Source organism: Populus trichocarpa, chromosome 14 (assembly GCF_000002775.5).
Source record: "Populus trichocarpa isolate Nisqually-1 chromosome 14, P.trichocarpa_v4.1, whole genome shotgun sequence".
NCBI lineage: Eukaryota > Viridiplantae > Streptophyta > Magnoliopsida > Malpighiales > Salicaceae > Populus > Populus trichocarpa.
The window spans coordinates 12,379,976-12,524,154 of NC_037298.2; the positions used below are offsets into that span (position 1 = coordinate 12,379,976).

A 144,179-nucleotide genomic window follows, 5' to 3' on the forward strand; every position below is an offset into this window, starting at 1 on the left:
TTCTTAGATGTTTTCGGGTGAAAACTAAGTTGAAAATGAGCTTTTAAGATCCCAAGATTTATCCTGCGGTGATTGAAAAATATTATGTTGGCTATCATAGTGGATATGGGTGATCATTTTCAGTTCGGTTCGGTTTTTATCAAAAAACAAGTAACCAAACCGAAATTTAAAAAAAAAACCAAAACCGAACCGAAACCGGTTCAAACCGACCGGTTTCGGTTCCGTTTGGTTCGGTTCGGTTCGTTTTTTTGGACAAAAACCGGTTCAAACCGGTTTGGCTTGGTTTTTTTCCGGTCTGGCTCGGTTTTTTTCGGTTTTGGTTCGGTTCGGTTCGGTTTTCTTGATTTCAGAGTTATAAAACCAAAACCGAACTGGTCGGTTTTTTCAAAATTTTAATCGGTTTTTTTTCACGGTTCGGTTTTTTCGATTATTTTTTCCGGTTTAATCGGTTTTTGATTTTTTGCTCACCCCTAATAGTGGACAACCTTTCATCTAGTATAAAAAAAATGGAGTGAACAATGTTTCATCAACTTCATCAAAAACCAAAAAAAAAATAGACGAGACACGTGGGTCTAGGTTTCCCGGCCCAAGGGAGCCTGTGCTCTTGGGTAGATGGTAAGGCGTGTGGGACTAGTTTGTCGGACCCAATAGTGCACATGGCCTTTTTTTTTTTTAGATTTTGATTATTTTTAAAATTTTGATTAATACTCTTTTTAAGTAGTTTTAATTTTCATTAATTTTTTATTTAAATTTAAATTAATACTCTCTCTCCTTTTTTATTGTTTAATTCACTTTTTTAAATATAGGGTTTTTTATAATTATTTTATATTTTTATAATGTTTCAAAGAGGTTATTGTAATTTATTTTTAAATTTATATTTGGTATAAATAAATTGTATTTACATGATATATTTATAAAAATAAAAATAAAAATTATTTTGCATCTATAAAAATAAGTCATTTGTTCTTTGTAAGAAAGAATATCCTCTAAGATAAAAAAAAAAATTAAAATTAAAATGTATAAATCTAAAAATTAAAATTAGGGTTCTATCTTTGCATATTTGTGTCCTTTCTAATAAAAAAAATTAGCTTTTTATTTTAGCATTTAATTAGTATTAACAACTGTTTCTTAGTTTAAATGTTCATATGTTTTTTTTTAATTTTTTAATTTATTTTATTAAGTATAAGCAACATCGTCAGCTTTGTACTCCTCATCGTGCAGAGCAGACAATTTATCAAACCAATATGTTGCTCCCTCTCTTTTCATTTTCTCTCTCTCTCTTGATTTATGCTCTTCAAAGAGTTTTGTCATGGATCCTGCGCGTGTTCCCCACAACAAGCACTCACAGTCCTGAAGCAACCAGCATTACACATGGAACTTGTAAGTAGAGTAATTAAAAAGGCAACTTTGTCTGACATGATTTAGAGCTAGCAAAGGCAAGTTCCCTCCCTCCCAATGATAAACTAGCCACGGTCTCCAGGACCATAATACACATCCAAATAGGAGCATTTTGTTCTACACCAGTTGAGGATTTATGGATGTTACAAGACCATGGCACAAGGGAGCTTCTATCTCACTCGTACAGTTTCTGGAGCTCATCTTTAAATTTGGACTTCAGCTGCTCCCTCTTTATCTTGAGGGCAGCAGTAACCAAGCCAGACTCGGGTGTCCACGGATCTGGCAGCAACTTGATCTTAGCTGGAGTTTCAAACTTGTCCAACCTCGAAGCTTTTGCTACCTGCAGAGATAGAATGCTATCAGATCTACAGAAAGGATTCTGTTTCTTCCTCTATATATATTAACAACTGCAAACGCGCTTGCTTGACATCAAAAAACTATAAACCTTTCATTCCAAATATGTAGACAAATGCAAACAGATTCAGGTGGACTTTAAAGGTCACATAATGAAACAATGAATTAAAATTTCCATCCAAGAATTTACATCAGGTACATCTTGATAGATGAGACAGGCACATCTTGCCAGAAGACCGGAAGACATAAGTGCACGTGCAATTCAAAGCATAGTCACAAAATCAGAAGCTATGTAAATATTCATTCATGTTTCGTCTTGCAAATATGAACCGAGTTCAACAACAATAAGAAAGTTCACTCGTTCGTTTTCAGCAGTATTAACTAATCAAAAGCATTTCAAATAGCTTTCCCGTTGACAAGCAAAGATAATTCAAATCATCATCACCAAATCAGAAGGTATGGCAATATTCATTCATGTTTCAGCTTGGAAAATGAACGAATTCAGCAATAATAAGAGCTCCCGTGTATGAAAGTTTTAACTATTCATAAGATTTCAAATAGCTCTCCAGTAAGCAAGCAAAATAAACCAACCTTGGAAAGTGATTGTTCAACCTCACTGACAGCATCGGCTTCGTTACACAGTTCAGAAAAGTTTTGGTGCTGGATGCCAGCTTCCTGGGCCCACTTCTCAAGCATGCGACGGGATGGAACAATTAGGGCAACACAATAGTTGTGGAAGGGATTTGCATGTACCATGATATTATCAACATAGTCACTCGACGTTAATGCTGCCTCCACCTGCAATCAGGGCACAAATCAACATTATTGGCACATCAATGCATATGTATGTACCTTAGAAATACTATCACAAATTTTCAGATTAAGATTTATAAACACCTTTCCAAGAGAGATATATTCTCCATGTTGAAGTTTGACGATATCCTTCTTCCTATCAATAATTTCAAGGCATCCATCAGGGTGAAACTGCCCAATGTCGCCAGTATAGAACCAACGCATGCCCCTTTCATCAACCTATAGCAGGTCGAGAGAACCAGTTTTCCATGTCTGAGCACACAGCAGAGTAAAAGGAAAAGGAAAATGCACATTCTCACCCATACAGAAAACATACGCGTGCGCTCATGCAAGCACACTAAAGAATACCTTGTAGACCTCATTAGTCTTTTCTTGGTAGTTGAAGTAACCGGCAGTCACGCTGAATCCCCCAACTACAACCTCACCCCGGGGCATTGGCTTGTCGGCCACTGTATACCCACCTTCTTCCCAAGAAACAAGCTACAATACCAAAACAACGGAGTTCTTCAAACTAATATTCTAAAATCTTACAAAGTGAGCATCCCTTCCTCTGCAACTATGTTTTTTTTTTTCACAAAATGTGAGGTTCAGTTTGACCATAACCTTGAAAACGTAATTAATGTCATGAATAACAGCTTTTGGTTGATATTGGTTAATGGTAATCCTTTTTGGAGTATAGGCTAGTGCAAGTTAAGATGCAGAAACCTAAATAGATTTTTCAGAAGTCTCTCTAAAAACCAAGTCTGGTTCAGATCCTCAAACTAAATATTTTTTTCCTTGTGTAGAAATATGCCATACCTTAATGTAGCAACATGGAAGAGGAGGTCCAACACGGCCCACGGACGGGTCGTCCCACTCAGTGAAAGCAGCTCCAGCACATGTTTCTGTCAAGCCATATCCTTGACCAATAATAGCCCTGAAGATGAAAATTGTGCGCTGAATATCAACCTAAATTGATAACACTGAGAGTGGAAATATAGTATGTTATAAATACCATTTTACATAAGCAAACCATTTTAAGCACTGAAAGACTGATCTAGCATGGTAGAGAGCTTATTCGTACACGGTTTGCAGACATATGCATGAATGCATGCCATCCCAAACTAGTATTTCATGGATTTTAAAATCCAATAACACCACATGTCAATGTACATGTTTTATGTTCCCAGTTACTGGTAATAAGTATCTAGGTTTTTTATCTCCACTATCTGACCATACAATAGCAGATCCAAGAGCACAACAAAGTTACTTCCTGGTGTCCAGGATACAAGATGGTTTCTGCCGAACTCCAGAGGACAGTTCTGTCCTACACATTGCAAAAACAAGAAATGCTTTGTGCTCTCATAGATTAGGTTCTGATGAATAGCACAGCCAACTATAATATATTGTCTCCTAAAGATGACACTGGAAAAAGTAATGAAAGGAGTACAAAGCAAAAAATTAGAATGAATATAGAAGTTTCTTCCTTTAATTATCTTGGTATTAGTAAATGAGAATGTCATTACCCCATGCAGATGTTGGTGAACCGCTGTGAATCCGCAGATAAAGGGGCTCCACCACATAGGATGAATCGCATACGAACTCCTAGTATAGCACGTATTTGTTTGAAGGCAATGACATCCCACAGCATTCTCTCCAGTCCCGAAGCACCAAACCAGCTTCCTTCTATGGCTGCCATTTTGCGCTTATATCCAATGTTGAAAAGCTTCTTTGCTAACCCTCCCTTCTCCTCAACCTGATGCAGATCAAAAAGGCATTAAAGAAATTATTTACCTAACGATGAGGGCATTCTCATCTTACACAAATGCATTAATAACCAGTACTGTAGAACTATATGGTGCAGATATTAATGTTGATTCAGTTCACACCTTTTTTAGAACTCCATCCCGGACACGATCTAGTATGGCTGGAACTGCCGGCATGAGAGTAGGATTTAACATAGATGCATCACCCTTGGTTCCTTTCTTAATTTTGTTAGAAGTGTCTGTCAAAGTCAATGCTGAACCGTAGCCAATAGCACAACCTACAGACAACATTACAGACTGGACAACCACAAAATTTAGTATTTATATGTTATATGTTACAAGTAGCATAGGAAAGAAGTATATGTAATTGAGTACCTCAGCTGCCAGTTCAAAAACATGGGCTAGGGGCAAATAAGCCAAATATACATCATTGCTACTCAGTTTTGGAATCACCGTCATAACTGCTGCAGCAGTGGCTACAATGTTGCCATGTGTAATCATGACTCCCTAGGTTGCAAGCAGGATGCAGGGTCAGATCAAAAGAACGCATGCAATTGTAGTGAAGAAGTAATAATGAAGTTGGAATTCAGTACTAGTATGAAAAAAGTGAAGGAAAATAAAAATGCAATGCTTGGAGGAATATGAGATACTGGACTCAATATACAAAATTAAGCCTTTGCATTCTTAGGAACAACCTGCACTAGGAGTTTCATTGTTCTCGGTGTCTTGAAATATGAGATACTGGACGCAAGCCTATTTTCTGTTTGGACATATGCAACCACAGAGAGTGATCTTCTGATTCATATTCTTTACAGGAAGGTCTATTGGCAAGATTTACCATGCATTGAGTTCCAATCAGTTATGCAAAATGTGAGAAACTACAGCACCGGACAAACCTTTGGCTGGCCTGTACTGCCACTTGTGTACATAACAACAGCAATTCCATTCTTTGTAGGTAAGCTTGGAGGAACATGACTGTTCTTCCCCAGTTCCTCAACTTCAGAAAAAGATGAAACCTTCCAATAGCTTGTGCTTGCAGATAAGCCCAAATCATTTGTAGTTTCTCCATCTTCAAAGTAAATGACATTCTTAATAGTTGTTATTTTTGAGCTTATTGCAGCTAGCGTTTTCAACTGCTTGGGATCACAGATCAGGGTAGATACTTGAGTCTGTCCACATTTTCAAAATTCAAGTGAGAGCCATAAGAATCTGGACTTTCATAGAGAAAAAAGTAAATGATTTAAATGCCACAAATTAGTTACATTATAGATAATCTAATCAGGTAAATCAAGTGCACGAAGAGAAGAGAATCCCATACCTCATTGAGTGAATGGATCAAAGCATCCACACCTAGAGAAGCATAAATAGTGACAACAGTAATGTTCTGCCGAAAGCATCCCTGTACTCCAACAAAAACAACATTCAGTATTGGCTGTACACCCATCATTTATCAGGGATAAAAAGAAAAGGAAACATATAAGCACTGCAAACAAGAGGATACCTGAAAGGCAATCAACCACTCAGCCCGAGTATCAGCAAAAATTGCAGCACGAGTATCCTCATTATGCCCTAACATAATAAGCCCGGATGCAAAGTTACAAACACGATCAAAAACCTGTCCATAGGTTTGCCATTCATAATCACCCAGGTGCAGCTTCTCAAACTTCCTACCATCACTAGCAGTAACAAATTCCTTACTAATTAGCTTCCTTGTTCCAAGAAATCGTTCTGGCGAATGCTTTCTACAGGACTGCTCAAATAGAGCTGCCATGGTTGTTGCCCCTTTCCAAGGGACTTCAACTAGCTCAGCATGCCGGGCATTGCGAACTGCATAACCTGCCTCACCGCCTACCTCTACCGGGACTCCTCTCTGTTTCACCTTTTTCTTTCCCATGAAGATGGTAGAAAGTAATATAGGTATGAGGATAGCAACAGCAGCAGCACCCACAATGCCATATGTTCCATAGCCTTTCCCAACTGACGAGTAATCATTAGAGTCCAATTTATCTAGAACAGGTGAGCTCGGAAAACTTCCCTCGGAATCAGCCATTTTCAATGCTTCTTATATGATGGTTTAAAGAATCACCTGGGATGGATGACAAGAATTAGAAGCACCATCATCTCCCATCTTTCAAAAATGAGAAACAAACAACAGAGCTACAAGGATTTGTACAAAATATAATACCATTTAAAATAAAGGAGAGACAGCACAGTGGATCTAAGGATGTTCCTTGGTGTCTAAAACTTGCATTAAGGTAAAGAACATGCAGCCATACACTGCAACCTCAAAACCAAGTTCCTTAATGATCAGGAACCAAAGTAAACATTTGTTGTTTCACTGTAAATTAACTAACAGTCATAGGTCACATAATTTTGAAAAAGAATCGCAATTTACTTAACTTTTGAAAAAGAAAAACGGATTAAAAAGAAGAAGCAAGCAAGCAAGATGGGATCATGGATCATAGAATAGAATATAAAGAAGGCAGCAAGGATATAAAGCTTGTTAACATCAAAGCACTGCTGAATCCAAAAGTACTACTCCATAAACTCAATAAAAAGAAAGAAAACACCACTACTACTCTGCTGTGTTTCTATAGCTTTTACCTCTGGAAGATTATAGGAACCGAAGGAAAAAGAAAGTAAGCAGTCTTGGACTTTTACCCTGTCTCCCACTCTCACCTTTTTCTTTCTCTTTATACTCCTCCTCTTCCTCCTCCCCCCAATATATATACTTCTTTTCTCTTTTCCTTTGCTCCACTTCTGATCGTTACTTTAAGTAGTTGAACTGGTAGTACAACAAGTGTATTTTCTCTTTTAATTTTTTTGAGTTTCAATTTTAAATTCATTTATAAAAATTTGTTCTCTCAAAATACTCGAATATATATATTCTTAAAAAAATAATCTTAACTGATCTCGTAACGTAAAATAAAAGAAAGCACTGCTACTAAAAAAATAAAACATTGGGAATTGTATGACAATTTAAAATTCCACTTGGCATTCCAGAAGGGAGAGTGGCGTGCTAACCAAGCACAATCCCCGTGCCATGTAGACACGTGTCTCGTGGGTGACGTCGCTATTATTATTATTATTTGTATTATTTTATTTTATCATTAGTGGCGGTGACAAAGAAAGAAGAAGAAGAAGGGGAGAGGGGGAGGCGCACACCTCAACTGGAGATTCCGGAGACTGTCTCCGATCAAATTAAGTAATGAGAAAAACACTTGGGGTTTGGAAGGTTCTACTAGTTGATGGGTGATGGCTAAAACAGAAGAGAAAAGAAGATGCCCTGTCATGATAAGCCTAGAGGCAGCCATTTATGACCTTTGGAGCTGAGTTTTCTAGAAGGTATAAAAGCACAGGCTGCTATGCAATGTCAATGTAATGCTCCATCTAGATGACTAGCTAGCACTCGGTATTTTGGCAATGTTCACACTGGCCACCTGAGGCAGAATTAAGCAAACCATTAGCTCAGGATCACGACCGAGCACAGGAGTTGCTCAGTTTTCATCACACAATCCATAATAGCCTGAAACTGGTATTCCTGTTTTGCTACCAAAAGAAAGGGGCAAATCTTCAGGATGATCCAGAAATTTGACTTTCAGCTGGACATGCCATCACAAGATTCATAACCACGTCCAGAGGTATTTATGCTTTCGGCAGTTAATGGAAGGATAGCATACGATTTTATTTGCAGTGCTTTGCCCTCGAGCAAAGGCATGTTAGTACAATCAGATACAATGGGCATCGTAATCGTCACAGTATGGTTAAACCCAATTTGAGAAGAGACATAGGGAGGAGGGTGTTTCATGTAATTGTTGGCTGTGAGACACTATGAATTGCGTTTAACACTTTCTTCCACACGAGTGAGGGCATCTGTGAGCACATCTATTGTCCAGTCCTTCAAATCGTCCTGCAGATAACAAGAGAAAAATCATTGAACACAACAATTAGCATCCGCATAGAAGTACCTTAGAAGGGAAACACGTTTTGTTTGCTATTTTGCAAAATAGATTAGAAAGCTGTTTGAGGAAAGTGGAAAGCATTTCCCAATTATCAGATTTCCAAGATTACAACAATTTACTTGACCGGTTGTATCATGAATGCAGAAACCATAATTTTCAGCTTGGTATGCAAGAACAAAGAGAGGATCATCAAAGGTGACAACACAGGTGAATGGCTGAGACTCTGAAACAGAGAAACTTCAAAACAAACCATGTTATAGATAGCAGTCAAAACAATCAACTATCACGGTAGGACATTCACTTCTAGGGTAAGAAGCAATGGCTACATAAATGATGTTCTTTACTGTTTAATGTTAATGGCAACTGTGAGCACAATAATTAGCACCAGATTGCTGGCTTGCTGCTGTTTAAAATCAAGGCATATGCAACTAATAATTCCTAATGCTTTGTGTATGAGGCCAGGCATTTCTTTTTCTTTCTTTTTTTCTTTTAGAGAACCAGACCACACATTTGTTAAAAACATCTGAAAATAACATCACTAGATGTTAAGCAAGCCAGGAGCTACATTGCGTCTGTTGAGCATCATGTCCACCACCTCATCAACTTAGATTGAGAGTGACTTGACAAACAAAAAGAATCAAATTTTGAAATAGCATACTGTTATGCAATGTCAACATGAGTTTCACTAAGAAAGCATTGCCACGATAATATTCATTATCGATCAATTGACTGTTTCCTAACATCAGGAGAAAAAGGATGCAATAATTAAGCGAAAATGTACAAAGATGTGCAGCTAGATATCCAAACAAACCAAACTGTGGTAGTCTCCTTCAAAAATTTCATGTCCATAACTACAGTTGGCATCATCACATTCACAACCTAGCACGTGCAGTATCCCTCATATATTATCTCGGCAACCCCTAAGCAACATATGTCCCCAATATTTCCGATACCACATATGATTGGTGATGACATACTCTATGGAAATCATAATTTAACAAACTAAAAGGTAAAAACAATTGACAGAATGCAAGTTAATTACAGTAAGATGCATGAAAATAAGCTTTGTAGCATAAGTATGCATCTTCCTACAGTCCTACCACTACATATTGGACATCCTCTTATAAAAGCTGCATTGCTGTTCATAGTATCAAGGACAAAAAAATCAGGCAGATGTAACATCCATAAGCTAAACAATGGGCGACAGCTCACAATTATACCATAACCACGTCTTATAGATTCGCTTATTAAGGGGTAAAAGATGTGAACAAATGCACTCCCTATCTTTACAGTCATCCCTGTGATGGAAATGCGTTTATCAGCCAGACTACATAATGAAGTAGTAACGAAAAGAACAGGATGCCTCACCGTGCGCACCGGTTCTTCAGTTCTTATGCGTGCATTAGGACGAGCAAGCTTGGATTCAAAAGGAGTCCTAGGCCTCACTTCTCTAAACTCCTCCCATTCCTCGCGAGTAAGCATCCTAACTGTGCCTTGACCAACTGGGGCATTCTTAATTTTGCGCTCTATCATTTCTTGCGAGTGTGAATCATCATACTTGAGTTCAATTACCAGACAACAAAATCAATCCATTTAATTCATTAATCAACAAAATCCAAAACCAATTAAAATCGGAATGTCACGACATACCATCATGAGTAGCTTTGCAAAGAGTGCAGTTCCAACAACAGTGAGAATCATGGGCATAGTTGCAGTGTCAAGAAATGACAAGGATTCTGGAACCTGGACAAAAATGTCGTCTTTTTTTTTAGACTTCTTCTTTGACCTCCTTATTTTCTCCAATTCCGTTACTCTTCTCTTCAGAGTTTCCGTGGCACCATCACGGGACACTGTTGTATGCAAGTGTCTCCCACATGACATAACTGCTTTCCCAAACCCTAGACCAATACCACCATACATGACTTTTCAAGACCAATCACGCAATTGATTTGGCCCCAATTGAATCGGAGAGAGGGAGAGAGGGAGAGAGAGAGAAGGATCTTGCATCACTTACAGACCTCCATTGCAGTGAGCTGGAGATTTTCTTAGGGTTTAAATGATCAGGGAAAGAGAGATGTAAGAGAAGGAGAAAGGTCTGAAATTTGTAGTATTTGGTGGGCTGTAAACTTATTTCACTGCCTTGTGAGCCCAACCCATTAACTTAATCATGACTAAGCCAGTCGAGCTAAAAAAATAAATTCTCTTGATATTAGGTAGCTAGTGCTGGAAAATTTTAAAAATAAATTTATTTAATATTAATATTTTTATATTTTTAAATTATTTTAACAAGTTGATGTTAAAAATAAATTTTAAAAAAATCAATATATATATATATATATATATATATATATATATATATTATTTTCTTTTTACTTTGGTAAGTCTTTTAATTTAAAAAAAAAATTAATTTCATCGTTTAATATTAAATTAGTCTTAATTGAACCTGGATCTATAATTTCACGGGTTGTAAATCTAAAATATTAATCCAGGTTTAAAAGATTTTTTATTCTTAAATTAATCAAGGTTACTACTATCTTTTTACATCTTTTTTGTAAAGTTAAATTACTTGAACACACTTAAAAAAACAAAACAATACTTAACTTGTGTCTAGGGTTTTTTTTTTCTTAAATTTCACTCTTAAAACTTGATTTTAGGGGGTTAACCGTGATTTTAATGGCAATTTGGTCTTTTAATGATATCAATAATAATCGTTAAAAACCATTTTATTATTTTCGGTTCCATTCTTCGATGTTGATTGGTTGGGAAATAAACTTCATGAGTGATTTTTTTGTATTTTGTATATAATTATCATGGTCTTAAACAAACATTTATCTTAATGTTTTGTACTTGAAATTACGAGCATCTATTATTTTGTCTGCTACCTTTTCCTCTCTTATTATCTTTTTTAATGAATTGTTATTGTGTATCTTAGCTTCTATTTTTTGAAGTTTTTTTGATTTATTGCTATTTGTTTTGGGATTCATTATCAATTATAATTGATATTTTATTATTGGTTTTGAAGAAATTTGATTCTTTGATTATGTCAAGTAAAAAGCTACTAGCTAAAAACATCTTTTTTTTATTTCATTTATTTTGTTGGTTATATCTCTATTGTCACAAGAGTTTGGTGTTAAAAAAACTTTGTTTCTTTGAGATTATTTTTTGGTGGTTATTGATACTGCCCATGAGAACCTTTCTAGCATTTCAATAGAAAATATGAAGAATTGATTATGATTTGTCAATGGTTAAAAAAGGAGTATAAAGAAATATGAAAATGATTATATTAGGGATTCAAATAAGTGTGCTGAACTAATTTCATATCAGCCATCATGGTTATTATAACCATGATAAGATTAAAAAAAATGCATGTTGTTATATAACTTCCTTGTGGTGTCCTTCGAAACTTCTTTGTTCTTAACCTTAAAGATATTTGCCTTTTTGATTATGTCGGCTCACTAATTACAAGCAAAAGACATGTATATTTAATTTTGATTTCATAGTTGGTTGTGCATTTAGAGGTTTTCAATCATAAAAGCTTGTTTTTTAAAATTATTTTGTATTATTGTTGAGGATTCCCGTAAGAACTCTACCAACATTTAACTAAAAAACATAAAACATTGCTTTTACTCTATCAATGGCTAAAGAAAGGCTTTTAAGGATTATGAAAGTGACTATGATAGGTGTTCAGAATAACATGTAATAACAATAGATGAATTTTGAGATACTATTATAAGATTTCCCCATGGTGTGTATATGTTGAGGTTTGTCATATCTTCATTCATCCTTTTCAGTTTCTTAAGCTTTTGAGGACTGCAACAACCTTCGAAGTTCCATTCAATCGCAGATGTAAGAAAATTAAACCAATAAAGAAACATTGCACGTCCCATAGTATGAGATTTTTTATACTATCATTGATTGTATTGGTTTACAAACATGTACTAAGATTTTGTACATGCATGCTTTAGTTTTGTATATTACATGGTATCGTAGCTATCTACAAGTGCATAAGTTGTTTCTTTGAAACTGAGTTGATTCATCATATCAACTTTCTTGGATGTCTTTTCAAGATACTTCACTCATTTATTCACTTTTTTATATAGTTGATCGTTATTTGTCATTTTTTTTCTAACAGGGTCGTTTTGTTGAAAAGAGCCTTGTATATTAGTCATGGATTTGGACTGCTAGAAATCATAAACTGATTTTGCTCTAGATTGTTAAACAATTCAAATCAAATAAAGAAAAAAACAAACATAAGAAAGGAGGAGGCTAGGGTTTCATAGATCACTTTATTCTGAAATTTATCATTTAACCTAAATACAAAAATATTATATATAGATCAAACTAAATATACTATTATACTCTTAATAAATAAAATAAAATAAATATATTTCTTAACATCTCCCCTCAAACTCACGATGTGGCAGTTATAAGCACGAGAGTTTGCCAACTAGAAAATGAAAACAGGAAATGAAATGTGACTTGGTAAAAAAATCTGCAATCTGCAAAGAAAAGAAACAAAAGAAAAATTAATGGTGTCATGCTTGAGATGATGTCGAGTAAGATGACAATCGATCTCAATATGCTTAGTTCGTTCATGAAAAATTGAGTTATGAGCAATCTGAATGAAACTCTAGTTATCATAATAAATAGGAGTAGGATGAGAAAATGAGACTTTCATATCCGCAAGTAACCAACGTAACCAAACAATCTCTTTGGTAGTAGATGTCATAGCACGATATTCTGCTTTGGTTGAAGATTGATAAATAATAGATTGTTTCTTGCTCTTTCAAGAAATAAGAGAATCACCTAAAAAGATATAAAAACTAGTAATAGACTTATGATCTGTGGGATCACTGTCATGATCAGCATCAGAGCATGCACGCAGCTCCAAGGAAGAAATGGATAGAAATAAAAGACTCTGAAAGACTGTACCTTGAAAATATCATAAAATACAAAGAACAACTGCCCAATAAATAGTAGTAGGAGAAGCAACAAACTGACTAATAACATAAACATTATATGCAATATTTGGATGAGTAATAGTGAGATATACCAATACCTAGTTTGTTAGTAACCTTGGTTTCAAATTCTAATTGTAACATAGATAACATTAAATTCCTTTTTTTTTAAGAATGATTATACTCCTTTTAAGCCATATATGTATCTATACTATGTACCATGTAGGGCGCATCTCTACTTTGGAGTTCCATCAAACACCATATGCCTATATTATTGTCCTTTCTTTTTACTAAGCATGTGTTATAAGAATCTCCTAAATGTCATTGCATTGTTGATCTAATAAGTTTTAGTCTTTCATTTATGCTTAAAGAAATTAGGTTGTTTGTTGTGTAAGGTTACAAGAATTTTCTTTACAACCCATCACCATCATTTATATTTGTGCTTTGAAAAAAAATTATATTTTTTTTCTTTTTGTTTACATAGTGCATGTACTTCACTCATATTCGCTAAATGATTTTTCTAACTTGAGCAACTCCTAGTTCAAGGAGTTGCCTTTTAAACTTTCTCACGTTCACACACAAAACTTATATTATTTTTTTTGTTGTAGGATGAATGGTTTAAATCTCGTAGATGTGTTCATTCAATAGATGAGTTAATGGCAGTTTTATCCTCACTTTTGCATAGAAAATTTGGAAACCCTATCTTTATTTGCATACATTTTTGTTAAAAATTTTGTATATGACTTTATGACTTTGCTTTATTAGGTATCATTAGCACCTAACGATCCTACTTAAGCTATTTTGCTTTGTATTTTTCTTTACCCTTGCAAAATACACTATGAAATCTTACTTTTTCAAGGCATTGAAAGGTGGCCTGCAGAGTAACACACATAACTTATCTAGTTTTCTAGCTAGATCTACTAATTCGTGGGCCACAACATTGCCATCTCTTTTAAAATGTTTCCCACTAAAATCATTGAAACAAGAAGTCAAGTAAACTATGTCAGCTACAACAACCTCCAAGGATGAGAATGAACCATCTTTAGATGAGTTGTTTAGTTAGTTCACCAAATACAAGGAGTCTGATTCCAGTATAACATTAAACCAATTATCATCCCTTATTAATTGAATATCGTAAAGAGCAACACATGCTTCTGCTAGAACCAACAAAGAATAAGGATGAATATTCTTATAAGCACTTGATAGAACTTGCCCACGTGTTAGGTTTTAAATACTCTATTGCAAGTGGAGTATTGGAAGTTGGCAAAAGCTGCTCTTGTTGTGTTAAAAGAAATACTAGTTAAAGATCATCATGCTTTGAAAAGTTATGATGTCTTTAAGTTTTGGAAGGTTATGTTATTACAAATGCAATAGTCAATTCCTCTTCTATATTGAATTCATATTGACAAATTAAAGCATAGATAGCCAAGACATATATGGAAGAGAATATTTTTATGTTAGCAATTAAAATTAACAACTAACATTAACATTAATTGACGAACATACTAAAAAACTAGGGTGCACATTGGTTAATCTTAGACCCTGGACTTTTTAAATTGCAATTTCATCCTCCTAAGTTATATGATCATGATATTATAGGTCGAGGTGTCTTTTGATTTATATTTTCTCTTATACATAAAATATTTAAGGATATTTTCGTAATGAATTAAAGACCAATTCTATAAATATAAAAATTCATTGGTAGTTAAAAAGAGAAATTAAAAAAATAAGGACCAAAAGTAATAAACAAAACAAAATGGACCCCGTTTTGATATTGGTATGAAAAATCTCAATTTGCTCCTATACATTTTAGTTTATCTATTATTTGGGCTTTGAAATTTCAATATTTTATATTTTGATCTAAAACTTTATTTTTCTTATATTTAAGTACTTGGAAGATGAGAAAGGAGAGAGAAAGTCATCATAAAATATTAAAAAGAGAGAATATTATAAGTTATTGATATTCTAGCTAACAAAAGGGTGATCTTGGGGTCAATGTGTTGGAATTGTTTATGGGAGTTTGATGAAGGTGGCTTTTCCCTCTCACGATGTCAAAAAAAATAATTAGGACAAATATATTAAAAGAACTAGGGTGTTCACATATTTTTTTCTGTTTTAATCTTCAAACTTTTTTATTTTTAATTTCATCCTTCTAAGATATATGATCATGATTTTATAGGTTGGGATGTCTTTTAATTTTTATTTTTTAAAATACACAAAGTGTTTTAGGATATTTTGATGATGAATTGAAGATCAATTGCAAAATAAAAATTTATCGGTAGTTAAAAAGAGAAATTGGAAGAATAAGGACTAAAAACACAAACAAAACAACCTGTATTTTGATATTGGCTTAGAAAATTTTAATTTTCTCCCTACTCTTTCCAGTTTATCTATTGTTTAGTCCATGAAATTTTAACATTTCACTTTATGATCCAAAACTTTTTTTTTTACATTTCAGTCCCTGAAAGTTGAGAGATGAGAGAAAAGGTAGTCAAAAATATTGGGGAAAGAGAAAGTTAACGGTTGTCGACATTCCAGCCACTAAAAAGGATGATCTTGATATCAATGGATTGGGCTTTTTATGAGAGAAAAATGGAGGTAGTTTTTCCTTCTTATAATGCTGGAAAAAGTAGATCGGTGTTGCAAAATATTTTTTTTATTTGATTTTTTTTATTTTTTAGAGAGATTATATTTTGTTTTGTGATTGTAAATGGATTTTTGAAAGGCTTTTATGATAGTTTTAGATGTTTTCAGGTGAAAAATAAGTTGAAAATAGGCTTTTAGGATCCCAAACCAATGGTGATTGAAAAACATTTTGATGGCTGTTATAGTGAACGACCTGTCATTCAGTATAAAAAAATGAAGCAAACAATGCTTTGTCAACTCCATCAAAAAAAAAATAGCTCAAGCACGTGGGTCTGGGTTTCCCAGCCCAGGGGGCCTGTGCTCTTGGACGGATGGTAAAGTGTGTAGGACTAGCTTGTTGAACTCAATAGTGCATAACCTTTTTTTATTTTTATTCTAGATTTTGATTATTTAAAAAAAATGTTAATTAATACCCTCTTTTTAAGTATTTTTATTTTTTATTAATTTTTTATTTAAAATTAAATTAATACTCTCTTGCTTCTTCTTTTTTTAATTGTTCAATTCACCTTTTTAAATATTAGGGTTTTTTATAATTACTTTATATTTTTACAATGTTTCAATGTAATTTATATTTGATATAAATAAATTGTATTTACATGATGTATTTATAAAAATAAAAAATAAAAATTATTTTGTATCTATAAGAATAAAAGTCATTTGTTTCTTTGTAAGAAAGAATATCCTCTAAGCATTAGTAGCTCTCTTGATAGCTTAGGTTTAAATGATTAAAGCAAACCAAAAACCCTGCGGCCTTGCCTAGGTCGGCTTCTTTTGTGCTTCAGGTTCTGGAACCGTAACATATATAACAACAAAGGGTACAGCAGTGTGTGTGAAAAAGCTACTTAATTGGGTTTTGAGGAGTATTACTCTCGTCAGCTGTGTACTCCTCATCGTGCAGAGCAGACAATTTTATCAAAACCAATATGTTACTCCCTCTCTTTTTATTTTTCTCTTTCTCTTGATTTATGCTCTTTTAAGAGTTTTGTCATGGATCCTGCGCCTGTTCCCAACAACAAGCACTCACAATCCTGAAGCAAGCAGCATTACACATTGAACTTGTAAGTAGAGTCATTACAAAGGCTGTCTGACATGATTTCGAGCTAGCAAAGGCAAGTTCCCTCCCTCCCAATGATAAACTAGCCACGGTCTCCAGGACCATAATACACATCCAAATAGGAGCATTTTGTTCTACACCAGTTGAGGATTTATTGAAGTTTCAAGACCATGGCACTAGGGAGCTTCTATCTCACTCACCCAGTTTCTGGAGCTCATCTTTAAATTTGGACTTCAGCTGCTCCCTCTTTATCTTGAGGGAGGCAGTAACCAAGCCAGACTCGGGTGTCCATGGATCTGGCAGCAACTTGATCTTAGCTGGAGTTTCAAACTTGTCCAACCTCAAAGCTTTTGCTACCTGCAGAGATAGAATGCTATCAGATCTACAGCAAGGATTCTGTTTCTTCCACTAAATATATTAACAACTGCAAATGTGCTTGCCTGACATCAAAAAACCATAAATCTTTCATTCCAAATATGTAGACAAATGCAAACAGATTCAAAATATCACATAATGAAACAATGTATAAGAATTTCCATCCAAGAATTTACATCAGGTACATCTTGATAGATGAGGCAAGCACATCTCGCCAGAAGACCGGGAGTCATAAATGCACATGCAATTCAAAACATAGTCACAAAATCAGAAGCTATGGAAATATTCATTCATGTTTCATCTTGGAAATATGACCGAGTTCAACAACAATAAGAGAGTTCACACGTTTGTGTAAAGCAGTTTTAACTAATCAAAAGCATTTCAAATAGCTTTCCCGTAGACAAGCAAAGATAATTCAAATCATCATCACCAAATCAGAAGGTATGTCAATATTCATTCATGTTTCAGCTTGGAAAATGAACGAATTCAGCAATAATAAGAGCTCCCGTGTATGAAAGTTTTAACTAATCATAAGATTTCAAATAGCTCTCCAGTAAGCAAGCAAAATAAACCAACCTTGGAAAGTGATTGTTCAACCTCACTGACAGCATCGGCTTCGTTACACAGTTCAGAAAAGTTCTGGTGCTGGATGCCAGCTTCCTGGGCCCACTTCTCAAGTATGCGATGTGATGGAACAATTAGGGCAACACAATAGTTGTGGAAGGGATTTGCATGTACCATGATATTATCAACATAGTCACTCGATGTTAATGCTGCCTCCACCTGCAATCAGGACACAAATCAACATTATTGGCACATCAATGCATATGTATGTACCTTAGAAATACTATCACAAATTTTCAGATTAAGATTTATAAACACCTTTCCAAGAGAGATATACTCTCCATGTTGAAGTTTGACGATATCCTTCTTCCTGTCAATAATTTCAAGGCATCCATCAGGGTGAAACTGCCCAATGTCGCCAGTATAGAACCAACGCATGCCCCTTTCATCAACCTATAGCAGGTCGAGAGAACCAGTTTTCCATGTCTGAGCACACAGCAGAGTAAAAGGAAAAGGAAAATGCACATTCTCACCCATACAGAAAACATACGCGTGCACTCATGCAAGCACACTAAAGAATACCTTGTAGACCTCATTAGTCTTTTCTTGGTAGTTGAAGTAACCGGCAGTCACGCTGAATCCCCCAACTACAACCTCACCCCGGGGCATTGGCTTGTCGGCTACTGTATACCCACCTTCTTCCCAAGAAACAAGCTACAATACCAAAACAAAGGAGTTCTTCAAATTAATATTCAAAAATCTTACAAAGTGAGCATCCCTGCCTCTGCAACTATGTTTTTTTTTCACAAAATGTGAGGTTCAGTTTGACCATAACCTTGAAAAGGTAATTAATGTCATGAATAACAGCTTTTGGTTGATTGGTTAATGGAAATTCTTTTTGGAGTATAGGCTAGTGCAAGTTAAGATGCAGCAACCTAAATAGATTTTTCAGAATTCTCTCTGAAAACCAAGTCTGGTTCAGATCGTGAAACTAAATAATTTTATCCTTTTGTAGAAAGATTGCATACCTTAACGTAGCAACATGGAAGAGGAGGTCCAACACGGCCCACGGATGGGTCATCCCACTCAGTGTAAGCAGCTCCAGCACATGTTTCTGTCAACCCATATGCTTGACCAATTATAGCCCTGAAGACAATAATTGTGCACTGAATACCAACCTAAATTGATAACACTGAGAGTGGAAATATAGTATGTTATAAGTACCATTTTAAATAAGCAAACCATTTTAAGCACTGAAGGACTGATCTAGCATGGTAGAGAGCTTATTCTTACACGGTTTGCAGACATGCATGAATGCATGTCATCCCAAACTAGTATTTCATGGATTTTAAAATTCAATAACACCACATGTCAACGTACATGTTTTATGTTCCCAATTACTGGTAATAAGTATCTAGGTTTTTTATCTCCGCTATCTGACCATACAATAGCAGATCCAAGATCACAACAAAGTTACTTCCTGGTGTCCAGGATACAAGATGGTTTCTGCCGAACATTGATTAGGTTCTGATGAATAGCACAGCCAACTATAATATATTGTCTCCTAAAGATGACACTGGAAAAGGGAATGAAAGGAGTTACAAAAGAAAAAATCAGAATGAATATAGAAGTTTCTTCCTTTAATTATCTTGGTATTTGTAAATGAGAATGTCATTACCCCATGCAGATGTTGGTGAACCGTTGTGAATCCCCAGATAAAGGGGCTCCGCCACATAGGATGAATTGCATACGAACTCCAAGTATAGCACGTATTTGTTTGAAGGCAATGACATCCCACAGCATTCTCTCCAGTGCCGAAGTACCAAACCAGCTTCCTTCTATGGCTGCCATTCGGCGCTTACATCCAATGTTGAAAAGCTTCTTTGCTAACCCTCCCTTCTCCTCAACCTGATGTGAATCAAAACGGCATTAAAGAAATTATTTACCTGACGATGAGGGCATTCTCAACTTGCACAAATGCATTAATAACCAGCACTGTAGAACTATATAGTGCAGATATTAATGTTGATTCAGTTCACACCTTTTTTAGAACTCCATCCCGGACACGATCTAGTATGGCTGGAACAGCTATCATGAGAGTAGGATTTAATATAGATGCATCACCCTTGGTTCCTTTCTTAATTTTGTTAGATGTGTCTGTCAAAGTCAATGCCGAACCATAGCCAATAGCACAACCTACAGACAACATTACAGACTGGACAACCACAAAATTTAGTATTTATATGTTATATGTAACAAGTAGCACAGGAAAGAAGTATATGTAATCGAGTACCTCAGCTGCCAGTTCAAAAACATGGGCTAGGGGCAAATAAGCCAAATATACATCATTGCTACTCAGTTTTGGAATCACCATCATAACAGCTGCAGCAGTGGCTACAATGTTGCCATGAGTAATCATGACTCCCTAGGTTGCAACCAGGATGCAGGGTCAGATCAAAAGAAAGCATGTAATTGTAGTGATGAAGTAATAATGAAGTTGGAATTCAGTACTAGTAGGAAAAAAGTAAAGGAGAATAAAAATGCAATGCTCTTTACTACATTCCTACTTGTCCCAATATACAAAATTAAGCCTTTGCATTCTTACGAACAACTTCCACTTGGAGTTTCATTATTTTCTGTGTCTTGAAAAATAAAATACTGGACTCAAGCCTATTTTCTGTTTGGACATATGCAACCAGAGAGTGATCTTCTGATTCATCTTCTTTACAGTAAGGTCCATTGGCAAGATTTACCATGCATTGAGTTCCAATCAGTTATGCAAAATGTGAGAAACTACAGCACCGGACAAACCTTTGGCTGGCCTGTACTGCCACTTGTGTACATAACAACAGCAATTCCATTCTTTGTAGGTAAGCTTGGAGGAACAGGACTGTTCTTCCCTAGTTTCTCAACTTCAGAAAAAGATGAAACCTTCCAATAGCTTGTGCTCGCAGATAAGCCCAAATCATTTGTAGTTTCTCCATCTTCAAAGTAAATGACATTCTTAATAGTTGTTATTTTTGAGCTTATTGCAGCTAGCGTTTTCAACTGCTTGGGATCACAGATCAGGGTAGATACTTGAGTCTGTCCGCATTTTCAAAATTCAAGTGAGAGCCATAAGAATCTGAACTTTCATAGAGAAACAAGTAAATGATTTAAATGCCACAAATTAGTTACATTATAGATAATCTAATCAGGTAAAGCAAGTGCACGAAGAGAATCTCATACCTCATTGAGGGAATGGATCAAAGCATCCACACCTAGAGAAGCATACATAGTGACAACAGTAATGTTCTGCCGAAAGCATCCCTGTACTCCAACAAAAACAACATTCAGTATTGACTGTACATCCATCATTTCTCAGGGATAAAAAGAAAAGGAAACATATAAGCACTGCAAACACGAGGATACCTGAAAGGCAATCAACCACTCAGCCCGAGTATCAGCAAAAATTGCAGCACGAGCATCCTCATTATGCCCTAACATAATAAGCCCGGATGCAAAGTTACAAACACGATCAAAAACCTGTCCATAGGTTTGCCATTCATAATCACCCAGGTGCAGCTTCTCAAACTTCCTGCCATCACTAGCAGTAACAAATTCCTTACTAATTAGCTTCCTTGTTCCAAGAAATCGCTTCTGGCGAATGCTTTCTACAAGACTGCTCAAATAGAGCTGCCATGGTTGTTGCCCCTTTCCAAGGGACTTCAACTAGCTCAGCATGCCGGGCATTGCGAACTGCATAACCTGCCTCACCGCCTACCTCTACCGGGACTCCTCTCTGTTTCACCTTTTTCTTTCCCATGAAGATGGTAGAAAGTAATATAGGTATGAGGATAGCAACAGCAGCAGCACCCACAATGCCATATGTTCCATAGCCTTTCCCAACTGACGAGTAATCATGAGAGTCCAATTTATCTAGAACAGGTGAGCTCGGAAAACTTCCCTCGGAATCAGCCATTTTCAATGCTTCTTATATGATGGTTTAAAGAATCACCTGGGATGGATGACAAGAATTAGAAGCACCATCATCTCCCATCTTTCAAAAATGAGAAACAAACAACAGAGCTACAAGGATTTGTACAAAATATAATACCATTTAAAATAAAGGAGAGACAGCACAGTGGATCTAAGGATGTTCCTTGGTGTCTAAAACTTGCATTAAGGTAAAGAACATGCAGCCATACACTGCAACCTCAAAACCAAGTTCCTTAATGATCAGGAACCAAAGTAAACATTTGTTGTTTCACTGTAAATTAACTAACAGTCATAGGTCACATAATTTTGAAAAAAGAATCGCAATTTACTCAAATTTAAGAAAGGAACTGCAAAAGAAAAAAGGATTAAAAAAAAAGAAGCAAGCAAGATGGGATCATGGATCATAGAATAGAATATAAAGAAGGCAGCAAGGATATAAAGCTTGTTAACATCAAAGCACTGCTGAATCCAAAAGTACTCCTCGATAAACTCAACAAAAAGAAAGAGAACACTACTACTACTATGCTGTGTTTCTATAGCTTCTACCTCTGGAAGATTATAGGAACCGAAGGAAAAAGAAAGCAAGCAGTCGCCAACCAAGCACAATCCCCGTGCCATATAGACACATGTCTCGTGGGGACGTCGCTATTATTATTATTATTATTTATTATTACAAAAGCTACAGTGAAATCACTGTAAATTAAAAGATTTTTAGTGTGGATTGAAATAGGATTTTTATTTTTTATTTTTTATGTGAAGTTTCTTTGGCTTTTTTTTTTCCTTTCTCCACTAATGGATGGCATCCACGTTATTAAAGAAACATGTTTATCGTATCAAAGTAATATAAGTCTGGCATATTGCGAGATCCAAATGAACTTGAATTAAGCATATTTGTTAAATCCAAACACCTCAGATCAGGAACGTTACTAAACCTAACTAAACTTGATTCAGGTATGAATACCAAATCCAAACACCTTGAATCTGAGATGTTGTCGGCTCATCTAAACTTAGTAAAGGAGAAACGTTGCCAAACCCAACTTGTTGACATCCTCTTGTAAAAGCTGCATTGCTGTTCATAGTATCAAGGACAAAAATCAGGCAGATGTAACATCCGTTAGCTAAACAATGGGCGACAGCTCACAATTATACCATAACCACGTCTTATAGATTCGCTTATTAAGGGGTAAAAGATGTGAACAAATGCACTCCCTATCTTTACAGTCATCCCTGTGATGGAAATGCGTTTATTAGCCAGACTACATAATGAAGTAGTAACGAAAAGAACAGGATGCCTCACCGTGCGCACCGTTTCTTCAGTTCTTATGCGTGCATTAGGACGAGCAAGCTTGGATTCAAAAGGAGTCCTAGGCCTCACTTCTCTAAACTCCTCCCATTCCTCGCGAGTAAGCATCCTAACTGTGCCTTGACCAACTGGGGCATTCTTAATTTTGCGCTCTATCATTTCTTGCGAGTGTGAATCATCATACTTGAGTTCAATTACCAGACAACAAAATCAATCCATTTAATTCAGTAATCAACAAAATCCAAAACCAATCAAAATCGGAATGTCACGACATACCATCATGAGTAGCTTTGCAAAGAGTGCAGTTCCAACAACAGTGAGAATCATGGGCATAGTTGCAGTGTCAAGAAATGACAAGGATTCTGGAACCTGGACAAAAATGTCGTCTTTTTTTTAGACTTCTTCTTTGACCTCCTTATTTTCTCCAATTCCGTTACTCTTCTCTTCAGTGTTTCCGTGGCACCATCACGGGACACTTTTGTATGCAAGTGTCTCCCACATGACATAACTGCCTTCCCAAACCCTAAACCAATACCACCATACATGACTTTTCAAGACCAATAACGCAATTGATTCGGCCCCAAATGAATCAGAGAGAGAGAGAGAGAGAGAGAGAGAGAGAGAAGGATCTTGCATCATTTACAGACCTCCATTGCAGTGAGCTGGAGATTTTCTTAGGGTTTAAACGATCAGGAAAAGGCAGATGTAAGAGGAGGAGAAAGGTCTGATATTTGTAGTATGTGGTGGGCTGTATGCTTATTTCACTGCTTTGTGAGCGCAACCCATTAACTTCATCATAACTAAGCTTGTTTGTTATTGTTTGTTAATGTGATTGTGATTATTTTTTAAATAATTTTTTATATTAAAATATATATTAATAATTTTTTTTATTTTTAAAAATTATTTTTAATATCAGCATATCAAAATAATTCAATACATACAAAATATATTACATTTTAACTAAAAAAAATTTTAAATTTTTTGAAAACGCGATTTGCACCGCGTTTCGAAACTGTATCTAAGCCAGTCGTGCTAAAAAAACAATTTCTCTTGATATTAGGTAGCGCGGTGCCCAAATGCTGTTTAGCAAAATTCTAAAAAATTAATTTGTTTAAAATTAATATTTCTTTATATTTTTTTATTGTTTTAATGTCCTAATGATAAAAATAAATTTTTAAAAAAATGAATGAATTATATATATCTTTTTTTTGTTTTGGTAAATTTTTTAATTTGAGAATTTTTTTAAATTTTATTATTTAACATTAAATTGGTTTTTAATTGAACTTGAGTTGCAATTTCACATGTTGTAAATCTGAAACATTAATTCATGTTTAGAAGATTTCCAGGATTAATTATTGTTGATTAAAATAGTAAATTTACCATTTTATCCCACAAAAACTTCTACATTTGCCCTCCTTCAATTATTGTGGATTAATCATGATCTTATGAGCAATTTGATCTTTTAATAATATCGATAATAATCATTAAAAAAACCTCTTTTTTTTTGTTTCATTCTTTGATATTGGATTTGTTGGGAAATAAACTCCATGAGTGCTTTTTTTTTCTTGTTTTTTATATGGTTATCATAGTCTCAAACAAATATTTATTTTAGTGTTGGTGCTTAAAATTGCGAGCATTAATTTTTTATCATATAATTAAGTAAACATTGTTTAAAAAAAAGTTACTAAACCCAGTTGACTCCATGAATCAAGTCGAGGGGTGATCGAAATCATCCAATATGTCATTGTCTCAATACTTAATAAAAAAAAAATTTATCTTGGTGTTGTTTTATAAGTTAAGTCATGTTTTTATCAATTATCTGGATTGCCTTTGAATTCATGACATAAACCAATTCACATCGGGTCAACTTTAATCCGGTTTAATTGGAAACTTACGCTATGTAAAAAGTCACGTCGAGAGGTTTTAAGATTTACTTGTTTCCCAAGTTTAATGACATTGTCAAAGAATCCCCACGGTTTTAAAATTCTTTTTTACATTTAAAAAAATTTAATCTAGCCCGCGATGGAACACGGGTCAATGGACTAGTCTCTACATATAATTTAGGTTCGAGTAAAATTTTTTATTTATTTCTTACCCCTATGAAATCATCGATGTTCCAATTCTACCTTTTATAGTTTCAAATATCTAAATATCACTCTTCTAGTTGTTAAAATGTTTAAATGTTAACTGTTATCATTAAATAGTTTGCCTTTTCAATTGAGTTCTTTTGGGTTTTTAAGTGTTTTTTCATGAAATATGATAAAATACGTGAGAGTTTAATAGGAAAATATCAGCATGAAGTGTTAATAAAAATACAAAGAAAGAGAGCTTTTCGTTACTTATTTAGTAGTAAGGGGTAAAGTTGAAACTTTATAAAGTTATAATGGAAACTATTGATATCCTAAAAAATCCAAGTAGCATGGAGACAAAGCATATGTCTTGGATAATTTGTTAATCTCTTGGTTCTGGCAATCTGATTCATTCTCTCTAACCAAAGTGGCTGGAGGCAGGTGCCTAATACTTGCAGAAGATCCTCTTTGATGAATTTAGAGACTCTCTGATGATTAAGTAACTTTTCGAGAGAAAATACAATAATAATACATAGAGATATTCTAAAAATAAATATCTTGTGGAGAATGAAGATTTTAAACTTTTTATTTAAATGATTCATGGTCTAGTTATAGTCCATAAGTCTTTTTATAGAGAGGAGTGACTAAAGTATAATATTGCCCCAATAGTATTAAAGATGGAAATATATGTGATATATATTAATGAGGAAAAATATCCCTAACATATGTATTAATTGGGATAGAAAGTATAGTGAGTTCGTAAAGGACTTTTACACACTATCTCTTACATAACATTAATATCGATAGAAAATATGATGAGTCATTATAGGACTTTTATACTCTTAATAGGCGTGGAGAGAGTATGATCCAAAACGTATTTGTGCCCAAAGAAGATGCGTCACTCTTTTAGCTGAGCCCAAGGGAGGTTGGGTTTTATAGGGGGGTTTTAGACCCCTAAATTTAGGTTTATTAGTAGCCCCCAAGTCTTTATGATATTTATACACAAAAATTTGTAAAAATACTTGGTACGGTGAGTTTATCTTTGTTTTAAATCGGATTAAATATGCCTAAAACAAACCTATTCAGACATGTATAAAAATGAATTTATAATTATCCTATATTTACCCATTCATCCTTTTCTTGTCCAACCTTTAAATGTGTTTGATGAAAATCATTCAAGATGCCACCTAATAGCTTTCATCTAAGCCATGAAACATCTATAGTTTGTGGATTGCATAACCTTGGAATCATAAAATACAACACATGAAATGTATTATAAACTTAACCTTTTGCAGGTGGGTTTCCTGTGAAGCTCACAACAATGTTTTATGGATTAGTCCATCAACATGTTATTTGTTCTTATAATGATTTGAGCTTTGAATGAAACTCTATGAAATGTCATACTTTTGAATAACCATATTGAGACATGAAACATCACAAAGAAAGAAAATGAGTTTAGTCATCTTTTATCGATAGAGAACGAACCATGCTACCAGGCTTTATTGATGAAAGATACACCTTCTTCAACCAATACCACACCCCTCCAAACAAATAAAAATACTCTTTGAATGTTTATTAAAGAGATTCAAAATCTTGATAAATAAGGACTTGAAATAACAACACATATATAGATAAAACCAAATCTAAAACTAGGATCAAATGAAACCATAAAGTTAGATCCATAGAGATTTAGATCTTATTTATTCAAAATAGACAAATAAAAAAGATATGCAATTAGAGATCTAGATCTAAGACATGGAAAAGGAATACATAAAAGAGAATAATAGAAAAAAACAAAAAAGATCTAAAAAAGAATAAGAGGAAGTAAGGAAGATATAGGGGCTGGTCGTCAACAAGAAATAGGCTGGTGGTATCCCCCGATGACTATAGGGAAAAGTTTTATTTTTGGTTTAGGGAGAAGTAAGGTTTTTTTCTCTCGTTAATAATTTTCAATGAAAAATAAAAAAATGTGGGTTCTATCTCTATTTTAAATTGAATTGAATGTGCCCAAAACTAATATATTTAGACATGTACTAGATTAATGGTCTGTGTTATGTCGTGAGTTGGGCCAAAAAATATTTTTAGCGTAAAAAAAAAGAATGTCCATGCTCTGCAGGTATGTTTTAAAGAAGTAAAAAAAATCTATTACTAGAATCATAAAACCGACTAGATCAAATAAGCTAGTATTAGTTATTTAGATGATAAAAAAAAATGGGCAACGATACTAAATTGATCAAATTTTTTTTAAAAAAAGTGATCATAATATACTGCACAAAAAGAGCATTTGCTAAAAGTAAAAAACATGATGGAGCTTAATTCTTAGCCAACCCAACGCGAAATGATGATATTGAAAAAAACAGCAACAAAAATGACCTGAGTTAGAATGCCAAACATGCAAACCGGGTTATGAGGCTGCAAACCAAATAAAAAGAAAAGAAAAATACAAAGCCTAATTCCAAAGAAAAAAAACCAATGTAGAAGGGTGAAATAAAAAAAAAATCAATAAAAAAGGATAAAAAAAACACCTACAAACCTGGGTAAGGCCACCAAACCCTGCTACCTGGATTATGTGAATTGGATTACCCAGTAGAAGATAAAATAAAAAAAAAATTATAAAGTTCAATTCTAAAATCAATCAAACATTGAAGGATAAAATTAAAAAAGTATTAAATTAAAAAAATAGCCCTATGAAAGACCCGAGTCAATCAGGGCTAACCTGTTAAATTTGAGCTCAGTCATGAAACTAGAATAACCGTATAAAAACAAAACCGAAGAAAATCACGAAGGTCCAATTTCTAAAAAAATCAAATGTTGAAGGATAGAAATGAAATAGAAAATCAATGAGAAACATATCCCTATAAAACACTAATGTCAACTCGGGTTAACTTTTTAAACTTGTGACCCAGGTTAATTTTTAGATTGGGATCACCCTACATGGAAAAACAACAAAGCTTAATTCCCGACAACCCGATATTAAATGATGAAATTAAAAAAAATCAATTTTATAAAAGGACCCTAAACAAAAAATAACAATCAAAAGAACGGGGATCAAATTTGAAAAAAAAAATTGAGAGGACAATTTATAATCTTGGTTCAATGGATGAAATTGAAAAAAAAAATCAATTTTACAAAAAGATCCAAAACAAAAAATAGTGATAAAAAATGATGATCAAATTTGGAAAAAAAAGGACAATCTAAAATTTGGATTAAAGAGTGAAATTAAAAAAAATTACAAAATGATTGCAAAAAAAAGAAAAAATAAAAGAGTGAAGACCAAATTTGAAATGACAATAACATTAGAGGACAACTTTGAATTGTGAATAGATCAATTTAAATTCCAATGAGAAGATAGAGAAAAGAGGGAAATAAGAAAGAAAGTGTCATATGCGACATGTTGTCGATCTTCAAATGACATGCGTCACCCTAGATGAAAGAAAATGTCGTGATACTAACACAACCACAAAAGGCGATGTTTAGCCACTGAAGGAAGCCATATGTGCCACTAAAGTGTTGTGACTTCCTTTACTCGCTGATGCGTGTATTGCACACCTTGACCGATCTTCACATGCTTGTTAATTTTAGTCCCCTGTATTTGTTTTAGTATAAAATTATTGGGTTTCCCGAATATCATACAAGTAGTGAAAACTATGAAATAAAATTATTTGAGAGTCCTTAGGATCTCATTAGATAGATCAAGAGTTGTTTAGGGATTTGTTACCTGAAGACCTGATCTTTTTTTGCTTTAAATAATTTTTTAAAGACTGAGTTGTCGCAAACCATAAGTCATCTAATTGTTCGACCTCCAACAATAATCCATACAAACCACTCGTGAGAAATCTCTCAAATCCTTATTTAGGAGAGAAGGATTTCTATGACTAGAGTGTTTACTCTAATTTTATGTTTGTATAATTTTTTTGTCTAATAGACAACCACAACTATATAAAATAAGAGACATAATTTACTATTTATAGAGAAATCTGAAAAACCTTATAAATTGGCAAAATATCAATTTGCTCCCTGAATAATATCCATATATTAATCAGGAGAAATTAACTTAATCAAGTTCTTCGTGTTTTTTCTAGGTCTAGAAATATAATCCTTGTATTAATTATATTCCAGTCTTAATTTCTAAAATATATTTGAATCAAGTCATACTTCATTAAATCATCACAATTTAATTTCTAACTAATAGTTTTTAATGTGTGTGACGCATTAGGTTCCTAATAAATTGGCCCAAATATAAATTATAATTATAATTAAATAGAATTAAATAAGTTAAACAATTTAATTTGCTATCAATTAAACAATTGATAAATTTATATTTGAAGTTCAGTTGCATCGTCTAGCAACATGTCATGATCCCTCAAATATTAGAAAAGTCATTAGTGATTTGACTTAATCTTTTAGTGATCAATTTCTCAATGTAATTAATATCTCTTTATCAATAATGTTTCAATTTAACAATAAAGCATGAAATATATCTGCCATGTTAAATCATGTTTATTCTCTACATAATAGTCATTGATCGTTTGAATAACATCTGAAACTCTTTTAAAATCTCATTCCACATTGTCTAAGGATTTCTCAATCAATACTATTAGAGAACATATGAAATATCAATTTGCCACTGAATAATATTCATAAATTAATTCAGGATAATTTTAGAAATTAACTCAATCAAGTCTTTACTTGATTTTTTCTAGGTCTAGAAATATAATCTCTATATTAATTATACTTTAGTCTTTAATTTCTAAAATATATTTTAATCAAGTCATACTTAATTAAATCATCTCAGTTTTAATTTCTGACTAATGATTCTTAATACGTGTGACCTATTAGGTTTCTAATATGTTGACCCAGATATAAATTATAATTCTAATTAAATAGAATTAAATAAATTAAACAATTTAATTTATTATTAATTAAACAATTGATTAATTTATATTTAAAGATCAGGTGCATTATCTAGTAGCGTGTCATAATCCCCAAAATATTAAAAAAAATATTTAGTGATTTGACTTAACCTTTAAGTGACCGGTTTCTCAGTGTAATTAATATCATTTTTATCAATAATGTTCTGATTTAACATTAAAGCATGAAGTATGTCTGCCATGTTAAATTATGTTTGTTCTCTACATAATAGTCATTGATCGTTTGAATAAGATCTGAAACTCTTTTCAAATATCATTCCACAGTGGCTAAGGATTTCTCCATCAATGCTACTTGAGAACAGATAAAATATTTTTTTATAATTCACCTAGGGTGATGAATCCTCTCTTGATTATTCAAGTACCCTCATATAGTTTATGATATACCCAATGTATGTCCTTTTGTTACCTCGATTAAGATAACATATAGCATGAATCAAAATATAACATTCTCTATATAAGATGACTTAATGATCTCAAGTCTAAGGATCACATATACAACCGTCACATGAGCCTTTCCATAGATATAGATGATCTCTACATATAGAATTCTCATGCGGTTCAGTTTAGTGTGCATGTCTTATGACAAGCACCTACATAATAGTTCTAGGTATCCCTTATACCTCAGCTTATGAGAATAACTATTTTCTTTTATAAATGAAATAACATAATCTGCACCGGTCTTTATGGCTCTAATGAATGTCCAATATTTAAAAGAGCATCGACCATGAACACTTTAGAAATAATGTTTTGATGCAATAAGAATCTCATAATTATAACAACTTTATAATTTCATTTGCAAAATACTTATCCCATGGACTTAATCTTTACTCTAAATTTATTAATTTAAAATTATATGATTATTAAAGATAAATTAAGTCTTTATTAATAATAAATATGTATTTACATTAATATAATAATGTCATGTCTAACCAACCAATTGACTAAATGATATATTAAACTAACAAAAATTTGGTTTCTCAAGTTCTAATTACTCTAAATCAACAAAATTTAGTTTTATTTTGACAAACTAAACATCAACCGAACACTGAAACTTTTAATTGATATTGTGAGATCTCTATATCTAGACAATCAAAATAAACCATTACATCAATTTCTAAAAAAAACCAAATCTGGAAGGATCAAATAAAAAAAAGTTAAGTAATGGGGAAAAAAAACCATGAAATCCCCCCTGCATGTACAACCTAGTCCTTAATGGAAGAAAATTAAAGGGGATAAATATTTGCCAAAACTTAAAATTCAGTTTTTTAAGTTTTAATCTCTTTAAACCAATAAAATTAAATTTTATTCTGTCAAACTAAGCAATAAAATATTTCCTCAACATCCTCATTTATATGTAGACAAAACAACCCACCGAGCCCAAGCCCATATCATCACAATGTAAAAGAGCCAAATAAAAAAAATCAATGATGAAAATGTAAAATATCAAAGTAAAAAAAAATAAAATCATTGTAATCCACAATGTAAATTCAAGACGAGTAATTAAGATTTTTTTTTTTAATAAACAAAGATGAATTTATAATTATCTCATATTCATCATTTTCTCACCCAACCTCCTCTCACCGTGTCCGATAACACCCACCATTCAAGATATCTCCTGGTATCTTCCATCCAAGCCATGGAGCATCATCTATAGTCTGCCTACTGCATAACCTTGGAATCAGAAAATACAAACATGAAATATATAAATTTGACTGTCAGCAAGTGGGTTTCCCATGAAGCAAGCTTACAGCAATGTTACATGGATTGTTCATGTAAATCTCTTCGTGGCATTCTTTGTATGACAGGAATGGATCCCGTGAAATGACTTCCATGTCTCCCCAGCTGGGATAAAACAACGACACCACCTCTGCCGAATTGATGTTTCCTTTTTCTTTTTCGCTGTAATATCAAATAACTTGCATGGAAAGATGTTATTGTGCTTCTTTTATAAGAAAATGATGTGCAATGCAAATAAATTATTTATGAATGTTTATTCAAACTAATAGGTCATTTTGTGATTAATTAAACATGGGTCATCTCCTAAGATATACCTCGTTCTAAATTTACTCCGTAAAAATTACCAGTTCGAGTCTTACAAATCTTAAAGTCACTTAAAGTTTACATGATTGTTAACTTCAGGGCCCGTGAAATTAGTCGAGGTATGCGCAAGCTAGTCCGAACACCTACATTAATTTAAAAAAAAACACTGTTATTGTGCTTCTTTTATAAGAAAATGATATGCAATGCAAATAAATTATTTATGAATGTTTATTCAAACTAATAGGTCATTTTGTGATTAATTAAACATGGGTCATGTCCTAGGATATATCTTGTTCTAAATTTACTCCGTAAAAATTACCAGTTCGAGTCTCACAAATCTTAAAGTCACTTAAAGTTTACATAATTGTTAACTTCAGGGCCCGTGAAATTAGTCGAGGTATGCGTAAACTAGTCCGAACACCTACATTAATAATAATAAAAAAAACACAGGTCACAAGGATTTAAATGGTTGGTATTCCTTGATAAATGATGTGATCCTTGTCATTGTCTCTCGTAGAGTATTTCTTAGGGAGTGCAATGGATAAACTCTCAAAGTTCAAAGTTAAAAAAAAACAGAAACAGAAAGTCAACCTTCTTGACCACTTAAACAAAATCAACATCTCTTTCGACTAATGTTGATTTTCAATGATAAGAAGTGAAAAAAATAACAAATGTTGTAAATCATAACAGTATATATTTTGTTAGAAAGGAGCTAGCATTGCAAAAACCGACCCACATAAACCGAGAGAAAAATATACTTAACCAATAAAAAAGTATTTAACACCGTGTTTTAATTGGAGTTTTTGAATTTTTTTTATTTTAAATTAATATTTTTTGATATTTTGATGTGTTGATATTAAAAATAAATCTTAAAAAACAAAAAAAAAATATTTTAATATATTTTCAAGTAAAATTCATTTTAAAAAACAACCATTACTTATTTAGGTCTCGAGGCGCATCTTTTACTTCCTAGTTAAGTAACATACCCTAGCACTTTGATCCAGATGCAATGGACTGCTGAGTGTGAAAGGCATCAATAAAACCTACGTGTACATTTTGTTTTTTTTATGGAAATAGAGAGAAATGAAGTGTCATTGGGCTAGTAAAAAGGCTCTACAATCTTCTATCCAATCCAATCCATTGCTAGTGATGGCTAAATATTTTGTTCAATTTGTATATATTCGTTAAGTGTTTCCACCCACAACTTTAGTGTCATATCATTGTAAATTCCCCTTTAATTTGGAAGCGATTAACGAGCATGAACAATGAAGGGATCGAGGGACGAGATTGCCTAATATCCATTTGTTTGGAGCAGAATTGACAAAATAAAACAATTCTGTCCTTGATGATAATTTGATCACATTTTAGGGACTATATTGATGTTTCTTCTAAGAAATTTGTAATAAAAGGTAAGAAACCATTAAGCCCTACAATTCCAAGCCACACTACAACATACATTTTGCTCCCTCCCTTTCTTCTCCTCCCTCTTTTCTTCTCCTCCCTCCTCTCCCTTTCACCTCCTTCGATCAATTAAAAAAAAAAAAAAAAAAAATCCTGATCAAAACCCAAAATCACAGTCCAACCAACCCCACCTCTCAATCATATAAACCCTAACAAGCTCTCGTAGCTTCCTCCCATTTACTCGTATAAAAAATAAATACACTCAATATCTATTATTTTAATAAAAATAGCCCATACTTGATTATTTTTTTTACATATATATTTATATTTATAAGGAGGAGAGGGGGTTGGTGTTGGTGAGAGTGAAGATGAGCGGTGGTGGGGTTAGGGTTTCAATCCCGAGCAACGCGAGGAAGACGATCCAGAACATCAAGGAGATCGCAGGAAATCACAGTGACGAGGAGATTTATGCAATGCTCAAGGAGTGCTCTATGGATCCCAATGAAACCGCTCAAAAACTTCTCTCTCAAGGTCTCTGCTCCTCGTCCTTTTCATTTTGCCTTGTGGGGTTTCTTGTTCTCAAGCTCATTGCCTTAGACCGTGTGGATTCTTCTGGTTTTGATGTGATCCGTCGTTAAAGACTTGATTTTTTTTTTTAGGTTTTGAATTCGGTCTATGAGAAATAGGGGGTTTTCTTAATTTTCTTTTGTGGGGTGTTTTTACTGTATTTTGTTTTCAACTTTTCGTGAACTTGTGGGGCTAATAAGTTAGATTTTGCTATAGTTTTTTTTTGGCGACTTCTTTTTGTTCCTGGAAGGAAAGCTTTGTCCTTGGCTTTCATGTTTGAATTTGTGGAAATGAAATCATTGCTTATATTTTCAAAGTGTTAACGAGAAGAATTAGATGCACCTTTTTTAGTGAACTTTGAAGTCGATAATTGGGGTCCTATGAATGGGGTTTTGGCTCCTACCATACTGTGATTTTTACATCTTGCAAGTTGTTTTCAACTGCTCACTAACTTTATTTCTTATTGTTCAAGAAGCTGAGGATGAATCGTGACACTGAAATTGTCTCTCTGTAATTTTTGATTCCCTTTACAACTGAGACTACAAGCATGTCTATCGTTTTGCAGATCCATTTCACGAAGTCAAAAGGAAGCGTGACAGGAAAAAAGAGGTAACTTCATTTGTTTCTCCAAACTCTTACCTGTCACTGGCTTCCTTTCCTGCTAAATGATTGCAAGCAAATCTGTTGCAATTATTTTCACTTTTATAAGACTGGTATAATAATGTTGTTCGGGATGCAATATTGCTTAACATGACATATTTTTTAATGGAGTTTTATCCAATTACTGAATTGAGATAATGCCTGTCTGCTTCAGGGACATTAAGAGTTCATAATTTTTTGGTGCCTCTATGTAACTTGGTTTCTGTATTTGAACATCTATAAACATATTCTTTGCTGGTGCAATTGGATGTGAGAAAGCTGTGCAATTTTAAGAAAAACTTTGAAGGCGGGACAATGCTATACAATTTCCATAGGATAATAGCAGGGGTTTCTGAGAACTAATGGACTAGGGCAAGGGGATTGATGAAGGGGCTACAGGTTAATGATGAACAGATGATATCGAGGCATTAAAGGCTCAAGTGGCAGGGATTTTGGGCTTAGACAAATGTGGCGGAAAAGAAGTTACTTATTTTTGTTTGATTATGTTGGCCTTTTCATCACGTGGTTACATGAAAGCGCATTTAGGAAAGATGTAATCATTTTTTTGTGTTTCATATACAAATTCTGAGCTCTAATAGCATTCTACTTCTTTAAAGCAGAATGCGCACAACAGAGAGTCTGGAGATTCTCGATGGAGGTCTGGTTCACAGGGGCGGGTGAGTAGAGGCAGTCGCACGATCTTCTCACCTCGTCGCACAGCACATGGTAAACAACTGTTTTTAAACACAGCTTGTTGAAGATTAAAGTTGCTGGATTGCTCCCTTCTTTTTAAAATATGTGGTTATGCTTCAGTATTTTCATGTCTTATTTTGTTGGCTGTCATCTTTATAAATACTGCATAGGCATGCAAACAGTATATCCATATAAATAACTTTATACTAAGAGTTTTACGGATACCATTTCATTGATAGTCTCGAATCCCTTTTCCCTTCACTATTTTGGATGCATGATTTGTAATACTGGATTAGATACTTGCTATAGTTATGACAGATAGTTTGTTTTACGAGTAAAGTGTATTATACCTGCAAAGCTGATTGTTGGCTGCGATCCTTGGTTAGATACTGGTGGTGGAAGGAACTCTGCTGCTGGAAGGGACAATGGAATCAGCCATGCTGCAGAGAAGGGCACTGGCTCTTCTTTGTCAGCCTCAGAAGAGAAAAGCAAAGAAACTACTGCATCAGCAAGGTGACTTTGATTTTTAAATCCCACTTTTTCAAGATATGGTTTAACAGAGGTTATTGTATGAGCAATAATTACATTAATTATCAATTGCAGCTTGTCTGCAGTTGTGGCCAATGGTCCAACTGGTGTAGTTTCTGGAAACTCTAGTGCAACCCATGCCTCAAATTTACCTACAGGAAGCGATCAACATGAAGTGGCTCCGTCACCTATTGGTGTTAATAATGTGGGAAAGGAAGTGTCCCGCATTGATGTTGATAATACCCCAACTATTGCATTTGGAACTGGGGACACATGCAAGGAGTCCGTGCCAAGCTCTAGTAACTCCTCCATGTCTGTGACTCCAGCATCTTCATCAACAGTCTGCTTCTCATTGTCAGATCCTGTACTGATACCTTCTAATGAATTGCATCCTCCTGGTACTGTGGGTGCAATTAAACGTGAAGTGGGGATTCATCGAACTGTGGGTGAATCAAATGCAGTTATTCCTTCGGAGAAATCAGGTCAGGACTTGTGATAATTTGATTATATTTTGTGCACTTTTAGCTTTGTTGTGATGGTTTGTAAATTAACTGATCACAGCTTCCGAGATTGGCCTTCCATTTATGCAAGGGAAGCTGCCAAGCAAAAACCAAGGAGTTGGGAAGAACCAGCTCAGCGAGTCTTCCCAGCCTTCATCTGCATCAATCCAGGGTGGCTCTTCTGGCAGCCGGCCTTCCTCTAACTACAGTAGCAGGTCACAACAAATTGGCCCACAAAAAGGTACACATTTGTACTGGGTTTTGCAATAACTTTTGTTACATTCCTGTTCTGACATTGTTAAGTTTTGTACTAGTGTGACATTAAATCTTCTGTCGATGTTAAGGTTGAAGCATCAGGTTTGTTCCGGACCTGCTTACATGTGCTTCGTTTGAGCTTTTTTGAAGGCATAATGTTGAGAATATTTCTTTCTAGTACAAGTTTGTTGATTTTAAGGTGAACTGTGTAAGGGATACTACTGCAATCCTGTCAAATATACTTCACAAATAGGCTTCCCCATATTTTGTTATTCTACCGCTCCTTCCTGGTTTATTTCCTTTTACTTGATTGATTGCTAGATCAGGCACATGCCCTTTTCTTTCCGTAACATAGAAGTGGTTTCCATTATAGTTCAATCTGAATTCTCAACTGAAAATCAAAATCAATAATGTCAGCATTTGAGGTCATGTCTTTTTAGTTTGGCATGTAGCATTGCCAAACAGTTCTGCATAGTGTTCTTTTTGTGGTTACTTTCTATAAAAAATAGGAGCCTTCTTCGACTTGGTGAGAACATACTGTTGGATACCATAATGTGAGGCAGCTGAACTTCAGAAACAGAGAGGGACACACGAGATTTTCCATGCATCCACTCTTCTGTTTATTTTTTACACATTTATTGGTAATAGCTTACTGACTTACTTGGGTACTTAATAATTAATAGTCCCTCTGTCTTCAACAGTTGGCTCTAATAAAGAGTGGAAACCAAAGTCCACAAACCCTAATGTAGCACAGGAGTCTGGAACAGCGGGTTTATCTGCCATCTCTAATATTCCACTTGAAGCCAGTGGCCATTCACAGCCCTCATCAGGTGTCTTTGATTCAGAAGAAGCAACTGCTAAACTGCAGAAGAAGCTGGAGGAGTTGCATCTTCCCCAGCGTCAAAATGTTATCATTCCTCACCATATCCATGTTCCTGAATCTGAGAGAACAAAATTGAGTTTTGGAAGTTTTGATGCTAGTTTTGGGGTGCCATCATGCCATGTTAGCCCCCCCGAGAGTGATAAGAGTTCCACACCTGTGTCTGAAACTTCTCAGGTTATTGAAGAATCTGTGGAGGAACAAGCTCAAAGGTTTGTGCCAAATAGTGTTTTTGGTTTAGTTTGAATGTCATCATGAGTATATCCTAGTCCCCTAGGTTATGGATTTTCTTTGCGCCTTCCCTTTTTATTTCTGTCATGTCTAAGAGGTAGATTATAAACTGGAATGTTATTTTGGCTGTTGAGGTCCGTTCTCCTCCATTTTCTTGCTTTATATATATATATATATTTGAGAAGAAAGGTGGGAAAATAGTGTAGGCATATATGATGAAATAAAACCAGGAAATCTATTTTTAGCTTTTCAATGAAGTAATTGACTGAACACTTGACAAATCATTCTAGGAAAGAAGTATATCCTTGACTCGTCCAGCTAGAGTGAGTTTGTTACCTTTAAAGTGATTATAATAATAACATCAATGATAAACAGATTAATGCATATTAAGTGGTGCTTTGTATCAAAATATTTATTTACTGTATTTAGTTATTAAATTGATATGTAGCCATCCAATTTACCACCTAATATTTTTTGGTAGCCAGTCCTATGAGTTCCCGTGCTTTTAAAGAAAAGGTTCTTCCGCTGTATTTAGGGAGTTTTTTTTTACAAAGAACACAAGTTTGATTTTTTACTTGTTTGTATTTTTTCTATGGTTTATTGAGTATGCAGCATGCAAATTCAGCTGTTACTTTCATAGTAGTTCCTTCTCTCCCTCCCTCCCTCCCTCTCTCATCTTATTTTCTTGGATCCAGCAAACAAAATACACTGTTGACTGCTGAGGAGGGAAATTATCCTGATCATCCACAGTCGCCTTCACATGTCCCTGGAAAATTATCAGCTGAGGGTGATGTTTCATCCAATGCAGTGCCTGATTATGAGTCCAAACAGGAGGCTGCATTGTTGTCTGGAGGCCATCAATACTCGGTGGTTCATACTTCTCCAAGCTACAGTTTTGGATTTGTTCCTCCAATGTTAGGTAGTCAGATTGCACCATTTGAGAACTCAGAATCTCAAGCACGTGATGTTTCTCGCCTTCCCAGCTTTGTGGTAAGCCTCCAAAACTTTGTTCATTATGATATGTACACTGAATTGTGAATATTTTGCTTACTTCATGGGTGCAAGTGTTGATGTCTGGTAATGATTAGATGAACATTTTGCTTGACTCATATAGTTGTAATTAAGTATTTCTGGTTATTCCAAACTTGGAGGTTATGTTAAGATGATGGTGATTCCATGTACAAGTTTCTGAATTAGTTTTTGAGATATTGTCTGGATAATTATTTTGGCTTTAACATGCTGGTGGTTTTTTGATTGTCTAGGTCCAGCAACCATTTGACCCTACAAGTTATTACGCCCAATTTTATCGTTCAAGTGCTGATAGTGATGGTCACGTTTCTCCCTTTCCTGCACCTGGAGTTGCATCCAAGTACAATGGAAATGTTGCAGTATTGCCTCCTCATACTTCTCAGTCTCTCCAAGAGGTTTCAATAGATAAAATCCTCTCTTTAATTATGCTTCTAAGCAAAACCTTTTGAGTTTTTGTTGATTGTGTTCTTCTCTGAGAAATAGAACTTTTTTGTTTTAATTTTCCTCTTCGCTGGTTAAATGCTTTAAAATTTTCTGGGGCATGGTTTGGGCATACCCTAAACAAATACCGTGTTATCTGCTACCAGTTATTACCGTGTACAATGCAATAGCCTGTTACTGTTTCACCGCACAGTTTGCCCCCAAATTGCACAAATATGGTGTAGTTATTTTGTTGTCGGGTCATGTTAACTTCATTCGGGCTGTGTTTATTTTGTAGTCCTCATGCTAAAGGTCAACTTGTTTTTTCTTTACCCTTTTGCTTAGTATTTTGAAGTAAGTGGCAAGGATCTGTTAATCTTATTTAGTAGGACTCCTCTTACATGTTACAGAAACTGTCATAAGTTATTCTAAGCTTTTGTATAGGGCATGTTTTTGGCTCAGTAAAATTCTGTTATTGCCAATTTATAGTGTGCTGGTCTTTGACATCAGATATCTATTTTTTTTTTTTAATCACGTCAACATGCTGTCTGTTTTGGATGGTCAAATCAGGTAATACATCCCATTTGGATGATCTTTATTAATGACCTTGTGGCCTGGTATCACATCTAAAGTCAAGTTATTGTCTTAGCAAGCTGCTGCCCTGTATTATTGATCTTGAGATTTGGGGAAGAGTCAGGGATTTCAAGGGGCAATATTGTATAAGGATGGCCATTCTGGCTGCCCAGGGCAATCACTGTGTGATGTACTATTTCATTCTGAATGATGCTTTCACTGGCTCCTACATAATCCACCTCGGTGCATTATTGAAAATTATGGCGGCACCAATAGTTAGTAGAGTGATGACAATTATGGCGGCACTAATAGTTAGTAGAGTGATGACAGGGAAGAATTTCTAGGTACTTGACACCCATGCATTTCTAGAACTGATCTTTATGAGAAGTGGAATGACATAGCATGACCAAAACAATGATAGCAATTGCAGGTCATTTCTGTTGAAGGCACCACACCTAGCCACTGGTTGTGATATATAGTAATTGTGCACTGTGTTTCCTAATGTTAGCTAGCAGTTTGTTGAATCATCTTTTGTACATCTACAAGTAAGGCTGGTTCTTTATGAGTGATTACATTCATTCACGGATAAGACATTTTGCAACTAAAAAGTGTAAGGTGATTTTATGAGCTTCTAGTGTTGCGGATCTATTTATATGGAGTGCCTGATTCTGTCTGTTAGATGAGAACACAAGCGTGCTTGTAGATATTTTCATACGTTTCTGAATTCTAATGATGCACATCTCTATTTGCAGGGTGGGAATTCTTTAGTTCTTTCCACTGCTGGTCCCACTCCTCTGGTGACCCAAGCACCTGGGCTCATGCAAACTCAGCAACCTGTCCCTGTCTTCCGTCCACCGACTGGGTTGCACATATCCCATTTCCCCCCGAACTACATCCCATATGCCCCCTACTTCTCCCCTTATTATGTCCCTCCTCCAAGCATCCACCAATTCTTAAGCAATGGTGCATTCCCACAGCAACCTCAAGCTGGCAGTGTGTATCCTGCACCAGCATCTGCAGCAGCCACAGGGGTCAAATATTCACTGCCGCAATACAAACCTGGAACTAACACAGTAAATGCAACTCACATTGGAATGCCAAGTGGTTATGGACCATATGGTTCCTCTCCTACAGGTTATAATCCCAATTCTGCGGTGACGGGAGGAAACACAACCACAAATGAGGATCTTGGTGCATCTCAGTTCAAGGAAAATAATGTTTACATTACCGGGCAGCAGGTAGGTTAATAATTGCCATGGTCTACTATGATTAATTCTTAATGTTCTATATTCTTAACCTCTCGACTGTAGAATTTGTGGTGTTCATGCAAACATGGTGGCAGCACCGAGGGCTGTGGTGTCAATATTATTGTTAATTTTGATAATCAGTAGTCTCATTCTTGAATCAATAGTATTATTGAATTATTGAGCAGACTAGTTGTGCAATTACAATATGGATTAGGATTCTTTCATCCTCCTGCTAGGACTGTTGGTGTTTATGAGAAACAGAGATGGTGGTGGTGATAGTGATTGTGGAAGCTGTTTCTTCTGAATGAGTGTTTGTTTTTGGTTGTAGGAGTGGGTGAATGTGGTGATTAATCAACATGATGCTTGCATTTTAATCTTGTATATGTCTGTACATTTGTCCTTTAGCTGGTTTGCTTGAATCTGCACATGCTACTGCCATTCTCTCCATATTTTTTCTTCTTTTGTATTTGGTGTCTTCGTTTCAATTCGAATGCAGTAGTTTGAGGCCATAATAATGCACAGCATAATGATTTGGACTGCATGGGATCAGTGAAATGCTGAGTATGACCTTTTCTTTTTCTTTTGTTCTTTATTTTTTATAAACAATTGATGATATTTCATTGATATTAATGTACCAAACCCCACTATATAAAGCAACTTGGCAAAGAAAATCAGCGAACTTAAGATTAACAGCTGAATAAACTAAGCAGAATGACAAATTCTGGTGAATGCAGCGCATCTTGGATTCAGAAAAGCGCCCTGCAGAATGACAAATTCTGCCAATGCACTCTTATCTGGCCAGATTGGTTGCTTTGATTCTTTTGGCTCAGCATATAGAAGTTTAGGTGCTTTGTTTAGATCAATCTTGTTTCTCGCTATCTTGAAAGATGTTGATGCTTCTTGTTCTTACCAGAGTACCTTTTGAAGATGCTTGTGAGGGCATATGGGTAATGTTGGTCTTGTGAATACTTGTAGGTCCTAGAATGTGTGTTCAGGTTTTCCAAACCTGTATTCCCAAACCTTTATCGCATAAAGTCATTTGTTTGATTGTTTTTGCTATAAAATGATATTTTGTTCTCAAGACTGATGTATTTGCTTCTGCAGAGTAGTGAGGGTTCGGCTGTGTGGATTGCTGCTCCTGGCCGAGACATATCTGGCTTGCCAGCAAGTTCCTTCTACAACCTTCCTCCTCAAGGTCAGCATGTGACTTCTGCACCAACTCAGGCTGCCCATGGCACCTATACCAATATCTATCACCCTGGGCAACCAGTGACCGCAGCAGCTGTTCACCCACTCCTGCAACAGTCTCAGGCCATGGGTGGAGCTGTTGATATGGTAGGACCTGCAGCCAATGTTTACCAGCAGCCCCAGCATCAACAGATCAACTGGCCTGGCAACTACTGAAACATGGATAAAACAATTCTTTTTGTATACGAGGGAATCAAGTCCAATCTTGGGATATTTTTTGGGAACTCCAACAAGTTTGGATGGAGGTCAGCAGCAAGATGATACAACGTTGGCTGGATTTGAGAGTGTAAATCTTAAAAAAAAAAGGGGACTGGAAATCTGCCAATAGTATCATCTAATTGCTTAGATTGAGAGCATAAAAGGTGCAGTTCGCATGTAACTGATATTGACCATTTTAAGTTAGTGGAGGTAGGCATGTGCAGGTCTGTCCTTTTCTTGTTGCAGCCATGTGGTTTTACCATTTTTCCTTGTCATAGTTTCAAGTCTTTTTCTCTCCCCGTTTTATTTTGAAGTCGTTGAACTATTTTTTAGGGTTTTACTGTTGAGTGGTGAGAATCCTTTTCAATTCTTTCTTATGTCGAGGTTATTTTAGAGCTCTGGAAAGGCAAGACAGGCTGGTGGAGAATCGTTCCAAGTCCCTTTTTTTTTTCTCGTCGACCGTCCGCTGTCTTATATGTAAAGTGATTTTTGATAACAAGAAGGAGGATGTATTGAACTGTTGTAATTCGTATAAGAAAAAAAATAACAACATTCTATTGTTTCAATTGACCCCATGCATCTTGAACTGCCATTTTCATGGAGGAAGTTCCATGGCAAGAATATTATACTTGACCTGGAGAAACTGTTTTCAATGTTAAAGCAGCACCATCGCTCGTATCTGGTAGAGTGGGGGCTTGTACAAGATCTTTTTATGCTTGGTAGAAAGGCGGTGCGTCCATCTTTTGCTGAACTGTGCTCAACCAGAAAAGTTGCCACGGTCAGTCGAGGAAAGTGGCTGAGTTTCACGGCCATTATTTTCTTCCTTTTCTGGTTCATGGAAAGACTCGAACTTCAGTTCTTACCATCTGAGCTATAATAACCACCAGGCTCTTCCAATATGCGTTTGCCATTTGATTGAATAATGACTTGGAAATCAACAGATCTGTTTGGTATGAAAGGTCTAAAGTAGAGCCCGGTTTAGACTCGGTCGGGCAACCATGTGCTTGTGGTAAGGATGCTGGCCTCTGGGGAATTCAGAATTTAGCTATTGAACCATGCGTGGATGAGTTAAATATCATCATCTTGATCAACAACGATCCTGATGTTTTTGGTCTTGGTGTTTCTCCGGTCCAAGTAAAGCACTCACTGATGGTTTTCAGAGCGACCGGTGACTGCCGGATAAGAGACAGGTCAACAAAAGCTAAGAGTACAAATAACATGGCCTCCCTCGGACTCACCTTTGTATCCTTGCATTGGTGTTATCTTCCACTCGAATTTCTTATCCTTTGCCTCTTGAACCCATCGGATGTTCCAAGGCAATTATACCATAAAAGGAGAGTGCAGTTTCATTGTTACTCAACTTATTCCCAGCTGAAGCTTTGCCAACATGCTTGGCAGGTTACGCCAAGTCCATAAACTCTCACCTTTCGAACACGGTGACCACGCTAAGCCAGCAAATCCTGCAGCAGCTCGACAGCCAGAGATTGCTTCCTCTGCCATGAAGATTATCCATGCTGGAGGGAGAATAGAATGCTATTACATGGCAACACCTGCTGCCAGGATCTTGGAGAAATATCCTTCTCATTATTTAGCTAAACCAGAGGTTTTCAGGAGGCCATGGGATTCAGTGGTCCGGCGAGAGAAAATCCTGATTCCAGGACAGAAGTTTTTACTTGTTCCTCGTCATACCGTGAAGAAGCTGCGATGAAAGATCAGACAACCAAGCAAAGAATTATCATCAGTTTCTTCTGCTTCACGAGCTTCAAATGATACCTCAGTTGACATGGTCTCACGTCAAAATATCGATGTTCCAAGCAGTTCATTCTTCTCACAGAGTGATATTAGTGTTTCAAGGGACACGAAAAGATCCTGCAGAAGTGCTTTAAGGAAGGAAACCGGTGTTAAAAAGCATGTAAGATTCACATGCTTTGATGTCAAGCACAAGGCAGCAGATTATTCCACAAATTCAGAGAAGAAAGGTATTAAGGTGGAGGACAGTTCCTTAAAGAGCTCGAGCAATGTTTCTCAATCTCATGGACGAAAGAGGCGACCTCGAAATTCTGCTGCATGGCAACCATCACTTACCGTGATCAGCGAAAGCTAAGCCGAATGATTGAATAATTAATAATGATGATATTCTGATCTCCACTGAAACATCTCACACTAATCCTCACAAACTCCCTCCTCTAATTAATTTCAGAAATACTACAAATTATTTAGTGTAATTGTAAACTCTGAAACAATATTACAATTCACAATGATCATCTTCTATATATGTGTATGCCCGTATTTGTTCATGATGGAAGTCATTTGTGGTTCAATTTTTTCCGGTCTGCCATCTTACCAAGTTGCTCATCAGCTCGCAGCAATTCTACCAATATCCCCTCTTCCATGCATCTCCGCACAAATACCAACAATTTACATATCTAATAGCAGTCATTAAACACCACAATGACTTAGATCCCATTGGACGGCACACCACACTTTTTCAAAAATAAAAAAAATGATATATTTTTTTTAAGTTGTTTTTTTTAGATCATTTTGATGTATTAATATCAAAAATAAATTTTAAAAAATAAAAAATATTATTTTAATATATTTCTAACAAAAAATATTTTGAAAAACAACTACTATCACAATACCAAATATTACATCCGAAGCTATTAAATTTAGACTAGACAAGCTCGATGGAAAATCAAGACGCCACAAGGGTGGCTAGGAAATGGAGGAAAGCGATATTTTTATTTTAAAATCTATTTTCAACTATTTTTTATACTCTAAAGACCCAAACAAATATATTTATGGGCTCAAATCAATAAAAAAAATAAAATTAAACATCAATCCAAATTCAAAAAATCAAACATCAACTCAAATCTATTTATTCATGCAAGATAAAAGAAAAAAAAAACCCGAGCGGAGCTCCTCTCGAATGGAACTAGTTGACATTAACATCAATGTTTTTAAGGATGAAATCGGTGCAAACTGATGATTTTCTCTCGTTAATAGAAATCTAGTGATTTTCTCTTTTCTTTCTTAAACCAAGAATTGAAAATTAAGAAAACAAAGTTTTGGACCGAAATGAAACTCTAAAAAACAAAGGGGACTGTAATTGAAGAAAAGTAAAAATAGGGGGCAAAAAGAACTTTATCATGCTAGTTTTAGATTTATCACGTCAATTTACCACGTTTTGCACACTGTGTCCACACAGTGGAGAGTGAATATTCACTCTTCATTGTCACTTTTATAAAAGTAAATAGTGTAAAGTGAATTAATTCACTCTTCACTGTTCACTTTTACAAAAGTGAACAATGGACTATGTGGAGGTAGAAAGAAGCAGCGTGAAACTACTATCTGCTTACCTAACGTTTCCTGAGTAACCAAATACTTGTTTTCTGTGATTTGCTTCAAAAGCAGAAGCAATCACAGAAACAAACATCCTTTAGAGTTTGTTTTATTGAAATATATTAAAATAATATTATTTTAAAAAATAATATTTTTAATATTAATATATCAAAACATTTAAAAACACACAAAAACAGTTGGATCACTACACCAAGACCTGGTAAGGAAAAAGTTTAGAAGCAACACGTGATAAATATGGGCCGAAACAGTTCAATAGTAGTAACAGTTTATAACCGTCATAACTTTAGGAAGAAAAGGGCACGTGATAGAAGTTTTAATTGGTTAGAACTACTAGTTGTTAGTTATTTAGTTGTAACAATTAGTAAATTTCATCGTATATAAGCCATTGTCTAAAAAATTGAAAATCAAACAATAAAACAAACAATCAATTATTGCAGTCAATCTATTATGTTCTCTCTCTCAAATTCTTGTATTTTTTTCTTTGATTTCTTCAATATAACCTGTTTGTCAAGGAAGGTCTTTGACAAATAGGTATCATAGCAAACTTTGCATGGCATAAAAAGGTTGACACTACTCAACAATCATCAATGATAGAAAATAATAAAATTAAAGTTGTCATGAAGCCGACGACATCAAATGACGAGTTTTTTTTTTCTGGATTGATGAGGTTTTAGTTAAGATTAATTATAAAATTATAATTTGAGAATGTTCAAGAGGCACCACCTAGTATTATGATCACTAAAAAACCTATTGGTCTGCAAGAGTTTGGGTAAGAAAACTAGTTGTGCATGAGAAAGACACATCACCCCCAAGACACCCTACCTATAAAAAGCTGCATCATTGATTGATTGTTTTTTTTTTTTCTAAATTATCTTTCTATTCGTTGGTCTATCTAAAGTTCAAGAAATGTTCTTCTCAATACAAGGTCCCTATCTTATGGATTTGAGGTAGATCCTCATTAGTAAGGAGATCTCTTTTTCTGTGGGTTCAAGATAAATCCCCCTTGCTAAGAAGGTCTCTTCCTTATTAGGCTAAAACATAACCATTTTAAGGCCTAAATTTTAATAGTGTATTTATTTTAATTTTATATTTTTAATACTTGAAGATATACTTTACAATGTAGCTTTATACCCCCAAATATTAAAGTCTACAATTATTTCCTAACATTTTATTTTTGTCAACTCATTTAATTTAATACTAGAAATATGCATTACGTTGTAAAATTCACACCCCAAATATTAATTAAACAAACTGATTTTTATGGTGTTTTTGAAATTGTGTTCAAACCCTCATGCATTACGTTGTAAAAAGCAGGTATATTTAATACAAGGTTAATATCTTACAATGTAAGTTAACAACCCAAATATTAAATAAAATAGTTGAAAAACATGCGAGAAATCCATAAATAATTTTAAATGATCATTGAATTTTTTCAGAATTTTTTGAAATTCATTTGAGGTTTGTTTGCCGAGAGGTCAGAAATATAAAGGAGAAAAATGCATAACCAGGGCTAAAGACGTGTTTACCAAACATGTCTTAAAAGATAAAAAAATGGTTTTCTTCTCTTGCAAAATTGGGATGGGATAAACAAGGCTTTAAATTTTCATGGGTCATCCCAGCCATATTGGGTGGGCTTGGTGGGCTCGACCCACAAACAAGAAAACAAGGTCCCAAGCTGACGAAAACTGAACAAATAAGGCAAAACACACAATTTTTCTTAAATTTCAAATTGAAATGGATTAAAAACATTGGGACATATACAATCATCGTTCAAACAAAATTTTAAGGCTGGATCATCACAACAAACAACCAATCATCACGATTATTTGAATTTATGAAAAATATAAATGAGAATCAAAGATCAAATGCCAAGATTTCAGTGTTTTTAAACCTTTAGGATCCTTGATTAATGATCAATAAGCTTATATGTATGCATAAGAACCAACAATTGATCAAAATAACATGGAAATCATGGACCCAAAGCAATCTTCTTCAGATGAATGCTAAACCTAGAATCTGTTAAAATCCAGAAAATGCATCGAAACCCAAAATAAAAGCCTAAGTCCTATTCATACAAATCACATATACTCATGTACACATGCTTAAGCCTTAAAAAATAACAATAAACATGTAATCCTTAAAATGTATAGGATTTAAAAACTATAACCTATTGTTTACATACAAACATGCACATATACTATTTTTATCAATTTAAAAGCTCATTTTACATAAGAAAAAACATCAAAATGACCTATATGAATTTCCAAAACTAAACACATTAATATAATATATTTTAAAGTTCTTAAATTTAAAGAAATTAAATTTAAACTTAAAAACATATAAAGGCAAAAGACAGGCTAAGCACACAAGTCTGGACGGCTCAATACGTTTGCTCTATTAAAAATCAACCCAAGTGTGTGGGCCTAATAACACAGGCATGCATGCTTGAGCCTTTTTTGTTTAAAAAATAGACAGCATGTTGTCTGAAATAGCAAAGAACGTGTTGTCTACTGGTTTTATTCTAGCTATCTCAGGTCGGCGAATTCTCCCCTCTTTTTTGGACACAAAAAGTCATTTTCAAGCATTTTGTTTTCCTCTAAAAACACCTAGAACACATCGTCATAAAAGCTCAATAAACCCTTATCTAACTTTAAAACAACATTTAATTAGTTAAAAAACCAAAAATTTCTCTTGATTAAAAAAAAAATCTCAACACTCAATCTATTTTTTCCAACAAGATGAGGGGTTAAAAAAATATATCAGTGGAACTCCTCTCATGAAATGAAACTTATTAACATACAAAATGATTATTTTTATTGCTGGAATGTGATCAACTAACAAATATCTCTCATTTTTATTTTTTTACGACTCTCTCTTACATCTCCAGCATATGGATAGAAACATGAACAACATAAAGCTTTATATCAAAATGTAAAACCCTAGAAACCAATGAAGAAAAAAAAAAAAACTTTGGAAATTGAAATACTTAAAAACATGCATCATGTATAGAAAAAAAAAAGACTGAATATTTGTTTTAGAGTCAATTTTGATCCCTAAAGTTTTAATTATTTTTCATTAATAAAAATTAGTTTTTTATTTTATCAAATTGAGCATCAAATTAATAGTGGAATATTTTTTTTACATTACAAAAAAACTCATATGAAGATAACTAGAATAAATTATTAAATTCAATTCTAAATAAATTGAAAAAAAAAGTGACAAAAAGAATTTAAAGGACTAAAAAAAAGCACGGTCTGAATCCAATGCTTCCCCTCGTGCTACGGTGTTTTACTGATGCTTTTTTATTTTATTTTTAATTTTAATTTAATATCCTGTCTTATTATAAAAAAATAGGAAGAAAGAAAGGTGTCCTTTACTACAGGTCGTTTCAGACAAGACCAAAACCTTAATTAACGAAAAGGATAAACAAAAACCAAGAAAAAGAAACTTTCTCCTCCATCAGAGTCACAGACACCAACAACAATGGGCGAGGAAGAGGAAGAAGAGGAGACAACAGTAAAAGTATCGAGTAACCAAGAAGAAGAGGCATGGAACCTGAGGAAGCAAACCCAGATAGTGGAATTATCAGAGAGACTCATGAGTGGAGATCTCAAAACCCAAATAGAAGCAGCCAGAGACATAAGGAAGCTCGTCAGGAAATCATCTGCAAAGACTCGCACCAAACTTGCAGCTGCTGGGGTTATTCAGCCTCTCATTTTTATGCTTCTCTCTCCCAACTTTGATGCCCGCCATGCCTCTCTTCTTGCTCTCCTCAATCTCGCTGTTAGAAATGAACGGTATCTCGTTTCTCTCTCTCTCTCTCTTACCCTTTTCCTTTTTTCTTTTGTCATGTTATTTATTTCTGTTTTCCATTAAAGTCAGGGCCTTTCCTTTCCTTACTTTTAATTTTTGTAAATGATTGTTAATTTTAGTGACAACTATTGATAGATGAAGAAATGAAGAATCAAAGGTGAAAGCTGTCCTTGATATATCTATTGTTGTAGTCGTGAGTTTTGAAGCTAGTGAAAGAATTGAATGTCTTAGGTGATTAGTTGCGTTGGGGTCTTATGATGGGAAAACAAAAAATAAAGCAAGTTTTTTGAGGTCCAAAATGGAGAAAATTGGAAGATTTTAGCGATTTAAATACCTTTTCCTTTTGGTTGTGTTCTTTAATATACTAATTACTGTGTGTGGAGATGGAATGCCAGTGGAGAGGGCTTTATTGGTTCTTTTTCTTGGTGGTTTTCGTTGAGGATTGGTAGTGGTTGAAGATCAGTTCTTTTCGGACTTAAATTATTCACTCTTTCGAGTCTCAATGCCTCAACTTTTTTTTTTTTTTTTTAAATCACTTTACCATTTGCTTCTGGACCAAGAGAGCAATGTTTTAGTTCAGTTCTTTGATCACAAGATGAACTGGGTTCAGTTACACACTTACATAACGAGTTTGGTCATGATAGTTCTGGTTTGGTATGCAGACCTCAATTTTAATGTTCTTGTCATATCCTTTTAACTACAGCAGTAGCCTTCTGGCATCAGGAAGGAAGTACCCTTTTCTCCTTTCCACCATTGAACTAAGTACCTGTTTTCTGGTCAAAGAAATTTTGGGTCAGTCATGGTAAGCTGTGACAGAATATTACATCTGCAGATTATAATTGGATATTTTCTTGATTTCGTTCTCTATTTTTCTTTCATGTGATAGTTCCTTACTTTGGGAAATGCATGTCCTTCCTTATTCATTCTGTCTTCATTGACTGGTGTGCTATACTTTAGAAGACATTTAGATATGCAGTCATTGTATCCCATTTCATTCCTTTTTATATGTTTTGTATACCAGAAATAAGGTGAAGATAGTGACAGCTGGTGCTGTCCCCCCGCTTGTGGAACTTCTCAAGTTGCAGAATGGTAGTTTAAGGGAATTAGCTGCTGCTTCCATATTGACACTGTCGGCTGCTGAACCTAACAAACCAATCATTGCAGCTTCTGGAGCTGCACCCCTTCTGGTTCAGATCCTCAGCTCTGGGAGTGTTCAAGGGAAAGTTGATGCTGTCACAGTCCTACACAACCTCTCCTCCTGTGCTGAGAATATACATCCTATTGTGGATGGTAAAGCAGTTTCCCCTCTCATCAACCTCCTCAAAGAATGCAAGAAATATTCCAAGTTTGCCGAGAAAGCTACAGCCCTGCTTGAAATCCTCTCAAACTCTGAAGAAGGACGAATTGCCATCACAGACTCAGATGGCGGGATTTTAACGTTAGTAGAAACTGTTGAAGATGGATCACTTGTTAGTACAGAACATGCTGTTGGAGCTTTGCTCTCTTTGTGCCAGAGCTGCCGAGAAAAGTATAGGGAACTAATTCTTAAAGAGGGTGCAATCCCAGGTCTTCTGCGACTGACAGTGGAGGGGACCTCTAAAGCTCAAGATAGAGCTCGTACTCTTTTAGACTTGCTCAGAGATACACCTCAGGAGAAGAGATTGTCATCGTCAGTGTTGGAGAGAATTGTCTACAACATTGCTACACGAGTTGATGGCTCAGATAAAGCTGCTGAAACTGCCAAGAGGTTGCTACAAGACATGGTTCAAAGAAGTATGGAGCTCAGCATGAACAGCATCCAGCATAGGGCCGCATCATGTACACCTTCAAAGATTCCATCTAAATAAATTGGTTCAAATCGGAAATTTGAAAGTAACACAGGTCAGAGTTTTAATCTGAATCTTTATTTAGTTTGGCCAGTTAAAACTCTTGTGCCCATCTTGTATCGCCATAGAAGAAAGTTGGAATGAACAGAGTAATACAGTGAGTTAGAATTGACTAGGCTGAGCTACTCTTTTGAAGTGAAATTGTGACCTCAACAGTGTGTTGTATATCGCGAGCAAGATCATGTATATATGAAAATCTCTTTCTTTCGATGCTGCATGTACATTTCCTCTCAATGATCATTTAGGAGATGTAGCACAAAGTACTGCTGATCCAATACTTTGTTAGCAAAATAGTTGTGGTGGGACTTTAAATTAGAAACTCTGCAGTTGCAAGCTGTGAGATTTTGCAAGGGCAGTAAAATGAAGGCTTTTTACGGATCAAGTTGTGTGCTGGGCTTAAAGCTTAGCCAAAAAACCTGAGGTGAGTTGTGAAGTCTTTCTTTCTAGGAGACGATTGCTTGCATTGCTCAATACACGTTGAGGATCACAAAGAGCAGAGATTGGGCCCTTCTTTTCTGTTGACAGGACAACATGTAAATGAGAGAAAAAAAAAAAAAAAAAACTCTTCATAACCTAGTTGAAAATTAGAAAATTATTATTATTATTATTATAGAAAAAAACATTTTCCTCACATTAACTTGTTGTCATGATGTTAGCTCTAAATATTATATTAGATGTGATGAACACATTAATATTGGTTAGCATATATCCACCACTTAAATACTTTATTGTGAGAAAAAATGAAGTTCAAATATACATATTGAACAGAATTAAAAATTAAACACTCAATTATTAAAAATTATATCAGTTTAAGCACTCAAAATCGTTTTATAGGTTGGAATAGGTAGATAGTATCAACCTTTTTTTTTTTTTTTTATGAATTGTTAAGTTCATATTTTTTTAAATAATAGTTATATTTTAATTTTTTTTTTAAAATATTTCAAAGAAATTGTTGTAATTTATCTATATTTTTTCTCCTTTTATATATTTTATATAAATAAATTGTATTTGTATGATGTATTTATAAAAATAAGATTTATTTGTTCTTGGGAAAAAGGAATAATATCAAAGATAAAATAAAAAAATAAAAAAATAAGGGTTATATAATTGCATATATATTTGTCTTTTATCTTAAAGAGAAGAATTAACTTTTAATTTTAGTATTTAGTTAACATTAATAACAATTTATTGATTTTTAAATTCATATATTTTTTTAATTGCAAATAATATATTTGTGTCTCTTAATTAAAAAAAAACACAATATTTAAAAAACATATCTATAATATTAATATTTTTTTATTATATTCAAAATTAATTTAGAATTCCATCAAGGCATGAGCATCAGAAAAAGTAAAATAATTATCATATCCCGGAATTTTATTGCCGGTAAGTGTTTTGTATTTTTAGAGAATGTTTAAAAGTGTAATAACGGTTGGTTTTAAAATATTTTTTACTCGGAAATGTATCATAATAATATTTTTATTATTATTTAAAAAAATTATTTTTGATATTAATACATCAAATAATCTAAAAATATAAAATAATTAATTTTTTTTTAAATTAAATTTTGTTGAAACACAATAACAAAAGTGCTTAACAGTTTTTTTTTTTTTTTGTCCTTGGAATCTTTCAAAAGGAGGTGAGAGTAATTTGATTTTGTACGAGGTAGTAATATAACTTTATTGTTCCCCTAACTATCACATAATAATCTTTCAAAAGGATTAATTTATTTTTTGAATTTAAAAATGATATACAAGTAGAGAATACAATTTTTAAATTAATTAAAGACGGGAGAGAAAAACCTTAGAAATGGGGTGGTTTTACAGCTTTGCCATTGTCGGTGGTTGTCTTCTTCTCTCTCCACTCTATGCTCGTGTAGAAGGACAAATAAATAAATAAATAAATAAATAATAAACTTCTGAAGACTCAAAACAGTCCATCAATCGATGATCCACGTGGAAACATCATAGGGTGATACGATACGACGACTTTTCCATCACCCCGAACTACTTTCTTTTAAATGGTTAATTTATTTATTTCTTAAGAAAAAATAATCTCATGCTTTAAATTTATTTATTTACCGTTTGGGAGTAAATTTTATTGATTTTTTTTATTTTAAATTATTTTAATACTTGAATATAAAAAATAAATTTAAAAAAATAAAAAAATATTATTTTAAATAAAAATTATTTTAAAAAACAAGAAGTATCGCAAACACCTTCTAAGCTCCATAAAAAATCATTGGGGTGAGTTTATTATTATATTTAGATTTAGATTTAGATCTCACTTTCCTTCTTCTTCTTCTTCTTCTTCACATTGCTTTGATTTTGTAGATCTACGCCCCCATCTGTCTTTTTTCACTCTCCATTTCTTCTTCTTCGTCTACTACTACTACTACTACTACTAGCAAGCACCTAGCTGTTAGATTATTTTTAGTTAAAAAACAGGAAAAAAAAAATGTTGGGTCGGTCGACGTTATCAAGAAGTGGAAGCTTCAGACCAGAAAACATAGGCCAAAATGCTTTAGCCATGATAGGAAATCTCTGCTTCACTTTCTTTGTTATCGGGGTTCTCATTTTCACCATCATCGCTGCTACTTACGAGCCTGAGGACCCTCTGTTTCACCCTTCGACAAAGATCACTAGTTTCCTCACTTCCAATTCCAATGCCACCTTCAAATCTGGCGACACTGTTGTCAGAACTGGGGAGGATTTCATGGCCCCAAATCAGACTGCTTTTTCCAATTTCATCAACATTACTGATGTTGACACCACCCCCAGCATTGCTAGTGTTAATGCTGATGATGGTAATGTTAATCCTGATGGTGCCGCTACGACGGCTTCGGAGACCTGTGAAGGTCCCTTGGACTGTAGGGATCCTGAATTGTTTCATATGTTGATGAAAAGGGTGATTGAGGAATTTAAGGATATGCATTTTTATCGGTTTGGGAAGCCTGTTTCTGGGTCTAATGATTCTACTTGTGATATGGGTTGGAGGTTTAGGCCCAAGGAAGGCAAAACTGCTGCTTTTTATAAGGATTATAGGCGATTTGTTATAGCTAGGTCGGAGAATTGTACGCTTAGTGTTGTGGGGATTGGGGACTATCATTCGGGTGTGAATGCTAGGAAGAAGAAGAAGAATCAGAAACCTGGGTTTGAGAAAACACCAGGGAAACAAGAAGCGGGACAGCCCTTGTTGCCTGTTGTTGGGGAGGCTGTGAATGACGCGCTTCCGGTGGTTGAGTCGGAGAATTCGTTTAGTCGCGGGAAGTATTTGCTTTATAATGGTGGAGGTGATAGATGTAAGAGTATGAATCATTACCTGTGGAGTTTCTTGTGTGCTTTGGGTGAAGCACAGTATCTGAATCGGACACTGGTTATGGATCTGTCTCTTTGTTTGAATTGGATGTACTCTTCTTCAAATCAGGATGAGGAAGCAAAAGATTTTAGGTTTTATTTTGATTTTGAGCATTTGAGGGAAGCTGCATCGGTTTTGGACCACTCTCAGTTTTGGGATGATTGGGATAAATGGCATAAAAAAGACCGGTTGAGTCTTCATCTCGTCGAGGATGTCAGGGTCACGCCTATGAAGCTTACAAGTGTAAAAGATACTTTGATTATGAGGAAGTTTGGATCTGTTGAACCTGATAATTACTGGTACAGAGTGTGTGAAGGAGAGACCGAGGCTGTCATTCAAAGGCCGTGGCATCTGATATGGAAATCAAGGAGGTTGATGGATATTGTGAGTACAATTGCCTCGAAATTGAACTGGGATTTTGATGCTGTTCATATTGAGAGAGGGGAGAAGGCAAGGAACAAGGAGCTGTGGCCTAATCTTGCAGCGGATACCTCTCCCGACGCGCTTCTCTCAACCTTGGCTAACAAACTTGAAGAGGGGAGGCACGTCTACATTGCGACAAATGAACCTGACACATCCTTCTTTGACCCTTTAAAGGACAAGTATACTACCCATTTTCTCGACGAGTATAAAGATCTCTGGGACGAGAACAGCGAGTGGTATTCGGAGACGAAGGCCCTTAACAAAGGTGTTCCAGTTGAATTTGATGGTTATATGAGGATTTCTGTTGACACAGAAGTCTTCTTGAGAGGAAAAAAGCAGATCGAGACTTTCAATGATCTCACAAACGATTGCAAAGATGGTGTTAACACTTGCAGTGCTGCTGCCAGTTAATTGTTGGTATATCCACTTGTACTTTTAGCATCATCTTTGCTGCTTCGAGGAACTCCAAGACCTTATTTATAGTTCTGGCACTTTATGAGATTTGTAGAATGTAGAACAATATCAGCTAGTAGTATCATCTGTGTCTCGTTACTTGTTTTTGTTTCATTCCACTCTTTGTGAACAATCATGCTATGCCTTTCTCACCTTGTCAAAGATAATATATGCTATTTATTTTTTTGCTATCAGAGAATGGTTAGAATCCTACTTGCAGACATGTTTGGAATTGAGATTGAAGCTTGTCCAGATGATATTCGCTATTTATTTTTTGCTATTAGAGAATGGTTAGAATCCCACTTGTAGACATGTTTGGAATTGAGATTAAAGCTGCATTTCATCAAATCTTGAATTTTTTTTCTTCAAATTATTTTGTTTTAGTGTTTTTAGATCGTCGCATTGATGTGAAAAATAAATTTGAAATTTATACTTCTCAAACATCCGATTTTTTGTGGCAATTCAAGAAGACAAGAATCTGGAAGGTAATGTGGTTTTAAATGTGAGTTTTTCCTTTACTACATGTTAGTGGGTGTCATTTCTTGTAGCTCTAGCTGATCTTGTGTTTGCTGATTGATAATTTTTGGAAACTCAAAATCCTAGATCCAGAAGAGACCAGATTCATATCAAATATTGCTTGGGGAATCGAACCTAACAAATTTATTTGCTTCAATGGCTTCTGAGCCAGGATGTGCGGCATGCAAGAAATAATAAATTGAGGACAACACTGATCCAAAAGTTTCGAAAAAGAAGAAAATATTCAGATAAACCCTTGCATTTGTCGAGGCATGACTCAACTCAATCATTTGTCGATGCCCGATTGGAATATGATAAAATACTTTTAGTCTCCCAACAAGTTATGAATCAAAGTTGATGAAATTGTAAAGAATTCAGATTAATTTTGGCCTTTTCACGGCTGTCTAGTCTCGGATTGTAGTGTTTGGGCTGATCACCTCCTTTAATGTTTAAATGAGTAAATGTAAGAAGAAATGAAAGTTAACCAAAAAAAGCTTAGGAGAGTGAATATTATGTATGGTTGTGTGTTCTTACATGGACTGGTGCTAATGTGGCCCTGAGTGTTTAGACATGAGGCATTTATATACCTAGGTCATATGATCTTGCTTCCAAGAACGTAGAATTTTATGGAGAAATCATGGAGGATAATTATTTTTTCTCTATTAGCTGTTGATGTCCTGTTGTGTCATTGTCCCCATTGGGGAGGCAAAGGGGGGCATGCCAAGATGCATTGTCTCTGAGCATTAGCTGTTATTGAACAGGAGAAGCCTTTATTCGGTGGATGGAAACAAAACAATACTAGCTTCCGAATTTCTTTGGTTAATAATACATGAAATACAAGAGAGAAAGATGTGTTCTTTGAACAAAAATGGTTGGAATTCAGTAGTAAAATGAAAGGCAGATTGGAATCGGCTAGGAATTACCCTTTTAAACGTATTATGTCCACCATCAGCCAAGAAGGGCACCAAAATGCTAGCATAAAATATGCTTCCCCCCCTTCTCTCTACATTATACAAAGAATTGCATGTTAGTACAGAATGGAAAGTCCGATGGGAAGGAATCTCATTTGCGACCAGCCTTTCCTTTTTTCACAGGAACAAGTGTTACTTTCCCTCCAGATTTTTTAGCTCTTGCCTCTGCTTGCCGGAGCACTGATATAGCTACCTGTTGCTGATCTTTGTTTGTTTTGTCATCTGTAAATTGCTTCACCTCAAATGCTCCTCTAGTAAAACCTCTAGCAACCTGACAAGTTGGCATTAGCATTCAGGATTTTTACGTTATTTGCAAAGATCAACCTCTGAGGTGCATTTACTCATAGTCTACAACAAAACTGGTAAACCTTTGTGGAAAAAAAAAATGAATTCAAAACCAGTGACTTTACACTTTGAGAAGTTCCATCCTGCATTCAATCAGTACGTTGTTTTTCCGCAGACAAATAAGCTATTCATTACACTTGCCAAAGTGTATTACAAATTGCATTGAAACCCCGAAACAGAACTCGATGAAGAAAGAGTTCTTTCATTCCACTGTGTCCTGGTTAATGTTAAGATATAGCTTGGCCATGGCCTCTTTTAACACCATAATTTATGAGATTTGATATCGTTGTATTGATCAGACATATATGTCCATCTCCTTCAAACAGTTCAATTTCGTGAGGAAGTTGAAGATAGAAGGGCAACCCCATTTCCTAAATTAAGAGATGAAACCAGAGGCCCAATGCATGTTGTCTATTGTAAACAATGCTACAACTTAAGCAGAAACTCATTTTAATGCCAAGCAAATGGTCAGTGCAAAATTTTCAATAGTGTGTAGGAACTACTGAAAGTTTTCAAAGTGCAGAATACCCACAGATCTCACTCTTGTGAAAGTTTCGGAAAAGGAATGTAGGAAAGTAATCCCTGATGGAGCATACCTTCAAAAGAATCCAAACTTTGAGGGAACTACTCAAGACTGCAAGCCTTGTCCTTTTTCCTGAAGTCAGGTAGTTACACATGTGATGGTCAACCCTCAATATAAATCTTGGCCAGGTCTTTGGGTTTTCGTGGTCTGCCTTCTGGTCCATCGTTGCCTGGAGAAAAAAGTGATAACAGTGATAATAGCAATTATAAGAATGGCTTTTTGTAGGTCTTAAACCATGGTAGTCCCATGGTGCAACAAAGAGTTGCCACACCACACCCACAGAGCAATGGAGACTCGATAAGAAGAGTTTTATGTGATACTAAAAACTATACTTACAAGCGAACGACAAATTTCTTGTTCAATCTTAGAAAAGGAGGTTTCTAAGGCTTCAACTCTGCCAGTCGCATGACAGCAAGTGCATGGTTCACTGATCATAAATGTCACACTGGGTCGAACCTGTCCAACATAGTGCATTAACAGATGTAACTGTTAATATCAGTTGAACTAGGTCTAGCACTGAGCCAAGACATCATCACATCCAAATAAATTATAGCGAGCTCAATTATCTTTGACAAGATAGTTTCCATATCAGTTGAAGTGGAATTCCTCATAAATAAAGATTTTTCTGTATATTTATAATCTCAGAATTCTGCTCGATCTCAATAGGATGGAACAAGGCTCAGTTGTGTGTCTTTGATGCTGTTAACATGACTTAGAGAAGATAACCATATACAGTAGCAGGACATACCCTCTTTCTTGTTATTTCCATCAGTCCATGATTTGACAATTCAGAAACCTTCACTGTTGACCGGTCTCTCTCAACAGCTCTCTTCACTGCTTCATAAACTAGTCTCTTATTTGCTGCAAAGCATAGCCGGGAAAGAAAAAAAAAGGAATAGGTATTCACTTTGCATGATAATAACAGGAAGTAAGATATTTCTCCTAAACTTCCCATAGAGGAAATTCGAATCCTTAAAGAAAGAGCAGATTGCAAATGTCTCACTTAAGCTCTTACAACAGCAACTCACACTAATCCTTATTATTGATGGCCCAAAAAATCTCCTATGTTGTAAATGCTATCGAACATAGTTCACAGCAAGCACAATGTTTCTTCTAAACTGTTCCTTTATTAAATATAATTGATTCACTCTAGTTGGAAAGAGCTTATCAAGAGGTCAACATGTAATCTATCAGCAGTATTTGCCCTTGCAAACTAATCTCATAAGCTCTGAAAAAGTTACCTGAGACCTTAGAGTAAGATTCAAGTTCAGTATGGAGGTCATTGGACAACTCTTTCCTTTATTGTGTGTTCCCAGGTGAACTGAAGTAGATGTTTTCAAGTGAACATTTGAATTAGATTAGTGCAAAAGCCCCGATCACTAGCTGAGCAAACCAGTAACAATCGGGTATTTCCTTGGTTTTGATTTCTATATCACGGTGGTAATATAGCAGAATTGGAAAAGTAACAATTTTCTCTATTAAAAATAGACAAATATCTTAACTATCACAATCATCAACAACCGCAGAACTCCTATCTAACATGATGGAAGTGGTTTGTTTGCTCTTATAACAGCAGAAAGAAATGCAATATGGTTTGAAAATCACAAATTGATATTGCAGATTTCAAGATAATCCACAAATTTGATATCGCAGGTCTAACCCCTGCATCTATTACCCTGGATCCTAAGATATCTGACATGCAAGGAACCAGATTACACGGATTCAACTTACATTCATCTGCCATATCGATGAAGTCTACTACAATTATACCACCAATATCTCTCAGCCGTAACTCCCTTGCGATCTGAAATGCATAATTTCTGTTAAAATACTACTTATGCAAGGGTTTACTGAACATATTATAGACAGCATAATCAGATAGTTTATCCTAATAGAAAATCATCAAACTTTACCCAAAGTCTTTCAAATCACACATGCCCATGTATACAAAAAATGGTTCATTTTTCCTTTCGACCCCCTCCAGTGGCAAATGCGAAAAATTCACTTATCATGCTATGTTAGTTTCTTGACTGTGTTCGCATCACTGATTAAGCAATGGAAAAGATAGTCATTTCTAAGAATTGATTTTGGTAACCACTATGATAAACGCAATTACCAGCAGAATTTCAAAACTAATTTGAATGGAATGGAAGAAACCCAAAAAAGTAGTAACAGATCTTTGCACTTTTAAATAGAGATAAATCAACTGATAAAATTGAACCACAGAAAGAATTTCTGGATCCATAATCAATTATGCCAGTACAAGTATAAATGCCAACGAAGAAACTAACCTGTTTGTACCAAACACAAAGATTATTTATATAAAGTGGGGGTCATTTTCAGTGTCTAACATACTCGTTTTGCAGCTGCAAGGTTGACGTCTAGAATGGCTTTCTCTTGTGAAGTCCTTTGACGAAGCATTACATGTCCCCCATTCACATCAATTGAGACTAATGCCTCTGTTTGTTCAATCACTAGAGAACCTCCACTAGATAGTGGAACCCTGAAGAAAAGAGATGCAATAGAGATCAATAGCATCGGAAAGAGATACAACGAAGCTCCATAGAAAAGGTAGGCCATGTAGATTTAAAACGCCATAAATAGAGGATTAGCCATTTTAGGTGAGCGGATTTGAAATGGCTACAAATAGGTGGTGCTACCCACTTAACAGGATCATGATTTTTCAACTCATTACACATTTAGGCTTGTGGCAAAGATAACCATGAGAAACCCTAAGTCGAAGGAGAAGCTATTGAAGAATTAACAGAACCTAATTGACATGGGGTGGGAAAAGTATCCATGATGGTTTGGAACAATGGATTTACATTTTTGCCCTTCAAAAACATCATAAAGAAACGGCATTTAGTCTTTTTACAGTGTTCATTTGTCATTCTATAATTGTTTAGAGGTATCTTGGTCTTTTCATAATTTTTACTTGATTGCCTTTGAAAGAAAAAAAACAATTAACCATAGTCTAGAAGCTTTTTTACTATTTCACTTTTTTAAGCACAATGTAATGACTTTATTGCCTTTAAAATCAAAATTCTCAAAGCTTGACTACAATGGCTTATTCGTCATTTCACAATGGTTTTTTCGTAATACTTATTTGGTCCTAGAGGCAATGTGGTGTTTTAATAAATTAAAAAAAAACCAAAAAAATTGTTGACACACGCGTCAATCGCTTGCCGCATACGAGCGACGCATGTGGCTGACTCTTGTAGTCTAAACCATTGTTCCACCACGTCATTCGATTCGTTTCAATGTCCTCTTCCTCTTTAGATGACACGTGTGGTCAACGGATCTCTGGTTCAACGCCGACAACCTTTTCTTTTTTTCCTTCTTTTCTCTCTCTTCTTAGAAATCCATGCTTAACCCTTCAAATTTGCAGATCAACCCTTCAAGTTTTTTTTTTTTTGGATTTGGCCACTCCTTTTTTTATTCCTATTTGTTTTATTTTAACTAATTTCTAAAATTAGATTTTTTTTCAATTTCATTCTCCTTCAATTTTTTAGTTAGTCGAATTTAATCCTTATTTTTTTTATTGTTGTTTTTTTATTCAAGATAGTTTTTGAATTTGATTTTTTTTTTTAATTTCACCCTTTATTTTTTTTTCTTCCATATTTGATACTCATTCTTTTTATTGCCTTTTTTATTTTTTTGCTTCGGTAAATTTTTTAGATTAAGATTTTTTATTTATTTCATCTTTCAATGTTAAATTGGTTGAAAATTCAACTTAATTGAGCCCGGATCTATGATTTCACAGGTTGTGAATTTGAAAGATCAACTCAGGTTTAGAAAATTCAACTGGGATTGCTTGGTTGTTCATATTATTACATTAGAGTTGCCTTTTTTTATATTATTAAATTAATTGAACTTATTAAACTCAATTGATCCTAGTCTCGTTTTTTTTTTTACTTTTTTAGAAACCCTAGCATTGCTTGAACTTTTTTCTTCAGAAGTTCGACAAGATTTGGCCCGACACGCGACATTGTGCCAACCACGAATATAAGTTTGCTCGAGTCAATTTTTTTTATCCTTTTTTTAAATTTAATTTTTTCCCGCTGAAGCCTTCAATATTTGGTTCATTATAATTGAGCTTCCTAATTTGTTTCAATATGGGTTCAATAGTTTTATCACGATCTCATACTCCAGATCATAGATTAATGGTTGGCCCGAGCTGATCTAATGTACCGTCATCTCAATATTTTTTGAAAAAAAATGTCATCCAATATATCAACATTTAAATATTTTAAATGCGTTTCAGCCGGTGTGAATCTAATTTTTGACTTCCTATCGTCTTTATATTTTTTTTAAGGTTGAAAAAAAAAAGACTCGACTTACAACGTGGCATGAGTAAAAAAACTAGATATGTCTACGAGCCCTATTGGAACAAACATTACCATGAACCAGCCACAAAAGACATGTGACCACATAAGTGACATCAATGAATCCTCACCTTTTACTAAGGATATTATTGATCTCTTCTTCGATTTTGAATTCATCAAAAAGAGGAGTTCTTTTATCATACAACTCGACTCGTCCACAAAGATCAGGAGCAATTTCCTGGAGGTAGTTAGTAACCTGGGGAAAGAAAGCATACAAAAGTGACATTACATGTTTCAATGCAAAGAAGAAAAAGCTGTAACATGTATAATTAAATTTTCAGAAATTGGCTATATTATAGCATTCCAATAAGATAAAGATAGGAATGATAGTAACTTGATAAAGTACTTTACCTTCGCAATTGAAGCAAACTGATTAATGTTACGTTTATCAATTAGATGCAAGAGAGTTTTAGCCATCTATAGCTGTTTGGAATTAACTCCACTTCTTAAATTCTCCTAAATATAGCAGTTAGAGAATAGAATATGAAATTAAACGATGGACATATACCTATAAGCCCACAATTAATAAGAATCCTCCTTTGTTGAATATATTAGTAAAAGCATTTGTGTGCAGAGGCATGAGCAAGAGACTCATAGATTCCTAATTAGTAAGGAAATCGATGGCATACCTCATGATACGTCCTCGGAGAGTCCACCATCATTTTCCTAACCTGGAGATGAAGTATAATAAAGAATATAATCATTGTGTGAAGTCTTGACACATAGTAAACCATCATATAGAAGAATACAGGTGCAGGAGTTGCAATAAGCAAGTAAATTACCTTTTCACTAAAATAATCCTGGACAACAGAGAGCGTTTGACCCATTGCCCTGTGCAGTACAACAGGAATGGCCCCCTCCACACCTTCATCTTCAGCAAGAGCAGCAGATTTTGCATGTTCCATTATACTTTTCCAAGTTGAAAGCAAACCTTCCAAGTCCTTCTGCAATTCCTCAAATGAATGACCGGCAGCAACAGTTCTTACAGTTAGACCAAAACCTGGTGGCTGCAAAGTTTTTGCTATAACTTTGAGGCGTGTACGCTCAACTCCAGAAACTTTTTTGGAAACCCCAATTCTATCGCAACGTGTGATCAATATCTTCAATGCAGGGAAAATAGTTCAGGCAAGCAAACAGTACAGTGAGTTCAAAATATGACAGATTTTTTTTTTTTTTTTGGGGGGGGGGGGGGTGAAATAAATAAAAGCACTTAATGATGAAAGGTGGAGAGTGAAATAAATAAAAGCACTTAATGACGAATAAATTTCATTGGGAGGGGGGGTGTTGTGCTAGGCAGAACATACCCAGAATCTGCTTCTTAGTTTTGGATAAGCAGTCACTGTTGGGCCTTTTGTACCCAATCCCTCCTTGACAACTTGAACAATTACTTTTGTGCCTTTACGAACTTGGGACCACTTGTTTTCACTAGTTAATGTATGCTTAGCATCCTTTATATCTTGATGAGATACTGGAGGATAGTTAGGTTCTTCTGTTTCAACTGTAGAACGGCTGGCAGTGTCACCTTCCAAATGGTGCTCCCTTCCATCGAGGAACTGCTCAAAATCAGCATCCACTTCACCATAATCAACTATACTGCCATTAACATTTTCCTTAACTTCTGAAACATCAAAATCATCATCAACTTCATGCTCCTCGTGATCATCATGCAGAAATGGTGCCAAATCACTGTGAAAGACAAATTCTGAAACATCGTCAATGACTTCAACATCATGTGATGTGTGTTCATTTTCGTGGGCAGCAGGATGCTCTTCAAAGGCTTTGAGCACAGAACCATTGACCTCTCCTTTCTTTGTCCTCTGACAAAATGGAGGGAATATGAATGGTTCCCTGTTTTGCTTTATGTCCATAAGAGAAGGTCTTGAGCTCCCAATATTTACAAATGCACCACCCATGTGGGGGACAAGTTTTGTGACCACCCCTATATACACACTATCACAGAGCACGGTGTTTTTAACTGGTTCCAGAAGTAATTCAACCAATTTCTCATCTTCCAATACAGCTATCCTTTGCATTGTACATATTGAAGAACTAATCAGTATGACAGTAGAAACTGAATCATCTTTCAAATTCAGATTGCTCCCATTAGCAGACAACTTGTCTTTCACTTTCATACCCTGATCATTAACCTTGAATTTCTTCAGACCATCTTCCACAGTGTCACTATTTTTTGACACATCTTGTGTCAATTTGTCCTTAAAGACAACAGAGATAACAGGTGATTGGAGTAACCAGGGTTCCTCGAGAGGTTGGTCTCTTTCATGGAAAACTGAGTTTGGGCAATCATATGTTGCTGTTAGGTAATCCTCATCGTTGGTGCGAGATTTATTGTTGACTTTGAGATCATTCAGGAATGCCTTTGGCTCTTTGAAATCAATCTGAAGGTGTTTTGCAATCACATGTTCATCTGTCAAAGCACTGGAAGCATTTGAGTGTTCAGAAACATGTTAAGGAAGAATCTAGATATACTAGATTGCCAAGATATGGATATTACCTCTGGTTGGAGCACAATTTGAAGGTTCCAATGGTAGATATCTCTCCTCTATCCATGAACCCCATAAATAATCTGGAGACCTCTCAGTATTAAACTTAGTCCATGAATCCCTCACCATAATTTTTCTATCTTGTTTTACAGTCGCGGGTACTGACAAAGAAAATTCAGGTCCGGGTCTCCAAGTGACATTGCATGAAGGCCATGTTTTATCTCTTACAAAATAATTATACTTGAAATTTACACCGCAAGGTACCTGCCGAGCACAAAATGGTGATTTAGGGTGATAAGAAGCGAGTGCAGAATTGAGAATTGATGAAGTATCTCGTACCAAACTCAAGTGAAAAAGTAAGGAGCATACTGTCAAGCCGAGCACAAAATGGATCGATATTTTTGTTTTCAGGATACTGTCAACAGTACACACGTATACCAAATTGTTTCAATAAAACTCAACCATAAAAAAGGAGTTAATATTTCTCACTACTATATATGTATGGAATCCACAATAAACACAAGGACAGACTCTTTTTAGTGCTTATAATAAACAAATCACACAACAGATAAAAAAAATGAAAAATTTTAAGAGACTTGTTTTTCGTCCAACAAATAAATAAAATTTAGAATACTTGTACAATTAAAATGAACAATCAATAAAATAAATCTGATAATTAGTTATCTTATCAGGGATTTTAAAGAATTTTCATTTGTCAGCAAATGGGAACGTCCATTCCTCACATCATTATCTTTGATTCAAATTACCGTGACTTGAGCTTCCCACAAGTTTGGATGTGAAATGGGATGCATTAAGATAGCCATTTCCGGATCCCAACAGCCTAATACAACAGGATCCCCGGTAACGTAAAGAAGCTGACCAGGTGCCAAATCAGCTTCTACAGTCCAAACTAGCTCACATAATCCTTCTTGACAAACAGTATTATTTGAATAATTTCCTGAGAAAAATAAAAATCACATCAGCCATTCATTTTAACAAGTAGCAGAAAGGATTATGCCCAACAACAATGCCTATAATTGACACTGCATTCACAATAATTCATTGAAATTTGGAAATAAAAAAAATAATAACCTTTCTTTGCAGATATGGCATGGGCGGGTGGGGGAGGAGGAGGAGGATTCTGCGCGATTTTAAAGACAACATTTCTTCGAGACAAGCCATGCCTGCTTCAATTAAAGAGTAAAATGGAAGCTGGTTTTGAAAGTTCCTAAAAAATGAAAATTAATTAGAAGTAACTTACGGTGAAAAATGAAACAAGTGGCATGAGGGCGTGCGCGGGCGGTGGAGGTGGAGGTGGAGGTGGAGGGGTGGCCGAGCCTCCGAGGAGATGTCCATGATTACGATGAAGCTCTCCTCTTGTTTGGTTGCAGTTCAGTGGTGAAGCACAGGCTGTAGGGTTGAAGAAGAAGCAAAGAAGAAGAAGAAGAAGAAGGCATTGGGGCTGATAAGGTGGTTGTAATTTGGGAGTGGCGATTTGGGTTGTTTTGTCATTTAACAGGAAAACTTGAAATTGTGGTCTGCGGATGGATAGAAAATAGAATATAAAGGGATTTTGTGAATACAGAGGAAGGAAGCTGATGATGGTGATGATAAAATTAGCTTGGCGCCTTGTGTATCACACGTGTTACCATTGTGTACACGAGCGAGACTTTTTGTTTTTTCATCTAATTCAAAAATGCAGTGTTAAAATAGTCATAGTTTTGAAACCCGACCAGGTCATTGACCCGGTCCAGTGATCGGGTCACGGGTCAGATGGGTTGACCCGGGTCAACTCAAAAAAAACAAATACCTATATAAAATATTTAATTAGTTACAAACTTACAATGCAACACTAACAACAAGAAATGAGGAGACATATCATTTAAAGAATGAAAAGATTCTCGATCAACAACGATCGATGAGGAAAGAAATGTGAATTCTCATCATTATGTCTCATGATGTTTATTAATTACAAGACCTGTAACATATGTCAAAATTAAGGGTTTAAAATTCCAAGTGAATTTCATCAAACCATAAGAGGGAAATAAAAAGGAAGACTCAAAACACTTATATATTAACTACAATCATTCATTGATGATCAACTATATATATATAAGTAAAACAGTATTGTCCCCCTAATTTCTTTTGTTTTCCCGTTATATTTTTCCTTGCACAGCCTCAATTATATGTACTGGTAAAGCAACAGCGAGGCAGAAGGTCGCAACAGCACTACCCCCTTCTACCATGCATATCGCCCTTGCTGGAGGCTATCTACTCTGAAAGATTTCACATACATGTCTTCTTTCAAATCTGAGGATTTCTAGCTAGCATCTTCAGTTGAATGTTTCAAATTAATTAAGTAGGATAAAAATATAAAATATTTACTACTACATATAAATATATAATACAGGGGCTAGTACCAAGTTGTGTATGATAACTGGATAAGGAGCATAAAGACGAAGAATTCAAGAGAGAGAGGAGCTTTCAAAGATTCCATTAATAGACTAAAAATAATTGAATTAGCTAAATTATGATTCCTAACTGTGGTATCTGCATCAGCAATGGTGACCCGGGCAATTGCAGCAATTTTGCATCAGCGCATCAGTGCATCTCGTTGTTTTGGTCTTTTAACCAAAACGACGTAGGGTGACTTTTATACATTAAAAAAAAAAGGAGGCCGGGTCTCATCCGGGTTTACCCGGGTCGGCCGGGTCCCGGGTCACCCGGTTTTGCCGGGCCAACTCCCAAACGGGTTTTTGCTTAGACCCGGACCGGTCCCATGCCCGGGTCGGCCGGGTCCCGGGTCGACCCGCCGGGCCGGTCCGGGTTTCAAAACTATGAAAATAGTTATGAACCCAATATAAGGGTTTACGTCATGCTTGTTTCCTACGGATTAGATAAGAAAAAAAATTAATATAAATTTTTTTAAAATTATTTAGTTATTAAACATTGAAACAAAGATATAATATATTTATCAAACATATCCAATGAGTTAAATAACTTACTTTTTAATTTAGTTATATAATAAAAAAATAAAAAAGAAATTCAACAAAATAAAACATTGAATGCTAAAATTAAACAAAAAAAAAAAAGGCAAAGCGAGGTTAAGTGTGTCTTGGAAACAAAATGAAAATAATTATTCATTAAACTTCAAAATATATTATATGAATAGAAATTGGGTAAGGTTTTATTTTTTGAATTGATATGGATATAAGATTTATTTATAATTTAATTTTTATAATTCCTTGAAATTATCTAAGTAGTTATCATAGTATGAAAATTAATTCAATAAAAAAAATAATATGAAAATATATTAATCAATGTGTGTGTGTGTGTGTGGGGATAATATTAGGTTTTATATTTTGTCATAGCTTTTCTTTGAGAAAAAAATAAATCTTGTTTAGCTATCTAATGAAATAAATAAAAAAATTGTTTTGAACCTCTTCATCCTTGAATATTTAAATTTTCTCTTATATGTCATTAATTGTTTTTTAATTAAAATGTCCCTCGAATCACCAAAAAAAAATTATTTTAAAAAAATGAAATAAAAATATAAGAAACTTAAAATACCTATAATATATATATATATATAAACTAAGCACAAATCAATGTATAACAGAAAAAAAAATCAAAGAAAGGAAAGAAAAAAGAGAACAAGGAAACGAGCTTGGTCTGGGTGCTTAACATGCCTAAGCACTTGGAACAAATCTCAACACATGTGCTTGGACCATTTTTTTTTTTTTTTATAAAGGGAGATGACTTATTGTCTACCCCGAATGTTTTTTGCTTTAAAAAAAAATAGACGACGATTTGTTTAGTTTTCCAAATTTTGACCACCACTATGGTGGTTGAAAATTCACGTTTGATTTTATTTGGTCTAAGAACTCATTTTCACATAATAACCTTGTCTAATATACACCTTTAGAACCTCCAAAAACCCTATAAAATAGTTAAAAAATATAAAATCAAATCGGGAAATATTTTTTTCTCTTGACCCCAATTTGTTTTTCTATGCAAGATTAAGGTCTAAAATAATCATCATCAAACTCCCTCCATTGAATGAAACTCATTAACACCTAGATCAATGATTTTCAAGGCCAAAATTGGTGTCAACCAATTATTTTGTCTTCAACGAGAATCCAACAACTTTTTCTCTCCTCTTTCATTTATAGAGACTAAAATGTAAAAGAAATAAATTTTTTTTGTCAAATTTGAAATTACAAAAATTATAGGGACTATAAAATTAGAAAAAGAAAAGTATGAGGATGAAAAAGAACTTTGTCCCCCTAATTTTACATTAGCCATGGTGTTTCTTCTTGTTTTACAATTTGGTTCCCTTTCTTTTAATTTTTCTTCTCTTGATATTTTTTGACAAATTAGGCATAGGAGGCTTCAATTAGAAAAAAAAAATGTTTCTCTCTCTTCAACCAAAGCTTGGTGACTTTATCTCTCCTCTCTCACATACAAGTAATAAAATATAAAAGAAATGAGTTTTTGGATTAAATTTGAAATTACAAAAAATATAGGCACTATATAAGGTAGGGAAAGAAAAGTATAAGGATGAAAAAGAACTCCCCCCTATTCTCTCCTTATTTGACAATTTGGTCCCTTTTCATTGATTTTTTCTTCTCTTAACAATTTTTGATATTGAACATAAAAAATAGTATAAAATGCAACAATTGAAAAAGATTTTGGAGGATCAAATTGTAAAAAAACTTTTGATAAATTGCTACAATGTTTTAGCAAGGCATTTTTCAGTATATTTGGCAACTAAGTTTTTCATCCGTGTGTGATGTCACGGGGTCTTTTAAAAGAAACTAGTATATTGGTCCGCACTCCGCAGCGGGTCAATATTAAATTTTTAAAATATAAAAAAATATAAAAAATATAGAGAATGTTTTTAAGCCCCTTGGGTGTGGCAGTCATGCCAGACCCAAACGACATGAATGTGGCGGCAATACAAGACCCAAGAGTGTTATGTCTGGCGACCATGCTAGACCCAAGAGACTTGGGTATGAGAGTCATGCCACACCCAATAGACTTGGGTCTGGAGGCTATGGTCTGGACCCATGCCTGGGTCTGGCACCAAAAAACAAAAAAAAAAAAAAAGCTTTGCATATACGGGTATCTTTGTATTTTCACACTGTTTTTTAATATAATTTTCTATAATCATGAGGGGCATTCATGTTTACTTGGGTCTGACAACAACGTCAAACTCAGTTTACATGTCAGACCCAAGGCTCTTAGGTCTGGGGTGGTTTTATTGAAAATAAAAAAAATATTATATTAATAAAAAAAATAACATGAACACCTGATAATTTAATGATCCAAGGTTCGACGATTATGATAAAAGATTTTGTCACCCCTATAAAGCTACTTTGTAAGAATAAGTTCTCAAATAAAATTAGTAAAAACTTTCTTAGCTATTTTTCAAACTACAAAGTGAGTGTTTTAAAATTTAAAACTATAGTGACCAAAGAGAGATAATCAAAGAAAATAAAAGGATGGAGAGGTAATTGGGTCAGGCGTAGGGGGTGCCAAACCCTAGTCGCTTGGATCTCCTAGAGCCGAGAACCTTGGGTCTGGCACTTGGGTCTGGTAATGGTGTCAGACCCATGTGGCTTAGGTCTAGCAACCAGGCTAGACCCAAGATACTTGGATATGGAAACTCCACCAGACCTAAGTAGTTTGGGTTTGGCGTGGTTTCCAGATCTACTATTAAATAGTTAAAATACATCTTATAATCAAAGGTGCCTGACCCATGTTTGCTTGGGTCTGGAAAATGTGACTAACCCACTTTTACTTGGGCCTGACAACATGCCAGCCCCACGTGACTTGAGTTTGACAATCATGTTTAACCCACTTTTTTTAGGTCTAGAATCATGTCTGACCCATGCTTTTTTGCAATGGGCAACACGATTTTCTAGGAGGAGAGAAGGTAAAGAGGGAGGGAGGGAAAAACCCCCTCCTAGAGCTCACTCGTGGGCCTCTTTGGCACACGCGCCTTGCCACTATGCCTAGGGTGGCGAGGCGCACGAAAGATGCCATGTAAGACGGCTTTCGGTTCTGTTTTGGGACCGTAGGCGCCACCCGAATGATGCGGGTGGCGCTCACCTGTTGGCGCATGCCCAACACCCTTCAACCATTACACAACTCCAACTGTTTCAGCATGTATTTGAAATGTTTCAAAGAAAATGAAAAGACGGAGAAGCCCCCAACTGCATGCTTAACAAGTTTTTTTGGTAAGGACAATTCTATCATTACATTGCTCCAATCCATAGTCATCCGTGTCTAGGTGAACAATAAAATGGTGAACAGTAAAACCAAGAGGAGTTTTAGTTTTCTTAGTAATTATCAAATGTTTTGTAATTATAATAGATATTCATAAAATAAAAAATCCAATGATTTAAATGATGGAAAAATAATACATGGTTTGGAAGCCTTGCAAGTTTGCAACTATGATGGAAAGCCATTTGCCACCTGGGGCTCCTTAGCTTTTCTTTTGAATCAAAATAAGGTTGCGACTCTTGTATTTAGTTAATCGGCTAGCACTTACATGAGAGCTTTGTTTCCTTCTTTTGCATCTAGCAAAACTTTGGACTTTGCTTACTTTTCTCGCACTTGCGTGTGAGAAGACTTGCTTCTCCTTTTATATTTTTGGTTTAACCATGTTTTTTTAAAAAATTAACTTTCTTTAGTTTTAACTTATTTTTTTTATGTTTTTAAATAGTTTTGATATGCTGACATCTAAAATAAATTTTAAAAAATAAAAAAATATATTATTTTGATGCAATTCCAAGTGAAAAATACTTTGAAAAACAATATCTACCACACTCTCAAACATGAACTTAGAGTTCTTTTCGATAAGTTAAAAAAAGCTTTCAAAAAAAAAGAAGGAAAAGATCTTATCTAAGAGAAATCCTGCATATTAGGTACAACTGATATGTGATTAGAAATAAACAATCATATCATGCCATAAAAGACTTGTATATTTATAAAGAGATAGAATAGATGTTCATGGATAGGTAGACATTCGATTGATTCTAAGTTTTGGGGCCAAAAAAGCTCGTCGATCCAAATGAATCATTCTTCTGCTCTCTTTTCACCCCTTCCCTTAAAATTGACGTATAGGGCCCATTTGCTTTGCGTGCGAGAAGGCGATGGTGTGTAGCTTTTTATTCATGTATTTCTGTTTTGTTTTGATAAACAAAATGTTTTTTTTATTAGCAATATGGTTTTTTGAATAAAAACTTAAGATAATTAAAATAAAATTTTATAAAAATAAAAATGAATGGAATTATAAAATATATATATCTTTTCAATTAAAACTTCCTTTCTTATTAATGTATTTCTTTTTTGTTATGACAAAAACATGTTTTCTAAATAAAATTTTATTATGATTTAAAAAGTAAGTTTCAACCAAAGAATAATAATAAAAAACTCATGTCCCAATAATTTGTGCATGGCTATGAGAAAAAAAAAAGAATAATTAATTTGAGAAGTTTATATAAAGAGTTTATGCTTAAAAAAACAAAATAGATAGTTTATTCTTATTGAATACCTATGAACAATTTTTTTTAAAAACATTATGCGTATTAGTGCATATATAATTATTCATAAAACACTTTTTAATATTGCCATAAAAAGGTTTGATTTTATTTAAAAACAATGGTATAATCAGATAATTTTTCAAAAGAAAATTACCTTGACTCTCTTAATATTTAAGCGTGATAACACTTTGCCTGTATCTTTTCAAAAATTACACTTTACATCCTATTATTTATATAGTTGACAAAACTTTACATACTGAGTTAGACATGCGCAAAATCATTAAACAAAAAAGTTTAACAATATTATAGAAATGCCATTTTCACCAAAACTAAGCTTATCCAATTCTCTTGCAACCGAAAGCATGCATGCATACCTAGGTAGAAAGTAGAACTTCCCCTAGTTTTGATATGTAAATTTCCATATTTCTCCTATAGAAAATAATTTCAAAGAGCACAACTTTATAATTGTAAACATTTACCTTCATTGATTTTTTTAGTGTTGATCTTATTCTAGAGAACAAGATTTTTACTATGATAAAGGCTTAGCCTCATCAAGCAGGACATGTTATTATTATTCTCATTTTAAATTTTGATACTAAAACAAAATCTCGTAGCACCTCCTCACTAAGAGTGTTTGTTTTTGTGATAAAAAAAAGCTTTTGAATTTTTTTTACTTAAAATTAAATTTTTTATATTTTTAAATCATTTTGATGTGTTGATGTTAAAAATAAAGTTTTAAAAATGAAACAAAACATTATTTTTATGCAACAAAACATTATTTTTTATGCATTTTAAGCAAACAAATATTTTAAAAAGGAATCGCTACCTAAAAGTATAGTTATTAAATCCGGCTCGGGGGTTGACCTGGCAAAGGGGCCGGGTCCAGGGTTTCATAGGTCAACCCGGGTCAACTTAGGTCAATCCGGAAAAATTAAAAAAAATTAAAGTTTTAATATTTTATATGAAAACATTAAGAAAAAAAATCTATATAAATATAGGCTATACATATTGTAAATAATGAAGTTTAAAAGAATATATTAAAAAGTTTTTTATCCCACATTGAAAAAACATAATTTATTTCTTGGGAACATAGAGTATATATACTAATGGGTTTCAAATCCCACATTAAAAAGATACTATGTTATCCTTTTAAGTTGAAGTATTTAAACCAAAAAGTTTTTTTATCCCATATTGAAAAAAGATAACTTTTTTCTTGGGAACATAGAGTACATATACTGATGGGTTTCAAATCCCACATTTGAAAAAAAAAACATCAGATCTTGCCCGGGTCACGAGTTGACCCGCCGGGTCGACCAAATTTAGATGGGTCGTAGCACCGACCGGTCTTTTGACAAACCCGAACCGGTCAAGCCCCCGGGTCCCGGGTCAACCCGTCGGGCCGGTCCGAGATTAATAACCATGCCTAAAAGTATAAGCTTAGTGAAACATGAAGCCTTAATTGAGGGTATTCTGGTACAACATGGTGGTGTAATTGATACATTCCAAACCTGATACCTCAATTGCTATAATCTATTTATTTCTCAAAGGTCTTAGTGTGTGTTTGGTATTGTGGTAGGTTTGTAATTATTATTTAAAAAAATAAGTTAAAAAAGCTATAAATTATATAAAAAAATTAATTAAGATTTCAAGAAAGAGTTTGGAACAAAACTATGGTATCTGTTGATTAACCAAACACTTTTAAATATGTGATTAGGACAAAACATAGACCTTACCACAAAAATAAATGAATCCTTAGCCCTACTAAAAACATGAATATTCTTCTCATAAGCACTCGTCATGTGTATCTTCTCCATCTTTAGTAGTTCTTTCTTATCAATTGACCTAATTCTACCACTTCATGTTTTTTCTTCTTAACCCTATTAACAATTTTAAAATGAAATAAGATCCATAAGTTTTAAATATTATGGTAAAAATGAAAAATCTAAGTCACTGAGTCAAAAAAACTCTTTTGCTTTCATAAAATATAAGGAGATGATTTAAAAGTTAAAAACATCGTTGTTGTATTTGCCTAAATAACAATAGACCCATAATTTTACTTTGATAGTCCCTACAATAAAACAGGTAATCATAGTAAGAATATGTGAAGATAGATGTAAGTAAAAAAAGAGAGATGAAGAGATAGAATAAAATTCCAGCTCTCTCCCTAATCATAGAGAGGAGAGGATTGGCGATTAGATGTTCAATAAGAGAAAATATATGGAGAAAGAGGGGGTGATTGTTAGGAGAAGAGAGGAGAGCATACGTTTAGGGAGAAAGAAGAGATGAAGAGAGAGAAGGGAGATGAGAAAGAAATAGAAGGAGAAGAAAGAGAAAAAAGAAAAGTTAAAAAAAGTTAAGGGATATTTTAGTCTTTTTATTAATATTTGAATCTAGTTTTGACCATAAACCAGCTATTGATCTAATAATTGAAGAATTGAAAGACAGCGCCGCACTTAATGCATAACATACATCGTTAAAATAATTAGAACAATATAAAAGGCAAGATAATATTGATGCAAATTCATAAACACCAAATAAAGCTATCAAACCAACAATGTAAAAGTATAATCTACAACTATTAAAATGAAAGCACAAAACCAAATAACATCGCAAGCAAGAACCAAAAGAACCCATGCATGAGAACACTGGTAGACCCCCTTGTATCTTGTCTAGATTTTAAATTGTGTGAAACCCAAAGAACACAGCGCAACTCTAATCGTATTGATCCAGTAGCTAATTGTAGAAACAAACAAAGGACAATTATGGTCACAATTATAATTTAAAAGGACAATTGAAGAAGAATTGAAAAAACACACCTTTTTTAGTAGCAACACACACACATCAGATGGCATAACAACCACATATATGCTTCAACTCCAACCTTTGTGTTCTCATCTCAGCTTCTAAGCATTCCTACAATGCATAATCCAAAACTAATATAGTTATCGATATCTATTTTCTCATAATATAGTAATTCTTATTATAGGATTAAAATTTATAGAATGTTTAATCTAAAGAAACATATTGGTATTGACCAAAGAACACTTTACACTTACTATATTTGACTCGTTCGTAGATTAAAATTCTAGAAATCAACCACATGAACTAAATAGAGAGTATGCCACCTACAATTTTAAGGCGACTATCCAAAAAGCTGGTGTGATGTTGTCTTCCACCCTAACACCCATACTGTGAAAAGGGAAATAAAGAAGCCAATAACTATGAATGATATTCAATCAAAAGTATTGAAAATAACAGGAAAAAAATAGATGCACACCAGCTTCACCAAATTATTGATATTGAATTCCTAGCTAAGCAATACCTATAATTATGGTGTTCATTCTTTTAATTTTTTTACCAAGTAATAAAAGCCATTGTTATATTATTACAAACATAAATTTATGAAAACTGCTCTATAATCAACTGCAATATACCACCAACATTCAACATGTCTTGAATATGATGAGTTATTGATTATATAATAATTATAAACAAAATTAACAGATTACTTTTGCAGTAAATAACATATAGGGCATGCCCTTACATTACTGGTATCCTACCATGAATAATGGATGCCTCAACTACTCTATGTTATAATTTTACTTCCTTTTCCATAGTTGCATATTTGACCAAACAAAAGTTATTATAATCAAAAGTTTTTAACAAACATTTAACATGAAAGGGGGGGGCGCATTATAAAGTATGTACTGTCTAAAACCAACCTAATCATTCATACAAAACCATGTAAAGCAATAAAACACAATGCTAAAAATAAGCAAGAAAAAGGCCAAAGTCTGGCCACCTTTAATCCCTATCAAAAAATATAATGCATGAGCAGAATGTTTTTGTTTTCATACCTTTTTGCAAACACCTAATATGCATGAGAGAAATAAAGCAATGCCTGGAAACAAAGTCTCACCTCCTGTTTTTCCTCACTACACTTCCCATCTTCATTCTCAACAACCCCTCTCATTTTCTTCTTCACATATCCTACCTTGATTTTCTCACCTAATTTATCTTCTTCCACGTTCTCCATCTCTTTCTCCCCTCCATTCTCAATAAACTTCACCCTTTTCTTCTCTCTCACCATTGAAAAAACCTAATTTTTGCTTTTCTTTTGAAGTTCATGCCTTACCATCTCTCTCTTTCGCCTTTGTAAAAAGTCAACAACCCCATCTCTCTTTCTCTTTCACAAACTCCACGTTACCGCCCTTACCTAATTCATCTTCTTCCATGTCCTCCACCCCTTTCTCCCCTTCATTCATAATAACCTTTACCTTTTTTTTCCCTCTCACAATTGAAAATAACTAATGTTTACCTCTCTACCAAAATCCACGCCTCACCCTTTCTTTTTGTGGTTGACTAGCCTACTATTAAAAAAAACTTAAAAGCCATTAGACTTTTATTGTACACACACTCAATTTAATGTGGATTCGAATGTTAAATTGACCATTTTCCCCCTACCATAAAAAAACAATTTAGCTTAGTTAGGAAGGTAATTTGGTCTTTCCATTAGGATACAAATTTCATTATGAAGTTCATTAGGGATATAATAGTCAGTTCATATTTTTGTTGCATAATAAAATTACTAACTTGCCCTTAAAATTTATTTTCATTTAATTAGTAATGAAAGGCGTGTTTGGGTCTTTTTTTTAATTCTAAAATTGGAATGATTAAATTTCCCTTAAAATTGAATTTTCTAAGTCGTGTGTTTAGGGGTGTTTCTGTCATTTCCTATGAGTTTTTTTGTGTTATTATTAAGTTTGGTTAGGGACAATCTAGTCCTTTTCAATTTTTTAAAATTATTAAAAAAAATTTGATGGTGCATGCTACCCACACGCCAAAGTGTGGAGCACCTTTTCGCTCTTCTAGCGGTGTGTGAACTGGCCTTCTATAAAGGAATGTCAACTTCTATGATGGTGTTGGAAGCGTCATGAAGCCCCTTTCCTCGTGGGGTGGCATGTGTGATAATTACGATGATGGTTTATCATCGGCCGCTCTTTTCTTTTCTTTTCTTCTTCTCTCTCCTCCCTTTGAATTTTGTGCAGGCCATTAGAAAAATCTTGTTTATCCTTTTATTTTATGATATTTAAGGTTCGACCCTTAATGTTTTGATTTCTAATTTTGATTTTTAGCTCTTTTATCTTTCTTTTTTTTAATTTCATCTTTAGATCTATGATCTTGATTTTTTATTTTTCTCGATTTTGGTCCTCATTCTCTTGATTTTAAATTTTTCTTTTCAATTCTTTTATTAATTTGATTTTGTTTTCAATTTTTCCCTTCAATTCAAAATTTTATGTTGTCCTCTTATTTTTTTTCTTTTCAAACGAGGTCCTTATTCTATTAATTGTTATTGTTTAAAATATTTTTTTAGTAATTAATTTTTTTATTTCATCATTTGACACTTGATTTATTAGGAGCTAATCTTTGTGGTTTTTCCCAATGTTTTTAGACTTGACCCTGAAGTCGATCTAGGGCTAGTACTGGGTCATGGGTCAAGTGAGTTAGCCCAAGTTAACCCAAGTCAACCAAATATTTTGGTTTGATAAAAAAAAGCAAAAATGACATCATTTTGAAAAATAAAGGAAAATAGTCAACGAGTTTTGACTGGGTTTCCCCTAGTTGACAAGGTCATGCATCAACCTGAGTTTTTGATTGTTTCATACTGAATCAATTCTCCCATAATTTATTTTGAAATTCATCCCAATCTTAGCCTTGGGTCACCATGTTCACAGATTGTCCGACCTAAACTCGTCCTGACCTAAGCCCATCGGGTTAAGCTGAGTTTTAAAATAGTTGTAATCCACATAAGGTGCTTTCAATTTTGTCATTAGCTTGGGTCATGAGTTTGAAAAGTTAACACAAGTTGACATCAAATTTTTTTCAATTACATATGTCAAAGTTGGTCGTTTTGAAAAATGATTTTCTTTATTTTCTTTAGTTTCCTTTTAATCATGTTATTTCCATCAAATGATCTAGATAGGAGGTTTGGTTGGGTTGCCCGGGTTTCTTTTGAGGTTGCTTTTTTTTTAGCCTTTTCGGTTTTGTCCTTCAAAATTCAATTCTTTTTAAAATTAAACTTCATCCTTTTTCCTATTTTCCTTCTATTAGGTTATTTTGTTCACTAATTCTTTTTAAAATTAAACTCCATCCTTTGATGATCTCACTCGCGAGTTTTGAGTTGAAATATTATAATTCAATTATTATTTTTTTGTTCACTGACAATCGTTATTTTTTTCAAAATTTGTTTTCCATGATGTCGATTTGTAGATTTTTTTACCTTCTTTAAAATACATTGACAGCGCTTGAGCATCATGTTTTTAGATTACAAAAATTTCAGCCTGTCCCGCGCGGAGTGCTGGCCACCTTTCTAGTATTAACTAATTTGTTTCACTTAATTTATTTATTTTCTAAACTATAAAAATAAGCAAAAGAATGAGAGATTGTCAAACAACTATTAATGATGGTTTTACGACCATTAATGACCATGAACTATTAATATGATGGTTTTGCAATCATTAATGACCATCTTAAAAGAGTTTACATTGCTTTCAATTAATAACAATATTTGGTGCTTGCGCTTCGCTACGGGGCCAAACTATATTTTTGCGTAAAAAATAATATTTAGTTACCACAAGTGTGTTTTAAAAAAGAAAAAAAATACATGACTTGAATCATAAATCTGACTGGATCAAATAAGCTAGCTTTAATTCAATTAGATGAAAGTTACCACAAGTGTGTTTTAAAAAAGAAAAACAACACATGACTTGAATCATAGACCTGAATGGATCAAATAAGCTAGTTTTAATTCAATTAGATGAAAAAAAGGAAACAATAATAGATGAATCAGATTTAAAAAGAAAAGTGATTAGGATAACTTGAGGAAAAACTATATTTTTTTTTCAAATGAGAATAAACGATGTATCTTCATTTACAACTCATTAAATATGGAAGAATGAAATGGGATAAAAAAAATGATATAAAAAATCCGGTCTTGGTTATCTTAGGCATCATGACAAACCTATCACCCCAATAATCAAGGTCGAGCCAATCTGAGATATCTTGCCAAACCCGCAGTCCAGATCGTGAGATTGGAATAACCCGATAAAAGATAAAGAAAATTTCAAAGCTTTTTTTTAGAAAAAAAACAATGTTAACTTTTTAAACCCGTGACTCGGGTCATTAAAACCATACTACCTACCTTATTTGAAAAAAATCATGAAATCCAATTCTCAACTAATCAAACATTGAAGGATAAAATTAAAAAAAAAATTAATTATACAAAAGCATTAAAAAAATATATCAATTAAAAGAATAAAGATTAAAATCCAAATACCAAATAAATTTTATATTTGATTAAAAGGTAAAATTGAAAAGAAAAATCAATTTGGCACAAGGACCAGAAAAAAATCAAAAGAATGAGAGTCAAAATTGACATAAAAATTAAAAACAAATTTATGATTGAAGGGTGAAATTGAAAAGAAAAATAACTTTTCCAAAAAGGCCAAGAAAAAAAAATAGAAATCAAAACAATGAGGACCAAATTAAAAAACACAATCCATAAATTTGAATTGAATGATGAAATTAAAAACAAATAATTGAAAACAAATAAAATTTCTACAAAAAAGCCAAGAACAAAACTTAGAAATCAAAAGAATAAGAACTAGAGTTGAAATACCAACAATAAAGAGGTCCAAGTTTTTTTATATTTGTGCAAATACCAAAATTTTCCTTAGTTGACATTATAATAATGAAAAAACCATTATGCAAATACAAAAATGGCCATTGATTACATATTTAATTTTTTTTGCTTTAAAAAATATTTTGGTTGTTTCATTATGCAATCAACATGGGAAAATATTTATTTATCCCGTTCAATTTAGTAATGATGAATGAGCCTTATTAAAAGACTTTAATGCCCTTGATAGTTAGTGTTATGTTTTTTCGGTAAAGAGACAATGGAACACCCTATAATTTAATACATTCTTAAAAGAACTTTGAGCCTTGACTTAAGAAAATGAGTATTTTGTTTTGCCAAACTTATCTAGGACTTGCTGAAATTTTAGCAGAGTTTCTCCTATATCGGGAGGTCCCAAGTTATCGACAATCATCTTGTACACACCTTATACTCATCTCTCAATCATATCATAATCATATTGAACCTCAAATAGTACTTCATTCATGGTACATGCATAACCTTTCGTATATTCATTTCTTTCTCATTAACACACATAATTTAATAATAAATGGAAGTAATCAAACATTAAGATTACAAATACAAAATAGTACCGTTTTATATCCCGACACTTAATGTAAAAGGAGTGTTATTACATATTACGATATTTAGTTCCTTAGAGACAAAATACATTAATGTTCATTTTCTTCTCTAATCATACAAAAGGAGACTAGAGGGCCTAAAACACTACTCCCAGCGTGAATGTGAAGGACCTGCAATTTCATAATCTATAGAATAAATTAGTAAGAATAAAATATAGCATAGAAGGAAAATCACACAATACATGCACATATAATTAAACATATATTCAATGATACGCAATCATAGTTCTTTGAAATTCTCATTTAACCTTCTATTATTACATCTCTATTCATCATTCCTAGAATTGTTCAACATTTTCATTTTGTGTCTTGTTTCACCTTACGAGCACATTTAATTCGTTATAATATATACCATGTGACTTCTCTCTCTCCTTTTCTTTATATCAATTTTAATAACAACATCTATTATACCTATTATGGCTCTTCCATATAAATTGTCAAACTCATTATGTTTTTTTTATCCAATTTTGATTTATAAATATATTCAACTTACATATTTCTTGTGTCTATTTTGGCACCTTCCAATGTTTCTTTAGATTTTTAGTAAAATCTCCCTTTATCATGGAACTTATCATCATTTTCACAATATTCATATCCAGTCCATTTTCAATTAATATGAATACCATACATACATCAATTAATCAATCTATTTAATTCATCAACCTAATCTCATTTGGCCACCATAGTTAAGGCCAAATTTCATTATCCTTCACTCATATGGCAGACTAATTATACAATTCTTCATTTACTTTCTAACATCATTCTAAATAGTAACCAAATTACTTGTTGTTGAATACCGCGTGTCTAGCGTATGAAAATGTTAACCTTGTTGATTCACTTTCTTTATATTCTAAATATTATAACAAGTTGTTTATGTGCGTCTTCCATGTTTGAACCAAGCCCTCTAGGATCTTATACATTAGGTAGAACAATTGGTAGTCATTATCGTAGGTCGTTTCATCACTATTATTAGCATCTTATTACACTATTACAATTACCACCAAATTCTTATCATGTTAGCAACAACACAAAACCTCAATACAACATATTTACATTATTAGTTATAATTTCCTTTTATATCCTCCATGTGCACACGATTCTCAAATTGTATCAATTATAATTCATAAAATAATTCTATATATATATATATATATATATATATATTATCAAAGAGTCACTTGATTTGTCTGTTTGTAGCATCAAGTAATATTTGTAGAAAAAAGCCTAAAACAATGGGCCTCTAAAATAAAGGGACTCGAAACAGTTGAGTCGAAAAGATATGGGCTCTAAACAGATGAGCCTGAAATACTCATTTTTTTTAATGTCTCTTGATAGGTGATAGAATGCCAAAGCAGTCATCTTCATTATCGTCTCCAAGGGAAATAGTAGGAGATGTCGAGTCAGATGAGTTGGATTGGAACAAGACTGTTTTCGGGTCTTGGCTTTGTATAATGTCTTGTACTATTTGGAGGTATTCTTTCTCAGTTCTAGCGGAGGCAAGGAGAGCTGTCGTTTGAGCCTTCCAGGCTAGAAATTTTGATTGAGGATGATAATCAATGATGGGAGATGTTTGATGCTTCTATAGCCATTCCGTAACAGCTAATTTAGAACTTTTGGATTCGGCTACAAAGGAATCCCACCATTTGATTTTGAATTTGCGGACAAGTACTAGATGTCCGTTTTGGAGATTGTAATCATAGAATCATGAACATACCCATAGAACAAAAAACTTTGTCCAGCAAATGAGAAAGGAAGGAAATTTCCTTTCAGAAGGGGTTGGTTGAAAATTATTTTTGAAATGGAGGTAACCATTTTCAACCAGAGGATGTTCCTTTTAGAAGGGGTTGGTTGAAAATTATTTTTGAAATGGAGGTAACCATTTTCAACCAAAGGATGTTCTTTGAGGTAGTCAACATGACATCCAAAATAGTCCCACCATTGGAGGAACCAGAGGGCAAGGTTTGTAGTATTCATGACACTATGAAAGTAGAAAAGCTAAGAATGGTTATGGTTTTGATTTTGTAGGAAGAAGGCATTGAACCATACCTGTTGGTAATCCCAATACGTGTAGGTGGTATTGAAATCTTGGTAACTTGTACGGAGGTGTATGGGAAAAGAGAGAGGTTGATGTAAGGGTTGTCCCCAATCTTTAGTATGGAGAACTTTATGAATGATCACCCTGAACCGACATATTCTACATGCATCATTCACAAAGTTCTCCCGATGACCCAAAAAGATGCCGACCAGGGACCCTCCACCTGCACAGCTTTCCACGTGTTAGGGTTAGGGGAGGAGAGGTGTCCCTAGGGTGGTAAAGGGGAGGCTGAACAGTGGCTGCCCCGTCCACCCTACACCCCTGTGCCATTGACTGGGCAGGGGTGTAGATCTCCTTTTCTCCCTTATAAATACAGGGGAGAAAGGAGACAAAAAAAAAAAGGGAGCGGGAGAGAAACAGAAGGTTAGAAAAAAAGAAGAAAAACAGAGTAAGAGAGAGAGAGAGCAAGAAAAAAACAGAGAAAAAGAAAAAAAAGAGAGAGACGAGAGAACACAAGAGAGGAGAGAAACGAGAGAGGAAAAAGGAGCAAAAAGGAAAGAAAAAGAAAAAATAGAGGAGAGGAAGAGGAAGAGGAAGGAGAAGCTCTGCCGGCCACCGCAGTCCCTCCATCGCAACAACACCACTGCCGCCACCAGCAGCACCGCCTCGACGCCACCCCAGGTAACCTCCTGTTGCCCCGGTTTGTTTCTTCTTGCTCAGCCCCTGCCTGCATTTACACGCAGAACGTGAATAATTCACATTCTGCAGCAAATGGTGAGGAGGCTGGTTACTGTGCGTGCACAGTAACCAGCTTTTTTGGTTTTGGGCCGGGTCAGGCCCAACCCACTGATCTGGGCCGGGTCCGGCCCATTTCAAAAAAAATTAAAAGAACAAATATTTTTTAATATTTGTGATTTCCCCATTTTTTTATTATGCTTTGTTTAATCTCAATCTATTTTTTTTTGTCATTTCAACAATACGAATCCGGTATTAAAATACCCGGTTTTCGTCAAAACTTTCAAAAATACAAAAAACATTTAGAAAAAAGAAAAAAAATATTTTTGTGCATACGGCTAAGTGTCTCAAAGCTAAAAAAAATACTATTGTGTTTTTCATACACCAAAAAACAATGTTTTGACATGCATTTTGTCTTTAATAACTAGTTTATTAAAGTCAAGAGAACACTGACCAAAATTTCAAAAACAACAAAATTTTTATTTTTGTCTTTTAGTATCCGGGGTACGACATTACACGTAATACGTATTTTGAATATTAAATTCTGTTTTTTTAGACGTAGAATGGTTAGGTTTTACTCTTAAGATAAGAACCTCCTTATTGAGGAGAGCTTTTCTTGAACCGTAGACAGACCGACAATGAGAAAACATAAAAAAGACCTTAAAGTATTCGGGGTACGACATTACACGTAATACGTATTCTGAATATTAAATTCTGTTTTTTTTAGACGTAGAATGGTTAGGTTTTACTCTTAAGATAAGAACCTCCTTATTGAGGAGAGCTTTTCTTGAACCGTAGACAGACCGACAATGAGAAAACATAAAAAAGACCTTAAATTTTATCAGACAACAAAATAATGCAGCTTACCTTAGGTAGGGCGTAGTTAGGGTGCTAATACCTTCCCTTTACGCAACTAGTCTCCGTACCCGATCTCTGAGACCAGTCAAGGTTCCTAGTGACCAGAATACTAGGTGGCGACTTCCAGTCCATATTTTACTGATAAGAGACAAGAATTCCTTGTCTCTCCATATTTACCAGATAGACCACATTCCATTTTACCTGAGATTGGTGGACGATCGCCGCGACGCCGCACACGTGCGACATCAGCAATGACTACATATGCCAAATTTTTCCAAAGCACACTCAAAATGATTCCTTATATCATAATTCAATTTACAACATCCCTTACTATGATTTCCCATTCCAACACAACCAAAATATTAATCAATCACTATTCTTTATAGAATTTAACTATACCATCACTTATTAACACATCAAACATGACTCAAACACAACACAAACAATTCTCAAACACTTCCATCATCATTAAACCCATTGCAATTATCCTTAGTCCCAAAACATACTTTTTACACAAAACATCAAATTCTCATTCAATATTTCTCAAACCAAACTTAAAACATTATTCTGTAAATTTATAATTCAATAAATCCAAATGTCGGCATTATACATCATCATCATTAGAATAACATATCCAAGATTGACATACCTTCAACGGTTAAATCTCCCTATATCATAACAATATCGAACTGACCTAAAAATTGAAGACCTACTATTCAGGATGTACAATTTTCTGGTAGGAGTGTTTGTTTCCGATCTTAACCGTTCAGAATTTATATAACATATGGATGAATAACATATCCAAGATCCATACCAATCCAACGGTGCAAAGATGATATAACCGTCGACGAACGAGGCTGTCTTGAAGGGTGATTTTCCAGAAATGTTTCTCCAGTGACAACTCTCAAATGAAGTCTGATATTGACAATCTGTCCTGTCAAAATGTAGGTGACATTAACCATAATAACATATCCAAAAAGCAACCTAATCCAACGGTGGAAAGTCAAGATATGGCTGCCGAAGTTCCTTCCATGTTGCCATCCCAAAACCTATAGTTTCAAATCAATTTATTCATTCTATTTTTCTGCTAATCAAGCCATTATCATACAATTAACCTTAAAGTTCACAAGAACAATTATTCCCCCAAAATATTTACATGAACCCTAGAATTTTAAACTTAGAGGTTTTCTTCTCCTATTGCAAGAACAAGAGAGGGAAATGAAATTACTTGAGGGTATGTTCCTTACCTTTGCTGCTTTAACTTATTTAAGTGAATTCTTGAAAAAATCTACAAAAATCATGTCCCCCTCTTCCAATGTCCAACTTCTTCTCTTTGTTTCTTTCAAGCTCTGTAACTCTCCAAGTTTAGTCACTTAATTTGTTTTCTTGGATATAATCCTCCTAAGAACACTCCCTTTTGATTTAGCGTGAAGAAATGGAGAGAAGATGCAGAAAATGGGACAAAAAAATGGCCTCCCTCCTGCTTTCCTTTTACAAAGGACGTGGGTTGTCTTTAAAGGAGGAGAGGAGAATATTTGTTTTGATAAAATTACAAAAATACCCTTTTAATGGCTTGTGTGTCATCTTCTTTAATTTACCCGATTTCCAGTACTTTTGTAAAGTTTTTCCAAACTCTGATTGCTATGAAATTTCAACATAAGATAAAGTAATACGTCTGAAGATTGCTTATAAAATTTCAGCCTGATCCAACTGTCAGATTGAGATATATCATTGATACCGTAAAACTAGATAAATAGTGACTTTTACACTAAAATATGAATGTCATACATTAATTTATTTGCTTAGATTATCATGAAATTTCCCCATAACTTATACTTAATAAATTCAATATACCCCATTTATCACTAATTTTTCAAAATAAGTTTTTTGACTGGGGTTTACATATCTTCTCTTTTTTCTTATTCTTTTATCCATTGAAACTCGTCACTGGTTTCGCCAACGTTACAAGTTTTAAACTAAAATTCATAACCCTCCTTTCGACCTCAACAATACCTTTAAATTTATTTATGGAGATCATTATCTCTCTTACACGACACATTTATTATCATTCTCACTATTTATTCATTTCTTTCATACCGAATCTCCATTACTTATCGAGACCTCATTACTTCGATCCTATGTTTTATTTATTTATTTATTTTTACGGGGGTTTACAGACAAAATCGTTATTATACTGTTCCAATGAAAAATTATTTTAAGTGTGGAGCTACAATGTTTTTCCAAAGGGTTTTAGCTTCTTTTAATGGTTTTGTAACGAAATAATATTTTGTATAAATAAAAAAATTAATCATAACTTTTTTAAACACAATTAAAATAGATTTAATTGTTGTTAATATGTTTGTGAATGTTGTAACTTGTAAGGATTCTTTTCATAATAATGCTCCATGTAACTAAACTTGTTTAATGAATAGATAATGTATTAGATGTGGGCTCGCCCTACGTAGTGATGCCATATTATTATTATTATTATTATTTTTCTTGTAAAAAATGTTATTTAGATGTCGCAAATATGTTTTAAAGAAAGAAAAAAAATTCACAAATCGAGTTATAGATTTAATTGGGTCAGACAAGCTAGTTTTATTTTAAGTACATGATAAAAAAAGGGCAATGAAAGTAAATATACATTTTTTTAAAAAAAAGCTATCGCGATAACTTTGGAATAAAACGTTTTTTCAAAAGTAGAAAAACAATGTAGTTTAATTTTAAGCCAATTAAAAATGGAAGGACAAAAGTGGGTAAAAAACGGATAAACAAACAACCCGAGTTAGCATGATAGACATGTAACCTGGATAATAAGGGATGAGCCACGAGCCAACCTGGGTTAACCAATCAAACCTGCAACCCAGGTCATGATATCGACATAACTCGATAGAAAATAAATCGAAGAAAACCACAAAGCCCATTTTTTTAAAAAAAGAACAGCGTTGAATGATGAAATCAGAAAAGAAATAAGTAAGAAAATAAAAAGGATATCAACTCATGCTAACTTTTTAAACGCGTGACCAGAGTCATTAACCGAACCATACATGAAAAAACAACGGAGCCCAATCCCCAACAAATCAAATGTTGAAGGATGAAATCGGGAAAAACAATTAGTTATACAAAAGGAACACAATATAGCAATTAAAAGAATGATGATCAAGATTAAAATAAAAAATGAGTTAGAGGACAACTATGAATTTTTTATCGAAAAGTGAAATTGAAAAGAAAATCACTTTAACAAAAGGACAAAAGAATCAAAAGAATGAGGACCAAATTAGAAAATATATATATATATATATATATCATAAATTTGGATTGAAAGATGAAATTCAAAACACATAGAAATTGTACTAAAGGGTCAAGGGAAAAATTATAAATAAAAACAAATTAGGACCAAATTGAAAAACAAATATATCACAAATTAAGATTAAAAGATGAAACTGAAAACAAATAAAACTTTTACAAAAGAGCCAAGATAAAAAATTAGAAATCAAAAGAATAAGAATTGAAGTAGAAATATCAATAATTATGAGGAAAACTTTGAAATTTTAAATGTTGAGGGCAATTTTTCATCCCGTTGGAAGAGAATTCACCCCGTTGGAAAGTTTTCCTCATATTGAGGGGGAGAGAGAGAAAACATGGAAAAAAAGCCTCAATGGCGACAATTCATCCCGTTGTTGCAGCCATGCGCCATCCCACCAAGAAAAAGACACCACAATGATTTTAATAACATTACGAAAGGGTATTTTTGACCACTAGAAGGCGTAACACGTGCCATCAAAAAGTCGTGGATGCCTCTTACATGTTGTCTGCACGTGCTGACCATTTTTCCTATTTTAATAATATTTTACGTTTATTAAAAGATCAAATTATCATCGACTAGCTTAATAAAAACAACAAAAAAAACAGGTTGAAAGGACAAAAAAGTCCCTAGTCGCAAGCTTTAAAATTTTTGCTTTTAAAAGTAATTGAGTTATTTTTTTGTAAAAAGCTGAAAAAGTCCCTCATTGCTAGTTTTAAAAATTTTGCTTATAAAGGCAAATTAATAATTTTACTATGCTTTTAAAAATAGAAAAGATAATTATATCTCCAATCAATTTGATAATAACTAATAGACCTTGTGAAAAGATAAATATACCGTCGACGCCAAGTTCATTAATTTTTCTTTAAAAACAACAAAACATTTGTTACACTACTATCGTGAATAGTAAAATGTGTATAGATGTACTTTCCCTTCAGTTTTGGCTTTTTTATTTATTTAATTTATATAACGATAGTACTGGAAATTCAATATAATTTTTTTATTTATGTTTCTATTCGTTATCTATTTGCGAGTTTTATTTCAAAGCATTACTCCTTTTAGGCCCTGTTTGTTTGCTGGAAAGTAGTTTTCTTTTAGAAAGTGAATTCCGGAAAAGTGAATTATTTTTCGATGTTTGGTAGTGTAATGTAAAATAATTGGAAAACACTTTCCAGTGTTTGGTTATGTTATGGAAAATGACTGGAAAATAACTTATTAATGTTTTATTTTTTTCAAGTTTATTAAAATAACGAGGAACAAATCTTACAAATTAAAAAGTTGAATGAGAATGAAATTGAAAACAAATATAATTTCATAAATTATCTAAAATAAAGTAAATAATAATCAAAATAATAGAGATCAAATCTAAAAAATAAAAAAATTGAAAGATGAAGAAATTAAAATAATAATAATTAACATTTCATAAATTATTTCAAATAAAATAAGTAACAATCAAAAGAATAAGGACCAAATTTGATAGATAAAAAATTTCAATTAAAAAATGATAAGGGAAAAGCAAATAACAATTATAAAAATAAGGACCAAAATTAATATAAAAATTAAATTCTAAGGGATGAAATTGAAATTTGATAAAAATAAGGACCAAAATATATATATATATATAGCAATCAAAAGTTTGAGGACTAAATTTGATATAATTATCAAATAATATGACATTTCTAAAATTTTCACAACTTCCGGAAAGTGTTTTCCGTCCAAAATAATAGGAAAACAGTTTCCTGTAAACCAAGTCAAATTTTTCTTTGACGGGAAAGTGTTTTCCATTGACCAACTTATCTAATGATAAACAAACACAGGAAAATTTAGAAAGTGGTTTCTCCAAAACCAGTTTCTGGAAAACAAACGCAGCATTAATTTTAAGTTATTTTTCGATGGTGCTGCGAAATCAATGGACGAGTGACTTGTCATTTTAAGTTTTAGGCTTGGTAATCGGTATTGCTTCTCGGCTTGGGTTTGCTTTCGAAGATATGGGCTTTTAAAGGATTTGGGTTTGTTTCTATACTTCATTCTATAATTCAATATTATTGTTTATCTATTTAGTTTTAAATCTATCAATTTTATAAATTAGATCTCAAACATTTTAAAACAATTCTAAATTAAGTCTTTATGTTTATGTTCTTCAATATTATTGTTTATGTTTTTTTTAAAAAAAATTTGAGTCGTTTCAAGTTCATAAATGATAAATTAGACTTGAACTATTAAAATAAATTAACAAAAAAACACAATTGAGAAATGAGGAAACTTTTAGGAGCTAATTGATAAAATTAATAAGTTTGGGATATACAGGGAATTAATATATAGGTTTGGGACTAAACTGAGGTTTCTCCAAGAAAAAGAAAGAAAGAAAAGTCAATTATATTGCACCCGATAATGCAAATAAAAACAAAGAAATGATGAATTCCAACTCCGAGTAAAAACAAATGCCATGTTTAGCAAAAAAAAAAAATTCTTTTCCATTTTTCAGTTTACTTCTTCTTTTCTAGTATTTCTTTTTCAATGAAAAATTAAGAAACCATGTTCATTTTTTTAAATTTCAGAATATTTTTCTAACTCGGAAAACTAAAATATATATTCATAATATATTGTTTATCATTTGAAGAAAAATGATAAAATAGAAATTGTATTATAGACATTTTTCATATTTTGACATAAACAAATATTTTTTCCTCGTATTAAAGATATTACTATTTTTTTAATATTTTTTATTATTATTTTGAGAGAAAATTTTCACCTAATTAAATAATGAGATGCAAGAGCAAACATGAAAAAAATAAAATATTTTCCCTTGTTTTTTACTTGTGGACTTCCTATGAATTTTGTTATTTTTTTTACTTATGGGTTTCTATTTAACAATAATTATTTCCCTACAATTTAGATGTGAAGGTTTTGATAAGATTTTTGAGTTTAACTGTAGATTAATTTAATGAGATGTTGTTTAATTTATAGTATAAGACATAATTAAGAGAATAAAAACCAAATTTAGAGAAAAAAAAATCAGTGTGGTCTATCTAGAATTCAAGTGGAAAAGTTATATCTATATTTAGTGTTGGCTTTGTTTTAAATCCCTTTAGTTTTTCAAATTTTAGTTTTAGTCCAACTATTCATTGTACTCATTTTCTAGTCTCCTAATTTTATGGAGGAGAGAGAACTTTGTGAAATACTGTGAAGAAGAGAAAAAATTATTAGTTGGTCATATTTCAACAACAACAAAAAAATGTTCTTGGTGTCAACTTTTATCTGGTTTGATTTTGTGTTTTTGGATCAATTTAAAGTTGTTTTGAGTTGAGATATTGGTTTATTAAGATTATAAGTGTGTTTATTAGATAGAAATAGGTTGAAAATAGTTTTTTAAGTCAAAAAACCCTAGCCCTAATTTTCAACCACCTCTTTGGCAATCGAGAACTAGACAATCAAACGATGCATCGTTTGATTTTTTTTTTGAGAAAAGAGACGAATGACTTGTATTAATACTTGAGAAAAAAAAAGATCAGATGCATGGACATGACCTTGTAGATCCGCGTGAATGGTTTTTTTTAATGGGTCAAGTAGCACCCACCCAGGTCTTGTCGTTTGATCTCTTTTTATTATTCAATTTAAATTCAAACACATTAAAATAAATTTATTAAAAATTATTTCAAATAAGACTAGCATTTGTTTTATAATATTAACAAACACTCTTTTTATAGCCCTTAATTATTTTTTTCTTGTTTTTTCTTAAATTTTATTTGGTCGCTTTCTTGTTAATGAATTTTTTATCGTATAATTCAATGAAAAATATATTTTAAAATAATTATTAAACCCAACAAAGTCCATGATTTAAGTCACAACTTTCATGTGTTAATTAGGTTGACTTGATTTTTATAGAAAAAAAACGTGGTCATCTCAATATTTTTAAAAAATAAGGTACAAGGATCTTGTCTCAAAATATTTTCTTTTTTAAGACCAACCAGATTTTGTGCGAGTTGATCGAGTTGCGTTTGAACCTGCTAAGACAATCAATTCACATAAGGTCAACTCCAACCTAGTTTAATTTTAAAATGGAGTCTGACATGGCCTCAACCTGGTGGGTCTTCAATTTTAATAGAAGAATAATTAAAATAATGAACTAACATTGTATCTTAGAAATTATTTAATAAAATATTATTCAATCTTTAATTTTTTAATAAGATTATAACATATTTTTTAATATTAGCAAGCGCTCTTTTTGTATTGCCTTTCATGATATATTTTTAGTATCTTCTTCTTAAATTTTATTTGATTGCTTTCCTATGAATGTCTATTTTTATTATTATATAATTAAACAAAAAAATATTTCAAAATAAAAAGTTATTAAACCTAACTGAGTCTATGACTTGGGTGATGAGTTAGCATAGGTTGATCCAAAATATTGTTATCTCAAAATATTTTTTAGAAAAATTGAAACGATTGTTTCTTGAAAAAAAAATTGAGTTAAATTAAGTTTTAACGAGGTTGATTAGGTCACGATTGGATTCAATAGGTCAAATGGATCATATTAGGTTAACTTCAACATGGTTTAATTTGAAGCCCAAGCCAGACATGGTGCAAATCCATGACCTATTTAGCGAGTGTGGTAGTTTAGCTCGATTTGATTCAGGTTGATCCAAAACATCATCATTCCAATCTTTTTTTTAAAAAAAATTTAAAAGGATGATGACTTGAACTTTTTTAATCAAATTGAGTTTCAACTAAATTGACTAGATCATGATTGGACCTGCTATGTCGAATGAGTCACATCAAGCCTGCTCCAACACAGTTTGATTTAAAGCTCAGATCAAGCAATGAGGCACATCGGAGAGCAGAGTCAAATTAATATGAGGACAAATTATAGTAGAAAATTATTTTGTTTGAATTGAATTTGAATCATTACTATACATATATAGCTACATGGGCTTTGCATTTATTTCAGGCATTCGCACCAATCGTGAATTATTTTCAAATAACTCGTTTACCACTACCAGAAATTCGCTTAATACCAACGGAATTACCGACGGAATAATTCTGTCGGTAATTTGCGGTCATAATTACCGAAGAAATCTTTTCCGTATATAATTCAGTCGGATATACCGACAGAATACTTCGGTCGGTATATATCGACGAAATTACAGATGGAATATTCAAAATTAAAAAAAAAAGCTGGTTCGCTGACGTGGAAGTTTTTGCGGGAGATTTTACCGACGGAATTACTGAGAGATTCAAATTAGGATCTCCGTACAGTGACGTGACCGATTCACCATCAGAATGGCAAACAAAATCACCAACAGAATGAGTCCGTCGGTGATTCCATCGGTAAAAGTTAATATATCACCACTCTGCCGACCATCTCCTCCTCTATTTCTCCTTCTTCCCCATCCCATCTCACCCCTCCCAAACTGCAAATAATCAGCCCCCCCCCCAAAAAAAAAATCTCCCTCTTCTCAACACAAGTCATATTTCTTTAAGTTTTGTGGTCACAACATCCGTGTTCTGATTTATTGTGGATTTTATCATTTTTTGTAAGTAATTCTATCTTTTTTAATTTTAACATTTAAATGTCAAATTTATTGTTTTTTTAGTATATGTATTTTGTTAGTATATGTACATGTTTTATTGTTATTTCTCAAACAAACTTGTAGTATATGAATGTATAACTTTGTACTTGTTATGGTTTGTTTTAGAATTTGTAAAATTATATTTGTTTGTAAATTGTTGAAACTTTATCGAATTACCGAATTACATGTGTTGTGGTGAAATAATTAATAACTTGTTTAACGGGTCCGTTTTAATTTTTATCAATGTTATTGCGGAGTTGTAATTTCCATAAATTTATATGTATAAATTTGTATAGACATTGATAATTGATAATGAATATTTAATATTTATGAGAAGTTGTAATTAGTTTGTTGGATAATCTCGAGGTAAACCAATATTTTTGCAAATTTATTTACCTAACATAGTTAATTAATACATGTTGTCATCATAATTTTATAGAGGTTTGATAGAAGTCATGGATGATCGTTCATGGATGTATGAGATTCACCCCAAGAATTGCGGAGGATGAATTATTGTAATGGGGTTTAGGGTTTTATTAATTTCACAACATCTATTCCCAGAAATTTTACTGGAGGCGGTATTAGGTGTCCATGTAGGAAGTGTCAAAATAAAAAGTATCTGCATCCAGATGTTGTAATGATGCATCTTCTACATAAAGGGTTTATGGAGAATTACCGGTGTTGGTATGCACACAGAGAAGTATTTGTTCGTAATAAGAGCACGGGAGAAAGGGTGGTTGGGTCAACTTCTAGTGTTATCAACGTGCATGAAGTTGCAAATGACAATATTAATCCTTACAAGAATATGGTATGGATGCAATAAGAATGAATCAAGGTAATGTCAGTTAATGTCCAATCGTAGAAGAAGAACCTAATGCAGATGCAACTAAGTTTTTTGATTTGTTGAAAGATTTTGACGAACCATTATGAGATGACTGCACGAACCACAGTAAATTATCGGCCGTAGCACAGATGTTCACCATCAAGTCAGATCACAGGTTGAGTGAGGCCAGGTATGATAAAATTATTGAATGGGCGAGAAGCATTTTACTTGAAGGGAACAGGCTGAAAGAGAACTTCTATGTTGCGAAGTCCATGATGAAACCCCTCAGTTTAGGATACCAGAAAATTGACATGTGCCCTAACTTCTGCATGTTATACTACCTTGAAAATGCTGAGCTGACCAAGAGCATGACATGTGGGCATTCCCGTTACAAACCCAGAACTGGCTAGATACTTCCCAATCACACATAGACTGCGAAGATTATTCATGTCACCAAGGACTGCTGAGCACATGACATGATGCAGTTGATGGAGTGATGGTGCATCCTTCTGACGACGAAGCGTGGAAACACTTTAACAGTGTGCATCCTCACTTTTCAGCTGAATCAAGGAACGTGCGTCTTGGGTTGTGTACAGACGGATTCAACCCATTCGGGTCATTTGCTGCTTTTTATTCCTATTGGCCGGTCATACTCACGATTTATAACTTGCCACAGGGAATGTGTATGAGGCCGAAGTTCATGTTTTTATCTACTGTCATACCCGATCTAAGCCAGCCCGGGCCAGAATATAGATATTTATCTTTGACTATTGATTGATGAGTTGACGCAGTTGTGGTCCTCCAGAGCTTTGACTTATGATATATCGAGGAAACTGAATTTTGTTATGAGGGCGGTTTTGATGTGGACTATCAATGATTTTCTAGCTTATGGAATGTTTTATGGTTGGAGCACGCATGGAAAACTAGCATGTTCATACTGCATGGAAAACAACAAGGCATTCACGCTAACAAACAGAGGTAAAGCTTCTTTTTTTTACTATCACCGTCATTTCTTGCCACCGAATCACAGGTACAGAAAGAACAGAAAGGATTTCTTTGTTGGCAGAGTTGAAAAGGATGTTGCATCCCCGCGTCTTTCTAGTGAAGAATTGCATGATGTTGTATCAGAGTACGGTGACATTGTGTTTGGTCTTCAATCAGGTAAGCAGAAGTTTTCTAGTTTTGGTTTGACCCACAATTGGGTAAAGCGAAGTATCTTCTGGGAGCTTCCTTATTGGAAGACCAATCTCCTCCACCATAACCTTGACGTCATGCACATAGAAAAGAACGTGTTTGAGAACATTTTTAACACCGTCATGGATGTGAAGGGGAAGACAAAGGACAACATCAAGGCTAGATTGGATATAACTTTGTTCTGTAACCGTCAAAATATGAAGTTGGTTTGTGATGGGTCACGGGTCGCAAAACCAAGAGCAAACTTCGTGTTAGAGAAAAACACACAACTACTAGTCTACAAATGGCTTAAGAGTCTGTGTCTCCCTGATGGACATGCCTCGAACATATCAAGGTTGGTTAGTACAGAGGAATGCAGATTGTATAGAATTAAGAGTTATGACTGTCATGTGCTTATGCAAACACTCATTCCATTAGCTTATAGTGATGTGTTGCCAAAAGAGATATGGGATGCACTCACAGAGATAAGTTATTTCTTTAGAGATATATGCTCCACCAAGTTGAATGTTGATCACATTGAGAGGCTTGAAACAAATATCGTCGAGACACTATGCAAACTTGAGATGATATTCCCTCCATTATTTTTTGACTCAATGGAGCATCTCCTCATACATCTACCGTTCGAGGCAAAAGTTGGAGGACCGGTCCAGTATAAATGGATGTACCCATTTGAACGGTTAGATATTACAGTTGCAATGTAATTCATATATAAAAGTATTTTCTTTGTTTTTTTTAATTGAAAATATTTGATTAATTCAATGCAAGTACTTGTTCAATCTCAAGAAAAAGGCGCATGTTGAGGCTTCGATATGTGAGGCCTATATTATTGAGGAGATCTCAACAGTTATCTTGTACTATTTAGAACCTCATCTGAGAACAAGAATCAATTGCGTTCCACGGCATGATGATGGCGGTGAAGTGCCTTCCAGTGGGAACTTGTCAATATTCTCCAATCCTGGATGACCCACACCTAAAAATACCATAAGGGGAAGATATTTGTCGGAAATAAAGTTCAGACAAGCACACAATTATGTTCTATTTAACTGTGATGAGCTGAGACCTTTTATTTAGTAAGTATATATATGTACTACTAATTAAACTTTGTTAATAATATACTATTTATATATTGCAATATCATAAACTCATTATCACTTACAGGCAACATCGACAATATTTGTATCCAATAACTCACAGCTGACCGAATCCCAAATCTTTCAATTACAAGATGAACAATTTGCCACGTGGTTCAGAACACATGTAAGTACTATCACAAACTCATTATCACTTGCAAAATTACTGTATGCATGTCATTATAAAATTCTAGTTTACTGTTCATTACTGTACATTACATACAAGGTTTATCAAATGAGAATGAGTGCTGCTAAGTCATTGTCTTCACTAAGCCTGGGCCCTGAAAGAAAAGTTAAGTGCTACAACGGGTATTTTTTCAATGGATATGTGCTCCCTACTGAAGAATACGGGCATGGAAGAAAGACATACAACATCGGTGTTTTTGTTAAAGGATCGACTAGTAGTGAGTTAGAAGTTGACTACTATAGTAGATTAGAAGAGGTCGTCGAACTGCAATATCATAGCGAGCAGAATTGAGTGTTTTTATTCAAATGTTATTGGTATGACACGACTGACAGAGGAATCAGAGTTGATCCTCACTATGGTCTGGTCGAAATCAACTCAAAAGCTAGACTCCACAACGTAAACGATGTCTTTGTTTTCACAAAGCAATATCAACAAGTTTATTACACATACACCCCTTCCTTTAGAAAGGATTGATCAAGAGTTGATTGGTCATCCGTTATAAAAACAAAACCTAGGGGTCGTGTCAAGGTTGTTTAGGATGAGAACGAAGGCACAAGTGTGCGAGATGAAGTCTTTCAAGTTAGTGAGTTGGTTGAACCATATCGAGTTGCTCCTTCGATTGACTTGAAAGAATGTTCAAATTTTCGTGTTTTCGATGATAGTCTTGTTGATGTTGACCCAGAGGAGTTGAATGTTGTTTTGAGCTCTAGCTGACAAGCAAATATCGATGAAGATGATGATGATATCCATCTTGAAGATTGCGATGAAGGTGATGATTGTTCAATTGACGATGAAGAAGAAGAAAATTCTGACTAACTATCAGAATGAAGCAATGTGTAAAACATTTTTTTCATGTAATATATATTATGGATGATATATTTTGTAACACGAAATATTTATTTTATAAGTTTGTATTGTTTAAGCATTGTTGTTATTGTTTTATGCGATGGACAGTTTGTAATTTAAGTATTTGCAGGAAGGTAAATAGGCAATACAAACATAATCTTTCTTGCACACTGCACTATCACCAACGTCCATACCGACGGATTACAGTCCGTCGGCCTTTCATAGTAACTTCACTCGAAATGCCACAATCATCACCGACGACTTTGCGCATGGATTTAGTCTGTTGGCATTTTACAGTAGCCTCACTAGAAATGCCACAATTATCACCAACGACTTTGTGCAATGATTAAGTCTGTCGGCATTTTACAGAGGGTGGTGGAAATGACACAATCACCGACGACTTGGCAGACGGAATCCCGTCTGTCGGCATTTGTTGGCAGTTTATAATCACCGACAAGTTCACCGACGGACAGTGTGAATTCTAAAAGGTGGGGCATTAAATGCATCTCTGACCGCGTGTAGTTTCTGACAGAATTACCGACGAACCGCGAAAAATATGGAGGGTAATTAAAAATTCTGGTGCGAAATTCAAAATTTACCGACGAATTTTTGAAACATCACCGACAGAATAATTAAAATTAGTATTATTTAAATGTTCGTCGGTAAAACAGCGCTATAAATCCCAGCGACCTCTCTTTCAGTTCATTTTTTTGTCTGCTTCATTTCAAAGTTTTGCTTTGTCCTTTCATTTCCTTCAAAAATTTTATGTTTTTGGCTTGTAATCTTTAGTTCAATCTTCAGCAAATTAAAAGGTATGTACTTCCTCTTCTTCATTTGCTTTAAGATTTTATTTTTTTATTTGTTCTTTGTTTTATCTATTGTTATTTTTGTTATATATTTCCATTAATTTTAATTGTTATTGTTGAATTTACCTTGTAATTAGTAATTGAATATATAGGAATAAATTTAATTATTTTATCTCAATTTTATTATTGATGCAACCATATTATTCGATAGTTTCACCCATATTTAACTAGTGTTTTGCTTATGTTTTATATATAAAATGCCTTGATATTCTTTGTTTTATGTTTTGAAGGCACTTTTGGATGAAAGATGCAAAAAGAAGTAAATTGGAGATAATTGGCACATTTGACCTTCAGTCGATGTTTTGTGCAGAGCGTGAGCTCTAGAGTTGAAATGAAGTGATTCCAGTGACATTAAAAAGCTAACATCCATACCTTTCTGGACATCTAAGGCAAGAAAATAAAATAAGGAAGAGCATGGAAATCGCAACCTTCAAAGTAAAATATCGCAATATGTCAGTGTTGACCTTCATCCATTCCAACTTGAATATATGGAGTTACAGAAGTCCAATTCATGCAAACTCAATTGTTTTGGATTCATGACTCAAAGTTATATAAACGCTCCAAATTTCAGCCCAAAACGATGTCATATAAGGGAGATATGATTTTTCAAAGATGACATATGAATTCTGCCAGCAAACAGGTTTTGTGAGGAAATGAGTCCAAATTACGTTTCGAAGCATCTAAACCGATATCCAAGTTTTTATTTCAGCAATTTAGCTCCTCTAAGTTAAAGCTTGAAGATTTCATGCAAGGCTATTTCTCCTTTTTTAGGAAAATAGTTATTGAAGTACTTAAATGTAAACAGTCTACTTAATGGAGGACTATTTTGTAAAATAGAGACCTAGGGTTTCCTAGGATATAAAAAGAATGAGAGAAGAGAAGGGGGGCAGCCAGCCAAGAAGAGAAAAATGCCTCCTTCCTCTAAGAAACCCTAAATTATGCATTCTTCCTTCTTTTTGATTAGTTGTTCAACAAACATGCAAGGCTAAACACTTTTTCTTGGTTGCAAGGACACGGAAACCTTCGAATTTCAAGAACTGTGAGATTTATTTTACCTTTTCTTTTCAGTTTATATGATGAATATGTTTGTTCTCCTATTCTTATTTTTCCTATGATTCTTTATTTTAATTGCTAGAGCGGACTCTAAGTTATTATTGTAGATAATCTATTGCTAAGTTTGATATCAAAACCAGAGTTGTGGTATATGAACTTGTGAAGCAACTGAGTTTAATAATTGTGGCGGATCTACATTATTAATCTTAGGGAGAACATTCAATCAAATCAAACATAGACTGCGGACAATTATGTTTTCTTGATTAATCAACTTATCTAGTTCTTAAGGCTGCCATTGAATTAAATTACTAGTGCGGACACTGTGGTTGTTTGATGGTTAGGGTTAGTTATACGGCGGATCCGTTAACAAACCAATAGTTAAGAAGAGATAAATATTCAGAATATAAATTGATGTTTCGTTTCCATGATCAGTTCTGATTTCTGTAGGTGGATGTGTGCTTGTGACCAAGGTTTGTTCTCTTGATAATTTTCTGATTTTATTAAATTTCGTTTGATAGTTTCTGTTTTCTTTTGCTTTAGCCTAAATAACGTCCAAACCCCCCCAAATTGCATATCATCTAACATAAAAATCTGACTTGAATCTTCCTCGTGGGATCGACCCCTTGCTTGCTCTATACTATTTTATGTGTTGTGTTTGAAGCTAGGGTAATTAATTTGTGCGACCGCGACATCGCAACAAATTTTGGCGCCGTTGCCGGGAAAGTAATTTTAGTTGATTCTTGTGCTATTATTTATATTTGCTGTGATTGTTATTTTTTTCTGAAAAAAAAAACAGAATTTTTGCTTGCTGCGGTACTGTTCATTACGGCAGCGATACTGTTCAAAACAGATTTTTTGGTGGAATTAGGTATCGGCCTTTTTGTTTCCTGAAGGGAAATGACGTTCTAAACAGGACTAGTGGTAAAAACCACTAGCCCCACCCTATTGAGGCCAAATTCCACTGTTTTCTAGGGTTTTTAGGTAGTTTTTGTTTTCTACCGTAGGATTTTCATACAATTTGCATTGTTTTCGATCTCTTGTGTGGTTGGTTTCTTTTGAGTTTTCTTGATGATTTATGTCAGTAACCCGTTCTACTAATCAAAGTCAAATGCAGTTGGATCTCGAAATAGAAAAAACTTTACGCACGTTACGAAAGGAAGCTAGCCTTAACATCATGGCTGTTGCACGACAACAAACACTCAAGGAGCTTGCTGCTCCTAACGTGGAAAATCAGCCATTGTGCATAAACATCAACAATAATGTAAACTTTGAGCTTAAATCTGGTTTTATACATTTGCTACCAACTTTCAATGGTCTTGCAGGAGAAGATCCTCATACTCATCTCAAGGAATTCCATATGGTTTGCGTTGGCATGAAACCGAATGGAGTTGACGAAGAATAGGTTAAGTTGAAAGCTTTCCCTTTCTCTTTAAAAGGGGCAGCAAAGGCATGGCTTTTCTCCATTCTCCCAGGTTCAATTGGAACGTGGAATGGCATGAAGATCTTCCTTGAGAAGTATTTCCCAGCATCTCGAGTTGCCAACATAAGGAAAGAAATATGTGAGATTCGACAATCTCATGGAGAGACACTTTCTGAGTATTGGGAAAGATTTGAGCAACTGTGCATTCAATGCCCTCATCATCAAATACCTGATCAACTGCTCATTCAATATTTCTATGAAGGATTGATGCCTACTGACCGTAGTATCATTAATGCTGCAAGTGGAGGGACATTGGTAGATAAGACACTCGAGGCTGCACGCCAATTGCTCTCAAACATGGCAGCCAACTCGAAACAGTTTGGCACTCGTGGAGACTTCGCAAATAAACGAGTAAATGAGGTAAGTATTTCTAACCTTGAGAATAAAGTTAATGATCTTACTTCTCTTGTGCGTTCTTTGGCTTGTGGCAATGTACAGCAGGTGAAAGTTTATAGCATATGCTCCTTACAAGGACATGCTTCAGATATGTGCCCAACAATGCAAGAAGATTACATTGAACAAGCTAATGCAGTTGATGGAGCATTCAATGGACAACCTCAGCGTAAGTATGATCCTTTTTCCCACACGTACAATCCTGGATGGAGAGATCATCCCAACCTATGTTATGGGAACCAGCCTCAACAACGCAATCAAGGTCGACAATTTCATCCCCATGGATTTCAGCCCCAACAGAATTATCAAGCAAGACAACCCCTCCATTCACAAACTCCAATGTTATGGGGTCGTCATCCAGTGATGATCTTCGTGAGATGATGAAAACTTTGGCTTCTAACATTGTGACCTTGCAACAAAATGTCATGTCTTTTCAACAGGAAACAAGGTCAAGTATTCACAACTTGGAGAAGCAAATAGGGCAAGTAGCTTTAAGTGTGGGGAAATTGGAAGCACAAATAAATGGAAAATTGCCCTCCCAAGCATTGAATCCAAAAAAGAATGTTAGTGTGATCATGCTGCGAAGTGGGAAAGAACTTGAAGAGAAAAGGTCGAAACAAATTGAGATGGAGGAAGAAGAAGAGATAGAAATTGAATTGAGTACAAAGAAGGAACATCCTCCTCCTCCACAAACTGAAACAAAGACCAACACTCCAAAGGTAACTCCTCAATCAATGACTTCCAGTTTTAAAACAATTCCACCCTTTCCTGTGAGTTCTTCTAGGTCAAAGAAAGAGGACAAAGAAAAAGAGATTTTAGAGGTTTTCAAAAAGTAGAACTCAACATTCCTTTGCTTGATGCTATCAAGAAAATTCCCAAGTATGCCAAATTTTTGAAGGAGTTGTGTACTACCAAGAGAGCTTTCAAACTAAAAGGTCATGAAATGGTAAGTATGAGTGAAGTTGTATCTGCTGTTGTTCAAAAGAATATGCCTTTGAAGCAAAAGGACCCAGGTGCTTTTACTATCACATGTGTTATTGGTAATGCTAGTTTCAAAAGGGTCTTGTGCGATTTAGGTGCATCCATTAGTGTTATGCCCAAACATGTTTATGATTCTCTTAGTCTTGAGCCTTTGAATAAAACTAGCATTGTAATACAACTTGCGGATTGTAATTTTGTTTACCCACTTGGTGTGATAGAAGATGTCCTAGTCAAGATTGATAGTTTGGTCATTCCATGCGACTTTTATATTCTTGATATGGAACATGATTCTTGTGATTCATCAAACAGCACTCCTATATTGTTTGGGAGACCATTCTTGAAAACTGCCAATACAAAGATAGATTGTGGTAAGGATACTTTGTCTATGGAAGTAGGAGATGAAAAGATTGAATTTAATTTTCATGATGCAATGAAATATCCTTATAGCAATGTTTATTCTATCACATGCTATGACCAAGCTGATAAGTGTGTACAACAAGTTTTTGATTTTGATTGTGAGGATGGATTAAGCGTAGCTTTGAGCTATGGCTATGATTTTACCGAGATAGAAGAGATGGAGAGGCACATATGTGTTCCCCAAAACGTGCACAAATCAGCATTGGCTTTGCAATCATTGCAAACTGTTCCCCATGGTAATGTCTTTGTTGATTTAGTACTTTCACACAAAAAGCTTTTGCCATCTATTTTACAGGCACCCGAGTTAGAATTGAAACCTTTGCCCGATAATTTGAAGTATGTATTCATTGGCGACAACAATATACTTCCCGTTATTATAGCAACAGGTTTGACAAATACGCAAGAGGAAAAACTTGTGAAGTTGTTATGTGATCACAAGACGACCATTGGATGGACTTTAGCTGACATCAAGGGCATTAGTCCCTCAATGTGTATGCATCACATACTATTGGAGGACAATGTGAAACCAATAAGGGAAATGCAAAGGAGGTTGAACCCGCCTATGATAGAGGTAGTGAAAGCTGAAATTTTGAAACTGTTAGATGCAGGAGTCATTTATCCCATCACAGACAGTAAATGGGTGGCGCCAATCCATGTGGTGCCTAAAAAGACAGGAATCACGTTGGTGAAAAACAAAAATGATAAGCTCATTCCTACTCGCATCTCGAGTGGATGGAGAATGTGTGTTGATTACAGAAAGCTAAATCTTGCTACACGCAAATATCATTTTCCATTACCATTCATGGATCAAATGCTTGAACGCCTAGCAGGTAAGTCTTTTTATTGCTTTCTTGATGGATATAGTGGATACAATCAGATTGTTATAAATCCTGAGGATCAAGAAAAGACTACATTTACATGTCCATTTGGTACATATGCATATAGGAGAATGCCTTTTGGTCTCTGTAATGCACCTGCAACTTTTCAAAGATGCATGATGAGTATTTTTTCTGACTATGTTGAAAGAATAATTGAGGTTTTCATGGATGATTTCACGGTGTATGGTGATTCTTTTGATAAATGTCTAGAAAATTTATCTTTGATCTTGAAAAGGTGCATTGAAACTAACCTTGTCTTAAACTATGAAAAATGTTATTTTATGGTAGAACAAGGAATAGTTCTTGGGCATGTTGTGTCTTCACGTGGATTAGAGGTTGATAAAGCTAAAATAGACGTTATTTCATCATTGTCTTACCCCTCCTGCGTGAGGGAAATTCGTTCTTTTCTTGGCTATGCAGGTTTCTATCGACGTTTTATCAAAGATTTCTCAAAGATTACAGCATCATTGTGCAAACTATTAGCCAAAGAAGTGGATTTTGTGTTTGATCAAGCATGTAAAGATGCCCATGATGAGCTTAAGAGGCGTGTCACATTTGCCCCTATCATCTAACCACCAAATTGGGATGAGCATTTTGAGATAATGTGTGATGCAAGTGACTATGCGGTAGGGGCTGTCCTTGGGCAAAGAATAGGGAAGAATTTGCATGTTATCGCCTATGCTTCCCGCATGTTGAATGGAGCACAATGCAATTACCATATAACTGAAAAGAAACTTTTTGCAGTGGTGTTTGCTCTTGAAAAATTCAGGTCATATCTATTTGGTACAAAAGTCATTGTTTTTATTGATCATGCAGCTTTAAGGTATCTTTTGAAGAAAAAGGAGTCCAAACCAGGATTGATTAGGTGGATCTTGCTTTTACAAGAATTTGATCTTGAGATCAAAGACAAAAAAGGTGCTGAAAATCATGTGGCTGATCACTTGAGCCGACTGAGGACTGAGGATATACAAACTGAAACAATACGAGAGACATTTCCTGATGAGCAGTTGTATGTGTTACATTCCTCTACAAGACCATGGTATGCTGATTTGGTGAACTATTTAGTCACCAAAGAATTCCCTCCAGGTTTGTCTACATCCGAAAAAGACAAGTTACGAGCTGATGCTAAATATTATTTTTGGCAAATTTAATTATTTTATCTCAATTTTACTATATTATTACATGATATGTTTTTGAATTGTTATGTTGTGTGTGAATATTGTTTTTGGTTATGTGGTGATGTTGTTTTTATTTGTTATGTTGATGTTTATTTTTTGTCTGATGACGTTGTGTATGACTTGTTGTGTTGTGTGTTAATGGTTTTATTATGTAATTTTATGTGTATTTATAATTTTATTACTCACAAATTCATCTAGGATAAATGAACTATTACTGGGTATTGTCCTAGAGTGTTGATTTATGAGTAATGAAATTACTTAATGCATTACTATATTTTTGTACTCAAAATATATTTCACCTTGTTGTTTTTTGGATGTGTTGATTTGTTTGCAATTGTTTGGAGTAGCACCATTCATAAGTTAGAATGCTTGTATTGGAGGAATTGTAGGTTTTGTTTGTGTTTATGTTTTGTACATTGTTTTTTTTTGTAAATTGTTCCTTTGTTGAATTTATCATGTTTAGGTGTTGTGTTGTAAATTTTGTTGATTTTTTATTATGGAATTGAGCTTTGTGATTGCAAGGTGTCTTTTTTAGGATAGTTTAGGAAGAGTTAATTACAAAAAGCATGTTTTGGGGAATTTTGATGGATTGATGAAATCAAGTAGGAGATGGTTATGATAAGCATTTTTGGTTTGTAGAATGCGGCTAATTTGATTTAGCTATATGGTGTTGGTTAACTAGGCAATTTGCTTAAGTTTGTCTAGTTATGCTATTGTCAATTTTATTTTAGTATGAGTTTTTGGGTTTTCTTGTTTTCAATTGGTTGTGGTTATTGTCAATATTTGCAGGTTTGAAAAGTTTGGGTAGTCTCCGGTATAAGGGAGGTGCTGCCGAAGTTTTTTTAACAATCGAATTTCTTTATATAATTATTCGTATAAAATTATGTAGATGCGTAGAACAAAATCAACAGCTCGTCGCTCACATATGGTCGCAGCTAGTTCTTCTAACAGTGAAGATGACATATCCTTAGGTGCCAATCAAGAAGAGGCACCTGCGCCGTCAACCGATGCTGCCTCTTCCAGTGCGATTTCACAGCGTAAAGGCGGCGTACCTTCGCAGCGGAATGAATTCACCCGTAAGTATGAGGCACAGTGGAAGGACGACCTTTCAATGCAAGTTTGTTTCGATTTTAGTTTTTTTTAATTATAACATAATTTATGAACAACTAATCAATATTTCATTAATTTAATTTATTTTCAGGTTCACAAACATTGAGGCCGCCCGAGTAATATCATCGGCGTTTAAATCGTCGATGGAGATTCCATTATTTCTATGGAGTCAGGTATCCAGACATCTTGAATGGATACCTCAAATCGATGCATGGTTTGACAGATTTGAGGTTCGTGTTAATTTCTAATTTCCAGCTTATTTCTAATAAATTATTAATATAATTGTAAATAAATTATTATTTTTATTTAAAATTAATTATTTATATACATGAAAAATTTAGCTTGGACAATGCGCATGACACTATTGTGAGGAGGGTGTGGGAAAATCACGCGGCAACTAGGTAACATCGAAAACAATACAAATTTTTTTAAAAAAAAATTTATGTTTCAAAATCTAATTTCTCACTATGGAAGTAGGTTGCATGAATTTTGGTATGAAGCACAAAAAAGGCAAAAAAAAACGCGAGAGATAACGGTCTCCAAGGCTGGAACGACGTGGTGGTTTGGAGGGATTTCAAACCGCTATACATCCCGGCAGATATATGGCCATAGTATCTTGAGCACGTGACGTCTGAGCGGTTCACACGACGCTCACAGTCCAGTGCTGGCAACCGGAACCAGCCAATTCATGGTTCGGTGACAACGCATACCAGCGGCTCTGTTCTGTTTGCTGCACATGCGAAACGGATGATAAGATTAATTTAAATGAAATATATCGTTAAATAATTTGTTGTTACTTAATTATTATTTTTCCTTACAGGCTATGTCTCTTGGACGTGAGCCGAGTCCAATGGAACTGTTTGTTGAGACGCACGTGCGGAGTCAAGACCGCCTAAAGGGGACGCAACAGTTCATTGACAACCGCGTTCAACACTTTGTGGTATGTTCGTTCAACCATTTTATTTCGTAAGTTATTATTTTTATTGAATTGAATATGATGATTTCTTTTTTCATTTTCAGGAGACCTATAATAGCCAGTTGAGGGAGAGATATAGAGACGATCCTTCGACCCATCCGGATTTCGATTCGAATTTGTGGATGGAGATAGGATCGTCTAGTGGACCCGATAAAAATCGGGTGTATGGGCTCTCCAACACTACGGCCGAGAACTTGCGGGTGGCCCGTAGTGTCTCAACCGTTAGGAGCTCTCAATCAGTATCGAGCACCCAATCTACGGAGTTCGTGGCCTTGCAACAACACACAGCTCATCTCACTGAAAAATACGAGCAACTCTCGGCGAATTATGAACAGCTTCGCCAAATGGTCATGAACATGGCATCACAAAGTGGTGATACATGTGCGCCCTATTTTTGGTCGTATAACAACCAACCTCCTCCTCCTCCTCCTCCTCCAGTTCCGCCATTGTGCTAATTTAATATATATTTTTTTAAACACATTCAATTTGTAATGAATATTATTTAATTTTATTTTTTTGTTTTTGATGTTTAATAAAATTTTATTTGCATAATTGGCTTTTTTTTACTATTAATTTATATAATGTTATATTATTTATTCTAAATAATTTTTTTTGAAAAACAAATTTAAAAATACCCACCGAGGGATTTACAAACGGAATGTATCCGTCGACATATGATAGAGAGCAGGAAATGCCACCATCACCGACGAATTTACAGACGGATAACGTTCGTCAACATTTCACAGTAGCTTGGTGCAAATGCCACACTCACCGACAAATTTACAGAGGGATACCGTCCGTTGGCATTTAACCGGGAGCTGAAAAATATTTACTGGATATGCGTATATTTCAAGCGGGAAATTTTTTTTGGCGCACAATTCCCGTCTATAAAACCATCGGTAATATTTTTTTGTTACCGACAGACTTAGCGACGGAATTCGATATTATCGACGAACGGTATGCCGACGGAATTTTCTGTCGGTGATTTAGTTGGTAAAAAAATTACCGACGAACTCTGAATCTCATACTGACAGAATCTGTCCATCGGTAAAACTGTAAAATCTTGTAGCGTACTCATATATCATATTTATGTTTGTGCATGCTCTTTTTTTTTTGTTTGAAAGAAACCACAAGTTATACCATATTATACTGAATAGATATATGTGTTATGATCTAAGTTTAAGTCTTGAAAAAAAAAGATGAAATTTGCCCTTATTAGATCTAAAAAATCTAAGTCAAATTAATAAGATGAAATATTATAATAGAAAATTATTTTGTTTGAATTGAATTTGAATCATTACTTTTTTTAAAAAAATAATGATATATAATTAAATAAAAAAATTGAATAGCTTAATGAGGCACAAGATCATATTTATTTATTTGCATCTATTTCTTGAATTTTTGATTTAATCTTTAGTTATCAATAAATAATTTTATTAAACTTATATGTAAATATTTCATTTAACAATTGAAGTTTTTCTTGGATTTTAAAAAATAACAATGCTTGCATTTTTTTTTTTTACATCAAAATTAATGAAGTTAGCTAGTTTTCACTGAACATAAGATAAGACTAGTAATCTACAAAACCAGGCACAAACACTATGCTGATAAGAGTGGGCATCTTCTAGCTTGTTTTGTCTGAATCTTCGTGTGGAGCTATCTGTGCAATGAATCAGGACCAGCTTCCACATCTTCTGATGTCATGCCTTACTTCGCAGTTCTTGTGAAGGGAAGTCCAGCCAGGTTCTCCATTAGCACGAGCAGTGTCGGGAAGCAGCTCGATGAAACAAGATGAGACCCAGTTTTTATTGGGAGATGAAACGGCCCTAAATTGATGTTTTTGACTCCATGCCATAAAGTAGAAAGAACCCTGGTTATCTGGCATTGCCTGCTTCACACAGTTTCATCCTCGTTATACCTACAAACCAAGATTCATGTACCGACACATTATGACAGATTATTTTGATACCTAGCTGTTGAGTTAAGATCTGCCAGAACGTGTTCTAAGCGATGATTAATTTTGTTAGGGATAGTGTTTTTGCGATTGGTTTTTAAATTGTTTTTTTATTTAAAAATATATTAAAATAATATTTTTTAATTTTTAAAAATCATTTTTAAAATTAGAACTTATCTAAAAATACTAAAAATATATTAATTTAAAAAAAAAATTTCAAACACAAAACACAAATACTTAGATGCTCACTGGCGACGTTGTAGGTTAATCCTGATGGCCTTTGTAACCATGGAGGAATTTTTTTATTCAAGTATAGCTTGCCCAGACATTAGATTCCATCCTTCTGGTCTGTTAAAGAAGAGTAAAAACGTGTGCACAGATCAAGGGAAAAAAATGGGTGGAGATCAAAGCAAGATAGATAGGTTAAACATCACTTCTTCACAATATGTACAATAAAATTTTTGGTCTCTCAAGGACCCATCAGCACATCATGCTTGATCTCAAGCACAAAGTACACACCACTATGCCCTGCCCGATGCACTCACGTAAATACATGTACACGCTGTACAAGGAGAATTCCTCTGACAATGCATTCATGGTAGTATGCGCTCACCAAAAGCAAGATGCATCCTCTTCAGGCAGCAAAGGAGTCCTGCAAAGAGGGCATGTAATGTTCCAATAGTCCAACCACTTCTCCAAGCACATTTTATGAAAGATATGGCCACATGACAGGCTATTTATCTCCGATTCTGGCTCAAATTGGGTCAAGCAAACCGAGCAGTCATGTTCAGGCTGTTCACAGCTGCACACCGTGTTGAATCGGATTGATGGCATCCTGCTTCGGAACTCCTCAATGTAATTCTCTGGGGGACTTAAACGAAATTCAAGCGACTCTCTGGTGTCTTCAGCATTATCTGACGATGGGAGTGATGCAGATGGTGACAAACGGATGCCAACAATATGAAGGATTGAACGGACTATTCCTTTGACAATGGAAATTGACAAGGCAGTGTTTACTAAAAGCACACATAATACTCCTTCAGATGGAGCTGGCAGACTTGATAGACCCATTGAAGTTTCGTGGGACTTGGTTTTTTTTTCCAGTGATTCCGCAAAGCTCAAGCTAACAAGAGATTCTTGATTCACAGTGTGCTCAAATGGAAGTTATGGAAGCCAATGGGGGGATACTTGTATAAATCACAGTTGAAGCAAATGGAGAAAACCGGATGATTCCTTCTTTGCTTGATCTGAAACCAGTTACGCCATTAAAACGAGTTTCAATACCCAAAGTAGAAGATGACAGATAACTGATAAAACCATGATATTAAGAAGTGAATTAAAGCTATAGCAAAAGAAAAATTTTCCAGTTTTATAGGGTGATTTTATAGGAAATATAAAACTAGAGATGGAAAAACTAAACAAACTATTTTTGAAAGCAAACACAACCAAAGATTGCCTCAAAAAGAAAAGGGATTCGATAGACATCAAGAGATAAAAAAAGAACGATGGATCAAAATACCTTGGGGCATATAAACAGGGTTTTTGACTATGATGAAGTGATGAGTAGCAAAATCCTGTAAAAGGAGCCGACAACAGTGACCTGCAGAAAAAAATCCACAGCACGGTAGGGAAAGTGTTACGGGGGAACATTAAGAAGATAATCAATCAAATAATTCTCCATCTTCCTGTCGAATACAAGGGATGATTTTAATCTACATTATTAGTATTGCATCAATTGGTAGCCCCTTGGGGCTGCCACTAGGCTACCTCTTGGGAGAGATTGAATCGAAGCTTACATAGAGTATAAACCATGCTCAAGTGCAAATTAGTTTCATGGAGAGATTGGATTGGACCTGTATACTAGGTTTAAAGAATCAAATTCCCTCAATCAATGGAGAAATTAAACCTTCTGCAAACCATCTGATTACAAATTAAAGGACTCAAAACAAGAAATCATATAACTAAATCATAGCCAACAGGTTGCATAGATCACTGCAAAATTATAATAAAGATCTAGCCCTCTGACTCAGACCATGATATCATGCCCCATTTGGTCAAAAATCGAAGATCAAACCGATTACAGGGGAAATAAGAAGCTCCCAAGATCATAAAAAATCCAAATGAATCAACAAAATCAAATAACCAGTAAAAAATACGCAGTAAAGGGTGCCTAGAGATCTAGCACTTTCTACAGAATTCAAAAATACAAGAACTCTTCCTATTTTTCTAACATCAAATTACATTTCAAAGAAGACCCACAAAAGAAAATATAAAGAAGACAAAGGGAACAAATTCCAAACTGGAAACATAAGTGACAGAGACTTACACTATGGAAGCTTTGAAGTTCCTGTCTTGGTCTCTATGCAAAGAAATATATAAGCATCAAGAACATCCTAACAGCCTAGAAACATGACATATTCATGGGATTATCAAAACTTTTATATATGTCATATGGGATTGTTTCATAGAAGATGGAGATGAAGATGGCTGCTGCCCTTTGGCTTCTGAATTTCTGTTTATATAGCAACACATCCACTGAAAGGGCCAAACTTTACCGATCATCAGCAAACTAAACTCATTTTCCTGAACCATGGTTAGTCTTCCGTGTTTTCCGGAAGCTGATCACCTTCTTACCATGGTTACTTTATATCTTCATCCCTCTTTCACTCCTTTCTTTTGTAACTTGCTTTCTTTAGCTTGACTTCTCACCTTTTCACTTTCCACTTTCTGTCTCGGCTGTCTGGATGGATGGATGGATAGTTGTGGAATTTCCATAAAAAGAAGACAGTTAGAAATGTTTTGGCAAAACTTACCAGATTGTTCAATTATATTATCTTCTCTAAAAAACAATTAATTCTAATATTTAATTTAATTATTAAACAAAAACCTATTTCACATTAGAAAAACACGGCAGAAAACAATCTGGATGCAAACTGGGAAAACTATTCACTGCTACAGTAAAAATACTTTTTTACTTTATATGAAAAAAAATAAAGGCATGTTGTTTTTTTCTTTTGGGTATTTCACCGAAGGTTATATGAAGTTTTTTTTTATTTTTTAAAACAATAAAATAGCTTAATTACCCTTCAATTCAAAATTTTTAAAGTTGAACATTTGGAGTTTTTTAGTTTTTTCCTTAGTTCACGTAAAATGAAAATATACATTTACCCTCAAACGTCCAAAAAGTTATTCATGGGTCAAGGAGCTTTTTCATACTTTCAAAGAGGTTTTTTTGTTATTTTCAATACCATTAACGGCAAATTAATCTTTTTGGATTGATTAATTAATATTAAAATAAAAAACATTGGTGGCATTGAAAATCACGTGCCAGCGCGTGAAAACCACAATGTATGTTGGGCAGCATATGCAGCATCTCTCGGTAATCAAACTTGCCCTTTCACCTTGTTGTTAGACCCGCTACTACGTTTTTTTCTCATGGTGTAATGCGTGTTAGTGACTGTGTGACAGATTGTCATCGGTGGCATTTTCTTTTTTGTTTTGCTTATTTTCTCCATATTGTCCTAAAATGTGTAGGTTAATCCTATTTGTTTTTATTTTCTTGATTTTTAATTTTTGTTCTTAACCCTTTTATAAATGTTTTTATTTGTTTTCAATTTATTCCTTACATTCCAATTTGTCATTTTTTTTTCTAATTTGATACTTATTCTTTTGGTTTCTTATTTTTTTTCTTAATCCTTTTGTGAAAGTTTTATTAATTTTCAATTTAATCCTTTGATCCAAGTTTATGGTGTAACAACTATAATTTCCTGAATACAAAACCTCATGACTATCCTTTAGGTTAATCCACAAACCATGGTAATATATATATATAAAGTTTACTGAAATTTTGGTAGAGTTTTCTCTATACTTAGACCATATCAAGTTATAAACAAACTTGTTTTTCATCACAATTCAACAACACAATCATAGTCCAATCATCTTGGACCTTATTCCATCTCATTAAAATCAAGGTCTTCAAGCATATACAAATTTTCATGATGCATAAAAAAATTAATAACTTAAACTAAGATTACTTGTTGGTATTTTGTCTACATTAACATACACATCCATAATTGTTCACAAAATAATCAAAAGTATTACAGATTGTTGGATTTAGCGTTATAAAGACGTAAGTTTATATATTACATTATCCAAAGAAATAGCAGAATTATGTTACATGTTAGTTCGATACCCTGCGAACTACATATTTAAATCTAAACAAAAACTAAAAAGATATGGTCCGTTAATCAGCCCTGAGATAAGATGTGTCAAATATTCAATTATCACATTTTATTAGAATGCAATATAAATATTTAATAATTAGTCTCATGCACAACTAGTTTACCTATTAGTTCATTCCATAAAAAAATTTAATTCATTTTTGTGTTCCCAATCATGCACACCATTCATGTTTATATTGTATCCCTACAAAAGGTTCAAATTCCCTAAATAATCAAATAACCGATAACTATCAACTTCTTCCAGGAATTAATCGAACAATGTTATCCCAAAATATGATCATAGGTGTCACTAGCTCCTACATGGTTGGCTAGTCTGATCATTACATCTCGGTCATCTAATCATGGATACCACTAGCTCTTTTCACGCTTAATTAGTCTAGTTATTATATCTGACTCATCCAAACATGGATGTCACCAGCCTTATCACGGTCAACTATTTTAGTTATTATATCTTGGTCATCCAAACATAGATGTCACTAGTCCTATCACAGTCAGCTACTCTAGTTATTATATCACAGTCATCCGAACATGGATGTTACCAGTCCCTTCACGGTTAGTTAGTTTAGTTATTATATCCCGGTCATATAATCATAGATGCCATTAGTCCCAACATGGTCAAGTAGACTAACAAATTATTTCTCTAATGATACAAATTATTTCTCTAATGATACTCATGTTGCAAATGTTAAACAAACAGTTTACACTAATAATATAATTATACAACTCTAAGAAATTTCTTATACACGGTGAAGGTAAAAACACCTACCTGGTGCCTGAACTCGTGAAAAAGTCCTTTGTTATTGAGTTGATCCTATGACCTCTCCTATACCATCAGACATACAATATCATTTGCCAATCAATCCTTAATTTATTTTGAAATTTAACTTCATATACAATCATTTTATTCCTTGACTTAAAATGATTTAACACAATTTCATATCACTTTAAACTAATCATCATTAACAATTTAACCTATATTGAAAATCTCATTCTTATAACTTCTATCATTTAAATCTTATATCAAGAGCAATTTTAAACAAATTTTAAAGTTGGCTACTTCTAGATGACTTAACTTAATCACTCAGGAACAATGATCAATATTTTAACTATATCTAAAGTTATAGAATACAATTTTGTGCATGGTTTATTTCTTCTTAAAGTTAAGATACAAAGCTACAACTTTATTGGAAGAAAACTCATTCCTACCATTAACGTACCCAAAACTACTCGTTATTGCAATATATAAAAATTGTCCAGCAAAACTTAGTCCAATTGTCCCTTAAATTTTTATCTATATCTGGAGTTTTATAACTCCGAATTAAACAAGGCAAGTCCTTTTAGAATTTTAACATCCTTAGCTACAACTTCTTATGAAGAAACTTATTTCAAATTTTATCATTTTCTAGCCCTAAACTCATTTGGTAGTTAGGTGATGATACTATCTAGTTCTCCAATCTTTGATTTTGATATATAACCAAGTATTTTCATTCATTTACTCACCATTCAAAACAAATATTTCTCGTCCACATATCTTATAACATCATTAAACATAACACCCTAGTAATCAACTAATCTATCTCACATCCTACTTGAAATAACCAAAACTCTCTATAAAAACCATATTTATTTTCTTTAACATTCCTTCATCAACAATACTTCAACACAACACAATAATTCCATAGTTTCCCACAAAATTCCAATGTTCACAAGCATAACCAATCTTTCCATTACAATTTAAATACAAGATTTCCATTTCTTTTCAATTCACTCTCTACATTTCAACACATGCTATAATAAGTATAAACAAACAATATTCATATATTTTTTTAAGTTTTTCCCCAACTTCCCCCCTTGTGGCTGATGTTACTGCCATTAACAACATAAGGATTTTTTCTTCATTTGTTCATTATTCTAAGTTGTTTTCATCCATTTCCATCTCAATTAAATCAAACAAAGCAAATTTATCATTTCCCTCAAATTCTCTTATGAACCCTAACCTAGAAGTCACAATTTAGACATGAATTCTCAATCTAAACTTGCGTGATTGAGTTTAAAGCTCCTTACCTGGTAATAAAATGTGCTTCGATTCTCAACCAGTTAAAATTTTTCAACACTCCTTCTTTCTTCCCCTTGGTCAGCCTTCTCTCTTTAGATTCCTAAATTTCTCTCACTTACTCTCTTTATATTCTTGCCTTAATGTTGTTTTTCTCACCACTTAACCTAAATCTTACCCAAACCCTTCAACTAGCCACTTACTCAATTTTTGTGAAAGAAAATGAGAAATACTCCCCCCCCCCTCCTTACTCTCTTTCGTTGATGGCCCCTACAAAGAAAGATAAGGTATTTATAGTTCAATTTATTGGTTTTTAGATATTGACCCATATGACTTAGTTATTTCATTTTGTTCCCATTTGTTTTCTCACATTTAGTGATATATTCTCTTTTTATTTCTTTTTATTTCACCTCTTGTCATTTAATTTAATATCCTTAATTAATTTAACCTATTCTATCTCCGGGTTAAAATTTTAATATTTCAAAAAAGTTTTAATTGGGGGTTTGCATATGGTGTGTTTTTTTTGCTTCAACTTGATTTTTATTCTTTTGATTTTTTTTATTTTGTTAAAGTTATTTTTTTACAATTTAACCCTCCAATCAAAAAAATTATTGCCCTCTTATTTATTTTTTATTTTGATTTTCACCCTCATTCTTTTAGTTATAATTTTTTATTTTAGATCCTTATGTGTAATTGGTTTTTTTTTCCCATTTCTTTTTTCAATATTTGATTTGCTAGGGATTGGACTTCACTATTTTTACCGAGTCATAGGTTTAAAAGCTAACACGGTTCAACATCTTCTTCTTTTTTTATCTTATTTTCTTTTCCTATTTCAAAGTTCAAAATTATTGTTTTACATAAAAAAAAAATGGGCATTCTATACTCACAGTTTCATGATCAAAATCACGGGTTTTAAAAGTCAACATTAGTTGACTTTTGTACATTTTCAGGTCGTTTTATAGAATTGTTCGTACTTGAACATATGATTTTTTTTTAATTGGTCTTCATGTTTTTTTTTCTTTCCTTTATATAAGATTATCTCAATCATATGCTCATGTTCGTGGGGTTAGTAGGTTAACCTAAGTTGACTAGAATATTTTTTCTCCTTTTTTTTTTAATTTCTTTTCAAACTCATCACTTAATATTTTTTTATTTAGTTTTTTGCTCCGTTGTTTTTTAGGTTTATGTTTTATGTGGTCGGTCTCGGCCTCATGATCATAGTCATGAGTTTCAGTGGTTTGCATGAGTTGACTTTGATCTTTTTAGATCTTTTTTTTAATTAATTTTTTTTCAATTTCATCCTTTAACATTTGTTTTTTTAATTGATTTTCGTGTTTTTTTTTTTGCTTTCCTTTCACATTTAATTTTTTTATGCCAAATATCTTAATCTTAGTTATCTCTTAATCAATTATCAATTTATCTAATTAGATACGGGTATAAGCATTTCGATTTAAGATTAGGGAGTTTTCTTAAATCCAGTGATGCGATACAAAAGCCTGTGTATTTATTTTTTTTACTAGAAAAAAAATTTCTGACTCGCAGCGAAGCGCAAGTCATATAGCTAGTTAACATATACTAAAAGGCCTTAACATTTCACTATAGCAATAAACAGTGAAATGCCTAAGTCATTTTTACTTTGATCCTTAAATTTTTTAATGATTTTTTTAATAATTTCAAACTTAGTATTTTTTTTAAAATTTTATCCTTAAATTTTAGGTTTACCAAATATTGAAATTCATAATTTTTTTTATTTGCTTTCTATGAAGTTATTTTTGTTTCATAACCCAAGTTATAACTTTTGTGAGTTAGCTATGTTGACTCGAGTTATTTTTTTTGTTATTTTTTAATTATTTTTTTCAACATTTGGTTAATTAGGAATTGACCTTTCTAATTGTTTTCAATTTGCTTTTTATGATGTTCTCATGGTCTTATGACCTTAGTCGTGAGTTTTATAAGTTAGCCATGCTATTTCAGTTTTTTTTTGCCATGTTTTTAGTTGAATATGTATGTATGTATGTATGTATGTTTACTCAAGTCATTTTTTTTATCATTTTTATTTTCAATTTAATTTTTCAACATTGGGTTGATTGAGAATTGTGCTTCATAATATTTTTTATTTGCTTTCTATGGGATTATCACGGTCTTATAACTCGAGTCATTGGTTAGGCTAATTGATTAGAGTTTTTTTTGTCATTTTTTTAGGTGATTTCTTCTTTTTTTTCAATTTCATTATTCAATATTAAGTTGATTGAGAATTAGGCTTCATAAATAGTTTTGTTTTGCATTCTATGAGGTTATCTTGATCTCATGACCGAGGCAACAAATTTGGTTAATTGACTTAAGTGGTTTTTTATGTTGTTTTTTAATTGATTTCTTTTTTAATTTTATCATTCAAAATTAAATTGATTGAGAATTAGATTTCATAATTTATCTCAAGTTGCTTTAAAAAAGATTACCTTGGTCTAAAGGCTCATATTATTACTATATGTCTGTATCTATTTTCCAACAGTAGATATTATCATACTAACTTGTGTATTAACATGGACTAAATTCAGTCCTTGAGTAATATTAAAAGCACGCTCCACTGCTCCCTAATGGTTACAAATTCGAGTTTTCTCAGGGTTATTAAAGGCTTACATGATCATAAACTTCAGAGTCCGTAGAATTAGCGAGGTCCACGTACATTCGTTCAAAAATCCATATTAATAATAATAAAAAAATGAAACACGCTCCACACATCCAACAGATGCATTTGCAAGAATAATTTCTTTGAGAAGGAGATAATAACATAATAATAAGTGTATGCACTTTGAGAATTTTTTAAAAAAAATATGTCAATATTTATTTATTTTTAAATGAATATCTGGACTCTCATGATTGTAATGATAAGGGTATGACATGGAAATTTTGCTTATGTATCATGGTAGTGACGAGGTGGCATGTATGACATAAATTTAAGGAATGATGCGGTGAATGGTTGATAATATGGTACTAATGATAAGGAAAACACTTTTGAGGAAATTGTTTTTTGATAAATTATAAAAAAAAGTAAAAAATTTAACTAACCAGAAATTAGAAGTGTTTCCTCCCCCTCTGTTTTTTTTTTTACCTTTTCAATAAAATATAAAAATATTTTTTTTAATTTACTTTAAAAAAATAAAAAAAGAAAGTAAAAGAAAATGACAGGTCCCTAATTTTTTTTAAGTTTGACTTTTAAAACGCTTTGCCAAATTTTTATTTACTTATAGCTAGAGATATTTTTTGAATCTTTTATTTATGCTGGATGTTTTGTTTTACTTTACTTTAAAAAGACAATAAATAAATAAATAAATGATAATAAAAAAATCTAATGTAAAAAAATTGAAAATAATTTCTAGTTATAAATAAATAAAAAATTTGTAAAATCATTTAACAGATTTTGTTTTCTTTTATTGTTTTTTAATGCTTTATTTTGAACTTTCTCTTTAGCGTTTTTTTTTTTAAGTTGAGATTAATAGAAAGTTGACATGTGTCCTCCTTTCCTTTTAAAATTCAAATTTAATAGAAAATTATGTTGATTATAATAAAGTAAACTATCTTAAAACCACTATGTTATTTTTATCACAAATCAATATTATAGGGATAATCGTAAATAGATGGATAGAAGTGACATTGTAATGTTGATTACGTTTGAGGTAACACTAATAAAATCTAAAGGTCTAAAACTTAATTAATAATGAGATAATACATAATTAGGTGGTAAATTTAGATTTCTTGAGGATTATTTATAAAATTTAAGAATTTTTTTTGCTTCATTTTCATATATATTAAGCTTGGTGAGGTTTTTGAGATAATATATAATTAAGGTGATAAATGCTTATAATATTGTAATATGGTATGTGAAGTTTAGTTTAGATTTAAGAATTTGTCAACTAATAGTTTTATAAGATCAATTCTTATTGATATATAATTAATTTCATGCATGTTAATATTTTATATTATAGAACTTACTAGATTGATGACCAACGCTATATTACGTATCATACTAAATTTTTTAAATATAAAAAATAAAGTTTAGGTGACGACAATGTTTCTAAAGAAACAAGAGAAATCCGAGAGTCAGGTCATTGATTTTATTAGATTTAATAACTATGTTAATTTAATAATATGATAAAAAAATAGATAACAACAAAATATATCTTTTTTTTTTAAAAACAAATAGAATGTATCAACCCACGAAACCTATGATCTGATACATGAGATTAGGATAACCCTATAGAAGGATAAAATAAATAAAAATTAATTGTAAATAAGGACCTAAAAAAAGAACTGAGCAAACCCGGGGCAATATTTCTAACCTGTGACTCGGGTCTTGAGGCTAAAATCATCCCATAAAAGGCAAAACTAAAAAGATCATGAAGTGAAATTCTAGATTAACAAAATTTCAGTCAATAAAATATTAAGGAATGAAATTAGAGAAGAAAGTTCCAATAAAAAATGATTAAAAACAAAACAAATAGCAATTAAAAGAATAAGGAACAAATTTGACATAAAAATAAAATAAAATAAAACATTGAGGGATACAATTGAAAAAATAATTCAATTAAAAGAATGATTGAAAATAAAAAATTGTAATAAAAAGAACGATGATCAAATTTGAAATGTGAAAAAAATAAAAGGAGGATGAAATCGAAAGAAAATTCCAATTCCATGAATTATTTAAAATAAAAAAATAGTAATAAAAAGAATAAGGATCAAATCTAAAAGAAAAACAAATCGAATGAATGTTTTGAAAATATACAGGGAAGGCATTGAGATTGAGGATGAGAGAGGAAAAAAAAAAGAAAAAAAATGATGGTCAATGCAAAACTCAATATCTTTTGGTAACATGCGCTGCCCATGAATAAAAGAGTCATAGTAAGGATTAAAACGCTATCGTAGAAACTAGAGTTTGACTGCCAGACAATACAGTACACGCCATTAGATAAGAACATGAGCATCCTTGCACATCCACAGTATCTTTACATGCAACCCACTTTTTAAAATTAAATAATATTTTATATATGCTAAATTACTAAATTTTCCTTTATCAAACTTTGATAATAACAAAAAAAAAAAAAAACCAAACTGAAAAGATGAAAAACCCTTGACCCAAGTTGAAGGTAATATGAACTTAAGAGCATTGTGGTTACTTTATTGTTATTCTAAAATTGGAAACCCAAAAAAGGCCCTACCTGCTAGTTGATTAATTTTTGCTTTGAAGGATACATTAGTCATTTTACTGTGAAAAAAAAACAAAATGACAATTATACCCCCCTTCCAAGGCCAATTGTGTTTTGTTGATAAGTGCAAAATTATAATTTCATTATTCCAATTCACAATGCCACTAAGTCTAGCGCAACATTATAAAACCACAACCCTTTTAGTTTTTTTTAATGTTAGAGAAAATTCTAACAAACTTTTAACCCTTAAATATGAGTGGATTTCACTTTTATTTTAATCTTAAATGTCCTTATTAACCCAGTCATAACCAATTTTTTCAACAATCTCTTATATAAATGGAAATTGTATAACTAGTATACAAAGACATAAGGATTTTTAAAGAAAAAATGAGATAGTAGATCACAACATCAGGATAAATAGGGCTTTAAACATTTTATAGTGAAGTACTATCGAATTTACTCGGTTAATTAGTGAACTTGATATCTTGAACTATTCAACTTTTTGTGTAAAGAAGATTCTCATGTAATTCATGTCCTAGGGTTTTTTTTAGTTCTCATGGTTTTTTTTTCTTTTGCATTAAACAACTTCTAGTTTTATGAGTGCTATAGAAAACTCTATGTTTCAAAATTCTAATAAAAGAAGCCATATTTTTTGTTCATATAAATGATATCTCATTAATAATAATTTGCTATACTCCACTTAGTAAACTAATATATAAAAATCATTAGCAGCACAACTCACCCTAGTCATATCATAGTTAGTACCTCCTTTATCATAGATATAGACAGGTAGTTATTATCTCTTAGAGCTACCGAGAGTGTCAAATGATAATTTTCTCTTTGAATCTAGATCTTGATATATCCAATCAACTAGTTTTTAATGTATATATCATGTAGCCAATCGGTTGGTTACATGTGACATCGATTTTATTTATGTACAAACGTATTTATTATTAATAAAGGTTTTCTTTATCTTAATATTTATTTATATTTTATTAATGAGTCTTGAGTAAAGATAAAGTTATTGGAACAAAAAATCTTTTCAAAGAAATTATAAAGTGATTATAATTATGAGATTCTTATTGCATCAAAGCATTGTTCCTAAGTGTTCATAATTATAAAGCGATTTTATTTATGTATGTTCTTATTAGATGACATGTACACTAAAATGACTCACATGAAGATTCTATATGGAGAAATCACTTATGTCTATAGAAAAACTCACATAATAGTTATGTAAGTGATCTTTAGACTTGAGATTACTAAGTTATCTTATATAAGAAATGTAATGCTTTGATCCTGACTACATGTTGCCTTAATAAAGGGTAACAATCAGGTAGTTATTGGGTATAACATAAACTATATAAAGATATTTGAGTGATCAAAATATGATTCATCACCTTAGATGAATTAAAAAAATGTTTCATCTATTGTTGAATAGTATTGATTATGAAATCATTGTGTAAGGTGAAATGAGATTTAAAAATAATTTAAAATCTTATTCAAATAATTAATGACTATAGTGTTGAAAACACATGATTTGACAGAGTATACACGCTTCATGCTTCAATAACTAAATCAAAACATTATTGATGAAGGAATGATAATTACACTGAAAAACTAGTCACTAAAAGGTTAAGTCAAACCACTAATGATTTTTTTAATATTTGAGGCAGCATGACATGTTATTAGATAGTGCACTTGATCTTCAAATATCAATCTACCAATTATTGAATTGATAATAAATTAAATTATTTAATTTATTTAAGTGTTATTTTATTTAAGATTATGATTTATATTTGGGCTAACATATTACGAAACCTAATAGGTCACATAGATAAAGAACCACGAATAAGAAATTAAACTATGATAATTAATTAAGTATGACTTGATTGTAAATAAGTTTTAAAAATTAAAGACTAAATTGAAATTATACAAAAGGATTATAATTCTAGACTGTGAAAAATCAAATAGATTTGATTGCATAAATTTATAAAACTATCATTAGATAATAAATGTGATACTTTTAGGGGGGAAATGATAATTTATTATGGGTTTTATGGATTAACCTGGATAGACTCTAGTTGTTTTGTTGTTTTTTTTAGATTGATTTTTTTTTTAATTTCATCATCTAACAATGAGTTTATTGAGAATTGAGTTTTAAAAATTGTTTTTGTATAGATATCTATGGTGTAAAATCCCACATCGGAAGCGAGCGTCCAGAGTCAGGGCCTTATAAGTGCATGCTCACCTTGACTAGTAAGACGCGTTTTGGGGCCATGCGTGACTGCCAAGAACAAACCCGTGAGGGGGACCTGGGTGGAAGCCCTGGACATGGGTGGACTGGGAGGCCCAAAGCGGACAATATCTTGCTAGTGAGGTGGGGGGCTACATTTGGTATCAGAGCCGAGGACGGCTCGTCTTAAGGTGGGGGGATTGTAAAATCCCACATTGGAAGCGAGCGTCCAGAGCCAAGGCCTTATAAGTGCATGCTCACCTTGACTAGTAAGACACGTTTTGGGGCCATGCGTGGCTGCCAAGAACAAACTCGTGAGGGGGACCTGGGTGGAAGCCCTGGACATGGGTGGACTGTGAGGCCCAAAGCGGACAATATCTTGCTAGTGAGGTGGGGTGTTACATATGGGGTCATCCCAATCTTATGATCTGGATCACATGTTTGGAAGGTTAACTCGAGTTGACTCAGGTCATTTTTTTTTATTTTCTTTAAGGTTATCCTGATCTCATGACTCGAGTCATGAGTTTGGCGGGTTAACCCGAGTTGACTTGGTTATTTTTTTTTATTTTTTTTAATTTTACCATTCAACATTGAGTTGATTGTTAATTAGGCTTTATAATTTATTTTAATTTACTTTCTATGAGGTTATCTTGGTCTCATAATCCAAGTCAAGGATTTGACATGTTAACTCAGGTTGACTTGGGTCAATTGTTTTATGCTTTTTTAAATTGATTTTTTTATTTCATCGTTTAACATTGGGTTGATTAGGAATTGAGCTTCATAATTTTTTAAATTTATTTATATAGGGTTATCATGGTCTTATGACCTGAGTTGTATGAAATTTGATCTTTAACTTAGATTCAATTTCTAAATTTGGATCTTGTTTTTGGGTTGGGAAGCCTAGCCCGTGTGGCTGGGCCAAGCCTGTTAGTTTTTTAAGGGTGTGTTTGGCATGCCGAAAATCTACCGGAGAAAAAAATGCAAAATTTTGTCCTTAAAACGTATTTGTCAAATATGAACTTAAAGCAAATTTTAAGCTTATAATTTTCAGCTAAGGGTGTGTTTGGCAAACACGCTCTACTGATTTTTCCATCATTGTTTCTTTTTCTTTTTTAGTGTTTGCCAAACACAACCCTTGTTTTTAATTAATTTAATTTTATGCCTTTAAAGGATCTTTTTGCAATAATATTTTTTTTATGTCTCTCATATTTTGATCTTTATTTTTCAATATTTGTAATTGTGACCTATACACGAGGTGCCTTTCCAATGTTAAATAAACATGTTTCGTTCTGTAAAAACAACAAATTTTTCTTTCAAAAAGTACATTTAAATATTTTTATTGCATATGACCAAGTCTTTCAAATAAAAATCATACTTGCATAAAAAAATAATAAAGAATAAAAAACACTTGGCATGATTTAACATTTTTAAAATACTAAAATTCAAGAAAAACTACTTTAAAATATATAGTAGTTTTTCTTAAATCCTACTATAGGCATTGTTGCATGCATTTTTGGATTTAATAACAAGTTTATTAAATCCACAAGAACTTGATCTATATTTCAAAAAAAAAATCAATTTGTTTATTTTAATATCAAGGATTATGAACTTAAATGTAATGTATATTCCTGGATACTAAAAGATACAAAAACGCAAAAAACACGCTTGCATTTTAGAATGGCTAGGCTCGACCTATAAAGTCATGATCCATTTTATTAGGGTAAACCTGCTTTGACCAATAGATAGACCGTCGCTAGAAAAATACAACAATGCCTTAGTAATCAGACAAATAAACAATGTCGAGTACCTTAGGCAGAGTATACTAAGGGTGATATTGCCCTTTTTATACACAACGGGTCCTTTTATCCAGACTTTAAAGACTGGTTAGGGTTCTTAGTAACCAAAATACTAGGTGACGGCTCCAAACCTTTTTTTAACTGATAAAGAACAAGAATTTCTTTTTTTTCTTACCCACACATAAAGATCTTGATATAGGAGGATGATCGCACGTGCGACAAGGTGGAGAACATCATCTTATTAAAAAAGACATGTCTCATTTCATAAGTATCAACCCACCACTAATTGGGATTATTTACTATGTTAATCTCATAAATAACCATAGACAAGCACGTTCCTGACACATCATTGGAGAGTTTCTCAATTTTAGTATCATTGGCTTAAGCAACCTTTTCTTTATTAGGATTGCCTTGCTAAAACTTATATCTACAATCTTTTGTTTGACGTGTAGTCTTGTTCTAGATACAAGACTTGCTATGACAATTTATGTCTTTGCCCTTTATAGAAAGATCTTTCTTTTGTTTGTTTTTCTCATGAGACTCCACTACTTGTTCAACCATTTTCTTCCTAAGAGCCATTAAGGAGGAGCTTTTCTCCTCCCAGATAACTTATTATTCTCTTCTATTCCCGGTCTGATAACAAGATCTTCAACTCCCATCTCATTTTTCTTATGCTTAAGGTAGTTTTTAAAGTCTTTTCAAGATGGTGAAAACTTCTTAATAATAGTAGTCACTTGGGAAGATTCACTTATAACCATCGCCTCAACATAAACACCATGCAAAATGAGTTAAATATCTTGGACTTGGCTTATCATTATACTTGAATAGACTATTTTGAAGTGAAGAAATATATTCACTGTAAATTGTTTCAAGCCAGCATCCTCAACCTTGTACTTTTAATCTAAGGAATCTCATAACGCTTTAAAACTATCAATGAAACTATACACACTATAAAGTATATTCTCCAAACCATTCAAAAAGTAATTTTTTCACACAAAATTATTGTGCTTTCATATATCAACAATTACCATTATAGTGAGATTAAACTCTTTGTATCTTCTCACAAGAATTATATTAAGTTCAAAGTAGTGGAATAGAAAAAATATCTATTATAATACCTTTTAAAGTTCACAATACCAATCTTTTAGATTTTTCATTATACATCACAAAAGATGTGATGATGGAATTCTCCGCATCGAGTTTGAGCTTGTCAAATCAATATTTTATTTTACTATTTTCTATCCCAATAACTAAAAAAAAAATGATTGTTTGGTACAATAATTGTAAAGCTAAATATTATATTAAATTATTCAGCTAACAATGATTCAGGCATGCAAATGTAATAAAGATAAAACAAAAAATCAGCCAAAAAAGATTGGTAGAAATGTTTATTTTTATCCGAATACAGATGTTTTTAGAAAAAGTTAATAAATCAATGTCCAATCAATAAATAAAGCTTTATTCATAAAAAAAAAACACAACTTTAATTCAAATATTGGCTGCTTACATGTCTAAGACAAAAATAAATAAATAAAAAAATCTATGCATGGAAAGCAATACACTAGACAAGTCATGCATCAAGATGGATGACTACTGAAATAACTTATTGAAAGGCCTGAAAAGGCACCAATAAGTGACACGTGGATTATGCGAAATGAAACAAGCAAAGTTGCGTCCCCCACTTCCCCTGATATTGTACACTGACAAATGTCGAACAATCTTTGATCACTTGTCTCGTACAAACATGGACATGCCACGTTCTCCTTCTTTCCTTGTTTTTCTCCCCTCTCCGGGTGCCGACGTGTCCCTTCCGGAGATGCCACGTAGATGCCCTGCCTTCCATTTACGTTTAGTGTTCCTCTTGCCGTGCATGTATTCTCCGAATAAAACAGTTTCGTGTGGAAACAAATTACAGAGGGACCCTAAACCATCATAAATTACTAGGGCACCTCTTCTGTTGCCACCTGTTATTTTTATCATGATTTACATACACGTGGCGCCATTTCATGGGTACGCACAGGTCATTGCTTGTAGGTTAGGGGTCCCTGGGCTCGGGGGGCACTCCAAAATCAGTCGCATCATGGTCCAAGTGGCAATATCGTGGCAAGTATTTCTTAAATGGGACATTGTATAGGTAGAGCCAAGCGTAACACGTTTAAGTCATGTCTCTGTCAGAAATCTTGGATGAAATTATTCCAAATTCTTTAGATTCTTTTAAATTAAATATCTATGCATTAAATCTACCGGGATAAATTCTAATTAATATGTCAAATATGTAAGTTGGTCTTGAAGTAGAAATAACCATTTAAAAAACAAAGCAGAACCGATTAATTTTATCGAAACTAAAACAAAACATATAACTAAGACTGCCTTCAAATGTTTTAAAAAAATATTAATACAATAATATATAGAATTTCATTTCTTAGCTTAACCCATTAAGTTTGCAATCTGGAAATAATTTTGATTTTTTAGATTTATTTTTTACCTAAGTATATGATAACAAAAATAAAAAAGTTTTTTTTAAAAAAATTTAAAAAAAAAATTAAGTAAAAAAACAAACAATAATATATTGGATCGACCCGAGTCTCGTGGCTTAATCTATCCAACCTGCAACCTAGGTTATAAATTTCATTGGGTTTAATAAAAAATAGTTTAAAATATTTTTTTAATCTAAAGTATGTATTTGGATGGAAAAAATCAAGGAAAAAAATTAAAAAAAAAAGGCTAGACGCATGGGCCTAAAAAAAAAAGGGTGTGGGCCTCTAGCTTAGGCCCGCACGTTTGAGTCTCCTTTTTTCCTTCTTTTTCTAAGGGGTGGATGAATATTTTTTAGAAAAAAAAAAATAAGACATTTCGATCAAAATTGATTTTTTTTGAAATTGTAGGGACAATGAAGGTTGAAAATAGAAAGTAGGAGGATGAAAATGAATTTTGAATAGAAATTTAGATTGGTAATGAAATTCCTACGTGTTTTACATTTTGATCATCTATTTTTATTTTGCCTCAAATTTACAAATTATACTTTACTTTGGGCATAGAAAGATACAATTAAGAAAAAAAAATTGAGAACAAAAAAAAAATGTTATAAGTATAAGCTTGTTTGGTTAGGATTTGTCACCATAACATAGAGAATTCTAGAAAGTTGTTTAAGAAAGTTGTTTTCACATCTACTATATTTATGTTTGTTAATAGCTAAGGTGACTATTAACATTCTTATGGAATTAATTCTCAACAAAAATGAATATATATTAAAATATTTTACACCTACATATTATTTGAGTCCTTTCCGAATAAGCCATACTTTATAATTATCAATAATTCCATTAACTTTCATCTTCCTCTTGAAGATCCATCTATGACGTAATAACTTATTTTTGGGTGAGAGATTCACTAGTTCTCATGTATGATTATGTATAATGGATTTAATTTCACTATTAACTGTTTTTTTTTTCTAATAGGAAGCTTTAGGATATGACATTATCGTGAAGTAGATTTGAGGTTCATTTCCTAACAAGAATGTTAAAAAATTAAACCTGAATGTTTTGATAATTTTGCCATATTGCTTCTTCTTTGCTCAACTTCATTATGGTCTAATTGATGATGACTGCTTGAGCTAACTTCATTCATCGTCTTATGTGAATGAATTTCTTATGCTACCTAAAATGGAGACATATACTCAAAGAATATGGAATTTCTTGAATTCATTATTGTATTGGGAAGTAAACCCCTAGATAATATACATAAATAGTAAGAAACCTAATATATTAAATGAATAGAAGAAAATTTACTGCACGGGGAAGATGATATCTATGCCCCCGGAATAAATATTTGGATATCAATGTAAACCTACAAGGATAATGAATTAAATATTATGCCGAGTGCGTAAAATTTATCTTTACCTTAGAGCAATGATATTGGGTCAGGAAATTTGAAAGGAAAAGTTTTTGTACTAATTTTAAAAAATGAAAACCCAAAAAATGAAAAAGACTAAAATGAGAATAAAAAGTAGATGAAAAAACAAACAAATGAAAGAAATATGGTACAATATAATTTAATGAAATTCAATATCATTGCTCTAAGGTAAAGAGAAAGAAATATAAGAGGATAAAAGCTTGTTCTTATTACAAATTCTTCTTGATTATTATGATTTGAAGGTGAGAATTACTTTTACTAAGACTAATGTTGTATTTGATGAGTTATAAGTGTGATAGAATTATGATAAATGAACCTTAATTGTGTGTTTTGATGTTGTTATGGTGGAATGATGTTGTTTACTATGAGTCATCGTTTAATCAAACCTTAGTTGTGGTTTGATTGAGAGAGTTTTTATCTATAGAGGGTAGATTTGATTAGTTTAATTTATGTAAGATTCATGTTTAATAGTATTAGAAAATATATTGAAAGGAAATAGGTGTTTTGAATGATAAGAGATACATTAAAACACTTAATTGCTTGTTAAAGTGACAAGCTAAAAACATGACAGATTTATCACCAAACTTCCAACTGTAATGTGACTCTGAAAATGATAACATTTGATATACCTATCATGATGAAAGTTATAGGTATGGATGTTAAATTTCAAATGCAACTGGTTTTGCATCATTTGGAACTATGAAACTTTAGATATAGGCAAAAACCTGATAAAAGGTCTAACCTAAAACCTACTGGACAACCCTACAAGTTACTGTCATGAGTACTTTTCGATACTAAATGGCATAACTGGGTTTATAACCCTTCATAAAAGTTTTAGCCTTATGTCTTAGATTTTTAACGAAACAAACCGCGTATAAAACTAAGTTCTAAAACTCCAATTATAATTGAAACACTGAACAGTATTATGAGAGGTTTAGGTTGAATGACAAAAATAATTAATTGCCAACCTGCTTGGAATTCGATACTATAGAAATTATGAAAAATGAAACATTGTGTACGTATGTGAAACTTTAAGGTTTTGTCCTATTTAGCGATTTAAAATTTGGATTTGGATGAGAATTGCAATGACATTTTTGTTATGCATGGAACATGTTGGTGATAATTGTCTTTATTGGTACATGAGAGGCTGTACTAGTAAGAAAGCAACAGGGTGTCACATCCAGAGGTCAAACATCAAGTAGGTCTTTTGCACCTTAGTCTTTTTAAATTTTTTTATATTAGTCTTGCAATTTCTTACATTTGATAAACCTTGGTATAGGTGACAAATGTATCTTGACAAGGGGTTTATAGAAATCCAATGTCTGTAGCTTCCATCGTTGAATGGAAGCCAATGTTATGTTTGTTACTTCCATTGATGAATGAGAGTCATTGTTATGTTGCTTTCATACCTGGATGAAAGCCAATGTTTGTAGCTTCCATCGTTGAATGGAAGCCAATGTTATGTTTGTTGCTTTTATTAATGAATGAGAGCCATTATTATGTTGCTTTCATATTTGGATGAAAGCCAATGTTTGTAGCTTCCATCATTGAATGGAAGCCAATGTTATGTTTGTTGCTTCCATTGATGAATGAGAGCCGTTGTTATGTTGCTTTCATATCGGAATAAAAGCCAATGTTTGCAGTTTCCATCCTTAAGTGGAAACTATTATCTATTGCTTTCATGGTTAAATGAAAGTCAATAATATATCGTTTCCATTGTTAGAAGGAAATAAATGAGATGAAGTGTTTGTGAATATTGAATATGACTTTTTGGGATGGAGATGAGGTTATGCTTCTAAAGAAATGAAAATCTTAGATTGGAAGGGAAAATATGTTGTGTTAAGGAAATAATAATTAGTGTGTAATTTATTTAAATGTTGGTGTGCATTTGTGAATTTCATTATTAAATTATTTATTATTTTATTATTGTCATTTGCAGGATCATCGCACATTACAGGGCATGGTTGATATATTAGGGGTAAATTTTGTTGTATTAGATATATTTTGTACTCACACACTTCTTATGTATAATTAGTAGAATCCTTAACTTTATTATGTAAATTAATCATTTTGTAAACTTTTTAAATGTAGCACCATGCATTTACTTTTCTTGTTACATAGTTTATATTTTTGTCATTTTGATTTTTTTTCAAGCTTTATTATTCATATTTCATGGAAGAAAATTTATTGTATGTCAATTTTGAGTTGTGTTGATATGGGATAAGGTCCAGGAGGATTGAACCATGTTTGTGGTGTTGTTTGAGTTATGATTAAAGATGTCGATGACTTGGTATCCTCCAAGTATAAGGAAAATTATTTTCCTACTGAAATTTTGGTACAATTTATAACAAATAAAAAATATTGACCCTAATATTGCATATAAGCATATTATTTGGACACAACATGTGTTAAAAATTAGGATGTTACATGGGATGAACACCCTCAATACTTAAACTTGTGTATGAGAAATTAATATGTACTATTATTATAAACATATCCAATAAATACACTATCCAAAACTTTAGGTTCTATTTTGACGTTTTTAGGTCAGGTATTGATATTTTTGCAAGAAGATCTTTTACCTTTCTACAACTTATATGTCGTCTTTTCTAACTTCTTGTCTACTTTGTTAGGTAACACGATCAAAGAGTTGATGTCTTATCCCAAGTGCAGGAGTGTTGAAGTAATAAATAACCCGGCAAGACCAGGGTCGAACCACAGGGAGGTCAACTATATAAATTACAAATAAAGAGAAAGATTTGAAGAGAATAATAACAGAAAAGGAGTTAAAGAGAGTTTTGGGATGTGATATTGGTGTAAGGATTAAATAATGATAAAACAGATGTCAAGGTTAGAGGATTCACTAATGGTATTTCAAATAAATATAATATAAACTCTTTTTATTACTCAATTAGAAACCACACACAAAAGAGGTTCCAATCGGATGATTTATCGTTATTATTATAAATTATTAACATGATCATATTAATCATCTTATCTAAGTAACACCATACTTATAAATATCATCAGGCATTCATGTTGCTAGCTTATGTTAACAACAAATCAAGTTCCTATCATAATAACGATTTCGGCCGAAGACTATGAAGGATCAAGCAATTGATGTACCAAATGTTATACAACACAAATCTAGACTAACCATTTAACAAGCAATGTATTAAGAATTAGTAAGATAAAAAGATAAAACATGTTAATAACAATCTTTTTTGGATATAAACATTAAAGTCTATGTTGAGTTTATATTATACCTATTCTAACACCATTAATGAAACCTTTTCACCTTGACATAATTAACTTAGCTAAACATAATGAAGAAGAAAAACATAAATAAACAATATAAGAACATAAACATGATATAAGTTAACTAAGTATAGGAAAGGAAATGAAAAGGCATAAATAAGAGATTAATATGGCATGAAAGAAAACTTGAACATTACAAAGAGAAAGCAAGAAGATGATTTGATTAAATACATGGCAAATGCCTTCTTTTATAAGCTAAAATTTGGAACTATTGATTGGTTGACAAACTATTTGGTTAATGGCCAACCATTGATTTGGTGGCTAGTTTTTGACATTATTGGCTGCTGGTTATTGACATTGTTGGCTGGTTATTGATATTGTTGGCTAGCCAAAACATCATTGCTAACATCATAATTTGAGCCATTTTGTGGGAAATTATCTTAGCTTTCCAACACAAAAAACCAGAGCTCATTTGGACTTCTAGAACTCAAGATATGAGCTGAAAACCGAACAGTGTTTGAGCTGCAAGACAGGTTCCGACTTCTTCGTTGTTTCTAAGATTTGAACTTGAAAATGGCAAAATTAAGTCTTGGACTCTGCATGAAAGTTTTAGGTCTATGTCTTAGTTTTCCATCCATATAAAGTAGACCTAAATCCGAGTTCTACAACTCCAGTTATGATCCAATAACCGAATGGTACTCCAGTTTGGAATTGAACCAGCATCTTTTCTCTTAGCCTAGTCCTCTTTTTGTCTCTTCACTTTTAATAATTAATCACATCAATCAATCCTTTGAATTGTGAGATATACCTTGCATTCAAAATAAGCATTTACCATAAATTAAAGATATATTATATTAGCATACTTGTTATTATAAAACATGCTTTAGTTAGGGAATTTAATGATACTTTAGTGCAATATGATGATATAAAGCCTTAATAAAAATGCACTTTTAAGTACTAATCATTAGGTATATAGTTGGCAGTTGAAATTTCCTCCCATAAGTTTTAAAATGTACTTATCAACATGACATTCATCATTGTTTTAGAGTTTAATTCTTACGTTCTGCAATGTTATTTTGTTAAGGTGAGTCAACGGTAGTTTGGTGAATAATATTATTTTAAGAGCAAAATTCACCAAAAATGCCTCGTATTCTCAATCTATATTATTTTTATTGTCTTTATCTTTTTATTGAGGTGATTCTTAACTTCATTCTTATAATACTTAAACATTTTAAAAGCTTCATCTTTGTGTATTAGCAAATAGGTATAACAATATCTTATGCAATTATCTATAAAAATAATGTAATATTTTTGTCCACCTCTAGTTTGAATAAATTCTAAATCACCAATATCATAATGAATTAAACTTAGAGATTCACTACTTCTTTCAACTTTTGAAATGAAGTTTTTTTTTTTGAATTTTGTTATTCTACACAAATTTGACACTTATAATTTTTCTCAAAAATCATAGTTGTTAAGAACTCAGGTTTTACCAATCTTTGCATAAATATATAATTCATAAGTCTAAATTTGTCATGCCACATGTCATAGGTTAAAGGAAAAAAAAAGAGACAATTTTATTAATATCCTCATTCCTAGTTATAATGGTCATCATGTTCATCTTAAAAAGGCTATAACATATATGCCCCTTATCTATGAATATCCTACTCTTTGTGAATACAAATTTATAACTCATCAAAAACCATTTTGAAACCATGTTTGCTCAACAATGAGCCAAACACTATTTTTTTTTCCCATGTTAGAAATATAAAGCACATTGTTAAGGGTGAGAAGATTTTTACAAGTCAACTATAGAATGACCCTTATATTGCCAAGTACTTTTAAGGTTGATGAATTCCCTATGTGTAATAACCTGAGATTTCCAATCATTTCATGATCGAAATTGATGGTAATTTTTTTTTGTAAACCATTACGTCATTGATGTTTTTCACAATTGTATTTCAAGAACTAGCCAATAGGTTTCATTAATTGGTATAGTACAATACCTATATGATTTCGTAAATCAACATCCCCATAAAAGAGAACTCGATACACATACCCATAACATTATATTTACATATTTATAAGTTTACATTCTTGTTCTAATATAGTTATCATTACAAGTCTTTACAAAAGTGCGGAACGACAATTACACAAATAGTATATTTGTTTAAACAAAATGCATAACGTCTTAATTTATGGATACATAGTTCATAATAGAATATGTAGACCCGTGAGACAGGATTCCTATGCACCTTAGTTGTGTGACTTCCCTGTTATAGAACAAAATGAATACAAGAATTATAAACAATTTAAACATGATAATAGGTAACAAAAGAATATTATCGTTACTTTTCGTTATTAGCCTAAATGAGTATAATCCTTTTTTTTTTACTTCTTATATACATAATACAACCTTTATTTTTTCATCAACTATATTATCCTTACTCACGCGTCCCAACCTTTCCATAGGAGTTGTAGGGATCAGGGTTGATACATTGGTCGTAATTATTTACTTCGCTTTATCCCGGCCATCCTTTACGGAAACTACTAAACACAATTATTCATATTATTCTAACCCATTCATCCATCCTGAATGCCATTAGCTAAAGCTAATCATAATATCCAAACCCGGTCATCCATCCCGGATGCCATTAGTCGAAGCTAATCACAATATCCAAACTCAATCATCCATCTCGGATGCTATTAGCCGAAGCTAATCACAATACTCAATCAAATATCCCTTGAGTGATTTAGTAGTCACAACAAGATAGAAACAATTCTTTTATAACAAAATTATTTCAAAGAATTGATCTTATTTAAGGAGAGGGTGGAGGCCACCTACTTGTTCCTCCCGTGGGGTGTCCTTGTCTCGTCGAAAGTCTGATCCCAGTTGTATTGCCTGACACATCAAATGATCACTAATCAGCATATTCGCATTCAGTAATCACATATACCAATACCATACACATCCCAAGAATATTGATGTTCACATTCAAGTGTTCCACACATCATATAATCATACAATGAAAGTAATCATATCAAGACACTTCTCTTAATTTTAAACGTAGGTCACCCACAGACATCTTAGTGTTTAATTCTTGAGTCTCGTAGTGAGTTAGGTCAAACTGACGACAAAATTGTCACGAGAATTAAATCATTTCTGACATGGAATTTGTCAACGAAACTAAGTCACTACTGCCATAGAAAATCATCAACGAAAGCTGGGTCGTTGGTGACACAGGAATTGTTAGTGAAAAACTAAGTCACTGATGACACAGAAATCGTTAGCGAAAACTGAGTCGCTGCTGACTAAGAAATCATCAGCGAAAACTGAGTCGCTGCCGACTCAGAAATCATCAGCGAAATCAAATTTTTAGCTGACGCATGAAATCATCATCGAACACAATTCACTGCTGATTCTGAAATTGTCAACAAAAATTGAGTCTCTGTCGACTTAAAATCGTTAGCGAAATAAATTTACGACTGAAGCATGGAATCGTCAGCGAACACAATTCACTACTGGTTTAGAAATCGTCGATGGAAACTGAGTCACTACAGACTCATAATTCATCAACGAAAATAAATTCACGGCTGATGCTTGCAATCGTCAGCGACCACAATTCACTGCTGATTTAGAAATTGTCAACAAAAACTGAGTCGTTATCGACTCAGAAATCTTCAGCGAAAACAAATTCATGACTGATGCATGGAATTGTTAGCGAACACAATTCACTGCTGGCTCAGAAATCGTTAGTGACGATTGAGTCATTTCTGGTTTTATTTTTTTCCCTAGGCTAAGCATAAGGTCTACACTAAGCTTTCTCCCTTATAATGTACCCCAACCTAGTTGGATATAAATCGTCACCAAATCACATTCAATTTATCACAAGGTTATCAAGCAATACACAATCAAGTCTCAACATGTACACTTTCCAAAGGTTCTCCTAACCATCATTTTAAGGTCAAAACCTAATGTTGCCACAATTATGCATTCTATGTTTTCGATTTCAGCATGTCAATTCATCAACAAAAATTAATAGTCAATTCACATTACACAAGATTTCCATTTCTAACCTATGTCTTGTTTCTCTAAGGGTGCTCATCATGCAAGGTTTCCTTCATGTTTCATCTTCTTGGTCGAACATAGTAGTCCATTTCTTTTAAATTTTCATATGTATTTTACCATTTCTATCACAATTGTGTTCCCAGCAACATGTCATAATCATACATTCATTCACTTGGTTCATAATCATACAAGTTTATCCATCACATAAACAAAATCAAGGCATTAACATGGTATAATTTCTGTTTCAGCTCCAGCATGCCTCTAAAACATCACAATTCTGCACATATTATCACTTCATTTCACTTTCACACAAGTTCATCAATCATTTATGTAAACATCAAGACATTAACATAAGTATGAATTCTGTTTTAGTTCAAGCATGTTCCTAGGAGTTTAACAAGATCATAATTTATGCATTTCATCATTTCATTTCACATTCCATTTATCCTTTCAATTTGGTCAGCCCTTTCTTTAGGTTCATACACCCAAAATCATTAATATTCATCAATTGTTTTTTAATAAAGATTCTGAAATTGTGTTCCCTCTCCCCCTAATATTTCTTAATCTTTTTATTTAATTATTTCTGAAATTATAAGTACAAGAACCCTAAGCCTTTCACTTTCGAGTTTCTTCCTCTTCTTGTCTCGAAATCCAAAAGCAACTTACACTTACCACACAGTTTTTAAACAAGCTTAGGGAAGGTTTTAGTGATTTTCTTTTTCTTTTCCTTTTGGTTTTTGTCTCCTTTTTCTGTTGTACCAGTCGGCCCTCTAAGTTCATCCTTCTTTCATGTTTTCGACTCTCCTTTCATTCTCTAGCTCTCCTTTCACTCAAGCATTCAAGGGGGTGGCATGCAAAAATGGTTTGAATGGGTTTCTTTTGCAAAAAATAAGGCTGCTGCAACTGCGTTGTTATCGGCCTTGGGGGAGAGGAAAAGTCATCTCTTTTTCCTCCCCTTGCATTTATACCCTCTCTTAAATGTGATACGGGTGTTTGGGTGCTGGTCATACTTGTTCCTATCCCTCTCTTGGGTTATCTTAAGGTTGGTTTCCTCCCCCAAAATTCCCACTTAGAGTAGGCTGGTTCCCCCCCCAATTTTACCTAAAATGGGCCGACTTATACTACTTAATTATTTGATTTTTATATTCTCCCCTCCTAATAAAAATTTCATCCTCGAAATTATAGAGATTTGCATTTCACAACAGACTATTCAAATAGTTCGGGGTACTTCTTGCTCATTTCGGATTCTCTCTTCCAGGTTTCTTCTTTTATCTAGGAGCTTCGTCATAAGATCCTAACAATGGGGATCTTCTTATTTCAAAACTCTTTCATTCCCCAATCTAGAATCCTTGTAAGCCTCACTTCGAGCGTTAGGTCCTCTTTAACTTCTATCGGAACTTGAGGTAAAACCCGAGTGGGATCCACGTCAGCCTTTCATAATAAGGACACATGGAATACATTATGGACCTGGGCTAACTGTAGGGGCAAGTCTACTTTGTAGGCTACCGGTCCAATATACTGCAAGATTTTAAAAGGTCTGATGAAACGGGGAGCTAACTTCTCTTACATTCAAACCTCAACATGTTCTTCCACGGGGCTACCTTCAGGAATATCTGATCCTCCACGCTAAACTCAAGAGGTCTCTTTCTCATATATGATACCTTTTTTTTTTATCCTAAGTGGCTTTTATCTAGTCTTTGATGGTTCTTACTTTTTCAGTGGTGACCTGCATTAATTCTGCGTCATACAACTTCCTGTCACCGATTTCTTCCCAACATAAAGGAGTCTTGCATATCCTACCATATAAAGCTTCATATGAGGCCATCCTTATCGTTGCTTAGTGGTTATTGTTATATGTGAAATCTACCAATGCTCTGTGTTCCTCCTAGTTTCCTCCAAACTCTAACACACACGCTCTTAATAGGTCTTCCAAAACTTGAATGGCTCTTTCTGACTAGCCATCAGTTTGGGGTGAAATGCAATACTCATGTCCAATCTTGTCCCTAGGACATGTTAAATGCTTGGCCAAAAGCGAGAGGTGAACCTAGGATCCCGATCCAAGATAATGGATATTGGAATCCCATGGAGCCGCACTACCTCATTTATATAAATCTTGGCAAATTTGTCTACCAAATCAATCATTTTTATTGGTAGGAATAACACAGACTTTGTTAAGTGGTCTACGATGATCCATATGACATCATTCCCTTTCTTTCTCTTAGGAAATCCCGACATAAAATCCATGGTGATCATTTCCCACTTCCATTCTGGGATTTGTAGTGGCTATAATGGCCCTGTTGGCCTTTGATGTTCTACTTTAACTTGTTGACATATGTTGCATTTTGATACATATTCAATTATCTCTTTTTTCATGTTAAGCCACCAGTAGTGAGGTTTTAGGTCCTAATACATCTTGGTACTGCTAGAATGTATGGTAAACTTGGATTCGTATGCCTCTTGTAGAACCATTTGTTTAACCATCTCGTTATTGGGTACATATACATGTTGTCCCATTATCTGCTACTCGGGATGGGGTTTCTATCCCGGCATCCATTTTCCTTCTTATCTTGGACCCCTCAATGTCACCGACTTAGGCTTGTAGTATCTGTTCTTGATACGCTGGTCGTAGTTTTAGCTGAGCTATTAGTTCTCCTCCTGAGTTAATACCCAATTCTACCCTCATTTCTTTCAACTCCATTAGCGGTCGTTCCTCCCACAACATTAGCTTACTTAGTGTTGCTTTATTTTTACGATTGAGAGCATCTGCCACCATGTTTGCCTTTCTAGAGTGGTGTTCTATGGTGCAGTCAAATTCCTTAATGAGTTCTATCCACCTTCTTTACCGCATATTTAACTACCTTAGCGACATTAAATATTTCAAACTTTTATGGTTAGTGAAAATTTGAGTCCGAGACCCGTACAGGTAGTGTCTCCATATTCTCAAGGAAAATACCACAACGGGTAATTTCAGGTCGTGCACCAGATAATTCTCTTCATGAGTTTTTAGCTGTCTTGATGTATAGACGATCACTTTCCCATATTGCATTAAGACACACCAAAGTCCTTTCCTCAAGGCATCATTATAGACCACAAAGCCTTCGATTCCTAAGGGGAGCGTTAACACAAAAGCGATGGTGAGCTTCTTCTTTAATTCTTGAAAGTTTTCCTCACATTTCTTTAACCATACCCCCTTTTTAACACAAAGCATTTTATCATTTCATTTCACATTCCATCCATCCTTTCAATTTGGTTGGCCTTTTTTTTAGGTTCATACACCCAAAATCATTCATATTCATTAATTGTTTTCTAATAAGGATTCTGAAATTGTGTTCCCTCTCACCCTAATCTTTCTTAATCTTCTTATTTAATCATTTCTGAAAGTATAACTGTAAATACCCTAAGCCTTTCACTTTGGGGTTTTTTCCTCTTCTTGTCTCGAAATCGAAAAGCAACAAATAAAGAAAGTGACATTACACTTCCCACACGGTTTTTAAACAAGTTTAAGGAAGGTTTTAGTGATTTTCTTCTTCTTTTCCTTTTGTCTTTTCGCTTCTTCTTTTGTTGTACCAGTCGGCCCTCTAAGTTCATCCTTCTTTAATGTTTTTGGCTCTCCTTTCATTCTTTAGCTCTCTTTTCACTCAAACATTCAAGGGGGGTGGCATGCAAAAATGGTTTGAATGGGTTTCTTTTGCAAAAAAGGAGGTTGTTGCAGCTAGGGTTGTTGTCAACCTTGGAGGAAAGGAAAAGTCATCTCTTTTTCCTCCCCTTACATTTATAGCCCCTCTTAAATGTGATGGGGGTGTTTGGGTGCTGGTCATGTTTGTTCCTATCCCTCTCTTGGGTTATCTTAAGGCTGGCTTCCTCCCCTACAATTCCTACTTATAGTAGGCCGGTTTCCTCCCTCCCCCCAATTTTTGCCTAGAATGGGCCAGCCTATACTACTTAATTATTTGGTTTTTACACTATGTATAATTGTTCACCATCTACTTCTTTGTGAATGGAGAATATCCTCTTATCAGTATATACATGTCTCGTTACACTAGTACCAACCATCCACTACTCAAGATTCTTAATTAGGTTGACTTTAGAGACAACTGTAGGCAAACTCATCTATGACACTTCATTTGATAAGTTATCAACCTCAATGCATTGGATTGAGTACTCCTTCTTATCTTAAAGTTGTTTGTTGAACCCTATTCCTGCAATCTATGGATTGATGTCCAGTCTTATTGCAAATAAAACACTTGTTATTAATGTTTTCAGCAATGTCATTTTCCTTCACAACACGCTTCTTATTTTGGTTTTTAATGTGGTTCTTCAATATTTTTCAACTATATTTATCTTGGAGGTCATTGAGAAACTATTGACTCTCCCTTCAGACAACATATTATCATTTTTTATCCTCAACTTTAGAATGAGGTCTTCAACTCCCATCTCTTTATGTTTATACTTAAGGTAGAGCTTGAAGCATTTTCAAGATGATGGTAATTTATCAATAATTACAGACATTTAGAAGGATTCACTTATAATTACCTATTTAGTATAAAAGCCAGGCAAGATGAATTGTAACTCTTAAACTTGGTTTATTATAATCCTTAAATTGATCATCTTGAAATACATAAATTTAACGATTATGAACTTTTTTCATGTTGGTATCTTCAGCTTTGTATTTTTTATCAAAGGCTTTCTATAGTGCCTTTACACTATTAATTGAAATATACACATCGTATAGTGTGTTTTCCAAACCATTTAAGATATTCCTACACATAAAATCGTTGTGCATCCATGCATCTATAACTGCCACAATGGTGGGATCATATTCTTCATTTGATATTTTTGGTGCATTTTCAGTCAAAACTTTCATCAAGCTCAAGAGTAACATCTTTCGTTACCACCTTTTAGAATTCATACCATTATGCTTCTTAGGTTTTCCACCATAACCACATAAGGTGATGGTGAAATCTTGGACTTGTTGATTGATTTTTTTCATTTATTTTTTCATGCTTGTTGATGATTTTCATATTAACTTGTTTAGAATTAATCTCATCTAAGCGTATCATTAGTCCTTTTCTATTTAATTGTTATCATCAAAATACATAACCTATTAATATGTGACCCGAAGGTCAACAATCTCCTCCTTTTTATGATGATAATTGGTGTGTGTATGTGTGTGTGTGTGTGTACATGAAATACAAAAATGTTTTCTTTTAAATTTTGTTGCTCTAAATAAAGTTAACATCTTATTCTTTGATTAGTTCGAATTATTTTATGCATCTAAACACCATATCACATAACCATTTACCAAACATGCATGTCTCATAACATCCAGAAGTAAAACCTCTATTTGGGAACTTGCCAATGGTACTTCTATTGAGTCTAAATATCCACCCTTCAAAAACCTCAAAATTCCTCATAATAGTCAGATTGTAAATATTGCCCCTTACAAAAACTCAAGTGAAGATATCACCACAAATACCAAACACATTATTCAGCAAAACAACTTCATCAATACCAACCTCAATACCATAAGAAAACAACTGACCAGAATACAAAAACAAATCCAAAAGACTCTAGTTGAAGCTACAAGACCTGTAAACCTAAAGCTAAAAAACTCAGTATTCAAGCCATACCAAGTCACAAGAACTAGCTAAACTCAATTCCAAAACAACATAAATGACTTTCTTAAAGCCATTAAAGATTACCTTAACCACTTTGAAACTTCATCCTTCACCTTGATTGCTCCTGACACCCCACACCTTTATAAGCCATATAAACACTATTCAAAATTATCAAACCTAAATCTCTGATGAAGAAGCCTTTCAAGAAAAAACTCCTCAAATCAATAAAGTTGTTTGGAGGAATCCTACTCCTAAAACAACCATTGCTCCTGATATAGCCATCTATAATGAACCAACAATTATAACCAACAAAAATTTAATGCATCTTCCCTCTATGAATGGAATATAGATGAAATATTTTAATACAGTATCCTAAACACCTTACAACTAATGATCATGGCTATCAATACCTACAAAACCCAAACTGAAACCTCAGACAAAGCTATACCTGAACTCTTTATAACTGGTTTTTCTGGCCAGTTAAAAGGATGTTGGGATATCATCTCACTAAAACCCAACACTTGAGATCTTTAACTTCATCTAAATGACTAAAGAACAAATAATTATCCTTGACTATGATGGAAACACCATCCAAGATGCAGTTTTAACCCTTATTTTAATCATTCTTCTACCTTTTGTAAGAGATCATTCCCATCTCAAAGACAAAAATATTGAACTTCTTTCCAACCTTAGATGCAAAAATCTCGGTGACTTCCAATGGTACAAAAATACTTTCCTTACCCATGTCATTCTCTAAGAAGATTCAAACTAACTTTTCTGAAAAGAAAAATTCCTTGCTGGTTTGCCAACCCTTCTTCGAGAAAGAGTAAGGAACAAAATCAAAGACACTTTTATCTCCAACAACAATCCCTTATGACCAGTTAGCATACGACGAGTTTGTCAGTTTTACCCTAAAAAAAGGTCTTAAGATTTGTCAAGACATCAAACTTCAGAAACACCTAAAGTGGGAGATGAGAAGAACTAGACAAGAACTAGGTAGTTTTTGTCAATAATTTGATCTATCCCTACCAAAGTCAACCTGTGGTGGTTCATGCTCCAAACCCACCACCTCAAGACCAAATAAGCCACCTCACAAAAGAATAGCCCATAAATACAAAAAACATTTCTATACCAAAATTGAGCCTTACTACAAAAACACCACTAAAAAAACCCACAAAACGTTTTCAGCCAAAATCAAAACCTAAGCCCAAATTTGACACCAAAAACATTACTTGTTATAAATATAGCCAAAAAGGTCATACCTCTAGATTATGTCGAATCAATACAAAATTACATGAACTACAATTAGAAGAGGAAGTCATTCACCATATCCAAAACCTTTTGATTGAAGCATTTGAGACTGAATCCAGCACATTAGACATTTCTGAAGAACCCTTCTATTGATGAATTAGCAACATCCAACTCTGGCTCAGATACATCAAACCATATCATTCCAAAACAAATAAATGTCTTAACCCAAGACCAATAATTCATTCTTGAAGCTATCAAAAGACTTAATGATCCTCAATTACAAAAAAAAACTTACCTGGATAAACTAATGAGTTCTTTTGACAAGTTAGAGACACCACAACCTATCCAAAGACAGTCATTATTACCATAAACTAGTACAAACACGTATGAATTTATCAAAATTCTTAACAAAAAGAAGAAATCTAAACTTATTGCTACTATCCCAGAACTACAGTCTGAAATCAAAACCCTAAAGACTGAACTACAAAACCTCAAACAAGCCCAACAAAAAGACTTTGCTATTTTACAAGACCTTCTCACAAAAATAGAAAGCTAGTTTGATTTTGAACCAGAATCAAAAGATCAAATCCTAGAAAACCAAGCATTAGATCATGCATAGTCAAATATTGAGCTTGTCCTTGAAGATTTTCTACATGTTTTAACTCAAATTACTTCAAAAAAATCTATTATAAAAATTACATTAATTTTTTCAAATGATTTTAAAATAGACATTATTACCTTATTTGATACCAGTGTAGATTTGAGTTGTATTAAAAAAGAAATAGTTCTAAAATGGTTTTTACAAAGCACTTCTGAAAAACTTTCTGCAGTAAATAATACTAAATTAAGTTATTAAATACAAAACCCAAGCATCAATTTTTAATAATTGGCTTTATCTTAAAAATTTCTTTGTAGTTATTAATAATATTAATCATACTATTATTCTTGACACTCATTTTATTGACATGATTACTCCTTACAAAATTGATCATGGAAGTATTATTTCAGAAATCAATGGTTCGAAACTTGTTTTTCCTTTCTTAGAAAAGCCAAAAACTAGAAATTTAAATATGATCAAAGCATGTTCTATTCATACTCATCACATCAATGCACTGATTCAAGAAAAACAAGCTCATCTCAAGCATCTTAGACAAGATGTCTTTTTACAAAAAATTGAGTAACAGTTACAAAATCCTATTTTACAAAAAAGAATTTCAAATTTCAAAAAGAGATAGAAAAAAAGATTTGTTATGATTTACAAAATGCCTTTTGGAAGAGAAAACAACATGTTGTTGATCTTCCTTATAATGATAGTTTTAATGAAAAGCAAATGCCTACAAAAGCAAGACCTATTCAAATGAATGCTAAATTACAACAGCATTGTTGACTTGAAATCAAAGATTTAGAGTTTAAAAATCTTATAAAAAAGTCTAGATCACCTTGGTCGTGTGCAGCTTCTTATGTTAACAAAACCTTTGAGATTGAACAAGGCAC

At 33.5% G+C, this 144,179-nt stretch overlaps 8 protein-coding genes and 1 pseudogene across 16 annotated transcripts; 3 read left to right on the forward strand and 6 right to left on the reverse strand.

Annotated features, from left to right (window-relative positions):
- Nucleotides 1-1,365: 1,365 nt before the first annotated feature.
- On the reverse strand, nucleotides 1,366-23,287 carry LOC18105364 (long chain acyl-CoA synthetase 8). Of its 8 annotated transcripts, none has more exons than XM_024585361.2 (13): nucleotides 6,915-7,087; nucleotides 6,496-6,587; nucleotides 5,812-6,396; nucleotides 5,629-5,709; nucleotides 5,207-5,479; nucleotides 4,686-4,817; nucleotides 4,434-4,607; nucleotides 4,071-4,300; nucleotides 3,364-3,481; nucleotides 2,914-3,045; nucleotides 2,650-2,784; nucleotides 2,344-2,550; nucleotides 1,366-1,738 (listed from the first exon to the last, which is right to left on the reverse strand). In XM_024585361.2, the coding sequence occupies exons 3-13, from the start codon at nucleotides 6,358-6,360 to the stop codon at nucleotides 1,574-1,576; spliced, it is 2,196 nt and encodes a 731-aa protein (XP_024441129.1). In that variant the 5' UTR covers nucleotides 6,361-6,396; nucleotides 6,496-6,587; nucleotides 6,915-7,087; the 3' UTR covers nucleotides 1,366-1,573. The 8 variants fall into 8 exon arrangements, with proteins under 8 accessions (XP_024441129.1, XP_052303172.1, XP_024441128.1 ...); XM_052447212.1 differs by having other exon boundaries at nucleotides 6,496-6,609; XM_024585360.2 differs by having other exon boundaries at nucleotides 6,496-6,648.
- LOC18105365 (uncharacterized) lies at nucleotides 7,971-10,368 on the reverse strand. The gene is made up of 3 exons (XM_006375517.3): nucleotides 9,923-10,368; nucleotides 9,641-9,829; nucleotides 7,971-8,220 (listed from the first exon to the last, which is right to left on the reverse strand). The coding sequence occupies exons 1-3, from the start codon at nucleotides 10,190-10,192 to the stop codon at nucleotides 8,140-8,142; spliced, it is 540 nt and encodes a 179-aa protein (XP_006375579.3). The 5' UTR covers nucleotides 10,193-10,368; the 3' UTR covers nucleotides 7,971-8,139.
- Nucleotides 16,906-22,113, reverse strand: LOC7469339 (long chain acyl-CoA synthetase 8). The gene is given in 13 exon segments (XM_002321169.4): nucleotides 16,906-17,287; nucleotides 17,882-18,088; nucleotides 18,188-18,322; nucleotides 18,452-18,583; nucleotides 18,898-19,015; nucleotides 19,548-19,777; nucleotides 19,911-20,084; nucleotides 20,163-20,294; nucleotides 20,681-20,953; nucleotides 21,098-21,178; nucleotides 21,281-21,511; nucleotides 21,513-21,866; nucleotides 21,966-22,113. Coding segments are annotated over 12 exon segments (2,196 nt in total). The 5' UTR covers nucleotides 21,831-21,866; nucleotides 21,966-22,113; the 3' UTR covers nucleotides 16,906-17,122.
- LOC18105367 (uncharacterized) lies at nucleotides 22,991-23,912 on the reverse strand (annotated as a pseudogene).
- A 9,715-nt stretch (nucleotides 23,913-33,627) lies between these two features.
- LOC7456017 (GBF-interacting protein 1-like) lies at nucleotides 33,628-43,165 on the forward strand. The gene is made up of 11 exons (XM_002320495.4): nucleotides 33,628-34,122; nucleotides 34,724-34,767; nucleotides 35,418-35,523; nucleotides 35,877-36,003; nucleotides 36,094-36,500; nucleotides 36,580-36,759; nucleotides 37,475-37,865; nucleotides 38,580-38,874; nucleotides 39,147-39,308; nucleotides 40,659-41,144; nucleotides 42,258-43,165. Exons 1-11 carry the CDS (start codon nucleotides 33,960-33,962, stop codon nucleotides 42,555-42,557), a joined length of 2,661 nt encoding a protein of 886 aa, XP_002320531.4. The 5' UTR covers nucleotides 33,628-33,959; the 3' UTR covers nucleotides 42,558-43,165.
- A 6,188-nt stretch (nucleotides 43,166-49,353) lies between these two features.
- On the forward strand, nucleotides 49,354-51,869 carry LOC7469341 (U-box domain-containing protein 15). The gene is made up of 2 exons (XM_002320497.4): nucleotides 49,354-49,759; nucleotides 50,797-51,869. The coding sequence occupies exons 1-2, from the start codon at nucleotides 49,446-49,448 to the stop codon at nucleotides 51,620-51,622; spliced, it is 1,140 nt and encodes a 379-aa protein (XP_002320533.1). The 5' UTR covers nucleotides 49,354-49,445; the 3' UTR covers nucleotides 51,623-51,869.
- Nucleotides 51,870-53,914: 2,045 nt separating this feature from the next.
- On the forward strand, nucleotides 53,915-56,085 carry LOC7469342 (uncharacterized). Its single transcript, XM_002320498.4, has one exon. The coding sequence runs from the start codon at nucleotides 54,119-54,121 to the stop codon at nucleotides 55,850-55,852; it is 1,734 nt and encodes a 577-aa protein (XP_002320534.4). The 5' UTR covers nucleotides 53,915-54,118; the 3' UTR covers nucleotides 55,853-56,085.
- Nucleotides 56,086-57,192: 1,107 nt separating this feature from the next.
- LOC7469343 (ribonuclease E/G-like protein, chloroplastic) lies at nucleotides 57,193-66,771 on the reverse strand. Of its 2 annotated transcripts, XM_024585293.2 has the most exons (14): nucleotides 66,457-66,771; nucleotides 66,288-66,379; nucleotides 65,963-66,153; nucleotides 65,207-65,459; nucleotides 63,999-65,119; nucleotides 63,477-63,794; nucleotides 63,324-63,365; nucleotides 62,766-62,890; nucleotides 60,665-60,812; nucleotides 60,041-60,113; nucleotides 59,058-59,170; nucleotides 58,646-58,765; nucleotides 58,323-58,478; nucleotides 57,193-57,652 (listed from the first exon to the last, which is right to left on the reverse strand). In XM_024585293.2, the coding sequence occupies exons 1-14, from the start codon at nucleotides 66,549-66,551 to the stop codon at nucleotides 57,473-57,475; spliced, it is 3,027 nt and encodes a 1,008-aa protein (XP_024441061.1). In that variant the 5' UTR covers nucleotides 66,552-66,771; the 3' UTR covers nucleotides 57,193-57,472. The 2 variants fall into 2 exon arrangements, with proteins under 2 accessions (XP_024441061.1, XP_024441063.1); XM_024585295.2 differs by lacking the exons at nucleotides 65,963-66,153; nucleotides 66,288-66,379; nucleotides 66,457-66,771 and having other exon boundaries at nucleotides 63,999-65,130; nucleotides 65,207-65,424.
- Nucleotides 66,772-109,448: 42,677 nt separating this feature from the next.
- LOC7456018 (probable E3 ubiquitin-protein ligase XERICO) lies at nucleotides 109,449-110,297 on the reverse strand. The gene has a single exon (XM_006375520.3). The coding sequence runs from the start codon at nucleotides 110,119-110,121 to the stop codon at nucleotides 109,660-109,662; it is 462 nt and encodes a 153-aa protein (XP_006375582.1). The 5' UTR covers nucleotides 110,122-110,297; the 3' UTR covers nucleotides 109,449-109,659.
- Between the last annotated feature and the right edge of the window lie 33,882 nt (nucleotides 110,298-144,179).

Bases quoted from the DNA above. Each gene is read 5' to 3' on its own strand.
- LOC18105365 (XM_006375517.3), bottom strand. From the start codon at position 10,192: ATGTATGGTGGTATTGGTCTAGGGTTTGGGAAAGCAGTTATGTCATGT. The intron at 9,830-9,922 runs GTATGTCGTGAC...ATTGAACTCAAG, and splicing joins TTGCAAAGCTACTCATGATG to TATGATGATTCACACTCGCA. The intron at 8,221-9,640 runs GTGAGGCATCCT...TGTTATCTGCAG, and splicing joins CTGAAGAACCGGTGCGCACG to GACGATTTGAAGGACTGGAC.
- LOC7469343 (XM_024585293.2), bottom strand. From the start codon at position 66,551: ATGGACATCTCCTCGGAGGCTCGGCCACCCCTCCACCTCCACCTCCAC. The intron at 62,891-63,323 runs GTATGCCATCGA...TTCTTTCCCCAG, and splicing joins CTCCGAGGACGTATCATGAG to GTTACTAACTACCTCCAGGA. The intron at 59,171-60,040 runs GTAAGTTGAATC...TATGCTTTGCAG, and splicing joins CATCGATATGGCAGATGAAT to CAAATAAGAGACTAGTTTAT.
- LOC7456018 (XM_006375520.3), bottom strand. From the start codon at position 110,121: ATGGGTCTATCAAGTCTGCCAGCTCCATCTGAAGGAGTATTATGTGTG.
- LOC18105364 (XM_052447214.1), bottom strand. From the start codon at position 6,360: ATGGCTGATTCCGAGGGAAGTTTTCCGAGCTCACCTGTTCTAGATAAA. The intron at 3,482-4,070 runs GTAATGACATTC...TTTCATCTTCAG, and splicing joins TTCACCAACATCTGCATGGG to GGCTATTATTGGTCAAGGAT. The intron at 1,739-2,343 runs GTTGGTTTATTT...CTATCTCTGCAG, and splicing joins TTGAACAATCACTTTCCAAG to GTAGCAAAAGCTTCGAGGTT.
- LOC7456017 (XM_002320495.4), top strand. From the start codon at position 33,960: ATGAGCGGTGGTGGGGTTAGGGTTTCAATCCCGAGCAACGCGAGGAAG. The intron at 35,524-35,876 runs GTAAACAACTGT...ATCCTTGGTTAG, and splicing joins ACCTCGTCGCACAGCACATG to ATACTGGTGGTGGAAGGAAC. The intron at 37,866-38,579 runs GTTTGTGCCAAA...TCTTGGATCCAG, and splicing joins GTGGAGGAACAAGCTCAAAG to CAAACAAAATACACTGTTGA.
- LOC7469342 (XM_002320498.4), top strand. From the start codon at position 54,119: ATGTTGGGTCGGTCGACGTTATCAAGAAGTGGAAGCTTCAGACCAGAA.
- LOC7469341 (XM_002320497.4), top strand. From the start codon at position 49,446: ATGGGCGAGGAAGAGGAAGAAGAGGAGACAACAGTAAAAGTATCGAGT. The intron at 49,760-50,796 runs GTATCTCGTTTC...TTTGTATACCAG, and splicing joins CTCGCTGTTAGAAATGAACG to AAATAAGGTGAAGATAGTGA.